The sequence below is a fragment of the Hirundo rustica genome, chromosome 3 (genome assembly GCF_015227805.2).
Source record: "Hirundo rustica isolate bHirRus1 chromosome 3, bHirRus1.pri.v3, whole genome shotgun sequence".
Taxonomy (NCBI): domain Eukaryota; kingdom Metazoa; phylum Chordata; class Aves; order Passeriformes; family Hirundinidae; genus Hirundo; species Hirundo rustica.
The window spans coordinates 84,715,341-84,821,513 of record NC_053452.1 but is presented as its reverse complement, the minus strand read 5'-3'; the positions used below and the strand labels follow the sequence as shown (position 1 = coordinate 84,821,513).

The window sequence follows — 106,173 nt, the reverse complement described above, 5'->3', positions numbered from 1 at the left end:
AACTCGTGTGCTGGCTCAGATACTCAGCCTGCTGCTGCACGCGCTCCCACGTGGCCTCATCCAGCCCATTGCCGGCCTGCTGCGGGTACCGGATGAGGCCTTGGCGCCAGCAAGAGGAGGAATGTAATGGCGAGCATGGCCTAGGAGAAGGGCAGGGGTTGACCAGGGATGGGGAAGGAGGCACAGGTAGGGGAAGTGGGGACAGGAGCCCCAGGGATCGGAGGGCAGGAAAGAGGGGGCCCGGCAGCCGGCAGACTGCAAGGCCTGTGCCGCTGCCCCAGCAGCTGCACCGTGCCCTGCCAAAGGCGCTCCCGCCAGGGACTGGCCTCTGAGTGCCCAGTGAGGAGCGGCTCCCCAGGTACTCGCGTTTCTGCCCTGGCCCTTGTTCATCCTCCAGCACAGCCTCCCGTCTGCGTGCACGCTCGCCACTCACCGAGGCTGTACTGAGCCGGCGTTACCTGCTGCTCCTCTTGGTAGCTGCCCCCATTGTGACACTGGTGCTGTGATGTCACAGGTGCCAGAGTGCATCCTGGCCAGTCCAGGCCAGCCCCGCCCTCCATCTTCACCTCAGCTCGGGGAGTCTTAATGGCCCTGGCTAACCAAAGACCTGGCACGCACCAAAAGTAGACCTACGGGTCATAATGGACTCCCGGGGGTTCCCTTGACCAAACGGGCAGAAGCCCTCATAAGCCTTTTCAATCCTCCATTGGGTGACATGACCCATGGATGTTTTGTTCCTGGAAATCTCCTGCTGTGAGATGGAACCTGTTGCTTTGGTGCTGACCTGTGTGCTTGTAGGGGTACTCTTGGGACCTAAGTGACAGTACTGGGTGTATAGTGTATAATATGCTGGTGCTGACATGGGGCTTCTCCATGGCAGGACCTCTGTTCCCGCTGTGCCACTGCAAGAGGACCTGGATTCCCTGGAGACATTTCCCAGGGGTGATGAGCAGGTGTAGGGGTTGATTTCCAGTGGGCAACTCCCACTGCCAACAGAGCACAGTGTTCTGCATGTCCAACAAGTTAATTTCTGCGGTGCCAAAGCCCTGGAGAGTGTCTGGGTTGAGCAGGATCTTCATTGTCTCCCCAGTGAACACAAAGAGACCCGGAGCGGTGCCTCTTGCATGGCGCTGGCCCCGCCAGAGCTGCCAGGCAGTTTCAGAGCCCAAGTGGAATGGCCAGCATGACCTGAGAGTGCAAGGGGAACACAGGGCAAAAATCATCTTTGGTCTTCAGTGGCTGCTGCACCAGGGAGACCATCAAGAGGATCAGTGTGCAGTGAGAACTGTGCACCTTTGTTAAAAAAGGCTTGCTAAAAACAGTGCCTGCTCCCAGCCAGCCACATATTGACAACTGGTAGAATTTACAAATAATCTAATATCAACAATTGAAAGAGAGACGGGTACTGCTGACTGGTGATCAGAATCCAAATTTACTGTGAGCTACATATGCTTATATACCATTCTTGGAAGGCTAGTAATTTTTTACTATATTGATTTGTTTAAACATCACACAAACAAACATATATTTTGCAACTGTTCTGCTTTATTCAATCTTCTTCTCTGTTGACCGTCTTGATCCAATCCTCTTGCAATCTTCAAAGCTCTCTTTGTTCTTGCCAGGGCATCTTGATTATCAAACTGACCATGCCGATTTAATCCACAGTAGCCTCTGTCTTACCTCCCATAGTTTGCAACACTTCTCTTTAGGAAACCTTCACTTAGGTAACTTTAAAACTCCTAGCTTCCTGTGGTCTTTTTTATTGCAACTCCTTCTATGTTCTGGTATACATAAAGCTTAAATATTACTGAATCTTAGCTCATCATCCCTTTCTATCTTATTTCCATACCCACCAGACAGTATCTTGCCTTTTCTTGCAGACAGCAGAGACTCAACTGTCTTGGCTTGCAATGCAAGATGTATTCTATTCCCCATCTGTTGAAACCGTTTGAGGAGGTGTGTTTTTTTTTTCTTTTACTCAGCGGGGAGCGAGGGGAGAGAGGTGGCAGGTGTCTTTTTGTTAATGGGCCAGCTGTTGAAACCAGGTGGGGCAGTGCTTCTTTATCTCTTCCACAACCCATCCTCCCTCTGGGAGATATCTTCTGTTGATGGGCCATTAAGGCTCACCGCATGACTGATGAAATTACATCACCCCATTGTGAGATGCTCCACCCAGTGGGAGGAGCCAAGCATTCCTAGCTAGATAAAAGCTGAGATTCAGACCAGCAGGACAGCCTGTTTCCACTGGATTCCCAGAGGAAGACTGGACCCATCTCGTCACCACTGGACCCTTCTACAGGATCATCTCTACTCCAACAGAACCACATCTGTTACTCCAGGAGGACTTATTTGGACTGCTTCTAACACCTTGTCCAACAACGTGTCAGGTCATACTCTGACTCTCTCAGGGTTTTTTTAGAATTTTTTTTGTTTGCTTGTGTTTTTTTGTACTATATTTGTATTTTTAATATTCCTAGTAGAGAACGGTTATTCCTATTCCCCTATCTTTGCCTGAAAGCCCCTAATTGTAAAATTATAATAATTTGGAGGGAAGTGGTTTACATTTTCCATTCCAAGGTAAGACATATCCCTTGCAGACACCTGTCTTCCCACACCAAGACACCCACGAGGCAAGGGACAGACATTTTCATGAATGAAAATACTAAAGTGGGTTGACATAATAATAAAAGAATAAAATATTGTGGAGGCAGAAGGAAGATTGTAAGATTGCACCTGATAAACAAGACTGAAGAGACAAAAGATCCTTATGTTTCAGAAAGTTCAGACTTGTGGATTGGGAACTCAAAAAAAGAAACACATAAGCAAAGAACAAATTCACTCTGTTTGGCAGTTTTCTCTAGGACTCAGCAGGCTATATGCAGTAAGAGTGAATGTTTTGAGAACTTAGTGAGCTGTATACAGACACTGGTTTTCTCTGAGGATTTAAACTCAGAACTGCATGACTCGGGACTCAGTGGGATAACTCCTTCCCTCAAGTACCTCCAAATTCATTCTCCCCCTGAGCCCCTGAGAATGAATTTGGCTTGTCACATTTATAGACAGGAATCCTAGCCAATGACCACTTTTGACAAGGATGCATATTTATGAGGAAATAAGTACAAGTGTGCTGCTTTTAGCTTTAGATGTGTTTGAGGGAAGGCTGTGATCAGCAAGTCGGATAGAAAACCTGTGAATAACAACTCTTCAAAATTACTAAGGCAAGACCAAAATATGTATCATAGACTGTATATGTTGCTCTCTGAGTCTCAAGACTTGGATATAGGCTGGACTTGATGATCTCAAATGTCTTTTCTAGCCTAGTTAATTCTATGATTCTGTGAACACATACATTCAGAAAAACTACAGTCCAGTCAAGAGATTCTCCCCAAAGGGTGTTTCTGGACAAGCCAGTATTTTTTACAGCAGAATTGACTGAGTATTGAAAAAATAAGTGGAAAGGCTCAGGCAAGTTAGATTAGCGAAGGTGGTGTTATTGCTAAAAGGAACTTCTTTAAAAAAATAATCGCACAAGCATGCACATGAAAAGATGCATTAGTTCTGACTTACTCATCCCCTAAATACCTTATTTAGGGTCAAGTCAGGTTGATCAGATTGATTTTGCCTCTGAAAGTCTGATTCACCCTAGCAATTGTGAAGGTTAATCTCTAGCTGTAATATTTAAAACAATTGAGAAAGAGTGGGAGAGGAAGGAGGGACAGCATAGTATGGGGGGGAAAAAAAAAAAAATCATCATGTTTTCTCAGAGTTCAGAGCAGTGATAGCTTCAATGAACAATATAAGAAAAGTGATACTTTACACTGGGATCTGAACAAAGAAAAAAAGTACAATGAAGATCATATACTTAGAGATCTCCCTGGGGCTTTCTTTTTACTTCTGAGAGTTTCTGAACTTTTTCATAGTGTATTTTAGGAAGTCAATGCTGTGTTATTGTGGTATTATTAGTACTCAGACTTTTACTGGGAAAATTTTTGTGTGTGTCAGGCTAATTGCATGGATCTATGCATGTATTCAGCAGCCAAGAAAATGTAGCCCAGGGCACCATTCTAAGAGTTGATATTCTGAGCTACCTTCCAAGTGGAGAAAGTAAAACATGGTCTGTACATCTGGAGTCTCAGAAAGGATTGTGGAACCTGGAACTGCAGTACTGAGGATTTAATTTTCTGTTTCATCTGATTATTATTTGAATATTAATTTCTCTTACAGTAGCATGAAGAACTTTTTTTCATTTTGACAAAGCTGGCACACTTCTAAGATGAGGGTATTAACTGCTAGAAGTCCATGACTTCATATTAGTGATCATTGTTTTCATTTATAGTTACAACTATTTTCACATTAGCAAGGAGCGATGGATGCTGCTTATTTTATTTTCTGCTACTCGTATAGTACCCGTAGGGAGATTGAAGTTAAGAGGTTCAGTTATTTTACCAATAGAGAAGATGCATAGCTCTTTTTGTATTTTCATAGAGACAGTATAGCCAATACAGGCATCCAGTTTACCTCTCACGATTTGTGATGTGGTTGAGCCCACAATGAAATACTTGTATAGACTGCACAGAAGATGAGAATTTCCCTGCTAGCATTGTAAAATGTCCCATAAAATGGTGCTGAGCAGCTGACCGTGGGTTTTGTTTGGTTTCCTCCTGCTCCTGCAGCCGCAGAGCTCCCCGAGTGCCGGCAGCCCCGCGGATCGCGGACGCCTCCCTGTGAACGCCCGGCAGCGCGGCCCTGGCAATGCCACCCGCGGATCGCTCCCGCCGGCTCCAGCTGCACGCTCCAGGGACGTATCTCGGGGTTACTGGACCCAACAAGTTTTTGCCATTTGATTTTCATTTAAATACTTTAAATAGTGATTGCTCTGTATGATGAAACTTTTTTTCTAGCTTGCATTTTGCAATCCCCCCGTCCGTGCTCTGCCACCAGGGCTGCTGCCGGCAGCACACCTCACAGCCTGCTGCAGATCCTGGGACAGTGGACTCTGAGACACAGCCCAGTGCAAAAACAAGAACAGCTCCACATTCTGCTTTGGTTGCACACACAAACACATATTTACTGCCTAGCTCATCACAGGATTTTTATAATTTGGACTATTTGAAAAATTACTCCTTCCAAAATTCTTTATAATCCCTGCGGGCAGGAAAAGATGTGGGCTTTTTAAACATGTTGATCTTTCCTTATGCTGCCTCCCAGATGCCCATCACTTGGTCCACATCTTTAGGGTAACTGTGGCATGTGACAGCCAACAGAAGCCTTACCAACATTGCACAGAGCAGATGATTGCTTCAGGTTCTTTGTAGTTCACTGTGCCATGACATTTCACTCCTTTGTAGGCATCAGTGTTCATCCCAACTTCCCAAACCTTTTTCCAACAAATCCATCCAGGTGTTTCTTACTCTTTTAGTCATGCAGTTGGCCAAACCCACTTGTGCAGAGAAGCTACCATTGAGGAGTATTTTCCTAAGATTTTTGGTTCTACTAGAAAGTTCTGAGTACACTTGCCCTTCTCTTCCAGTTTGCCTCAAGTTTAATAAGCATTCTCTGGTTCTCTGGGATAGCAACAAAAAATTGGAAACAAACTTAATCCACAGCAGGCTTAAAATAGCATTGTAGTGGGAGGCTGTATTTTTGAGCTTGTTTTCACATTTTGAAAATACCACTGTTTCCTTGAGAAGAGAAACAAAAGGATTATTTTGCTGAAATTGTTTGAAGTTTTTTAGAAGCCCTCTTTGTTAATGAGTGAATACCAGACTTTGGGCATAATAACCCACAAGAAGTAACTTGACAGGAAAAGTTAAAAGGGCACAAACCCTATTAGGAACATAAAACTGAACTAGGGATGCACAGCTACAATGTGTTTCCATTATGATTTTCCCCAATTACAAAAATCAAGCTCCTAAGGGCCATCACTGTACCTGACAAGTGATGCTTATGCCCTGCTGTGTTGTCCCTCCAACAGAGACTGGGATGAAGCCCCCCCATGAGGCCCAGGGCTGGTGAATGTGAGCCTACTCCTGTCTATGGACTCATCCACTCAGTCTTCCTCGTGGGGTGGTGTAATGGTTTTAATTTAATAAAACCAGGCAGAAACACCAATTAATGTAGGGGTTCTAGTATTAATTTTCTTTTTGTGGGAGGGAGAGATTAGGAAAAAAAACCAAAGCAGGCTTAAGCTTAAAAATGAACAAAAATAGTTTTATTAACATATATTAAAAGAAAGAGAAAAAAAAGTTGAGAAAAAGAAAACTTAAACTAAAACAGAATGATACCTTAAAACATGCTTCTTTCCTCTTACAAACTATTAACTTTCTTATTGAACAACATAAAAAGACACAACGTAGGATTTTCAGTCTGTTTCACTATTTAGACATAACCACTCATTACTTTAGGAGAAGAGTCTTACAAAGATGTTTTTATGAAGACGTTTGCCATAATACAAAATAGTCCAGTGCTCTCAATGCCACACATTTGCTGCCACCCGGAGATTTTGCAGACTGTGATGTTCTATCAGCAAAGCTTCTCAGTGTATCTGAGGTACTATTTACAAATACTTCTTCTAGTCTAAAGTCATCTTTGTCTCAAAGGCTGAGACTTCCTTTTAACCAAGGAGCAGGGGCTTTAAAATTCCCAAATAAATCTCAATTACATCAGTCCTTAATTTTGATTAGAATAACATTCTACCCAACAATACTAAGATGCTGCAAAGAACAGTCCATTTCTCCATAATTTGCCTTAGAAAAGTCCGGTTAAAAATGTCCACTTCTTCAATCCTATTCCAATATTATTAGTTCTTTCACTTCTAATCTAACTGACTTTATATAGTGTCTATTTCTATGAACTTTCTGGTTTTCTTTCTTCTTTCTCACAAGGAAGAATTGTGCTTTAAAAGTTCCATGTTGTTAGGAAAGGGTTAAATCCGCCCGGGCTTGCAAAAGGCCATGTGCAAGTGCCAAGGCTGCAGGAGCTGAATAAAATGCAAAGCTATGTTGATGGAAGAAGCTGGTAGATGTCCTTTTTTCCACCCCTCTGTCTCACCCAGGGTGGCTCAGCTCAGAGCTGTTATGAAGCTGCAGGCTTTCTTTTTCTGCTGCCAGTGGCCCTTAAGCTGGGCCGTGTTTTGGCCCCTTCTGCCACGGTCCGAGCACGTGGTCAGCACCGCCGAACTGCAGCCGATTTCTTCCCTGCCGGCAGGCCGGGGAATGAGCTCAGCCGGCCCAGGCCCTCTCTGTGAGGGCAGCGGCTTTCAGGGGCCCAGCCGGGCCCAGCCCGGGGCTGGCCCGGCCGCCTCCGATGGGACCTCATGGCAGATCCCCGAAGCGAGAGAGAGGGCGGTCAGCAGCAGGTTAGTTTTAAATGGCCCTTCCAAAGTCGCATCAACACTTGCCATTGGTCAACTCAGCTGCCAATATCCCAGCCATATTTTTGATAGGTCCCTGTCCTCCCCCCCGCAACCCACTCCATGGTCAGGGCAGGGAAAAACATTTTACATTTCTCCATATCCAGAAAACAAAATTGTGCCAACCCATGATATGTGGCCAGCAACAAACCCCCACCACAATGTCCCTTGTCCCTGTCCTCCCTTTAACCCTGACCCATAAGCTCCCTGTCAACTCCTCACCCATCCCCAGGCAGAGTTCCACGCACCCTGGCTGGTCATTGACAGAGCACAGCACCTCATCTTCCCTGCCGGTCCTTCCATCCCAGCACTCCAGTGATATGAGCCACCATCCCATCACTTCTGTGTGATGCCACTGAGATCACAGCCCTCCACATATGAGCACGTCTCTAACTCCTCCTGTTCATTCTCTATGCTGCATGCATTCCCACAGGGCACTGCTGTGTCCCTGATGAGACACCTCCTGGCTCGAGTGTCTTGTGAGTCCTTTGTGCTGCTCTAGGTGCTCCTGCTGACCTGTGATCTCTTTCCTGGCTCTGGGAATCTATGGCTGGCACTGGCATCAAACTGAGATGAGGAGTGGGACAGACTGAGGCTCTCCTCTGCCGGCAACCTTAGTTTAAAGCCCTCTTCACCAGCTTGGCAACCCTACAACCAAAAATACTCACACACATAAACAGATGATACAGTCCAGACACCCACTATACCACGTAAAAACTGCTTTATTGATCGCAGTTTACATGTTACAATTAATGTATGATTCCAATCATTAAGCCAGCTGCTTATAATAAACTGCCACCACAGTCACATGGGAACTGGACAAAGAGATGTTAGTTGCTGAGGCATCCTCAAATGGAATCAGTTTGGCTTCTTGGGCATTGAAGAGACAAGCAGATAATAAAGAGCATACACTGTTCCTGAATTAAGAGACAGAAAAGATATTTTCAGATTAGCACACAGAATTCCTTTCAAGTCAGCTTTCTAGTTTGTTCCAGAAAAAATACTGACAATAAGCAGCTGCAATTCAGACAAAATACATTTCCACAGCCACATCCCAATTTTTTTTTTAGTGATTCATATTTTAGAGAAAAAAAACAAAAAAACAAACTTAAATACATCTCCACAGGCTGCACAATAAAGAGACATGGAAAAAAAAAAGGGGGAGAGGCACATCTGTGGAACCTACACAATCACAAACTAATGGTTACTGATTTTTAAAGTAGCTGAACTGAAAATCCATTGGGTCAACACACTTAAGTTAGAGGCTATTGCAAAATTAGGTAACAAGCAACATTAAGGTTAAATATACACAGTATTATGAACCTTGCTTATAATTCTGCTAGTTTTCACAGCACATGAAAATTCAGTACACTATCACCTATCACTAAGAAGAGTCAGACTAGTGCAAAAACCGGTTCATGTATGTGCTATAATTACATTTTACTCCTTTGAAGAATAGATGAAGTACTGTTTTTTTCTAACACCATACAAGAAACCTGCCCACAGTACTTAGTCTGGGAAAAAGTCATATGAAAATCTAAACCTGGAAAAAGCACAAATGAATACACAGTATGTCCAAATGTGTTTTCTTCTTCTCTACATAAACTTTGCAGATTATAAAGAACAGACTGAAGACATTGCTTAATTGTTTTACAGAGAAAACACCATCTGTGTTGGAGATTGCACCAAAGAAAAAGAAAATTTAATATTAGTGCACTGGAAATTGTACCAAAGCATAAATATTTCAGTATTAGCCTTACCAAACATCGTAAGACCTGCAGTGGTTCTATACAGCAGAGAATCTTTTGCCCCACCTTTAAGATGCACTGGGAGGCCATTATCCTCCTAATGGAAACAAGTGACAAAAATAAACTATTTATATGCAGTTCTTGCAATATTGTGTCAATATAACTACAATTCCCCATCAGAAGAATTACTACCCCACATTATCTTTCTGACTCCCAAAAGACACTGAACCTTATTCAGATCCAACTCTGTCTTGAAAGCTTTCACTCTGGTATCAGGTGATGACTCACTAGGGGAGTATAATAAATCATGTGCACATTTCCTATCTAGAGCAGAGACTGGCAGATGCCTGAACGCTTCTGACACCAGCCAGACCCCTTGGGTGCACAGGATGTGATTACCATCCCTAGAAACCTCCCATCCATCTCCAGTATATTCAATCCCTGCTACAGCGAGCAACAGGGGGAGGGGCCTGTATTGTCACTTGCTGGCATACAGGAAATTGTTTTGCTCCACCCAAAGTAAAACTCCTAAGCACCAGATCCACATGATCTTTACTCCTGTCAGCAAGATCATTCTGCTCTGGACTTCAAGCCAGCCTCCAGTGCTGGTGACCTGCAACCTACCCGAGCTTGACTTGCTGTCCAACAAGAAAAGAATGAAAGGAGGAAGAGATATGCCTAGAGATCTCTGCCAGCAGAAACGGAACCTCTGACTCCCTCCCATCACCAACATCACCCTCCCATTTGCTTCCCCTTGGCTCACACTGTGAACACGGTGCTCCTTAGTTAAGTGTCTCAACAAGACTGGCTTTTACTTTCAGGGGAAAGGAAAGCAAATAAGGCACTAAAACTTCTTAGATGGGGATTCTAATATACGTGGTCCCTTTCATGGAGCTGAAGCCCAGTTTATCCTCAGTATGAAGCTACAGCTCCAGGTGGTGGCTCACAGCTGGAATTACTCTCTTGAGTGTTCTCTGCTTTTACTACTTCACTCAGCAGCCCTATCAATCAGGAATAGAGTAATTCAGAAATTATTTTTAAACATTCAATAATTTTCAAGGAATGAATCCAATCGCTTAAGACCTTTACAGTTTTCCTAACTGAGAAATACGGTAATACCATATCCTCATTAAAAATTATGGGACTCATCTATGAGCTATAGAAAGAGATGTAAGATTTCAGGTTTATCTTTTCATTGCATTTGTCTTCTCACTCTATTTCTCTATTTGTTTGTTGGACATATTCCTCCATATCAACTCATTTCAAGTACTTTATCTTTGTATCATGCCTAATACTTATGAGAAACTCCGGTAAAAATCATTCCATGGGGTAAAAAAAAGCCCTAAAGAGTCAGCAAGTCAAGTATGCATGTAAAAACACTCAGCCTCTGCAGAAAATAACTGCTCTAGGGATACAACTGATTTTGAGAGCTCTCTTTCAATGTAAAGGGGAGCCTGATCAGTTTTTTAGGAAAAAAAAAAAAAAGCAGCTATGATCTACTAAAGCCTTGTTAATCTACTGACATTATTCAAATCATTACCTGAAAAAGCTTCTGATTCTCAGGAACTCTATTTTCAAGCTGCCTGCGTGAAGCAGTGCTTATGGTTCTCTGGGAAATCTGGCGAAGCGCCTGAAATAAAAGATCAACAGTGTTTTAATAACATTGACATTTTACAGTTCCGTCCAGACTGGGTAGAAATTGCTTCTTTGAAAAGCAAGATAGAAGTGGGACAGCAAAAAAAGAAAGGCTTTTACAAACAAACAAACAAACTCACAAAACTTCACCAAAACACAGTAGTTTTGAATCCAGTAAATTTTTCAGCAAACTGTGTAAAGGGCTGCTTGACTAGCTACCTGAAAAGGAAAAACTCAGGAAAATTGCTTTCAGTAAGATACAATAGATTTATGGATCTGCAACATAACATTCAGGTTCCCTTTCAGGGGAAAACTTGGCCTCTGCCCCTTAGACCTCAGTTTTAGGCACCATTTTCTGTGTCTGACTAGCAAAAGGGACAATAATATTTTTGACAAGCGTGTTTGTGAGGCCAACGAGCTCCTGTCATTGTCGCAGTTCACCTACGAGCCACCAGCACAGGAGACAGCCTTCACAGAGCTAAGGAGGCACCTCCATCCCGCCACACACACTGCTTAAATCACCTTGCTGTGTCCTGAGCTGGAATCTGTTTCCACAGACTGGTCACATAGGGTAGCCTACCAAAATCAATGACCTATATACAATTCTTTAATCTGCCTTCGCTAAAATGTCAAGGCTCAAAGCGCGGTAGCTCTAAGCTGCCAGCGGCCTCGGTCTCCTTCAAGCAACATTGACAACACATCGTTCCCACGCAATTACCACCGCTAAAAACGCAGCCACGGGGCGAGCAAACATACGGGTGATGCTGGCCGCAAGGAACGGGACAAGGCATCTCTTCTCCTTACCCACCCCAAATAAACATGCTATAAAATATATCTCCTTAGAGACGAGCCAAGCGTACCCGAGCCCTCCGACTCAACCTTATCCTCTAAAGTCCCTGAAGCTCAGCACTACGTGGAGCGAGCGGACCGCGCAAGACGTTCCCCCGACCCCCGCAGGTCGCCCCGCAGAGCCCGGCACGGACAGCGGCCACCACGGCCGGGGCCCGCAGCCGGGCGGGCACCCCGAGCGAACCCCACACACCGCCGGCGGCAGCGGGCCGCTCTCCCCGGGCCTCACCAGCACGTTCCGCCACATCGCGGCTCTTGGTCCTGTCACCTCCCGCCGGCAACAAGGGCAGCGGAAGGGGAAGCGGCTTCCCCGCCCACGGCGGACATACCACAGAGGGAGCGGCCCGGAGCGCCCCCGCAGAGCCCACAGCGCCCCCCGCCAGTCCGCCTGGACGGCTGGGGCAGCGCCGCGGGGCCCGGGCTGAGCACCGGGAAGGGGAAGCGGGTCACCTCTCGGAACACGCAGGCCGGCAGCTGCTGAAGCACACCGGGAGCGTTTGTTTTCCTCACGCCACACAGCCCCGGCGGCGAACCTGCTGCCACGGGATTCTGTGTGGTTGCCGGCCGCTTCCGTGCGCCTTCAGAGGGCGCTTTGGGAAATCCATGAAACGTCCCCTCGAGCTCGCACATACAGGTTTTTAAATCTCCTTTCGTTGAGAAGTTTAATATCTGCAGAGGGCGGGATGCGTGTCCTGGGAGAGCAGCACCCTGGGTTGCGCCTGGGTGCTCCTCAGGCGAGGGGATCTGGCACCCCGGGGTGGATGTGGCACCCTTTGTTGATCCACTACACTCCGAAAAACCCAAACTACCCCGTGTAGTACCTGCCCACTGCCTCAAGCTCCGTTAGTAACGGGGATAGAGAGTATTCTGCATGTGAGGGAAAAACAAAAACAAACAAACAAAAAACCCCACCAACTTCAGCTTCGTGTTTCACGATGTATAGTTACATAGAGTGAAATAATGCCAGAATTGTATGAAATACAAACCTGCTTGATTCTCAATGAAGAATCACTTGTCCTTCAAGAAACTACTCTGAGAAACCTGCATTGCAGATCTAGCCCCGTAATTGCATCTTCTCATGCTTCAACTTTATGCTGAAATACAACGCTGTCGGGAATGGTCTCTCCTGGCTTTGCCGCAGTTGAAGAGCACTCAGTTTTTGGCATTACAATACTTTTGCACTGGTGCCAAACCTCATGATGAACAATGAGTATGAAACACGACAAATCAGTGCTCAATTCGGTATGAGAATAACAAGGATCATATCTCAAAGCACTACTCTTCTCAATCTAATGAGTTGTCCCAGAACCTGAAAATGCAATGATGAAGCAGCATTTATAGGTATAGCCTTAGCTGTGCAGAATATTAAAAACAGCATTTAGAAAGCACAGTCACAGACAAATAGTGCTTGAACAAAGGAGGAAATTGGATGCATTATTTAATAAACTGCTTTCAAACATTCAAGCAGTGCTATCACAGAGTAACACTCAAAAATACATTACTACCACTGCAAGACAGATTTCCATTCATTCCTCTTGCAATCTTACGAGTGCATACAACATTTTATTCTGATTTTCATACACTCAGTTGTATTGAGATACTGGTAAAAGGATCATAATTCACAGAGAAATTATTATTCCTAAATTCTGCTATGTGAGCTACTTTCTGGTATATCTGAACCTAAATTTCAGGGATAATTTCTGTAAAAATACACTTTACAACAGAAAGATCATACTTAAAGATTGGCATATGAATTACCTACTGATCAAAGCTACAGAATCAGATCAAAGCGTCTCAGAGCAAACACAGCTGGTCTCTTCAGTGTTGACGCATTTGTGAAGAAACAAAAACTTGAGGGAATGAGAAATGGCAACTTGCTGCGTTAGGATGAAGATGCTTCATAAAAAAACAAACACACTGCTTCTTCCTAACCAAAGAGAGCAACTCTTGGTTGTATTGCATTGTATAACAAAATTGTGTATCAAAACTCATTGTTGAACAGTTCTATTAAGCCAGAAAGAAAACAGGGCTGTTAATTCAGCTGTTTAAAAGCATTTATCACAACAAAGCGTTCTACCTCTTCAACCAGTAATACAAGGGTACATAAATCCTGCTGAAGAGATGAAACATAAAATCAGGCCTCAGTACACAACCCTAGAGACACTAATTTTCCTTTCTTCCAATATCACAGTCCAGTCCTTCCCATTTTCATAGCAGAACTAATGAGGTTATTAATTACATTCTTGCACCTCTAACACTAAGCATCTCACTATTTTATTTTGCAAAATTTGGGCCCACTCCTCAGGTAAAATTCACTTAAATTTGCACATAACTCTGGTATTCCATTTGCTCAAATTGTTTATTTTACATGATCTTTATCCAGGGTGCAGTGAGTAAGATCTCCACATACTTCCTTTCAATTTATACTTTTTAAAATCTTCTTAGCTTCCTTAATGATTGACTTACACTTTTACTCCTCTTTATTTCATCCCTATCACAAAATGAGAGAATCTTTCAACTTTGTAGCAGCAATTGATGTAACTCAAGTGGACAGTATCACCTCACTTTCAAGCACAGGCTAAGGATGTTTAGAATGGGAAGCTTATGGGGAGGTAGTTTCTTACTTGAGATTCAGGTCATGTAAGGACCTGCTAATTCTTATCAGGTCATTTCGTAATGGTCTTCAGTCTTAATTGGAACTGTTAAATAAGATTAGACTTCACATGTAGGCACAGAAGGCAATAAGGTGATTGAACATTCTGTTGAGCTACATGGGAGGGAATTTTTCTATAAAAACACTCCTGGCGCCCTGAGGAAAATGTAATACTATTATTAAACAAGCAAACTAATCCCAAAACTTTTTACAACTGAGCTTTCTGAAAATAAACCTCAGAGTCTATTTTTACACTGCCAGAAGCAGTCTCTTCCATAAACTGGCCACATTGCTAAGAAGAAAGCAAGAAGAAAATTTACTTAGATTTCCACCGTTTTTTCTTCTCCTTTGAAAGTGAGCATTTTGGGCAGGCTGTTCAATACAGACAAGCCTTTTATACGTGGAACATTTTGGGGTATTGGAGAGGTTTTATGTTGAGTTAAAAACAAAGCAAAACAAACAAACAAACAAAACCCAAAACAAACAAAACAAAACAACACCCAAAAACTTATGTAATACCAAGGTAGATCACATTTTCAGGAAAGATCAGAAACCATTGTCTTGTAACAGGAACTCTGAAGATCAGATTACTCTGTGTTTATGCAATGTTCTTTGTCATCAGCAGTTGCATTCCAGTAAGTAACTGCTTTTTTAAATTTACTGTAGGTACCTGATTTAGACTTCAGTCACCTTTTTCCACTAAGCACTCTCTTCAACTCATTCTAACTGTTCTCTTCCCACTGCCGATTAAGGCATGTGAGAGAAGGGTGCAGTCAATAACATTTCCTGTGAATCCAGTCCAACCAGCCATGCTCATTGTTCTATTTGCAAATATTACTTGACCTACACTGTCATGGCCTTTCCTCCATCAGAGATTTCTATTTAAAAAAAGACAAGGCTTGCATTCTTCAAGGTTTAATCCTTGAAAAACTCCAAGGATCTCCATTGTTATCAACATGACATCTAGACAAATGAGATGAGTGAAGGAAGAGTTTACAAATTTGAACAATATTTTAAACTCATTATAAGCATTTTAAGCTCCATGGGCACACTGTCTCATGTATTTACTGCTAAGGGCTCTCACAGAACCCACTTAATTGCAACAAAAACCAGACAGCAATTCTCACCCTAGTGCACTTCAGTGAGATTCAAGATATATTGGCAGCTATAGTCAATAAAAAAAAAAAGTAAGGGATTGAAAAAATACTACAAGGTGAAGACAGAAAAATACTTCTTTTTTTAATTTTAAGCACAGCCCAAAAAGCAGCCTTTCCCATTTGGAAAAAATAGAAATTATGAATAATGCAGAATACATTTGCATTTCAAGTGACAAACACAAAATTTTAAAATGGAAATATATTAATAACCAGTAATTATGAGAAATCCCTCTGCTCATTTACTCCATCTTGGACTAGAAGCTGCTCTACAGCTGAAAGCCAGTTTAACATGTTCTGCAAGTTTTCAGGGGTAATTATCCTTAATCTGTAACTCCAGCAACATGAATACAACACTATAAATAAAATCTTAAAATGTACTATTTGAAAGCCATGTTCTGCTAGGCTGTACTATGCAAATAAATTATCATATGGAGTTACAGAGAGTTAGCACACTGGAAATGCTGCCTGATTCCACAGTTTATCCAGACTTACACATTTAAATTCTTAGGCTACACAAGTAATTACATACAACCAGTCATGTGATTATGTAATAAATTAATAGTTTTGTTTAAAGTTGCCTGTAGATTAAGCTATTGGACCATGCATTTTTGTAATAAATATGCAATCCCAGAAATACAACTCATTTAAAACTGCATTTACACTTAATAATGTCTTTTCATACAGATATAAATAAATGTATGTTCAAGAACAAAACCAAATCTCTTACTAAATAGTTTGCAGAATTTATTAGGTCTCTTTTAATATACTCCATACTTTATCAAGCTAGTTGCATATAAAGTGATCTCCACCATATACATTACAGTTTCTGCGCATCATCTAAAAAAAATCACCAAAAAGTAGTATTTTACAGGTTGCAGTTAACTTTTAATCAACCTAAAGGTGAATCCTTCTGTAATTTAAGACACTAACCTGCACATTGCATCTAACTGCAATACTTAATTTATGTTTCACAGCAAGCTAAACCTGCATTTCAGGGAAAAATGTCACTACAACCTCAACTTCTGAACTTCTATAGTTTACTTCCTTAACACCGCAGAAAGTTAATGTGGTGTTCACTCCAAAGAGGCAAAAAGTAAACAACTCCCTTAAAACAAAGCCTGTTCAGAATACATATGCTTTAAAAGAATTAGGAAACTCCTCCACTAAAAGGAATTCACCTCAGTAAAAGGAATTCACCCCAATGTATGAATGGAAAAAAACTTTTTAAGCTCTTCTTGATGAATGCCTGGTGCTGCTCATAAAAAGCAAAACCGGCAAAAAGTGAACTAGTATTGGATATGACTTAAAGCAAAGAAAATTAGAAAAAGGTTATACCTGCAACAAATATGTCCCAAATTAGAACAACCTTTAAAAGGGTCTCATGCATATAATAAAAAAAAATAGGTTTTCTGGTATTTTCATAGGATGCTCATTTACTGGCCAGGCACATATATTGTAAATATACAAAGAATCCCGAGTGCTGAAGTTTACAGAGAACTTATAGGATTTAACATAACAGAGGTGGGTAGGACACAGAAAAAAATATTTAACAACTTGTATAAATATATTAAAATCTCAGCAAGAAATGTAGGAGCCCATGCACACAAGACAGTAAATCAAAGAAAACATTTAAGACTTGACTTCTTCCAACAGCACTGACACCTGAACTCTGGAAAGTCAACAATGTACAGTATCTTACAACCGTCTTTCTCCACACAATCTAAATGTACTGAATCATACTGACATTACATAGCAGGTGAACAAGCAGCAGATGCATCAAGGGAACAGGAGCTATATGCATCATGTGGCCTGCCCAGTTAGAGGCAAACATCAGAAAAATTGTTTCTGACATAGGCAGAGATACAATCAATAGAGCTAACTGGTATACCCGTCATTTTCAAGAGTTAATCCACAGTATGGGAAAGGGGAGCTTTAGGTAAAAATTATGCACCCAGTCTCAGAAATGACAGAAGCAAAGACTCATCTTTCAAAAACTGGGTCCATTCTGGACTGGCCTTGATGCACATGCAGGACATTTATTTTCAGAATGCAAGATTAATTGGGAATGTCTGCACTAGTGTTTCGATTGCCGTATTTGTGATGAATGAACAGCAATACCACTCCTAAGAAGAAGCATATGGACCCAACAGTGATGTAAGCGATTCCCAGGAAGGGATTTTTGCCCCCCATCCACGAGATGGTGCTTAGGATCATCCTTTTTCGTCCATCAAAACTGTGTACAGGATAATCTGAAAATCATTTAGGAAAACAAGAAGCAAATTTCCAAACTCAGCTTGGAAGTGGGCAAATGAAAATTTTTGTGTCATTTTGCTCAGGTTCCAAACACTAACTGCTGCCTTTGGAACTGGAATTGCAAATATGAAACATTCAGCTGTTCCTTTTGGCTAAAACTAATCTGGGCATTGTCAGCTACTTCAAAATAAGAAACATGTTAGGAGACACCCTGAAGAGGAGTAAAATGCGTTATTTTGTGGGTTTATTAAAGTAGCTTCAGTAAACTGAGGGAAATATAAATTTTAGTCCTTGTGTCTATTTTACTACAAAATTTTTGTTTATGTTCATTCAGTTTTACAGGTACTCCCCGCAACTTTAAAGCAAAGGAAAACACTGCAGCGGTTGTATAAAAAGTATCATTAAGTGCTTTTGACTGTTAAGAATTCAGTAATTATGACAACCCTCCTTCTCTGGTCTCCTGCCTAATATTTAGTCTCCCCAAACAAGAATAACAGACCTCCACCTGATCCACAGCTCTGTCTTTTTGTGACCTTCAGAGTCAGTCTGCCTTTCATTACATATCGTGTCACCTTGAAGTTACAGTTCCTTGGCTACCAGCTACCTCTGTTCTTTCCTTTTTTTCTATGCTTTTCTCAATTCCTTTGCAGCACCTAACCAATCTGATTTCCCTGTCTCTATGAAGCTATTGATGCTACAAAACTAGCACAGAAGTAAAAGATGGTAACACTCTATCTAGCTCTCAGTGCTAGTTTTCAACCACAGCTCAATACCATCTTTTTTCAGAGATGGCAAGAAGAAAGGCTAGTTCAATCTGATAATTTGCAAATACATGCTTGTGTAATCCAGCAAAGGCCCGCTTTCAAAGGATACTGTATGCAATATCCAGAGAATATTTTCCAGCCTGTAAGGTAGGCTGTAAATTATTCTTCCTTTCGATGAGACGATAGAGCTTGCGAAAAGTTGGCAGAGCAGCTGTGCGCATCCACACGATGAAGTCCTCATTGATAAAGCCGTTGTTGTCAGGCTCTGAGTCCAGCATGTACACTGGCTTGGGCCAGTTCACAGGTTTTGTTGTGCCTAGGATTAAACAAAAATAATAAAGTATTTCAAATACAGGACTGAGTGACACACTGGCTGATCAAAATCCATTCTAATATAAAACACACTAACTTCTAAACAGTATGGACAGGCTGACTCACTACTACTGCAACAGACTGGGCTGTTTAAGCACTTTTTATTTTGCAGTTTAAGTAGTTTGAATTCTATAAATAAATAACATAATTCATAACAGCACTGTCCATTTGTTTATACAATTCATGTGGGTAGGAAGTCGTGTCTCAAAGCACTGCTTGGTGGGTAATTCTCCATTATGATGATAGGTTCTCTGCTCACTTGGTAGAATTTGAGAACCATTTCCTAAAACACAACCAAGTAATATTGTAATCATTTCAGATTATGTCCAAATGCTTTTGCTAGTGTTATTGGAAATACAATTCCACATTGTATTAGGATAAGGTATTTGCTTTTCCAAGGGTAGCCATCACATTGACAACATGTAATTTCGCTATGACTAAGCAAGAAACCCACATCAGGTTAAGCCTGAAGTTATTATATACCTTGCATAAACACACAGCTCTTAGAGCCCTAGGAAGACTCTTCAGAGAGAGTAGCCAAAGGAAACTTTTATTTTCCAAACTGTATCTAACCTAAAAAAATGAGACACATCAGTCACTTCTAATAAAAAAGAAAAATCTGGTTTTTTAGAGACCAGCATAACCTAGCCATAGAAACATTTAAATGAAAACTCCATATGAAGAGTTTCATTTAACAACTGCAGGACTTCTTTGTAAGTTAAATCCAAACACGATAGAACTTGTACTAGTCTTGACTGGAATAAAATTAAATTTCTTTACAGTGGCTGGTATGGGACAATGTTTTGGATTTGTGCTGGTGTTGATAAAGTGATATTTCTGCTAAGTGGTATTTGCCAGTATCAAGGCCTCTTCTGCTCCTCACCTCACCCCACCTGTGAGGAGACTGGGGCTCCAGGAGAGATTGGGAGGGCACACAGATGGAACAGCTGATCCCAGTGGACCAAAGAGATATCCCATACAATAGAAAAGGGCAGGTGGAGGTAGGCAGGGCCTGCTTTGGCTCAGGGACTTGGATGGTGATGACCAATTTTTTTCTTTTGCATTACTTGTTTTTTTAATTACTAAACAGTCTTTATCTCAACCTATGTGCCTTCACACTTTCAGCCTTCCAATTCTCCCTCCCACTGAGCAAGGGCATGGTTAGTGAGACACTGTGTGATGCTTAGTTGCCAAATGGGGTTAAACCCCAGCAGCATACATTACAAACTTTTTAGTATTCGGGGTACAAAAGAAAATCGAAAATTAAAAACTATCAAATTAATGATTACGGTGAAGGTAAAAACCAAACGCTTCCACCAGAAACTTGCAGCTTTTATAACTTAAAGACAACATTTCAAATAGCAGAGTAGTCCTTAGCTTGGATTTCTTCAGAGAACCTTTTTATTTAGCACATTCAGTAATGAAGCAAAACTCTAAAATCAAAATGTGTTTGAAATCAAAACTGAAATCAAAAGTTGTTTGAAGCATTTTGCCATTCTTAAAATTTCGCTTTTTTGGGTTTTTTTACCTTGGAAAAGTGCAGTTAAGTTGTTTCCATCTCCTGTAGGATTCCTGAACTTTACATTTTTATCTGTCCACCATGCAATGCCTTTTTTGATCAAAGTAATCGGAGTCCTTGTGTCATTATCAATGCGGTATAACTCCAGTGTATCTAAAGACAAAATCACATTAGAAGATCAGCTGCAGAAAATTTCATTGGACAGATGGTCTTGATAAGCACTGAAACAATTACCTCCAGGAGAAAACAAAACAAAAATAACTGGGTATGGCATTTACTATCTGCCTGATACAATCACAAGCTGTTCTGTAAGAATTAGTGTGTATAAGATAGCAGTTTATTATCCATATATGATATCTATGGTTCTACATCACAGCAGCAGCAGATTCTCACAATAGGTATTTCCATCCTTTGTGTGCTATGAGATTAAATTAATTCTCCTAGCAATTTTGAAACAAGTACAAGCAACACGAGACATTTATTTTAATCTGAACAATGAAAATGTGTTAATTCAAAACAAAAAAGCCCATGGTATCTTTATTCAAAATAATCTGCAACTCAACAGAAAACAAACACTAGATCACAGACCCATATAAATGATAACTTAAAATTGTTACCATACCATTAAACATACTGTTGGCAATAGCTCCACAAGGAGCAATGGGTTTGTCCTCATTTGTGCGGTAAGGCTCACATTCCTTACTTGGATTCTGATAGTCAGAAAGAAAAAAGGCAAATGAGTCTGTGCTAGTTTATACAACTAACCTGGTTTTTAGTACATGATCAACATGAAATTTTATAACACTTTATAGTTGTTTTCAGTAATAAATTCAAAAAATATCAATTCCTTATGGTTGCCTTCTGTTATGCAAAAATTCTAGCACCTCTTTATCAATTAACTAAATACTTTACGTGGTGATTTATGCAATAGGCAGAAATTAGTTGCTCATTCACATCCAAGCGTGAATACCTACAAGTAGTGAACTGTTGTCTCCATTTAGCTGGCTGTCATCTCGAGATTTCACGTAACGACGGTGGTTTTGATAGAAGTTGGAAAGTCCGTAATACATGAATACATTGCTCTACATGAAGCAAGATGGGGAAAGAGATTTTCATTCACACAAACATGCAATTTCAAGCCCTTAAACTCCACATTTACAGCAACAGTCATAAAGTAAGAACCTCAATCCTTTCTTCATACTGAGTACATAAAAATACTATCCTAATAAGGCTGAAATCAAGCAATACAAACATGCCACCAACTATCATCCCAATACCTGTCTTGACCAATGTAGAACCCATAAGCCTCATTTGCCCCAGTCTGTCAGAAAGCACTTATCTGGTATTTCCAATTCCTGTTGAACTGAGATTTTGCAGATCATGCAGAAATAGCTGATCTACTCTCCAGCTATATGACACGGGGTAACTCTGAATGTGTAAAACACAAGCATTCCACTTAATGTTGCACATTTCCAGATAAAAAGAGGCATTAAGAAACATCTCATCCCTGATAAGGAAAAAGGGGACACAAAAATCACATCCAAGTTTGAAGGAAAACTAAAAATAATCCTCTAAAGTAGAAAAAAGAATAAATACTTAAGCAACAAAACTTTCATTTTCACTACGAAATAGATCATATAAACTGTTCTGACTTCATCCTGCATACAGGGCAGCATACCTCAAATGAATGTTCCAGTGTGAAATTGATGGTGCATGTACAAGGGGGTGTGCTGTCCCAGGACACATTTAAGCATTTATTGCAGGGACTAGAAGGCTCTGTTCCCGTGTAGTCAATCTGTAACAGGAAAAAGAGTCATCGATTTACAATGGAAGAGTTAATAAAAAATATTATTAAGCCAAAGAGTTGTTGCGGCATTTATTTTGCAATCATATCTCAACACCAAGAACACATTCTGGCCTATCTGACAATCTCAAGAAGTCTCTTCCAACCCTAACCATTCTATGATTCTGTAAACCAGTTTTTGACTCTGACTTTATGCTTGATTTCAGATGCAAACAAATTTAACACTGAGCTGAAATTATTCCCACAGCAAAACCAGCAACCCCACAGCCCCAACCCCACCACAAGCCAAGCAACCAAAAAAACACACCAAAACAAAACCAGCAGACACTACAGACAACATGATGTTTCCAAACACACACACTAAGACAAGGAGATCTCAGCTTTCACATACTTTCCAGAAAGATTAAGTTTTTTAAAGTCTAGGTATTAAAAAAAAAAAATCACATTAAAAACTTGTTTCGTTCACCATTTTAGCCACCTAATTAGAAGATTAAAAAAAATTAAAAATCACTTAATGTTCAAATTGTTCTAAACCAGAAAAGATTAATACACCAATAATTCTTTGTCAGGAACAGTAAAATAACCAGTATATGGACAAGAAGGACGATCAGTATTAATCTGCAGTAATATTATCTGTCTTGAATAGTGTAGCCCAGAAAAAGCTGTTTCTGAAAATCTGTGCATTCAGCCTCAGCAGCCACAAGCTCACCCAACTCAAGTGGCTTGACCACAGTAGCTCTTTCTCACATGTAGCTGCAGCAACTGTGGCAGAAGAAAGCTTCCATGTGTCTGCAAAATATGTATTTCCACATTAATGAATTACTGGTTTTAGAATTTAGACTCAGATTGGTGAAATATATACCTTATGCTTATTGGAAAAAAAAAAAAAGTTTAGCAGCAGTAGCATTTACAGTACGTCTATACAGTTATATGAAAGGCTGCTGCAAGTGGTTTTTCCTGATTTATATCTGTAGTAAAAGGCCTAATCAAGAATTAGTGATTTATGATGGGTCCTAATACCCAAATTAAGGTTAGCTAAAATAAGGTATGTTCAGGAAAGAACCGAAGCCTGTTTTCCTCTGCATCTCCTTCAGGGTCTCTCTTCCAGTGACTTATCAAGTATCTATTAAGCTGCAACCAGTTCCATCAGCAAACACTTCTATTGACTGGCACTTGTTCTGCTGCCAGATTTCTGACAGACAAAACCTACATGTTAATGAGCCTGGCTGAAACTAAACAGCTTCAGAAGCTATTAGCTGCCTGAGAGAGAGGGAGATTGAGAGAGGATCACAATCTTTGCTCCTCAGCTGAACAAGATATTAAGTTTATGCTGATCTAGAAATAGCACTGCTGCAGCAGCCATGACAAGCTCTGTTTAGCGACAGCAGACAGACCCCACTGCTGCTCTCAATGAACAATGCATCTCATTTGTGGCAGGCTAACTCGGGTGGGTGTGTTCTGCTAAAGTAAGCTGAAGCAAGCATTTCCTTTAGAAAGAACTTGCCAGCGTGAGAAGTTTTAGATCAAGAGCACACACTAAAGATTAAGGGTGCAAAAGACCTAAAAAATTTACTTTTAAAAATGTAATTGACTAAATTCTGTGGAGCATGAAATTGATGTATATTGAAGCAGGACCATGCTTTGATGCACTGTTACCAGCTTGCATGCTATCAAAGAGCTTTCCCGTACAGTAACTGCCAACACAAATGTTTTTTTCTGTATCCACATTTACAGAATGAAATTCAAGAGAAAGCTAATTTTAAAGGATGGAGGCACCCATCTTCAACTCTTGACAAAGTAACACTTTGACTGTAAGAGCTAAGGACTGACTGTAGAGTCCAGGGCAAGAACCTGCCTGATCCCACTGTTCTGTCCCCTGGGATGAGCCAACATCTGACAGCCTGACACAGTGAGCCCTTCCAAAAAACTCCAGATTTAAAGACATTGGGTATATCCAAGTTAATCTACACCAATCCAACCTTTCAGGGTGTTGATGTCTGTCAGCTGACATACACCTATAGAAATAATGTAATTACTGCATACACATATTCTCCAAACTATGTGTGATTTTGCAGACTTCATATTTCGTCACGCATTTATCCTTCTCTGCTTGACCATCTCTTGTATAAAAGGCAATCCATAAATCTGTTCCTCTTTGCTGTTCCTCTTTGTAGGTTTTATTAATTTTTTTTGTAATTTCTGACATGGGACTACAGGAACTGCACACAAGGCTGTGTTCAGTTCTCCATTCCTAGCCATGCCTTAAGCCAATCTAGCTTTTTAGCTACCATTATGCATTTCACGGTAGGCAGTAGTCACAGCACAAAGATCTCTTTCCTACACATTTAATACTTTGTATATTCATCCATCAACACTTATTAACTCTGTATATATTAAAACAAAACAAAAACAAACAAACAAACAAAAAACCACCTCCGAGAAATACAGAACTCTCTCACCCTTCAGTAACAGGCAAAGAGATATTTACACAGCTAATTAATTTTCCACCCAAATGAACTATTTTCACGACAGACCCAAGATAAATGACTGATAATATCCTTCTGAAACAATGAAAAAATGCTACAGAAAACACAACAAAACCCCAATAATTCTAGTACACTTAAACTATTGGAAATCTTCCACGTTTGAATTCAAGACATCTTATAAAGGAAATCAATGGAAGGGGAACATTTTGATGCTCAGTCCTTGTAGCTATAGAACAGCACAGTCCACAGAAATACTAATGGCTATCATACCTTGTTTCAGGAAAGAGTGACTTGAAACGAAATACATATTTCAAGGTCACAAATTATACATCCCATTCAATTCCAATACACTAAGTTTACAGGCACATACACACACTTAAGAGAGATGCTATTGCCTAGGAAGTAAGTGTAAATAACCACCTGTGCTTCCTCCCCCAGTTACATTTCTAAAAAAGCTTAGTCACTGCATGTAGCTTCTGGATGTCTTGTCTCCCACAACTAAACTTAGAGCTGTTGGTGAATAACTTTTGGAGGTTATAACAAAAGTCAGCATTCTAAGCAGGGACATATGTCATCTAAGCATATATGTGATAGCAGCGTCTTAAACTGCATACCTCAGTGGTGTTAGAGCACAGATGTTGGTCCTAATTGGTAAAAAGCTTTGTGTTTTGTGGCTGCAACTGTAAAGCCTTTTTTTACTTAAACTTGCTTCTTTTGAAATTCAGATGCCTTTAGGAGGATAATCTTACTTGCAGAATGTCACTGGATAAGCACTTCCTAAAACATGTATGAGGATCAGATAAGAGAATGCAAGTTTCCCCCTTGTGACTTACCTCAGACTCCAAAGTCCCTCCTGTCCTCACAAAAGCCTAACAATCAGATTTTTGAGAATTTCAAAAGGTGAAGGAGCAAATCCATACAGCAAAACAAACAAATGAAACTCTTTCCAGTCTTGAGTATTTTGAAATTAGAGAGGACTGAAGGCCTGTGCCTGCCAACTGGTCTCCAATACAAATGGTTACTGCTGCTGTATATCCACAACCTGACTGTGTAGGGGAGCGCTGGTCATGCTCCCAGCTCACCTACGAGGTTTATGCCAAATGTAAGGTGGGAACAACTGGTTTTTGGCTTCTACTGGAACTTACCAGGAGTCCCTAACTGAGCTGCTTGAGCAACACTATATAAAAATCCTGTATATACATACAGCAGCAATATAGGCACAAGAAGTGCGTACATTTTTGGACTTATGAAACTGATGCATTTCTTGTTCCCATAGATCAATGCAGATTCGGTCATAATGGAAAATGGATATATTTGTCCAATTATAATGATCTAAAACTTTGAACTGCTTCACTATAAAAACGGCTATTTTAAATGCAGTTGTCAACAAAAATTGGAGTTAGCAAGGATATTTTTTTACTTCGCTCCATGGAGTGTTGAAAACATGCAATTGTATTTACCTTAAACGTGCTACAACATGACATTTTAAAAATCTATATGCCCATAGACAAGTTGGCCATGTTCTCTGAAGCACTTGTGCCGATTTTCAGATGTTCAGCACAACCTCAATACCTGATATAAGAAGCAACTATTTTCAAAAAAATATGCTTACATACAAATTAGGATGCTGTAAAATACACTTCAGCTTTTGGGTTTTTCCCTTCTGCTTTGCTCCTTGATTGTAACTGTAGATCTTAACATAAAAGGGGGTAAAATTTGTTTTGTTATAATCTTATTTGCATTTTAAGAGAAATATGAAAATACTATTCATTCCCTACTTCATAATTTCTTTAGTTAATTTGGCTTCACTGACAACTTACTGCTACCAGCCAAGCTACTGTCTTGAACACTACATATTTGAAAGTGACAGCTTAGTCCAGTAACTGGAGTGATTTGATCCACAAGAATTCATATTCTCCAATAAAACAACACAACAACCAACTACACACCTTCTTCCCTACAATCAATCTCAGTCACATTAGCTCACAGAAACTAATAATAGCTGTCAATTGCTTCTCAAGGCTGTCCGTCCCTAAGCCCGAGGGGTTATTTCCTTACAACACAAACTGGTTCTGCTATCAAATGGATCCATCTGTCAAACACAGCTCAGTTTTCAGCTAATGCTCTTTCAGCAACTTTTCACAGCAGCAGCATGGCTGATTATCAGATGTGAATGACTCGAGTCCTGTAAGTGTTAATTAGAAAAAGCCATACTCTTCCATCCTTGTTTCCAGGTTTACTCTGGACACCCTGGTCTCCCATACAGCACCTGCAACATTAAATCATAGGTGCAGGGGAGATTTACAGCAATACATTCACCACAGAGCTTTGTTCTGAAAAGACAATTCGTTTGGAACGTTTAAAGATAAATAATGGACCACCACAGGCACGGATGATGCGCACACTTTCTGTACCGCTGAGGAAAAATACGTGCACTGGGCCGTGTCGATTAAATGCTGGCAGTAACTTCCCTGAAGCACTGACAATTTCACAGAAGGGTTACAGCCTACGCCGAGATGACTGTCAGCTCGGTGTCTGCTCAGGGTAATTAATGGACGCTTTGCTGACGAGCACGGACGTTAGGCCGGATCGGAGCCGCCCGGGCGCCGTGTCCGCCCCGCGCAGAGCCCGCCTGGGCGCCCGCCGCGTCCCGGCAGGCCGGGAGGAGAGCGGATTTCCCCAGAGTCGCAGGCGGCCTCCGGGCAGGCGATCCCCGCTGGCCCCGCCCGGCCCGGCCGCCCCGAGCGGACCCCGGGCGCTCCCAAAGCCCCGGGCCGGGCGCACCCGCCCCGCGCACCTCGTACTCGCGGATGTTGTTGGAGGTGACGAAGATGCCGATGCCGATAGGGATGAAGATGAGGCCGATGATGAAGAAGGCCGGCAGCACCGTGCCCGCCGTCAGGATAGGCTGCCAAGCCGGCAGCCGCTGCTGCTTGAAGGCGGTGTTGTCGGGCTTGCGGGTCTTCACGACGCCCCCGCCGCCGCCGCCCACCGCGCCGCCGCCCGGCACGCCGACGCCGCCCGAGGGGTGCCCGTCCGCCTCCTCCTTGGCGCTGTAGTTCACCGCCATGGCGCCGCCGCCGCCGCCGCCGCGCCGCACGTGACCAGGGGCACCGCGCCTGCGCACTGGGCCGCGGCGGCTGCGGGGCTGCCCAAGGCATGGGGTCATGGGGTCATGGAATCGCCAAAGTAGGAAGAGACCCGCGAGATCATCCAGTCCGATCGTCCCGCCGGCACTGCCACTGTGACCCCTAAACCACGTCACCCAGTGCCAGATCCAGTCGCCTCTCGAACACCTCCAGGGATGTTGACTCTACCACCTTCCTGGGCAACCCATTCCAATGCCTGACCACCCTAACAGTGAATATTTTTTTCCTAATATCTAACTTGAATCTCCCCTGTCTCAGCTAAGGCCATTTCCTGTTGTTCTCACTGCAGGCACGGCAGAACAGACCACTCCCCACCTCACCCCAACCTTTGCAGAGAGAATGATGCTCCCCCCACAAAGCCTCCTTTTCTTCAGACCAAACACCTCCAGCTTCCTCAGCTGCTCCTCACAGAGTATGTTCTGTGTGCTGGCCGGGCAGGCTCTGCTCTGGTGCACTTAGGGCAGGGGTCTTGCCACCTGTTTCCCAGGGTTGGGGTAAGACCCAGGCCCGCAGTCTTGTCATCCCTTCTCAGTGCTCCAGGAGGGTCCCCCTGCCCTTCATCCTCCCTGTTGGCATGAGGAGCACCGCTGACCCAAGGCAGCGTCCATTGGGTCAGAAACGGAGAAGTCAGCTTTGGCTTCCTACCCTCATAAATGGGATCAGTGTCGCTGTAGGGAAGTAGTAATGCACAAGAGTTTTGAGAGCTTGTCATAATGGAGCTGTGTGTGCTGACCACCACTTCTGGGAGCTGTTCTGCTCTGTACTCCTGCTCTGCTCCCAGGAGATGTGAGTGAATCAGTGCAGTGAATACAGAACCACAGAGTGGGTAAGGCTGGAAGGAACCACAGCCGGTCATCTGGTCCAACCCTCCTGCTCAGGGTCATCCCAGAGCACATGGCACAGGCCTGCATCCAGATGGTTTTTGAATATCTCCAGTCAGGGAGACTCTACAACCTCTCTGAGAAGTCTGTTCTGGTGCTCAGTCACCCACACACTAAAGAAGTTCTTCCTCATATTCAGGTGGAACTTCCTGTGCATCAGTTCCTGCCTTGTGCCTCTTGTTCTGTTGGTTAGCACCACTGTGAAGAGTCTGGCTCCCTCTGACTCGACACCGGACACCCACCCTTTAGATACTTACACGTATGGATGCTGTTGTTTTCCCTTAGGAGCTAAGCTGACCTGCACTAAATAGAATCACAGAATTAATTAGGCTGGGAAAGACCTCTGAGGTCACTGAGTCCAACCTTTGACTGAACACCATCATGCCAACTACACCATGGCACTGGGTACCATTTACAGTCTTTTCTTAAACACCTCCAGGAACAGGGACTCTACTACCCTCCCCCTGCCAGGGCCACCTGTTCCAGTGGTTAAAATCCTTTCCATGAACAAGCAGTCACCTTGTGGAACGCAGTGTGGGAGTATGTACTTGCATCCCAGAATACCTGCTTCAGCAGGCACTGCTCAAGCTAATGCAACAGTCAAAGTCCGTGTTTCTCATTTTATGGGCACCTCTGCATTAAAGTCCGTTCTGTGAGGACTCTAGTCCTTTCTATGCAGTCACTCTAGAGTGCTGCCAAAATCCACATTCAACAAATGTTTGTGTATTTACTTGACTTCAAGGAGAAAAGTAATTTAAACTATTTAATTAAATATCTTTATAAGCATGTAGTCCAATCTGAAGACTTTTTAGCTGGCTGTGGAACCGTTTTTGTAAAAAAGATGCCTTTTAGTTTTCTGGAGCTCTGAGAGCATCAGCCAAGACCACTGGGGGGAGCACATGACTTGTGCAAATGTGTCCTGCTCTGTAGGCACAAAAGGCCTCTTTGACATAGACAGCATAGGGAATTCGGATAGATATATATAGTATACAAATCTAAAATGTAAAGTATTAATTCTGCCTAAATAATTATATAGGATACAAAATTTCATAATATTCCTCGTGGCATCTGTGCTAAAATTGTGTTTCTTTCCTAATTTATCTTTTCCACTACCTTGTGGACCCCAGCTTTTGCTGCCATTCCCCCTAGATAAGCCCTCTGTCGCTAGTTTTCCTTTCCTTTATTAACTTCTGTTTGCAGTTACTACCTTCAGCTATAGTAACTTTTATTCTCACAGCCTCACAGAGAATCCAGGGAGATGCAACCTGGGATCCCAAGGGAACAAGACTGCAGGTAAACCTGTGGTGAGAGATGGCAAGAAATTTCTCTGGCAGCAGGATAACCAAGGGGCAATATTGGGAGGCTGGGACCTGATGCTCTCAGGTGTGAGAGGACTGGCAAGAAAGGGCGTGTTAAATTTGTCCGATTATGTTTCACAACAAGACAAAAAGAAAACTCACAGGCTGTAGAGTTTATCTCTAGAAATCTAAGTATTTGAGCTTTTTTTTTGTAGATTGAAACTTTATATTTTATCACTATCAATTATCCTACACAGGTCTGTCAGTCCTCTTTAGACAGGAAAAGGTCTCTAAGGGAAAAGTAGAGCTTTCATTGGTTTTCTGTTGCTTAAAAGCTACTGATATCTATAGCCTCTACATTATCTTAGTGTGAAAGCACTTCCCAATTACCTCCTTTAAAATTACAGTACTTGTAGAAATTAATCACATCTTTAGTCTATATTAATAGATTTCTTCCTGCATGTCCCCAAAATACAGGCTAGTTATGTGGCTAATGCACTTTTTTTACATATTTGTCTTAGATTCACATCCAAGTTAGGTAATGTTAAAAAATTGAGCAGGAACATAAATGCAAGATGAAATCACCAGTCTCCTGCTCCAAAGTGTTGCAGTTCATCAAAAATATTTTAAAATCCAAATTATTTCAATACACCATGATTATTTGTATGCTTTAAACAATTTTGGGAAGCTTAAACACTTAAAGAAACTGCAAAACCACAAATGTTTGTGTTTGTTTATGAATCATAAACTTACACTCATACTGAATTTACTTTATATTAAAATTTAGAGAAAAAAAAATTCTTCTTTGGCTAGGACCTTTAAATCTAGACTCAGTTTTGGAATAAGATTTTACTTGTGTCCTACTCATATTTAAAAGCTGAAGTTTATTTCAGGCATGTCACCGTCACTTTCAAATAGCCAGGAATTTCAGTCCAGCTGAGCTCAGCGTAGATCTTAACATGGACAGGTTTCGATTCCCAAGTAATGTTTTGAAAACAGAAGATCTACAGAAGGTCACTAAAACGTTCATTCTGCTGCGCAGTGTACTAAAATATGGCACTCAATAACTTTATTCACCTCAGCTGTATTGCTCTCTAGAAGCTGGAATTCTTTTCAGCTTGCACTAAAATGCGATCTACAGGCACAGCTATGTTATTGGCATACGTTGTCTGCTGTACAAAAAAGCACCACTCCTTAAAAAACATGGTGTACCAGCTAAGTATAAGCTATACCAATGAACTTACTCTTCTGCCCGGATAAGCAGCACTCAATTTTGATTCCTCAGTATGGCTGTATTAGTAAACTCTTCACAACGGAGATCAACTCCAAGAAAGTTTATACAGGTCCCAAAACATCCTGCTTCTCCAGAGTGTCAGCATTTGCTGCAGAACTCATATGTAAAAGGAAAACTAGCTCCCGTGGCTCCCATGAAGACCAAATTGACTAGGCAGCAGTGTGATATTTCAGCTTCAAAGATGGACCAACCTAACCATCCCAGTGGGATGCTGCATTAATGCATGCTTTCTGGCATCTCACAGCACATCTCCTGCAAGCAACACTGTTTTCTTTTCCAAAAAAAAAAAGTAATTTCTCCCAGTAGCTTCTGCAGTTAAAAATCTGTAGTATTTTAAGTATGTGCCAATGACTTAGATTAAAAATCATTTGCTGTGAAATGTAAAAGAAAAAAAGACCCTGCTTGGATTGCATGTAGCTTTATTTATCATTCATTCAAAAATCATCCTAAGTATAGCTGCCACAGAACTCTCTGGATGCTATTTAAGAAGCTACAGCCAGCAGTGTAAAAAGGGGCCCCTCAGCGTGTGGCAGAGTGCCTGATGTCTAGTCCAGGACTAAAGATGCTGACAGTACCAAACATCTCTGCCTGTGCTCTGAAAGCACAAGGTTAGAAACAATTAAGCCATTAAGGGCTTGGTGATTGGTCAATCTCTTAACTTCTGAGCCTACAAGAAAGATGGGGAGATTTGCATGGGCAGGTAATGACAGGACAAGGAGGAATGGTTTCAAACTGAAATTCAGTAGGTTTAGATTAGATATTAGGAAGAAATTCTTCACTGTGAAGGTGGTGAGACACTGGAACAAAATGCCCAGAGAAGCTGTTGAACAGCTTTCCTGGAAGTGTTCAAGGCCAGGTTGGATGAGGCTTCAAGAAACCTGATCTAGTGGAAGGTGTCCCTACTCATGGCAGGGGGAGTGGAACTGCACGATCTTAAAGGGCCTTCCAACCCAAACCATTCTGTGACTCTATGAATCACTTTCACCCTGTACATCACTGTGACACTGCATGAGATGCCAGTCAGCAAAAGGAACTTCCAAACCCATATTCTGTCCCCGTAAACAAAAACATAAATGAAGACTGCCAACCTTAAGAAACTGGAGTTGAAATGCGAACACCTGATTGCGTTTGCATAGTTGTGAAAATTTATTAGTCACAGTGTAATGAAAATCAACTTTTTTGGTACAGGCAGAAGTAAAAACATATTTCATATAGAAAAAAAAATCACAGCTTTAAAAACTGACTTACATTGTTTAAAGTGAGTAAATCTGGTTGTATTTCAAGGCATTGGATTTTAATGCTTAATTTTATGCCAAACCATCACACAGTGCAAGAAATATTCTGCAACAAATTCCATGCAGCAGTCTTCAGAGTATTTAGTCTCACAGAATCTCATGGTGGCAAAAAAAATTACTGAATACTTTTCCATTTAAACAGAAAACCTTGCTGAAGTTACATTTTTCTTTCTTCACATACTATTACAAAAATATCAAATTGCAAATTTGATAGTGTATTCTACAAATAAATGCATCATATGCAACAGGAATTGCAACTTTGGCACAGCTACTTTACAAAGTGTATTATAAAAATAAATTATATGGCAAATATCAAACAAAATCAAGCACGTGCTTTAGGCTTTGCAATTAAAAGTGAAATTCAGCTGGCAGAAAGACTGCTGCTTTCTCTGATTAGATACTTTTAAAATACCAGCAAAGCCATTCATTTTTAAAGCTCTACCAAGGGAAAAAAAAAATGTATAAAACCTAACGGAAGCACTAATACTTCCACAAATAATCAGTAGCATAAGTGACCCTGGTGTTGATGGCAGAGAGCTTCTACAGTGATCCATCCACAGGCATGGAGGGTAGTGCCCACAGAGAGCTCTAGCAGGCGGTAACTCATCTAGAGTTCACGCGTAACTGGTGAATGATGACACTCTCTAAAAGAAAAGAGAGCAAAACATTTGGGTTTATGAAACTACAAACGCATTGCAACTTACTTTAAAGAACAATTACAAAGGCAGTGCAAGGCATTTTTCTAAAAAAGTCTCAGAAACTTACTCTGGCGTCACTGCTTGATAAAACTGCCCTGGCTAATGCTACAAAGGGAAACTAAATTAGTATCTGTCGCGGGCTCAGAGGGCCTTGGCTTCCACTTCAGTGTCAAGACCATCGTTTGGTTGTCCATAGGGAAAAAGGAGTAATACAGTTGAATAGGTTAAAGCAGAGGGATGCCAAAGTTCCATTTCCACACCCAGACTAGGTAGAGAAAGAACTGGAGTTTGGTGTCTAGTATCTTTTCTAAGCAACTTCATCATAAATCTGGTGGCAATTCATAAATAGGGATGAAGAATAGGTATGGGATAATTTCTCTCTTCTTTTTTTTTTTTTTAATTTAAACTTGGTTTAGAAACCTATGCTATGTTTATTCAGCAAGTCTTCTTGAATTTTGCTATTGACTTTAAAAGGGTTAAATTTCAGCCACAGCATGCAAAGCTATGTGTTGGTATTTTCTTTAAAAGGCTGGATTTAATTTTGCCCTGTGTGTAGCATCAGAGGTCCCTGACCCTGATTAATCCCTGGACTCTGATGAAGTACTAATGGCCCGGTCTTCTGTTCTTCTACCTAATATATACAGCTCTTACAGGCAACTTTTTAAATATAGGAATTTAACTGTCAATTAACATTTTTCTCTGAAAAGGTGTATTTTATGCATTCCAAATAACGTAACTGTACCAATACTAATAAATATACATTTTTATACATTTTTCAGAAATATTCATATTAATTGAAATTACTTTTGTTACCTTCCTTTCTTAATAGTCTGAAGATTTTTCAAAATTTACGTGACCCAAGAAGTGACGCTATTGATATAATTTTTTGCCTTTTACATTTTTATTGACTTCTGCCTTTATCTGTTTCCTAACTAATATTTGCAAGATGTTTCATGAAGTTACATTATAAGAAGAAAGAAAAACGAAAGTATTTTCCGTGTACTCTTACTGCCAGAAGTTTGCCACTAGATGGCAGATCCCAGTGCTGCTTTTCATACGTGGTGAAGCGAGAGCAGGGCTGAGGCAATGTCCAATAAAATACGTAACGGCAAATGTAATAATAGAATTTCCCGAATGAAAAGTATTTATTTTCCATACCATTTATCAACAACAAATGATTTTCAACAAGAACTGTACACCAGTTCTATCACATTTGAGCAGCGAATGTGAAATAACCACAAACTGTTGTATGATTTTACCTTACAGCCAGTGCTGTTCTAACTTGAAGCTCTTGTGGCATATGATGTTAAAAGCTACATTTACAAATTATTTTCTTAATATCACAATACTATATTTTAAAGAAAAAAATGTTTTCCTAACATTCATTATGCACATTTAATAAGGAGTTTAGACACAAAATTCTAAAAAAATGGGCAGCAGAAAAATATCACACTCCCTTAACCCCTGTTGAGACTGTCACTGAATAAATAGCAAAACTACAGTCGATGTGTGAATCAGACACCCTTCTCCTACAGACCCAAACAGTAATTGTGCAGAAAAGAGTAGGAGAAAAAAATTTTTTAAAAAATCAATTAATTTCCACTGATATTTATCATTCATTCATTTCTCACACACCTAGAGAACACACATTCTAAGTTTGTCTCAGCTGTTTTTATTTTAAATGCTTATATATATATATATATATACATATGAACATATCTATTATGTACACACACACACCTGTAGTACTAAAAGAGGTGTCTGAACAGTTACTAAGCTAAAATTACAGTAGGGCAGATTTTGTCAGAGGTCTTTTGGGCCACCCTCTGTAGGAAAATGATTAGATTTGAAGGATCTGATTAAATAAATTTTTCTAGGGTTCTAGATGGGAATACGTTAAGGAGCTATGTATTCACTTAAAGAAAACAATTTCTTTTAATAACAGAAAAAGAAAATTAAGTTAATGTAAAACAGCTAATTCTGCTTTCAGTCCTACTGATGTAAAGCAGAACTTCTCAAGGAAACAAATCAGGATACCAGTTCATATAATGAAGCACATAAAGTGACATTTTAACATATAAAGTTTAATTTCTCCTTACAATATATACAAGCATCACCAGATAATACAAAAATTAATGTACCACAGACAATGCACACCCAAGCAACAGAAGAGAATCATACATCAGTATTTCTATTTTTAAAATCCCAAGAAGAGGTTTTGTTGTTTTTTTTTTTTTGTTTGGAGAACCATTAACACCTGAGTGTTTCATACCCAGAGCTGATAGCTCTGCACCTGACAGTAGTTAACCCTGGTTACTTTTTAAGGGGGGAAAAAAAAAAAAAAAAACAGCGTAAGGGCAATGTGTAGGGGGTAAGATTCAATGTGAAGTTAATATCTATAATGAGAAATATTGCATATAGTTTTGTCCAAGAGAGCTCTAGCAAAAAGTTAAGAGAAGGAGGATAACTCACACTGACACAGGGGAGAAAACCATTCCCCTAAATGAAAACGAGTTCAAAAGATGAGCTCACAAAATCTCCTGTCAGCAAACTACTGTTTCCAAGCAACTCAATGAAATTGGCCACTGATGTGTGATAGGAACATATAATTGATCTGAAAATTGTCCCGACTGTTGCAGCTTATGCCAAGTACCTGAAACCCAGCAGGACAGTAGCAAACTCTATTTAAAATAAAGACATGCTCTTCCACATCTGATCAGAATTACTGAATATTCATGTAAATATTGAGCATATTTTACAATGTGTGTGGCATATTTCAAGCAGGGACATATGAATTGGCATCCTGTTGGCATGGATCAACATATTAATGTGTCTTTAGAGGTTACTCCCATGGTGGCAATTACTATGTGCTGTACGTGGTTTGAGGTTTAAATACAGTGACGTGCACTCTATGGGCCTATTACAAAAACTCACAAAGTGTTTGGGTTTTGAAAAATCACACTAACGGGTGTCACCAAAGGAAAAAAAGTGAGCAAAGTAAATCAGAATCTCCGTTTTTCTTCTACCATTTGCTTAGGATGTTTACTAATCTGAGAGAAATCCCCCTAGGCATTACAGTTGAAGCTCTGTGCTTCTTTTTCAACCACACTTACTCTATTGTATTGACCTACTAATGACTACATTAGCAATACCCCTATGTAGCAGTAAGTCAGGTGATGGGATCTAACTTAGGGAACACAGTAGAAAACTTCTTAGGAACTAGACTTAAAATCAGAGAGATCATCTGGGGAACTGAGGATGCACCTTCTCAGTCCATGTGTGCCACTCATGAACGGGCTGGCATTTTCCCTGCTCTTCCCCCTCTCCACCTAACTGCTGGTGCTAAGCCATATTTTACTACTGCTGGGCTTGAGTTAACACAGCTGCTTATATGACCATGTCATCAGCCAAAACAGGGCTTCTCTCCATCTGACATTGAATAGGACTAAAAGTACAAAGATTGGTCAGTCATCTTAGTTCCTTACAAAGCATTGTAACTATCATTATAACTCTGAGTGCATTATTTTGCTACTGAAATTGTTCCACTTCATTAGACAAAAAAAAAAAAAAAAAACTACCCCACACCCAAACAAAAAAAGGCACCAAAAAAACACCAAAAAAACAAAAACAAAACAAAACAAAAAAAAAAACCCAAAAAAACCCAAAACAAACAAACAAACAAAAAAAACCACCAAAAAAACCCACCCCAAACAAAATGGTGGAGAAAAAAGGTAAGAGAGAGAAAGCATGAGGATGAGTGATTCCAAATGATCACTTAGGAAGGCTTAGTTTACACTTTATAATCCCGTAATGCAGAATACAAAAAAGCCTTGTAATAAAGCCCTAATATTTTCCTTTGGATTGATGTGCCAGAGTTTAATTCTTTGGTGCCTAGTAAATTCTGAGGTCTGAACAAAGCTTGTCCTTGTGGCACTTCTGACATCACTCTTGTGTTCATTCTTTGATGCTGTATGAAGGTGAGCTCATGCCCTACTCTTCCACACAGTGAGGCACTGCTAAAGTCTTGCTCCTCTTCTCTGCCGTCCTTTTCATTAAACTGGAACAACTTCTTATTCTGGAGACCCCTACTGCTTTGTCAGGTTTGGATGAAATTGGTTGGTGTGTTCAGTGTTATTCATAAGGGAAGGAGAGGTGGAAGGATGGATGAACACAGACACTTCATCTTATAAGCTTCCTTTTCAAAAGGGCCAGGCTCAAAGGCAGTCTTTGGAACAGGGACACAAATCTGTGGGGGCTCCCTCCTAGTTCAATATCCTGACCCCTCAACCACTTTCTTGTTTCTGCTCAGTGAATATGGAAGCATTCCATGCAGAACGGCACAGCCTTTCCAGGAGGGAATGAGAATGCCACCTTCGTCCCCCTCAGCTGTCAGTGCCACTAGTGAACCTGCCTGCAGCTGATGTGGGTTTGAGTCTCCTCAGATACTGTTGAGAAGGGGAACCTGTCTCCTACCTTTAAAAAAAGGTTTCAATCAAAAGTTTTTCACAATAAGCAGCACTACCCCTGCGTTTGTGTGGTATTTGATCTCCTAGAATGCATTCATGATCTTACAGTCACTTTAAAACACCAGCTGGTTTCCTATGCCCTCATCCTTTCTTCTTCTGGCCTGTGAGCCTGGCACTAAGTTACGTTAAGACCAGACTTTACTCTTTTTTGCCAGATTCCTTTTAATTCAGATCAGTTCCCCAGTTAAGTTCAAACACTTGTGCCAGCTCAAAGGACAGGCACATAGTCAAGTGAGTACTTTCTTGGCTGGAGGTGACAAAGGACTACAGCTTTTCAGTCTAGTGTGGAGTTATAACCTGACTTTAAGTGACCATGAAATCATGGCTTGACTTAAAAGCCTCAGAGGAAATACAATAAAACCTGCATTATGGATCTCAGTGAGGTACAGAGGCTGCAGTGCTACATTTAAGTCATAAAAGAAACACTGACTAGACAAGGGCTGAGGAAGAACATCAAGAAGATCTTCAGGATGCCTTTTGGGCTTAGAGACTGTTTTAAATTTGGTTGTTTAAATTGCCTTTTGGAGCTGACCTACTGAATGGAAAATCTTACTGTAGTCATTAAACCTAAGTGTCTTCAGATTCAGAGGAAATTTCAACGTAATACAAATAGTTAGGCTTGAACTTTTAAGACTTCTGAACTATAGGCTTTCTTTTCATCTTACCCTTCTTCCACCTTTAGGAAACAAGAATATTAGGTCAGTTAAAACAGATGTCAAAAGTTTTGAGTAAAACTAAATATCTGTTTTTAGCTAACAGTTTAACCAACTAGCTGCCCAATTCCAACTCTTTAGACTTCTGCTGCAGAGCAAAAGTCTGGTTTTGATGTGCAGCCCCTGCAGAAAACTAACAGGATCCTGAGTCTGACCTCTCTGGAATTTCTGAAGTCTGTCTCATCAAATCCTACTGACTCTACAGGAACAACTCCCAGCCTGTGCTTACAGTCTGGCTCTAGCTGTGCCAGTTTGTGTGCCCTAGATTTCAGGTACTGTGAGGATGGCTTGTGTCTTCAGGTGAGTTAGTTTCTTAGACCTCAAACAAAAACAAAATTTTCAACCACAGGCACACATAGAACACTGAGTATGGTGACAGTTAACTAAGGAACTAAGTTTCTTTGACACAGGGAAGGCTTAAGGCAGCTGTATCAAGCCACATTAGCTTGGGGATCATGTTTGCAATATTATTTGACTGGTTTGACCCTACAACTTTCTTCAGTACCAATATTTAGAGTGAATATCCAGAAAAAAAACCCCAACTTTTTTCCTTTAAATATCTGTTTAAAAGTCTGTGTGACAATAAGAACAGTAAGATCTCAGCAACAATTTATTAACATACTGAGGCTTTTAAGTGATAAGAATTATTTGAGAGGATCTGATGTATTTCTTACATAGTAATTCACATTGCTTGCTAATTCCGGTTTTCAAGTTTCATCTGAAAGACTAGGAATACAACTTATGAAAAAGTGCTACTAATACTAATCTGATTTTTGGATTAGAGTAGTCATAGGAACCAGAACCTTAAAATTAACAGGCATTTTAGGTGCTACACATGTAAAAAACAAAACCTACTCTTTTTTTTTTTTTTTTTTTAATGTGTCAAAGAAAAAATGCCCTTCATGTGAATAATAAAATGTCAGCTTTACAATGGGATAATTGTCATATCTGAATCTGAAATTCTAGAGCAATGTAAAGTACATGGAAAACTAAACATTGCTTGGATTGAATATAATTTTGTTGACCTTTGGTGGCAGAGTCTTCCATCAAATATTTTCTCCCAGGCCAAATTTTGTATTTCAACCACTGGTGCATTTTCCTTTCTGTGAATTTTATTTATAATTTATTGGTGGTCTTCCAACCTTGCTTTCTCTTTTAACCACTGGGTCCTTCACAGCTTGCTGAGGTGGTTGAAGCACAATACAACTTTTAAACCCATCATTTATTGGTCTGCTCAGCTTCATTTCTTTTGGCTGTGACTTTCTTCTGTGAAAATTGATCACTTAATGGAAATGTGCTTTAATAACTCTACTGTTATTAAAAAAAAATCATAACAATCATCAGCATCCACACTATTTCCATGCTGAAAAAATCCTTAAAACATGCTTAAAAATGCAAACATACAGATGAGGAAATCACAAAGCGGGGAGGAAAAATTATGAATCACCATGGTATTGTAAGGCAGTCTGCATTTTATGACAAAATATTTTAAACAACTGAAAACTGAGAGTAATTTCCCTACGAAACCCTCTCTCTTTCACTGTCTGTACCTGAGCTGTGCCTTTAGATAGCAAGTCCTGCCACCAGCAGTCTGTGCTGACTTACCCTCTAAGACGTAAGAATGCTTGGCAAGTAGAGGTTTAAATGTAAGACCCAACCAGGAAAACTGAAGACCTACTCAGGTCAATGGAATGAGTTGCTTCATAGCCTTTAGTGGTCTTTGGAGCAGGCACAAATGGATTGTATTGATTTTTGCTAGACAACATTTTTCAAGCTTTTGCTGAAGACTAAACCTTCTGGCTCCCAAGCCTTCATCTGAACCCTGAGCTGGCAGTATTCCAGTGTATGTAAGTCAGGGACTTGGTTCTAAGTGTTGTCTACAACACTGGAAGAATTAAATTGCTGTCAAACATTGTACAACATCCCTATGTCCCTGAATTTAGCAACTATCTTGAGAAAGCAGCTCACTGCTGAGAAATGGTGATTTTGATGAGAGGCTTCTAGAGAGAAGGCCACATGGTCACATGGTGCCCATTCTTCCTCCCTTCCCCTCCCACACACGAGGTACTGGCTTTCATTAAAACAGGACCTCAAGTACTCATGGCAAGCCTTCTGGCATTGCTTCCCTAGGCCATGTGGCGTTACAATAATGTGATCAAGGCAGGAAGAAAAGTAGACCATGCAGCAGCAAAGGTGGAAAGTAATCCATTAAGGTGGAAAGCAATCTAGTAGAAGTGACCAAACTTCTTTTGATCTACTAAAAAGTGACTAAGTCTATCATTAAGAATTCCTGAACTAGATTAATAACCTAGTGCAGTTCCATTCTCACTTCCTAGACTGAAAATCTTCCTGGCATAAAACTGGCTTTTTGACAGCTTTTTTTTTTTTTTTCCCCCCAACTTAAAAGAGTAAGAAAACAAAAGGATTTTGTTATTTAAGTAGTCAGTGCACACACTTATTAGTTTGTTGTTAAGTGACAGCTGCAGGACTTCGTTAGTACAGGCAAATGTGAACAGCTACACAGACAGGGGAGCTGACTTCCATGGCAGCAGTAAAACCTGCAGAACGTACCCCCTGAGCCACCGCCATCAGCCCTGACCCCCGCCCAGGGAGGCAGAGCTGCTGGCTGAAGATTTCTTCAGTTCTATTTTCATAGACTGAGTCTCAGCACGAGGCTCGAATTTTGTCACATTTCCTGCTCCTGGGGCTGCCACTACTGGCTTTCCTGCTTTCATACCTTTTGACACAGGAATGCGGGTGGGTGTAGGTCTCGGGGATGACCCATCCTGTCCTGCCTGCAAAACAAAGAGACAGAGAAAAATGCTGTGAATTAAGGACTTCTTCTCACACATGCCTATCTTACACTTTTCTTTGGTTTTTCATTTACCTCTCAAACAACAATATCCCAAATCGTACCTATTAGCAGAGTAATAGTCACACTTGGAATCTGGCCATGGCACATATTGCTGGAGTAGGGCCAAAGGCACCGCTGGGATCAAATGAGTTTCCCACAACTGAGGTCCAGTGTTTTGAATCAAGATGTCATAAGGATGGGGATTTGTGCAAACCTCCCATTCTACAACATGACAAAGTGCAGGATGGCCTTAGAGGCTACTACAACATTGGCTTGGCTGTCAAGACAGGTACAACATTAGCATCTTATTTAGACACTAGCACAGGCCCTCAGAACAGCATAGTCAGGTGAGGCTAATGATGACATGGGGTAACTACCAAATTTTAGGAGCTCTGGGGCATAATCACTCAGCATTATAAATAAAATTGAATTTTATTTCCCAAAGTATGCTGAGCTCATGGCTGGGGCCACTTATTTGTGCACTGGGAAGAGCAGGGGGCTGGGAAAGAAAGAGACAGAGAAAAGATCGGGGTTTCCTTTTCCTGTGGCTGTGGCAGGAGGGATGTGGGAAAGGGCTCTCCCCCTCCAAGCCCTAATCACAAATTGAGAAACTCTGGTGAGGGTGAAGCTGCAAACCCAGATTTTGAAAGATACCTCAAGGCAGCATGGTCATGGTAATTTTACTATCTCTGCCAGTCTTCTGCCCTGGACAACAGCCTAGCAAGCACACATCCACAAGTTTGAGTACTTCAGAGTTAAAAAAAACACAAAGGACAGCCTAAATTGTTGGCTTGGGGTCTCCTGTGCCTTTCTGAAGCCCCAGCCGGAGCTATCCCATAGCTTTGAAACTGCAATCAGCACATATGCTTAAGCAACCGAATCTCACCCATGTAAATGCACACGAAGTACTTGGATAGGATGAAAAGACTCAAAAGGGCCAACTGCCATTTTCTGTCTCTCCTGGCCAGACAATGATGCACATGCTCTTCAAGGGCAAAACTGGAGCTACCCCATATGAACAATGGCTTAAAGAAAATACTTATAAACATGACAATTTTTGAAAAGAAAATGGGCTTTATCTCATGCAGTGTGCAATACAAACACAAATGATAATGGTGACAACTTCAGTGTCTCAGCTGAATTTCATATGTGACTGACATTTCTATTCAGATTATGGATAATGACTTTGATCTCACGAAAGAGAATAATTCTCCTAAGATCCTGGAATCCTAGCTAGACCCACCTGCTAAATGACTAAACTCTGCAACTTATGACATATAAGCAAAATAAAACTAAACTACTGAAATAGACTGGACTGGGAGCCCACGTCAGCGGCAACATACATTTGTACATTTACTTAAAAATGTTCTACAAATGTTTTTCAGCCAGTGGCATCAGAGCTTTCTGTCTGCATCCTGAGCATGCAAAGGAAAACCATTCCTTAATCTTCTAAGAACAGTTCAAAACCCCATGTGTACACTCAAAAAAAATCACAATTGGAAAACTTAAATGCTGTCTGCCTGACAGGAAGGAAGCCATTTTCAGTAACTAAAAGCAACATTTACAATAGCAGTCTAAAGGCTAATATGGAACTCACATGTAGATGTCAAAACAAGTTAGGCCCATACAATTCTGTAGGGCAAAACATGCAAATGCATTCCATCAGCCTTGGAAAATATGTCAACATCCCCGGGAACCCAAATGACAAACATCTTGTACGCCCTGAAAGAGTTCCACAGTGTGTAAACATGAGGCAATCAAATGGAGTAGCTGGAATCTCAGGCATTTCTTCGGCTTTATTCACATGTAAATTATTAACTAAGGATTTGGGCGCTTTCAAGTTACTCATTTCAAGCCTAAATCACTCAAAAGCACTTTGAAAAGAACTCTAACTTGCTTTAAATTTCTTAGTTGCCTTCATTCCAGCATACTAACGTGATGATCGCTTGGAAGCTAAAGCCTTCTTCCCAGGCAGCTGCAAAAGCATTTAGTGTTTGCCAAGCGAGCTGGCACAAAGGTGCCTCCCCAGCTGGCTGTGCCCTTGGGCGCGGGAAGGGGCAGCAAGCAGAGAACACAGCGTCTGGAGCATCTGTGGCAGAGAACCCACACGACTGCCTGTCTCTCCATCTTTCTTCCAAGAATTCAAAGCCATTCCTTCCAGCCCCGTTTGTCTGTAGGCTGCTGTCTTCTGACTAATCCAGGAATGTGGCTCCAACCAGAAACCAACCCTCACGCAGCTGGAATGGAGTGCCCGAGAAGATGCGTCCCCATGGGACACGGGGTGATGCAAGCTGGATCTGAGCTGGCAAGGCAAGACATGGTGCTGCAACAGGGACCCAGTGAGGTTACACAAGACATTACTGAGAGTGAGATGAACACATGCAGCTGCTACGGTGGTCATAATCAGATCTCACAGCAGACACAGGTGTATTAACCTGTGAAGCTGCTGTAAGGTTGGGCAGTTCCCATTAAAGGAAAAAAAAAACAAACTGAACATATAGAACACGTAGCACGTTTGAGTAGTTTGTAACAGATCCCGCTTGGTGCATTTTATTGACACACAAAGAGAATCCTTTCATGCACACACTGGCTTCTGGAATATTTTAATTACAAAAGTGCTTTCTCAGCATTTGTTCTCAATCCAGTCAGGCCCCAGCTTGCCCCTGGACAGAAATGGTTCAGTTCAGTCACCAACAGATACCTTCTGCAATTTGAAATGCCCTGAGCTATTTAAGCAATGTACACAGGGCTGGTAGACAAGACAGATGACCCAAGGAGACCTAAACCTTCTGATAAAGCAGCTGGAAGGTAGGTAGACTATTTCACAGCACTGAAAATGGTACTAAAATAAAGTATGTTTAGGTAACTTTATACTGAAAAGGATGGGACTTGAGATCTAGTCAATATATAGTGGAGGCAGTGGGTAATTCAGCTCACACGAAAGCTAGCCCTGTCTCAGCTGGATCACCCCCAGTCACCACAGGGCCAGCACACAGGCCTCAGTGCTGACATGGGGACTGATGACTACAGACTGACTCAGTTGCCCACACTGAGGCATCTCATGCCATCTGAGGTGTCCCATCAGCTGCCACTGCAGAAAGGTCTGTTATCCCTCCCAGCCTCACACACGTCTCAGTTGCCACAGGCACACAGCCAGCACCGCAACACCTCTGCACAGGCAAGTGAGCTGCCTCCGGCACCTCCGGGAGCCCTAGCAGCAGCTTAGAGCGTACATGGGACACCTACAAAGAGCTACATTTAGATGCCGATCTCAGACCAAGTGCTGTCCTATTGCAAGTGGCCTTACAGCTGCGCAAACCCTTGTCCATTTCGCTCCGGCACCCCACAGCTTCTCAGCTGGGCCCTCCCGCCGTGGTCACAGGACGCTCTGCATGGTTGGTGCTGTGCCACCGGGCTGGCTCCGCTGCAGCCGGGATTCCCTCTGCTCCCTGCAGATTTGCATGGCACTGGAGTCACTGTGTACCCTGGCAGCATAAACAGTTGGCACTCAATGCCAGGCTTGTAGGAGGTAGGGAGCACAGGGATTAAGTGATTATAGGACTGACACCCATCCTGGTAGCCAAAGAACACCCACATTCACCAGCAATCCTCTAACCAAATGTAAGACCTATATCAAAAAACAGGATGTAGGCAACACTATTTTTGGTTGGTTTTTTTTTTCACAAAGAATACTTGGGTTTATTATGTGGGATTTTTTTCTGCAAACTGTATGAACTGTCCTTGGAACAGAAATTTTGGCTGATGTGCTAAGGGAAGACTAACAAGCAGGCTGGTTTTGATGTCCTTGTTATCTGGTCTCTGTGGTCCATTTACAATAAAAAAAAAATCATATCCCAGGTCTGCTAGGATAGTCCAAGTATTTTCCTGGGAGTAAGTTTGACTTTAATCAAGCTAAGGAGGACTAAATACCATTTTTTCTGTTTCTATGGGAACTATCCAAATTGATAAGCTGCCATAGAAAAGGCCCGAATACATTGTAAAAAGCATCTTATGTGAGGAGAGTTAAAACAAAAATTAAAACCAGTGAGCTAAGAAAGCAGCTGTGTATCAGTTCGTCTTGTTCGATTTTATTAACTAAAACCCTCAAAATTGTATGTATCTGTTGGTTTCGTCTAGGGTTACTGAGTAAATGATCACAGTTTGGGTTTTCTGACTAGGGGCAGTGAAATGTGTTTGTAAAGTTGTCATTTGCAAAACAGATGGTGAATACACTTTTTTTTTCCAAGAGGCTGGGGAGGAAAAGACACATTTGAGCTCGTTTGAAGTTGCCTGCTCAGCTGACTACGGACATTAAAAAACAAAGGGAAGCATAAGATAAAGTAAATCTTATGGCTGAACTATTTTCCTTACATTCCAAATCAGGGAGGATAAAGTGAAGGAAGAAGGCAGTTTTTAGCCAGAAAAAACCAAAAAAGTTTTGTCTGCCATGGTTCGCTGCATCATCACAGTAGAGGCAGACATCTAGTTAAAAAGAAAAGTTTAGAAAAAAACAGTTTTCCAGGCTTCTGAGAGACAAAGGAGTTGGTAAATTAATTCAAGACTTTTAAAAATGAATAGTTCCCTCTAATACACAGAGAAACGCTGTATAATAAAGTACCTACAATACATTATATATGTGGGAAGAGAGAGCAAGCGCATGTCCAATCCCAAACAGATCTATGTGATAAACTCAGATTTTCTTAATTCAGAAACCTTAAATGGGAACGGCAGCTTCACTCCAAAAGTGTGAAACAGTATCTTAAATATACTTCAACATTTCAGCTTGGGAAGAGATGGCTGATGAGGCATGTTGTAGGGGTCTGCTGACTCCAGAGCAGCACGGACAAATGAGTAGGGGATGACTATTCAGTATTTGTGAAGATACAAGAAAAAGGCTGTAACCAATGAAGGTATGCATAAAAGGTATCAAACAAAAGAGCTTTTGCCAAAGCCCACAACAGAACTCTCTGCCCCCTGACGTTGTGGAAACAACAGTGTAAATGAGTTCAAAAAGCAATTAAAAGAATAAATAGAAGAAAACTCTGCCATGGTCTATTAAAGACAAAGATGCAGCTACAGGCTCTGGTTCAGAGAGAAATACCCACCTATTGCCAAAATCTGGGAACAGATGCTGAGGGAAACAGTACTGTGTGTTTACCCACTCAAAATAATCTTCCCCTAAGCATCTGTTCCAGACTCTGTCTAGCTAAGTTTTTGGACTAATACAGTACTGATGGTTTTCTGTTTTGGTTAAATTCTTCTTTCCCAGGGCATTTCCAACTAAAACAATAAAAACTTATGTCCAATAATAAACTGGAGGAGGACTATCAATAATTACTGCCCAGTATGGTTAAAGACACAGGTGAGAACTCTTTCAGTATGAAAGAGAAGCTGGGGTACCACCATAGAAGCCCAAAGAGAAAGCAAAAAAAAATATGCTACAGGAAGCTCTATTGTAATATAGCACTTACAGAAGTTCAGAGGAACAGAAAGAGCTGTAAGCAACAATAACATATCTGCTTATTTATTCCTTTAGAGTTCAGGAATATATTATGCAGATATTAAGTTATAAAATTTAGTTATATAATGCAGATATTAACTGAATTATATGGGGATCATGGGATTATATCAAAGAAATCCCAGCCTGCATAATTAGAGTCTAAAGGCCTGCCAGCTGGGCCAAAGAAACGAGGTATATTTTCAAAATTCAGAAATTGCATTCACCAAAAATAAAAATACAGTTTCCTGCTCTGTCATCCTCATCATTCTTTGTCTCCCTCTGTCTCTCACTTGTAATTTTACTGGGTTGCCATTATGAAAATAACTTTGAAAAGACTGCCTCTGGAAGTTAACCGCTTTGGAAGATAGTACCAAAAGTATACCAGCCTCCAACGCTGGTACAAAAATACATGAATTGGGCAAATTCAATTTTATGATTAAGCTTGAACCTGAAAGAAATGTAGGGAAGACAAGAGTTTCTCTTCACCCTTCCCATTTTCCGTGCTGGTGTCTCCAACCAAAGCTACGGTTTGTCCTTCTCCTTGCCATGAAGGCCACACCATGACACTACACTGCTTACCACTGATTGTGTTCCTCGTGTGGAAGATGTTGTAACGGGTGTGATGGTGATAGTACTTGTCACCTTGCTGGCTGCAGGTCGCGGGGACAGGTTGTTCCGAGGTGATCGAAGGACAGTACCAGTTACCACCTCTTTCTCTGCCGCGATGTTCACTGGTCGGACTGTTATCACAGGGCTCGCACCGTCAGGCGCGGCACTGGGAGAACGTTTAAACTGGGAACCCAAGTGGATGTGAATTTTATTGTCCTCTGTTGTGATAATGTTGGCATTGGCATTGTACTTGCGGATTGGAGTCGGGACAGTTTGCTTTTCTGGCGTGACTTTGAAGACAGCCCTTCCCATGGTCATATCTTGCGACTGCGGAGAGACAGAGATTTCTGCCGGCGCTGCAGATGTCGATACTGTCATGATCTGAATTGGCGATGCAGGTCGGTCAGTGAAGGGTGCTCTCCCTCCCTCTGGAGACTTTTCCCTGGAAAATGTTGTAATAGTGACTGGAGACATGGAACGATCTGGGCCCATGGGACTTTCACTGCCTTTTCCTTTTTGTGGCATAACATTTGGAGAGGGAATGATGGTTATTCGTGGCTTCTGATTTCCCAAAGTAGGAATGACAGTGGTACTTGAAAAAAATTCCTCTGCGGATGGACTGGTTATCTCCAAAGTTGCTGTACTGTTCTCGTGATCTGGTGTTACCCGAATATGAAGAGGTTGACCCTGCTTTGGTGAAAGGACAACCTCCCCGGGATGTGCTGGACTACTGTGGGTTCGGGCTCCTTTATCAGGAGCTGTCTGAGCCCCAGCCTCCCTCTTTTTCATCCATGGTATCCAGGATTTCCTCATAGCAAGCTCATTTGCCGCTGGAGGATATCTCTCAAGCACTGAAGAACGCTCCATGGGTTTTTTCAGGCCTACCTGTCGCAGATTGCTCATGATGTGATTCTCCTCCTGGAAGGATTTCCTTATAAACACTGCTGGAGTTTCTTCCTCTGCTGCTTCATTGCTTAAAGCATCTGTCTGCACGCCGGTGGATGTCACGGGAACATCAACTATTCTTCTCCCATTCATGCTGGGCCTCAGAGCACGACTGTAACGCTTAGAAAGCTCCAGCTCTCTTGTCAGATTCAAGACTTCCTGCCCCATGCTCTTGTTTTTGTTTTCCTCTTCCATAAACCTTTGCTGTAGGACTGAATAATCAACTTGGAGCTGAGAAAGCTGGTCTTCTTTGTTCATGAGCTCATGGATTTTTTCCTTAAGTGCTTGAACTTCTGCTTTCAAATCTCTGCTTTTGGCCTCTTCCAGACGAAACCTGTGCCTCAGCTCTGCCTCCTGGCTCACTACTTCACCTTTTTCTATTGCTTTCGTTTTGGCAATCTGGAGTTTCATCTCCTCCAACTGTTGAGAAAGAAAATTAGCTTTATCCTGCTCAGTCCTAAATTTCTGCTCTAGCTGATCGTACTCATCTTCAGTCTTCATCAAATCTCCTTCAACCACTTCCAGTTGTTTGAGACGTTTTTTCAACCTTTCAATTTCAACAGTAAGTTCCTTAATCTTGTTGTCCTCATGACAACCATGCTCCGCTCCTTTCCTAGTTCGACCTCGTGTAATTTCTCTTTCTACTTCCTCCATACCATCAAGTCTTTTCTTTAACAGGTCAACTCTACAGCTTAATTCAGATGATTTTTCTTCTTCACTTCTCAGTTTGCCAATTAACTCATCCCTTTCCTTTGTCAAACTAGATACTTTTTCCTCCATTTCAGATTTCAGTTTCAAAAATTTCTTACTTTCTTCTATCAATTTCTCTGTTACATCCATAACTTTCCCTTGTTCAACTTTAAAATTCTTGTTTAGGCCCTCAACCTTTTTTTCTTCCTGTTTTATTTTTTCCATCATATTTTTTCGCTCATCAACCAACATTACAGTAAACGACTTCAGCTTTGTAAGGTCATCTTTTAAGCTTATTTCAGCCTTTTCCAACTTGCTTTCAGATGTCTCAAGGTCCTTCACTCGAGTCTTCACCACTTCCAACTCATTTATCAAATCCTTAGTCAAATTTTTTTCTTTCTCCAAGTTTATGTGTAGTTGAGTGCATTCCGACTTACTTTTACTGAAAGCCTCTTCCAGCTTCTCTAATTCTGACATTCTTTTCTGCAGTTTTTCCACTTCAAGTTTCAGCTCTTTGCTATGATGCTCTTCCTCTTGCAGTTTATTTTTCAGCTCTTTGCACTGGGATTCAGTTTTTGTGATCTCTTCATCTTTCCCCTCCATTTCAAGCACATGCTTACGAAGGTTTTCCACTTCTGCCATTAAGCTGGAGTTCCCACATTCCCCTTTTGCTATTTTATCTCTTAGTTCTTGAAGTTCCTCCTCAGCTTTTTGAAGATTTTTGTTCGTTTCTTCCAGCTCCTCTATTCTGCGAGTCAACCCCACTAGCTTGAGCCTTAACTGTCTATTATGTGATTCTTGATTAGCCAGTTTAGCAGTCATCTCCTCATGTTCTTGACAAAATAATGATGTTTTGTGTTCAAGTTCTGCCTCTAATTTCATCAGTTTTTGACCATCTTCTTTTGTTTTTGTGCTAATAATTTTAAGCTTTTCTTCTTCTTCCTTTAGCTTTTGTGTTAAGTCCTGTATTTTCTGGCTTTGTTGACCAAGTTGTTCAATATGCATTTGTCTTTCATCCACCAGCATGAGTGCAAATGATTTGAGCTTGACTAGTTCTTCTCTTAGTTTACTGATTCTCTTTGTATGCTCCTTCTCCTTCCGGGCTTGATAGATCTTCTCCTGCTCAAGAAGTTTCTTCAACCTGAAACAAGTAGAAGAGAGGCGTTAGACTAAAATATATATATGTCTGTGTGTGCATCTATTTCTAAAATCACCTTTGTTTTAGCTTCATTATTAATGGTAGCCTTCAAGAAATAACTACCTACTACAGTTATATTCCCAAACCAAGTATTTTGAATTACAACAGTTAGGTTAAAAATACATAAAATCATCTAGAAATCTGAAACATGGTAAAATTTTATATGTGTATAGATAACAAATACATCAGGTTTTGATTTCTTCACATTTTTTGGTCTGTTAGGATGTTGTTGGTGAAAGTATATAATATCCTAACAGGACAGGTATTATCTAGTCACTAACCCATTTACACCAAATTTGTTTTACAAGGTGGATTCCTCCTTATGTCTTGCATACAGAAAAACATGTAAAATAAGGTGAAGGATTTAAACTAATTGCCATGTGCAGCCACACATAAACAGACCAATCCTGGTTACAAATAAATCAGCAGGACAGAAGATTACAGTAGCACACAACTGATAACCATCTGGGCATCACAGGCATATGAAATTAGCAGGAAGCTAAATTTTCCATCACAGTGACTATTATGTTAAAAGGTTTCTTCTTCTGTATTTCCATTTAGTAGATGTTGTGGACTACAAGAATCAGACTAGTCAAACCTTTGGCTACAGCTGACCTCATCTGGAAAATTCTCTTCTCTGTATGGTCTCTAAAGTTGTGTTTTCAGATAAAATAAAGCTCGCCATATACAAATTAGGTGTCTCCTCAGAAAGATAGTAAAGACATACATGATCCAACCTTAGCAACGCAACATGGAGTAATATAACTATTTTACACCTGTGATTTATAGTCAGAATATGTTGACATCAACATAGAAAGTTCCTGCACATGTTCTAAGCACAGATTTATGAGGATGGTGATCCTCAATTGACAAAGAAGTACAGATAACACAGGGATGTATCCTCAACCAATCTAAGAGCCTTACTGTAAAAGCAGCAGTCTGACTTAGAAGGACACAGGTATGCACACTGACTTTACTGTGAAATAATGTATTTTCCAAACTGCTGTCACAGCACCTACAATTCCCATATCCTCTATCAAGAAATGAGAGAGTTCAAATCTACTTGCTTTGCTTACTTTAAGTCTGAAGGTTTTCAACTTCCTTTTTATAACTGAGATGCACATGCAGGTGGAAATAGCAGAGCAACTAATGCCTGATAATTAGCTTGAAGTAACTGGAACATCCATATCTTAGCAAAGATCAACTTTTATCAATATTTTTATCTTACACTTTGGATTGTAGATGATAGAAGGTGGAGCACAGATTTACACTCCTCTCTGCTACTTCAGCAACGAAGTGGTGCCAAGGGCCTCAGGGCACAATGTCAGACATAGGATGTCTCCCAGAGCCCTCACCTGAACTCTACACTCCTAGCAAGAACCAGGTTAACTCGGTACTCAGCAACTGTTAATGTTTCACTCCTTGTTCCTGGGGGACCAGAACCAAAAGGAACTGGAAAGAAAAGCTATAAGAAAAGCGAAGGAAGTCAGAAAGCAGAACACAGGATGTAGTAGGTAGGGAAGAAGAAGGCTGAAGAATGCATTTGAAAACAAGACCCGGATAGGATGTGGGAGCAAGAGAATAGGAGGAACCAGTAGCAGAGAGAAAAACAAACAAACATTGCAGCCAACCTTGCTGGGTCACAGATTATTCTCGAAAAACAGTCTCTTCAGTTGTGGCAGCTCTTTGGAAAGGATTGAAAAGGCTTGCTGGTGGATGCCTCATTATTGGTCAAGTTAGAATGTCAAAAGGTAAAAAAACCCCACTGTCACTCACAAAGCATGCACTTTTCACACTGAAGAAGGAACTTTATTAGCATGCAATATATTCCCTGGCTGCTCTATCACACTGCTTCACACAAATGTTTCAGCCAAGAACTCTTCCTCATCTTCCCCAGGCTACATTTTTAAAGGAATAGTATGTACCTTTCCACAAAAATACTGTTTGCCACGACAGAACAGTGTAGCCGAATCTGGTGGTGCTCTAAAGGACCCATCTTCCAAAGTCACAAACATAGGAGAATGTTTCAAGCCTCTTTTGTCCCACACGAAAATTTTAAGGTGACCCCTACAAATTAAAAAACCACAGAAGATAGCTTTTTCTTTTTTTTTTTTTTTTTTTTTAATCTTGGGCCTTTAATCTTAATCTACTTTTTTTTTTTTTTTTTTTTTTTTTTTTTTTTTTTTTTTTTTTTTTTTAATTAAGAGCCTAGAGATGCTTAAAAAACTGTCTATGATTTGTAATTCCTAGGCCTGCACATGTGATTTTCACCCAGCAGTTGCTCCAGGCAGTACACTCCAGCCAGGCTGCTAAGTAGAGTGCAAAATAATGCACTGGCCACACATGGTTCCATGTGATTACCTGAGAGTCTACTAGGGAATACTGCCGAGAAAGCCACTGAAAAAACTGCAAATACCTGTTAAACTAAGGCAAAAAATGCCATTCATGGGGCTGAGCAAGAGAAGAAAGCATGTTGGCCCTGTCACTACCTTGCAGGAGTGCTAGCAGTGGGGAATAACCAGCTTGGTCCCTCTGGAAAAATAAAGCAACATTCAGCATTTCATTCTGCCTCAGCTTTAGCACAGGGAAACTATATGTCTTAGATATGACAAGGCAACTTTCAGAGAAGATACTTGACAATACTTCTGTTTTTCATGTCTATAGGAACTTCTTCTAAAATCTGGTTCTGTTGGGGACAGATTGGAAGGCAGCACACAAATACATGTGTTAATTGCCAAAGTAATTTAAAAATCAACACCTTTTCAGTGTTACTTCTAGACACTAAAATAAAGCTGAGTTGAAGCTTGCTCCCACTTTTCCATCTTTGTACAACTTTCATACCTCAGTGGTTAAACTGGAATTTCAGCAGGACTGAAAGGTGAGGCTGTCCCCTCTTGACCCCCACAGCACAGCACCTCACAGTTTGCTGCTATCAGGCTTCTCATCTGACTGCTGCTGCTAATGTTTGCTAAGTAACACTGATCTATATGGGTTCCTATGCAACACTAAAAGCCCTTCAGACTCCCAGCACCTGGTCTTCAATGTGTTAGCCAGAGCAACTGCATTCTGGATTGTCAAGAGGCTGAAAGCACCTGCATTCAGGATCAAAATCAAAACAAAACCTTTAATAATGAAACATTAGATACAGCCAAAACACAGACAAGCCAACAATTTGATACCCCCCAGCCCAGTCCTGCCATGTGGTGTCTTAGTTTGTGGGTTTTTGTAGAAATGGGGAGAAATGTTTGGACACACTGGGTAACCTGCATTCATCAGTAAGTCTCAGGGGTTTGGCAACTAGGCTCCAGCAGGGAAGCATGTAGATGTGATCCAGAGGTCAAGAGAGGGACCAAACTGCTCTGTGGACAGCACTGCTGCAGTCTGTGTGGCACCTCTTTTGCCCACGGGTTACCACAAGTACCATGTCAAAGCATGCAGCCCGAGTCAGTCCCTGAATACATGGTCTTTTGCTGCCACGGGGGTCCTGGTGGTCTCTCCCTCTCCTTACTACCTGTCCTCCCCACAGTGTTTGAGGAACAGGTCCAGTACTGTATAAATAAGCAGCACACCCTTAGGTATGATGGCTGTGTGCAAACTGTTAACTGCCTCAGTTAAAGACAAACACTCCGCTATGATGCTGCTCTGATTTTGTTCAGTAAAGATGCCTGACTGGCACGGTGCAGGATGCTGGAGTACAGAAGCTACTGATGCAACCTGACATGGTCCCTGCTGCACAGCGAGCTGCCTCTCCTGGATCCCCACCAGCCTTAGCTGCTCACAGCCACACACGGCAGTGCTAGGGCAGCAGGAGAGCTCTGGTGGCAGCCGTGCTGGGGAGGCAGGAGTCTCAAGACTTCTAGCAACCAATCTGAGTTGCAGAGATAGCAGACATTAGACTGGAGAAAGAGCAGCTGTGGAATTAGTTTTAACAACTTTCATGAATGGTGCACTGGAAGTAGCCAGCAAGGAGAAATGTAGGAATGGATGGGCTCTCCCTCTCCTCCTCTAGGTTTGGTGCTGAAGTGTTTCACTGCACCATCTTTCTGCTTCCCCTTCCCTCCTCCAAGCTATGAATTGATCAACAGAAGTGCAATGAGATGCTGATAGCTACACCTCTATCTCTCCAGAGATGTGGCGTCATTTCTTTTGTCATGGCTCCCCTCAAAAAAACATTCACTTTCAAGTGTTCAAACCAGAGCATGCAGAAGGGAATAGCCCCCCCCAACATTTATTGAACATTATACCAGTGTGTGTATCACCCTTTCTGTTTGTACTTCCATCAAGATAAGAAAACATCACAGGTATCCATACAATCTTTTCCACCTCCAGCATAGAGATGGGCACTCACCTACACAAGGAAATCCTGGGAGAGCTGAGCAAGCCAGAGGATGCCCTGAAAGGCCATAAATTGTTCCCATGGTTTGCATACACGCCAATATTTCAGCACCATATTTCAGCTGTATTTGCCTGTTTTAGCCCCTGCTCTGCAAACAAACAAAGCCAAGCTTCCCAAGATGTCTCCCAGTGTTTAATTAAGCTTTCACAGGAGGGGCTAATGGGGAGGGCAATAGGGAGAAGTGGAGAGCTATTTCTCCAATGATCAAAACCGTCAGCAGGAGGAACTGCAGTTGGAAGAATGGATGGAAAGGATGTGTCTGGGGTACAGGAAGCAAGCAGATAAGATCTCTAGAGGACTTTAACACAGCCTGGAGACCCACGGAGTTTCTCACTGCTGCTCTAGCACAAAGCCATGTGACTTATCACTCCCCTATGGTACCTTAGTTTGCAATTTACATTCTAAAAAGTCTGTTGCTATGGGGTGTAATGACTTCTATCCCATTTCACAGACGGCCAGTAAGTCAGGGTTAAGGCAAATACATTAATGAGGACTTGGTCGCTCTATGGATCAGCTGAGGGTGATGCAGTCTGCTTTCTCCTGAGGGGCCAACAGCATTTCTGTGCCACTCACACAGCAATCCCAAGGGAATTTCCACTGGGAAAGCAAATGTCTTCACAAACTCATCTTTCCACTTCACACCCAAAGTTTGCTACTGTACATGCAGAGTTAGAGAGACTGGACAACTTCCTAGTGGTAGCTAGAAAGCTGCTGCCCATTAAGCGATGTGAGAGTCTGTAATCCCAAGACAATGAAAACCAGCAAGAGGTGGTTTAACTCAATAAAGGAGTTCCCTTTTTTCTCCCCCTGTTTAATGTACAACAGCTGATTTTGAAGATTATTTCTACAGCCGCTGGGAAATCCTCCACATGTCAGGACTATTTTCCAGTGCTTCTGTGTTTGGGGCCAGGCTGAGATACCCAAAAGGCTGAATTTTACAAGTTCTGTGTACTTACAACTTCAGCACAAGTCAGAGAGAGCCAAAAGGTGGTCAGGCTCTCTAGGAAACAAAACAATCGGGCCTAAGACATAAATTACGCAATTAGGTCACACTTTTGAATCAGCAGCTTCACTACTTCCCATACATCCATCTCAACGGGGAGAAGAAATATGTAAACGAGATCAGATCCCATGGCAAGGAAAAGAATAAAGCACATCTGTGTTACTTTCTCCTTTCTAGTCCCTACATTTTAAAGGTAAGGAATGAAAAACTTGTTTGAATGACCTTACTACAGAACTTTCCAACTTCTTGTTCAGTTTATCACAGGGTCAACTCTGAAAATAAATACAAGCTTGTTAAAAAAAAGCCATTGGTTCTAGTAAACCTAAAGACTTTTTGTGGCTACCTAATATACAAACTCAAAGTGTAAAAAAAGTGCATGTTCTTCATTGCTGAATTAACTTTTGGAAAGTGATTGTATCAAACTATACAACAAGCAAATTCATATTCCTACTACTTCTAAACTACATGATAGTTTCCAAAATACACTGAAAGTAATGTTTTCTTCCTTAGGAGGGCACATTGCTTGTAATCTAAAACAGTTTCTCTTCTAATCTAACACTGATTTTGTAAAAATTAAAAGCCTTTTTTTGCTGAAATAGTTCAACTGTGTTGAAAGTGTCTTACTCCAACTTAACAGTGACTAAAGGTAGTATTTTGGAATAAGAACACCTATTAGGTTCAGTGTCCCCCTACCCTTCCAGCACACTGTTCACGTAAGAAAGACACCAAAGATCTTTAAGAACAAAACCCGACTGATACCCTTTCAGACTACAAAACAGTATCACCCACATTAACTCCGGCGGTTAGAAGAGGGGAAAGGGGATGCACAGAAAGCAGGCACGCAGTATCTGAAAGCGAAGGCGAAGCGGCGTTCAGCTGAGGGATGCGAATGGCCAAACCTGTCTCCGGGCTGCGGTTATCCTTCCCTGACCCCTCGGCGCGCTGCTCGGGAGGGGAAGCCGCACAGCACAGCCCCACCAGGTGCACCTTCCAAGGCTCCAGCCCAACGCTACATGAGCCCGGGGCCGGCCCGGCCCCTCAGCGCTGTCCTGCTCCGTCCGGCCCGGCCCCTCAGCGCTGTCCCGCTCCGTCCAGCCCGCCCGGAGCCGGGGCCAGCGAGCATCCCGGCGCGTCCGCTCCCCGCACACTCCGCTCCAGCCTCGCTCCGTCCCGCCCGCGCCTACGCCAATGCCCGGTGCGCTCGCTGAACCAGCGAATTGCGCATGTACACAGCAATTAGCGGCGCTCAAATTAAAAATCCAATTAAGAAAAAGAAGAAAAGAATTCTCTTACCTTATAACTAGACCTATAATTTTTTTTCTCTCTTTCTTTCTTTTTTTTCTTTTTCCTAAGCAGCCGAGGAGGGCAGCGCCGGGCCCGGCGCGGCGCCGCCGCCAGGTGAGGCTGCGCCCCGCGCTCGGCGCTGGCCCCGGCGGGCGGGGCTGGAGCCGCGGGGCCGGGCAGGAGCGCCGGGGCTCGGCCGCGCTGCCGCTCGCTGCCGCCGCTTCCCGCCCGCGCTCTGTTAGTGACAGCCCCTCCGGGCTCTTTAGGGGCACGGTTCATAGGTAAACGATTAAGAAATAATGATTTGGTCGCAGAGAACCGCTGGGAGTTGCTTTTGCTTAACTGGACTGGGATGCACGAAGCGCTGCTTCCCAGTCCCAGCTGCCGATTCATTCCGCTGGCTCAACAAAAGTTCCTGTTGCTTTCCTCTTGTCTTCCCGGCGTTTGAAGTGGCAGTACTACTGTTGGTACGCGCTGGCTGATCTTGAGATCGGCTGATAAAGGCATGAATACATGAAGAAAATCCCCTGGGGATTTAGTATACGGGCGTGTTTGTTTTTGAAAATCCGTGCATAGTAGCGTGCCTTACCATGCCTGGGGAGGTCTGAAAAGCACCATTCTGCTAACTCCCTGCTTTAAAGAAGTCCTAAACCAGCCCTTTTGTTCCCCAAACATCATACAAAAATTTGGGGATGCCTTCTATTTCCCTAATGATTCCCTGGATTGTTCACAGTCACTTTTTCAGACTTCGGGAGGGGAACTATGAAAAGGTCTTCCCTTTCCTTTCCCTTTCTCTTTTGCCTTTGTTTTCCCCTTCCCCTTCCCATTCACCTTCCACTTTTCTTAGGAAGCTTTCGACAGCCAAAACCACTGAAAGCATATAATTTCAGATATTGTTATCCACTAAAAATGGACCAAGGTGAATTTACATTTTTGAGAAACTGTCTAATTTCATGTTCTTTCATTATTTTCCCTTAGGACCCTCATTCAGCACACAGGCTGGACAGAGCTCATTTGAAAAGCCAGTGCTTGGAGACTGATTTTATGCTTTTTATTCAAGACGTTATTTACCTCACCCTCTTTAGACCCTGCTGAGAACAGAATTATTAATTTCTGGGTGGGAGGTAGAAGCACAAAGGGACCAAGGTTTTGCCTGGGGCACCTGCTCTGGGGTACATTAGATGGGTTTCAGAGAGCAGAAGGGTGGGTGGTGCATGGAGATCACAATCCCTGTGATTTTGCCTGTGCCCGGGAATGGGTGCTCCAGACTCCTGCATGTGTGAGCCCAGATCCAATATGCTCCCCAAAATGAGAACCATTCTTAGAGTGAAAAACATTCACAATCCATGTAAATTAGCTTCACAAGACTTAACTAGCACAGTGGAGGAAATCCGTCACACCAACGCAACAGCAGAGCCACATTTTCCAGGGAAATCTATACTAGTCTTAATCATGCTCTCCCATTTCATATTCCTTTACCTCATTTACTAAATGCTTTCCAAAAGATGAAGCTGGGGTCCTATAGAGAGATTGTTGCTTCCTGTGTGCAAAGCTGATGCATCTTGGTATGTTTCTATTTTTCCAGTGTCAGAGGAAAGGTTTCTGTACGAAATGTGTTTGACTGTTACAAACGATCACATGTATTGAGCAGACCAATGTTCTGCTTCCTCTACTTGCTGTGTCCTTTGCAATCCCAACAATTGTTTGGTAGAGCTAAATGTTTGTTAAAAAGAGGAAATTGCATACACAATGGCAAACACTAAGATATTGACTGTTGAAATTTAATGATGTGGCATTATGCAGGTACTTTAAGAGATTGTCAGAAGAGTTTAGATCCTTTGTATGGCCTGCATACAAAAGTCCACACTCTAAGTTAAAATAATTTATAGCAATAGTAGGGTGTCAGCCTCGAGGCAGTTTGATACTAGAAGGGCATAGAGCACTTTGCAAGCAAATTACAAAACTATCTGCTGACAGATGGGTTTGGCTGTGATCAGCAGCCAGGAGCAAGGCTCTGTTCCACCGGTGCTGCTGGCTCTGCTGGAGGATATCTGGTCACACACCACATCCCAGCTGGCTCTGGGCTTTGAGCTCATTGCACAGCTCGTCCCAGTCCCACTGTACCCACTCCTGAATCCCAGGTTCTCCTCGCTTCTGCACGCCATTTCTGACCCCCACCTCTCCCAAATCAACAACCCTTCTGGGTGTCCTCTCGTATCTGCTCTGGCTGTCCTTTTGTCTGTGTTGCCTCGCTTGGGACAGGCTGGAACTGCAAGTGGCACATCTTCCCTCATCTGTGCTTTCATGGTCTCAGCTCTGAGCAGAAAGTTCAGGGGTGTCAAGAGGATGTTAGAGAAAGTGCGCTGTGGTAGTGGTGAGCCTACACACCTGCACTAGTTGAGATAAGTTTGTACCACCATGAGATTTCACAACTGAGCTATTCTCCCATCACCATTTCAACTACTCTGGGTACCCATCACTATGCCAGTACCAGACCTATAGGGGATATCAGGTAGGATGTCACAGCTAAGGTCAAACAGGCCTTTAATATTTACAGCTTTTCTTTTACTGCTTAGAAATCACATTATGTGCCTATATAAAAATATAAAGGTAATCCATATGTTGTTATTTCTCAAGAGTACCTTCAAATTTAAGTCGCTTCAAAGGCTGGGAAAATTTAACTTGCTCATGAATTTTTTTGTTCATGCTTTCATTGGGATGAAGCAGTTCAAGAAACACATTCCTGAGTAAAGCAGCACTTGCAATATTGTGAGACCAGATAAGAAAAATAACAAGAAATAAAAGCAGCAGAGGGAATAGATAGGAATCCCAAATTTCAACTTATCTCTGAAAGTCAGAAATGATACTTTGCATCTGGCATGATTGCCTACTACAGAGGAGAGTAACTGGGAAGCAAAAGATGGAATCAGTTTAAAAATTTAATGATGTGCTAATAGACTACACATTTCTTTGATAAGCTGCTCTCTTTAAAAATTTCCTAACTATGCACAGCAATAGAGTCCTCTTGTGGATCTTAGAGGCTTGTAAACAAATTATTGCCTGATCACAAAATTCTCTGTAAACAGAACTTTGTGACCTTCCTAGCAGACTGCCCTGCTCTCCGTTGCCTCTTTACCTTCATTGCAGAAACACACGTAACATTTATAGTGAAAGCAGAGAGATTGCAACTCTCTCCAAGTTCTCCAACATGTTACAAAAAGCTCAAGTATTTCTGTTTGTGCAAAGCAAAGCTTTTGCTAAATTTGTGTTTACTTACACACATGAAAAGGTACACTGTGTGCTTGCCAGACTTTTTTATTTTTTGTTCATAAAAGCTTCAAAGCAGTGAAAAATCTTCCATCATTATTTTGTTTTTCTTTTCTACCCTTCTCTAGGTTAAGTCAAACTCATTTGGTCAGTCAGACCTGACCTTCACTTTCTGCTTACAGCTGTCTGTTCTGGGTGCAAGAGATATAAATTGATTCAGTGGCATCTTGATAGAACAAGAAAATTTTGAATATTTAGGGAGGGAAGAGGCTGATTTTAATTTGCCACTGAAGATATAGTGAGCAAGGTGATCCATTGGGCATTCTGGGGAGAGAGAAATAAATAATGAAGATAAATCCAGTAAATTCTTGAAACATGACTTCGTAGAAAAAGCCTGAGAAAAAGACTTCCATTTGGACTCTGTGCCGTTGTATGTCAGGCAATACACTTTATATGGCTTACATCATACACATTTAAAAACTTCATTTGGTGAGCTGTGCTGACAACTGGCTTTGTTCACCTTTGTTCTTATTTAAAACAGGTTGTTCCATGCAGCTGTTAAAGAAACTCTGTGCGTACACACACGTTAGCACACTGGCTTTTTTATTACTCCTCAGATCTTTCTAAATAAGTCATGCTGCCTAGGTTTTAAATTATTTTTCTCTTTATTACAGCATGAAAATCACCCGACATTGGTATCTGCTGCCTTTTGTGGAAGCACGATTCAAAAGTTTAACAAAAGCATTTCTGGCTTCTTTTTTTTTTTTTTTTTTTCTTGTTGCACTCTACCCTCTTCCTTTTGGTTTTCTGCTTTCTTAGCACTTGTGCGTGTCCTTTTGATAGCTGGAAAGCTCAGCATCTCCAGTGCTGGGTTCTTTTAAGTAAAAGTGGTTACAGCTGAAGCAGGGCCTGTCTAAGTCACAGTCATTTTTTCACGATATGATTTGGTTATATTTTGGGAATAAGCACCAGGACTTGTTAGTGCTGGCCACTTCACCTACCTGTGTTCTCTCACAGCACCTCACTAACATTGTCTACCCGCTCTGGGCTCCACCCTTGTTTTTCTAAAGTACTCACTTTTGAGGTGCTAGGTATTCATGGGGAAAAATTAGGTGGAAAAGTGAGCTCAAGGCTTTAAAAGCAGGGAGAACCATGTCTATTCTCAGTTTACCCAGAGAGAATTAGTCTTCTGGGAATGTCTTGGCCTCTTTTGCTCCAACTGGGTCTAGGATGTGAGATTAATCCTGAGAGATTTTCTCCTTTCTGTTGCTTTTGTTCTGTTGGCCTAAACCTGTCTCTTTGCTATTCCTCATTCTTTACGATCCGGGTCCGTGAGTTCAGTTCTTGCCCCATTGCTCTCAGTCCTGCTGACCTTTCCTGGACTTCCTTTTCTTTTGTACTTCTTCTCACTGACCCTTCCTTCAAGCAAGGTAACCCAGTGATTGACTGGGATTGAAAGGCACCTGAGTCCTACACCTAAAACTATAGGTTGTCTACCTCACTGCTCCCCATTTGACATCACTGGAATATGAGTGAGTAAAACTAGTGGGCAGGAAAAATGAGGGAAAACAGAGTCCAAAGAATTCCTGCTTCATTTTAACATCAAACCATGCGAGTGATGGTGTGTCTGGAGTCACCACAAGAGGGTCACAAACATTGGAAAGTGTACCAAAAAAAGATAAGAGTGACGCAGTTTAAAATCTGTATCTAGGAAATAACATCATTAATATAATTGCACACACTGGGCTAGTTGAGCATGGAGAAGCTCACACAGCTGTACAACAGCAATGCAGCTTGAGAGCAAGTAACTATTCATGTGGAGACAATATAAAAACTCATCTCTGTCAGTGCAAGGTCTCAGACTTCTTCAGAAATGCAGCCTTTGTGTGCACTTGTTCATATGATATTCAGTCACAATGGCATAAGAATACTACAATATACACCAATAAAAGCAGAGAAAAATAAATAATCATATGAAGATTCCTTCTTGATTTTTAAATTACTTCCTGTGAGTGTCATATTATCAATGATCTAGCAAATATTGAATCCTCAGAAAATTTTTCAAATGCTGTAAAAGAGCAGCCAGCAACTGCTTTTATGATCTAGAGACGGACTGATGGATTTTAACATCAGCACTGAGTAATCCTGGCTGTCACACCACATCCTAATATGTCATGCCCTAACTCTCAGCCTGAAAAGCTGTGAAGGTATTTCCATTATTTTTCATGCCAGAACCCTCAGCTCTTGCCCTGAACACAAAGAAGCACACACTTGTCCGCCACATCCATCCCACGGCCCTGCCTTTGCTAGTGCTTTCTGCCGGTTTTCTGGAGGTGCAGCATAAATGGGCACCTCTCCCCTCAAAAAAACAAAACAAAACAAATCAAACCCATCACAACTGTGAAAAAACTGTGAAATAAACCCCTCCACACCTAAACAAAGCTTTTTGATTACCACATAGGTATTTATTACAGCTCATGCAATTCTAAGGTTTGCTGATTGCGTTAGATTTGTGTCTATTGGGAGGCAGTTAGAGAAGAGTCTGTCCCCACTGCTCCCCTCCCCAGCCAGCACACAGGGCCTAGGCTCACCAGAGGTTTGAGCTTGCTCTTTTAACCTTTTACTTCTAGTTGCTTAGAGCAGAATCCAAAAACCACTCCCATAAATATCTGGAATGCAATCAATGAAGAATTTTAAAAGGAAAAGATAAAGAGAAGAAAGAAAACAAAAAAAAACCCACCCAAACCCAAACCAAAAATACTCAACCAGTACACATATAAATATGAATGTTCACCAGCATCTGATTTTTGAGCAGATCTTGTATTTTGATTGCCCAGATTTGCTGTTGTACATCCTTGGTAGTCCCATCATCTTGCCTGAACTGAACATCATTCTTCACCTGAGGTTATTTGGGCCTTATGAAATACATGTCTTTAAAAGCAAGGGCTTTGTTCTGAGGACAAGAGAGACAGGCTGACCACAACCATTGCACAAGAACAGGAGCTGTCAGTGCTTCCATTCAAAGAAACACTTACTTGCACCAGCCCCTGTGCGTCCCTGGCCACAAAAACAGCACGTGTGGTTTTATTTCTCTCCTCAGACTGAAATAATTCTACTTTGCACTACCCCTTTCCAAGATCATGTCCTGACTGGAGCCTGTTGAGTATATGAATAGCAAAAAAAAAAAAGGATAGGGAAAATTCAGGTTCTGAGATGGAGAGCAAGCAAGGAGAAACTGGGCCAGATTCATACAGAAAGTGTGAATTAGAAGGTGCTGTGCTTGTCTTTGTCTTCAATTTTTTTTCTTCCATGTCTGTATTGCCCTCTGAATAACTGCAGGGCTAATGCAATCTGGCCCTGTTCTCTAATCAGGTATTCAGTTGTTAGCTGTAGACTTCCACTGAGCATCCTCACTTACAAATCACTATTATTTTTTTAAATCTTCTAGCTATGTAAGTGCACGTGATGCCTCATGCACAAAGAGGCAAAAGCTTACAGCCAATAGGCAATACTGACCAAAAATAATTCAAAACACAAAAGCGTAATTTGGCTGTGGAAATGATGTAAAAAAAATTATAGTAATTAAAATTATTTCTATTATTACTGCTATTATTACCGCTGTTATTATTATTATTGTTATTGTTGTTTTTGTTACCATTATGATTTATTATTGTTGTTATTGTTGTTGTTATTACTATTGTTATTGCAATTACTATGATGAACCAAAATGCATATATAAGTTATATTATTTTACAGGAACTATGTATTGCTAACAAGTTAATTTTCTGGAGAGCAGACTCCCATGCAGAAGCTATAATTCCACCCAAGAAACTGCTGTACGTAATACATTTATATATACATGTATAGACTTCTACAGGTACAAGCATACACACATTTCAGAATTCCTACTCTGATTCTATTAATCCCATTAATCAAGAAGAGCTCTACTGACTTCAAAGGAATTGCAGCAATGCCAGCTTTGTGCTCATAAAATCCAGCATCAAGATTAATTCTTTCCTAAGACCTGAAGAAGATGGATGTAAAAGCTTGGGTGTGCTAATGGCGGGCACAAGGCGATGGTGCTTGCCACTGGAAGCAGGTTGGACCGACAGCACTTGTTCTGTCAGGTGAGGCCATGAGGCAGTGAAAGCAGGACAGGCTCTCCTCTATTGCAGGGTGAGCGGTGCCCGTGTCACACGAGCTCTGTCCTCCTGCCTTTCGCTGGGACGGGCACTGCTCTGCCCCTGCTGGTTTTGGAAACCACCGTTCTATCCCAGGCAGTAATTTTCAAAATGAAAAAATGTAGAAAGCTGTGCATCATTGTAAAATAAATGAAGTCATCCAGGAAAAACCTGACATTTAAATGATGAAAGAGAATACATCTATCCCTTTCTGGTTCCTCTGAAAATGAACTTTTTAAATGGAGTTGTACAGGAACTTTCATTCTATGATGTATGTACTTGTCACCGAGAGATACTTTTTCAGCTATGACATAATTGCTGTCATCAGAAAAGCATTGCTGTCATTCTGCTACAATTTAGCCTCATTTTCTGTGCATTTCTTTATCTTTCCTCATTAGGCATTACATATTCAGCTACGTTACTATTAATCATTCCCTAACATAAGCAACTGCATAATAAAGCTGTGTGAGTAACCGATTTTTCAGTTTCAGAGCTAAACCAAAAATTAAAAAAAAAAATATTTTAAAAAGCTTAATTTTTTTTCTCTCATTCAAGTGAAAAAAGTGTTTCATGTGGATTTCAGTGAAACATTTGGTTGTTTCAGATCAGTAATTTTGTTTCCATTTTTGTCATTTTAAGAAAAGCAGGTGATAGAAAGGACTGTATCTTGGCCCAATTCACCAAGAAGTGAACAAGTGAAAAATCCTCCCTTTTTCAGATGATCAAGAGATCTGTCTGGACCAGTGAATTCCTCTGTCTGGGAAATTGGAATACTCAGACATTGACCTACAAGAAGATTTTAATCTCTTTGGTGAAAAGAACCCAAAATTACGTGACTTGTAAAAACAGAATAATTTTCCCCAGGAAGAATGGGAACAGACACCTCAAGGAGCCAGTGATGTGACCAGGAGGGCCTCCTCTGAGGGGTGGATTCAGGTCCCAACAGGTTGACGGAAGGATTAAAACTCTGTCATGGTCCAGGTGAGTGGCATAATCACAGGGTTATTTGATATTTTTTTTGACTAGCTGGTCTTATGAATTAGGTCACCAGATTTTCTTTGTTGACATTAATAATAGTCTTACATCCAAAATGGTATGTCTTAATGAGTTTTTAAAAGGTTTGTTGAAATACTTATTATGGCAACACAATATTATAACCAGGCACTTACTCAGGTACCTTACAAATATATGGTGAATTATACATTTTGCATTCTCCACCCTTACGTTTGCACAGGCCTTGGCAAATCTCACAAGAGTGCTTCGTCGGGGTATTTGCACCTCCTGGATTTTTTATTTCTGCCTTAAGATTTCTTCCCCATCAAGCCTTAAAAATAAATGAAAACTGAAATGATGCAAATATAAAACTCATTATTTCTAATCTCTTTTGCTGCTGGAGATACTGCAGGAATGAGAAGAGATGCATGACTTAGCACCCTTTTGAGGAAAGGAGGTGGAAAAAGCATTACATCTGTTTAGGGTTAGGAAAGCTTCCATAAAGGCTCACTGATTCAGAATAACCCCCCTAGTCACATGACATCTTGAGGCTCTTCATACAACTTATGGACGTTATCAGGCCATACAGAGCAGATCTTGGATATTAGCTGGGCATTAGGGCAGTAGGTCATATACTTTGCTAATTAGACTGTGCATCTCTGCACAGGTAAACTTTCATTTAAACATAAAGCAAATATCCAACACGTTCAAGCCTGAGTGCTTATTATCATATATTTGTAAATAAGTGGCATCTATTCAAATTTTTAGAAATTCACTGAAACCTGGCTTTTTAACTGCAACCTGTTTCTAATCTTTCTGAATGAGGAAGCAATTTTCCCTACATGACCCTGATTCAAGACTTGTTTTCTTTGCATAAAAAAATGACAACTTAAAAAGATGGCCTCAGTAGAGCTGTGAACTGATATTTATTTCAGTAGTATAATAACTCTGAAACATGCCAAAGGACTCTTAAATGTTAGAATTGTTACCTATTGCACCCTGGACAGAGTTTGAGTTCATGAGTAGATTTTGAATGAAGTAATTTTTTTCCCCCTGTCTGACCCTGGGAACATTTGAATTGATGATTTTAGCAAGCAAACTTGCTAGGAATAATGAAGTACATATAGTTTTGTATAATAATTCTCTCTCAAGGCCTGTGGAGCTGATGCCTACTTAGAAAAAATTTTGGAAAAGTAGCTGAAACAACACATGATGCCATTTTATATAATGCCAGAACTGACTGAAAGACTGGACAGTTTTGAGGACTATCCAAGTGTAAAGAGATGGATTTGGATTAGTACCAGCTCACATTGTGTAAGACTTGCAATACTTTCATATTGTTTCTCCACAGTCAGATGTAACTGTTTGTTCTCTCGTTTTCAAATTACCTTTGGAACAATTTTGTTGGAAATTGGGACCAGATTCATTAGTTAAAACATAAACTTTGCTGCCTTGCAGTCAGCTAGAGCTGTAAAACAGGACCTGCAAAATGGATGACCTTCAGATTTACTTAACTGTGCAGAAACTGTATTTGTCATTGCCAGGTTTTTGAATTAATTTCTTTTAATAGACCACCCCATAATTTCTGATTTGTGACCATGTGAATATATTACATCGACAGAAAATAACCAGCTTTTCCAAACCATGTTGATAACATGTCAGCCTGAAAAGAAAAGGAAAAAAAATGCACTGCTGCTCTTGTCTTCCACATTATAATATTAAAAGTTTAGAGATGCACTTACTGAAAATTAGACAGAGTGACTCAGTGCTCTAGTAAGGCCAGTAATGTTTGGTAAGATGAGTAATTGCTGTAGGCAATGGTGAAGTCCCACTGGGATGGCTTTTCCTTTTTTTTGGTCACAATTAGGAAGCCAGGACACAGAAACAATCGTCATATGAGAAAAAAAGCCAGAGTAGAAATACAGGTAAATACTCTTGGGGAAAAAAAAAAAAAAAGAAGATGCAAAAATATTTCTGTAAAGTAACTTAATTTCCAGACTTTAGAGGAATCACCAGCAGATTACAGTTACATGCAAAAATCTGTGTTATATGTTTGGATCTTATAGCTCACCCCAATATTTCTGTATGGGCCTATACTTACCACAGAATTTGGCTTTATGGTGGTAAATCACAGAAATTTATTAGTTCTGAACATTTCATATTTTTGGCTTGATTGTTCTCTAAACAAGTAATTGACTGATGGATACTCTGTTCTGCTGTCTTCCTGCCAGCTCCTTTCTTTTACAGTCTTTGTAAAAATCGAGGGAAAACACAAACTTGAAAGGCAACACACACAAAATCTCCAATCTATAATCACACTTCAGCCTTTACACTTGCTTGGGTCCATGAAGTTCAGGGAAACAAAAAGGCAAGCACTTCCCAATGAAAGGCTTGGTGCTGCCGTCTCGTGGGAAAGGGAAGTTTTGGTAATAAAAGCAGAAATGCAAAAAGGGGGAAGAGGGAGTTCGAAAACTTGTTAACATCAACACTCCCATTTTTGTTTCAAGCGGGCTGTGTGCTTTATTGCTCACAGATCAGTTTCCTTTGCAGGTGATGTGGGCCCAGAATTACATCACCAGCAGAGCAGCCAAGAGCATCTCAGTGCCAGCATGACTGAAGTCGAGAGGAATGTATTATCACAGACCTCCGAGGGACTTGCCAGTGCATTCCTTGCTGGGGGTGCTGCGATGGGGGAGGCAAAGAGGAGACAATTTTACATGAAGACTGAAAGGGAACTTTGTGGAGGAAAGAGCCAGGGTCACAGTCTTGCTGTCTCCTCTAGGCAGATCTAATTATGGCCATGTACTTCAAAAAGAGAGTTTAAATGAAACCAGATTTAGCAGGGCAGTGCTTAGGAAGTACAGACTGAATCCTCAACCTTGCCTTTGAGGAAAACGTGAAATGCTTCAGTGCACCGAGAACACTGGCAGTGATTGTAAAGAATAATTTGAAGCACTGAAGAAAGCAAGAACCAATATTAAATCCTCATCACTTCAGTGAAGACTTACAATAAAATATATCCATGCTATAGCGCAGACAACACTGAGATACTGGGTGTATATTTCCTGATCACTGTGTGGTGGGGTGACAGAGTCTCAGCAGTCTCAGGGATCATGCTGTAAATGATCAAATTACTCACAAAGCAGTCACACAGTTCCCCCATTACAGAGCTCCAACAAAGCTTTTCTGCCACATCACGCTCTCTGTTCAGCAACCCACATCTCATCCATATAAAAGACATTCCCTCCTCCTCCCGTTGTTGCAGGCTATTTCTTCTATCCGTCCTGGATAGAAGTCCCGGAAGGACTGGCTCAATGGTCCTCACCTCAAGGCTCTTTCTGGGCCATTAAAATCAATAGGAGTTCTCCAGTGCTTTTAATAGGAGCAAAATGTGCTGTCAACCAACAGGATTAAAAGAAGGGCACAAGAAAAAAATTCTCAGAGATTAGCACCTCTAAAAATGTCAGCATTTTAAACCTCATCTCCTAGGTCAATCAAAATATTGGAGAAATGCTGACATTACAGAGATCTCAACCCTTTTCTACCAGGGGAAAAACAAACAAACAAACAAACAAACAAAAAAAAAAAAACAAAAAACCACACCTCTGCTGATCAAATGAAAAAGTTTATATTTGATAAACTAAAGATTTCTCCCCAACTCTGCCCCCGGTTCCCTAAAAGGGAAGGCAAGAGAGCTAGGACTAGGCGGCATAGAGAACAGCCAAGTGCCATTCCATGTTAAGCCTGCTTTACACAAGAATTTTTGGGTTCATGAAGTACCAATAGCTGGTTGAGCTGTGCCCAGCTCAGCCCAAAGTCACGCCACCAGCTCCCTCCCCAAAGCACAGCTGAAGTTCATGAGGGTGCCTGTGCTGGGAAGACTAATTTTATCCCTGAGGCTACCGATGCCTGGTCTGCTGCTCTCCAAGTGCCCACTTCAAGCCACAGCATCAGTGCAGTTCTGACCACACCCTTCATTCTCCACCTCTCAGACCAGACTCCTTACACCACCATCTGTCATCCAAGACTTTGAGGGGGTCTGGGGGCCTTCATCTCTTCTCCATATTCCTCAGCCTCCTCAGGAGGCTCCAGGATGATGTCTGCTTCTGAATTCCCCGTAATTGGAGATACCCAAGGACAACTTGATGTTAGAGAAACAGCAACTGAGGTGGACAAGCATTGAAATGGGAAATTTGATTGCAGAGAAAAATAGAAAATACTGTCCATAACTTTCAAACATCATTAGATATTATTATAAAATACTATAGGGAAATTTGCAAAACCCTTTAGCCACCATTTCTGTAGAAGCATCTTCCACTAAAAGTACCAGATTTCTTTCATCTCCACCTGGCAAATGGTCCTCAATACTCTTTCCCTGTAACGTGCCAACATTTCCCACAATCTTTCTTCAGGTCAGTTGCACTTGGTCTTGCAGAGCCAACAGCAACAGTGAGGCCCTTCAGCCTTCTCCATTTACTCCCATGCTCCCAGCTGTCTACATTTTGAATATCCCAGTGCACAATTTTCTCTTTTTTATACTTTTCATGCGTCATTATTTTTGAGAAATCATGTTTTCCTGTTACTTCCTTCCTGTGAGGCTGACCTAATAATTAGTCACCCATAGGAACTGTTTGCTTTCATATCATGTTGTTGTAGATGGATTAGAGATAATGTATGAAAGTGCATGTAAAAAAATATTCCAAAGTAAATACATTAAGAGAGTGTTAGACATACATTAGAACTGAGGTATATTTCTTTCTTAAAGAATTCCCTTTTTGCTTTGTTCAAACTTTCACAAGACAGCAAAAGCAGATGTGGTCTGTGAAAGCTGATGTAGACAAGAATGGTTAGAAAAGATTGATAAAATATTGTGAGGAAAGGAATTACTGAAATTACTTAGATCCAGTATAGAAATTATTACTTCTCTCATTGTAGCAGACTGCTGTGAGATGGCCATCCTGCAGCACTGTTCTTCCTCTGGCTCACCCTGTCTCATTAACATTATAACTGTGAGTGCAGCAGAGTGGCTGACGGGCAAAGTTCAACGCTGTGTCCCTTTTCGTTTTCATGGAGACTACAAGTCTGTTCAGCTCTTAATAAAATAACCCTCAAAGTACCACAGTAAAATGAATTATATGTATAGTGGTACTTATAAAACAAGAATGCCTATGCAGGACTTTAAAAAATGCCTTTGGGCAGGTCAGTTCTCTGTCCCAATATGCAGATTGAGTATGAGTCTCTTGTATGTTTTAATCAGTTGCAACTTACTTTTTCCACTTCAAACTCTTTCTTTTTGACAAAATCTGTTGCCACTTTTGGGCTTTCCTAAGAAGCCATTCCATCACCACAGATATGGGACATGGTATCTTAGTAGTGGTAAGACAAAAAGTTCTTTAATCACATAATTAAAGGAAGTTAATTCAACCCAGGTCATAATAACAGACTATTTCACGGCCTTCACAAATTGAGAGGGAATAATAAGAAGGCAATAATTGTAAAATTAATGTGACTATTAAAATGTAAAGACAAATGTAAATGGTATTTTAATACCACTTTTGTAGCATTTTAGTGGCTGCATGTCCACACATACATGTATATTCAGCATAGAGACAAAGTATCTTCTATGAGAATCAGATGTGAAGTTGCTCCTTACTTGAAAATACAATATTTTTTATTTATTAAAATGTATTTATTTTTACATTTTCATTTTCTACTGTGAGAATCAATTTGCTAAGATGCAGAAGCATTATTGTTCTTTAAAGTTTGCCAATCAACCCAGGAAAGTAAAGACAGAACAAAACCAGAACCTATTAAAGCAGGAAATATGGTCACTGTAGCTCATGTGCCACCTACTCAAAGCTGGCACTGAACTGAGTTCAGGAAATATGCTAAACAGTTTTGCTCCTGGCTTTTTGAAAACGTCTGCCACAAGTCTGTGGTTTCCTCAAAAGCATTTCTTCTTTGAACTTGCCTTAAGTATTTTTCTTAGGGCCTTTTTTTTAAAAAAAAAAAGAGAAAAAAGAAAAGAAACACAACATGGATTGATTTCAAGCATTTTGGTATAAGCACAAAAATTTCATATTGAAAAACTGAGGCTGTTACTGAGTGCTCAGTCTTCAGCTAAGGTAGGTGATCTTTCTTTTCTTAGAGACACAGAGCACGCATTACTCGCTCAACAAGCAGGATAGACACACACACACAAAAAGAAATGTGGGGTGTGTGACACCGTGAGATAAACACTGCAGATAGACCACCACAGGCTGGGCACATTTTGTAATGCCTGATAATATTTTCTTCCAGAGGAACAGATAAACTTGCCTGAGGCATGTGTTTTCAAAATATGAAAAAGAATGCAACTAGTTTGTGACTTTGCAAGCCTAAATGCAAAGGGCATGGCAGAGTCCCACCACTTATATGCCCAGTATCCTTATGTGTGCTGTGGTTTTCCTTGCCCTACCCTCCTGCTGTGACAACAGTGCTCTGCCCTTCACAAAACTTAGCGCTTAGCTAAGCAAGACAGTCCCAAACTTAGCCAACATAAATAACATCTGATCAAAAGCTACCTGGAGGTGAACCCAAAATGGGCATGACTAATTCAAAACAAATTTGTTTCTTAATTCAAGCTCACACTAGAGGAACATTCAGTGGTATTCCTCCAGCTCCAGGCTTGCACGGTAACGTACTTACAAATGACATGAGTGGAGCGCCATTTACAGATATTTTACACGTAAGTTTCTTGTCATTTAAACACAGAAAATACCAGGCCATGTCACTGTTGAAGGGACGAGCACTGCGGCACTGGGGGAGTCTTTTACTCACCTCTCCCGCTCCTGTTCCAAGAGGTTGGTAAAGTCATCGCTCTTGTTCATGTAATCTGTATGTTTATGTTTCTCGTTTTCTAGCTCGTAAACGGTGCGACGATGGCACTTTTCTGCCAAGAGCAGCTGTTCCAGCATGCGCCGATACGTCTCTTTCTGCTTTTCTTCAAGTCTGTCCAGCTGGATTGTAGGAAAGGAGAGCAGCCTGTTTTAAAGGTCTCCTTGCTTACTTCATCTGATTTATTAACCAACAATGTTGTGTTTGGTAAATGCAAGTCCTGTAATTTTATGTCTTGGGTTTTACATAAAGCAGTGACTAGAAATAAGAATAACTGCCCCGTGAAAGTAATGATTTATTTGGATGACATATTAGCAATAAACTTTTGCACGGTTTTCAGATACACAAAGGACAGAACTTCACTTAGCTTTTGGGTAACAAATAATATTGTTGCAGTGCCGTATTTCCCCTGTGGTGAGGTGCTGTGCACACTCACAGGGAAAAAGCTGTAGATCAGGACTCAGAGCCTGGGAGCCTGAATTCACACACCTGTATGGGGACTAGACACTTGCATGTGGAGCATAAACTGTAATCTGAAGGCTGAAATTTGTGTTACGCATTTTTAATACACATATAAGTCTGCTAAGATAAAAGATTCAAATTATTGAGATTCTGACCAGATTCAGTTTTACATTAACAAATATAATTAAATTATAAGCCTTAGAAGTTTCCCCTCAGCCTGTTTTCTTTCAAACATTAAAACCAGAGAGCTCTCTGTATTAAAAAATGTTGCCAGGGCACTCCAAATCCACCATGGCTATTCATGTTGCACCTTTTGCTGCTTCTTGGGTGCAGATAACTAACTCCAGCCTCCTCCCTGCCAAAGCAGCCCTCATCCTTGGTACTTGTCTGGTTGCCTGCTCCTGGCATGGTGGCTGGCAGAGCCTGCTGTGCCCACCCCCAACTTTTGCCTTGTGAGAATATCATCTTCCTCAGCCCCAGCTGCTGTTGTTTCACAGGGTACCTCAACAAACTAGGGGAAATAAGAGAGCAGGAAGACCATGGCAATTTGCTCTCCAAAAGCTGATCATAGCAGTCAAAGTGAAAACATCATTGCATTTTATAAAAGACCCAGGCTGAGTTCAGCTTTTCAGAGTAGATCTTTTGCACTTAATTTTTCTATTTTATTTCAATGTAAACCTTGTGAATCTGCACATGATGAAAGATTTACACTGAGGTGCCTGTCAAATTATCAGCTTCTTTAGAAAAAAGCTTTGCTAAACTCTTTTAATCTTGTTTGAGAGTATTTTATGCATTCTCTCACATACTAAGGTTTTATTTCCTTATTTACTATCATCCCAAAAATTCCAGGAGATGCTTCAATGAGAATACACAGTACAAAAATATCCCATGGTAAACACAACTCCTGGTGAACAAATTAAATGTTCTAATTGGATGAACTATGAAGATTTAGACAGGCACTACACTATGTTATACTGTATGTTGTTGCATGCTCCTTCCCCATGACCTGGACTGTTATGAAACTATGAACAGGAGCAATGGCTGTTTATTTTGGCATTCACACTGGCCTCAGACATTCTCAGGTCTACTCTGATTCTTAGGTGTATATGACATTCATTTATTGCTTAAATTTTAAAGTGAGGAGTCCTGTAAGTCTCCTTAAAGGGCTGAACTGACTTTGCAGTCCTAGAGTTTAAGTGACATAAAATGAATATGGATTTATGATCCCATAAATACGGTCAAAGTCAATCTCCAAAGGTCTTCTTTTCTGAACTACCCTCATGACAGTGTTCTAGTACGCCAAGAAAATCAAAGAGTGGTTACCAGTGCTGTGAGCAGTAGAGGTGGAAGCCTATAATTGAAAGGAATTTAAAAACTAGAAATTTAACACCCAAAGATTTTGGTCTTGCTCAACAGCACCAGCCCAAGGAAGCATACAACCTCTTTATGATTTGTGTTCAAATCCAGTGACTTCTCTTACAAATGGTTCTGCATATGAGTGAACAAGGTTCTGTTTTCGGTGTACAAATTCTGTGTTATCCTCTTACATGCTTTGCCTGCATCCAAATTATATGGAGTCTCACTTCTGGTAGGCTTCCCCCTGCACAGCCATAATGTTGTCAATCAAGAAGTTGTTACCTCTGAAATTGGTTTCTCATAGACGTCTTCCCCTATAGATTTTTCTTGGGCAAGGATGGCATCCCTGTGTAGCACTCGAAGCACATTCTCTGGAGTTGCAGACCCATAATGAGCTTCTAAAACTTCAGGTTTGGTTTTCTCGGTCTTCAGCATGTGGATCACATCCTCCCTTGCCTGTAATATTACAAATCGCTACCATGAGTCCATCTATTAACCAACAGGGAATGTGGGGAAAATAGGGGCATTTCATAGGTGCAGACTGCATACACAAAATTAAAATAAATTAGAAAAAATACATGCTGTCAATGGAAATATAGAAATTATGGGAGATATCAGATTAAACATGATCTGTCCAATACAAATATTGTACTTTAAGGGATGAATTATTCTGTTCCTGCATGACATTACATTTGAATGCTATGAATTTTTATCTGAGTTGCAACTATAGCCAGGGAACATCATTATTCTTCATATACTGGATCTTAGTTGTTGCCCATGCTGTTGCCTGAAGGGATAAGGAAATTAGCAGAATAAGCAGCCCAACTGAGCTGAACTAATATTTCTCAGACAGCTACTTCCTAGTCATTCCCTAACTGAATTTGTGACTAAAAACTTTTTTCAAGTAACTTTTAAAATTAATTTTTCCAGGTTTTTTCTTTAAACAAAACCCTAGACGTTGCAGGCCCCAGCTAATGAGACATGGAAAGTCTGAGCAAATCCTCCCAGCAGTGGAGGATGGCTGTGCTGCTGGAGCCGGGGCTGGGAGCAAGGATGCACCCCTGGCCAAGGGCAGCTTGGAGCTCCTGCTCCAGGTGAAAGCCCCCAGTTTCAGGCAGCATGAGCAAACATGTGGGCATGATGAGACAGCTCTGCAGGGCCACCTGGCTATGAATAAGGAGCATTTTAGGGCTGTGCTGTGGACACAAACTTAGGCCAGGGCTCTGTTTCTAATGATACTTGCCAACACCTGTTAAGTCATCTGTAAAATGGGGGCAGGGCACCTGCTTGTCTTTCAAGGCATGTTTATGAGGCCATAGTCCAGGGAGGGGCTGTAAAACTTACAGGTTTTTGGTGGGCAAAGGGGACCTCCTGGATTTCCCTAGACAGCATCTTTCCCACAAGTGCAAATGGATGGGGGAGCAGAAGAGTATGGGCATTTTTCTCTTGCCTGCCTTTCTGACAACCCATATGAGCTTGGGAAGTAAATTAAGCACTAAGGAAAGGTTCAGATATCTTAGGAAAAAATACTTTACAAATCCTGCCCCTATGTAAGCAATGACTATTTTAAGATGTATGAACTGACCAACTCTTTATGCTTTTCCATGCTGCTCATAACAGCATTCAATTCATCCCTGTAATAAAGCTTAAATCTTTACCCAGAACTATAGAGGCATCACAGCTCAACAAAACCACCTGATTTTAAAATGAGCAAGAAAATAATTTTAGGAAATTCCAAAACACCCTTTACCTTTTTTTTTTTTTTTTTTTTTTTAAATTTAAAACAGTCTATCATGAAAAAATTGAACTTTAGGCAAAGATCATGTCATCTAATTAAGAACTAGCCCAATTACTCTGTATAACATTTTGTAACCTTAAATAAAGTCTTTGCACTTGTCTGCAAGATACGAAATACGAATTGGATGGTATTCACGTTGTTTCAAAATGAGAGTGGGAAAGGTTCATCACTCATGGATGTTACAACTAGGTGAATTATGTGAGCTAGTATCAAAAAAAGGCAGAAGAGCATGTACATCTCACAATATCACATGGTGAGACTGTGCCACTCTCAATACAGGAAAAATGTTGTTTTAGGCAAGTTCTAGACAGTTTTGTGAATGTATTATTTTTTTCTCTCCCTGTAGAAATAATAGTTGTCTTAGTGCCTTCATCACCATGAGGCCAATGCCTCTATATTGAAGAAAAAGCCTTTAAAAAGTCCAATAGGATAGCATGGGAATATGGAGGGATTTCTAAATATCCAGATTTTATGATATGTTGTCTTAAGCACTTTTAGGAAGAGGCAGTTTTGAGGCCATACCTTCATCCTGTCCCTCTGAACTAATTTGGTATCCCTCCCAGCAAGGGCCCTGTGCCACAGGCATGCTCAGGGAGAGCACTGTGCCAAGGGAGCACAAACACAGAGGGATGGGGATGAGGGAGCAGTTCCCTTCGATCCTCTGCACCAAGGGACACAGCCAATCATGTTGGAACCTCTTTTTGTTTTGATTCTGAGCACACAAAGCTTCAGGCCCCACATAGCCCATTCCTCAGGGACAGACATGCCTCAGACCCTAAGCTATTTGGGAGGGGAGGAGGATGAGTTCATTCTCTCACGTTGTAGCTGTTGGGCCCTAGATGGCATAATTAAACACTGACAGGGCTGGGCAGAGCAGACAGACTGAGCTCGGAATTGGGGATTTAACACCGTGAATAGGCAGAGCAAAAAGCTGGACTCCAGTCCCTGCAGTGGTTATTTGATACAGAAATAGCTGGCAGAGGCAGCTGCTCTGCCCAGCAAGTGCCCCAGCCCCTGTTCAGTTGTGCACTGCCTGACTTTTCTGCAGGCCTCATTAGTCTGTCATCACTCACAATTAAAATGGAGCAACTTTAGCACAAGGGAGTAGGAATAAGAGTCCCTGAAGCAGATAAGAATATCCTTGCAAAGAAGGCCTTGTAGATGTGACAGGTTTGGGTCCCCCAAAAGCCAGAGGGAGCCAAGCCAGGGGAGTGGATGATGCTGAGTGGAGGAACTGACACTCCAAGAAGGAAAATAGGTGCCCAAGCTCAGTTTAGAACTTTGAAAAAACAAACAAACAAAACAAACAAACAAACAAAAAACCCCAAAAACATTAATTGCTTCATCTTTAAAAGAGCAGTGACACACCTACCTCCAAGGGTAGGGTAGGACAGTCAGCACCGAACACCCCTTGCTGCAGCCCATGGGGAGGGTACCTAGCCCAGAGTCAGGCTAGGTGGCACCATCCCCAGGGGCACAGTGAGCTGCCCTCTCCTGTACCCCTTCTTGGGTACCCCACACTCTGCTGGCCCGCTGGATTTGGATGGTGTTAATGTGGCAAGCTGCCTTTCGCATTTTCTGGGCTCAGCCATTTCTCCTATCATTATCTTTTCAAGGGTATTGGGTTAATTCACCAAGTACTTTGTTTCAGTTGTAATAACAGTTTGTGAAAAACAAATGACAAACAGACACACAGGTTTCTAGGAAGCATTGGACCAAAGAGGGTACCTAATGCTAATAATAAACTGGAGAGAAATTTGCTTTTACTTAGTTGGAAACAAACTCCATCATAGGGAGATTCTGAAGGGCAGTTAATCTAGGTCAGAGAGACATCCAGGCAACATCCTAACCTTCCATCAGCCTCGGGGTTTGTGAATTCCAGTTAGTCTCTCTGAAACTCCTCAGGATAATATAGAGGGAAGGAACTGAGACTGCATGCCTGTGTATCTTGTGATTTCATGTTTCTCCAAATGACCCATTTTCCCCTGAAACAACTAGAAGCGTGGTCAGATAGAGGTGTTTTCTTCCAATGTATAATGATCTGCAGGAAACAGACCATTTTCAGAAAACAAGTCAGAATAATTCTGCAGAAGAACACTGGGGCTACTTCAAAATTCATACCTCTGAAGAGAGGTATGAGAGGCTCAAAGTGGGGGGCCCTAGCTAAGAAGAGGGGACTTTGCTGGCAAGCTGTTTCTGTTGATGGACACCTTCTGCGGGTGCCTCCCTTGCCCCAAAGCACAATGATGTTTTGCGTAAATCATAAGCTAGGATACAAACACAAGGGAGATATTTCAAACTGCAAGTAAACTTGCATATAAATCCCAGAGAACAGTTTTTTAGCTGTTTTGGTAGAAGGAACATGATGTTTGGCATAGGAAAATCATCTCTCAAGTCCTCTTTTTGTTTTGTTTTCTTGGTGCCGTGATGAGAAAGAACATCCAGGCTTGAGAGGACTGCATATTGCAACAGCTTGTAACACAATGAAACTTATTTGCAAAAGTCCAGAAGACTGCAATTAGTCAGAGAAGTTCTTTTAAGTCAAAGACGGATTTTTTTAAATTTATTTTTATTGGTTTTCTTTACTTCAATTGTCCTACAGAAAACTCTGAGCTACCTTTCTATCTATACTGTTAAGATTGTGAGTTCTTGGAAATATAGAGGCTTTTCCATTAATAAAGTGCCACAAGTATTTGGTTCTCTAAGCGGTAGGAGCAATAAAGACAGATTAAAGATGTTCTAATTTAACTCCTTTGGTTGCTCCTGCTGACAGAGGAACTGCAATGTTGAACTATGTCTAAGCCTTGTTTTATGCTTACTGGAAGGGCCAAACTCTGCAGGCTGAGGACCTGAGTTCTTGAGTATACCCATGGAGGGCCTGAGGTGCTGTGGAGCACTGCTGTCCCACAAAGTTTTGCCTACTCTCCTTTCCCTCCCCTCTATTCGCCACTCATGAGTGCACTTACCAAAGAGGTGGGGTCTGCGTTACTACCTGGGAAATCCAAGACAATGCTCCCCTTCTCTCATGAGTGCACACTACTTGCCCAGATGGAAGGCTGACGTGAGCCCACTCCTCACAGGGCTACCCTGAAACACTCACTTTTTGGCAGAATAAAGTTGAAGGACTTTCTTTTGCTAACCGACTTGAGCAGAGCAGGGGGCTGTGTTCCAAACCTCTCTTTACTACGTGCCTAGTAAAATATTTAAAAGATATAGAAAGGATGTAAAGAGGTTCCTGCATAAAATTGAAACCATTTACGAAACAATAGCATGACTCTGCTGCTTGTAAAAGGGGTCCGGCAGCCTAGCAACCGGATTCTTGGTCAATGGAAAGCCTGTTACACAAGCCGGGCGTTCAGACATGCTTCTTCCTCATGCCCTGCCCTGCCAATTTACTACAGCCCTCTCTCCCCATTCCCACAGTCTTTGGCCTCTCCCATGAGCCTGCTGACAAAACTCAGCACCCACTAAACGGGGAATTTTTGCCACAGGCCATTTGTCACCTGGGAAATGGGAGTGAACTGATCAAACTCGTTTCATATAAGTAAATCGGGAAAAAAATTCATTTATATTCAAGATGGGCTGAATGGAGTCGAAGTAATCACTGTCAGCTAGGAGTAAAACCCAACTCAAGATCATTTGCCAGTACATGTCCTAAACCCTTCTCCTGATTTTTTTTTTTAATAAGTAACCTTCCTGCAAATTCATAGTTTGTCGCTCTCAAAATCAATTACTGGTAACTATTACCTTCATAGCTCCACGTTTGGAGGCATCTAACTACTTTTCTCCTAACTACTTTAGAGAAATCTCAATATTTCAGTAACATGACAACAATCCTCTTAATTAGGTGAAAGAAGTTTTGAAAACTCAGGAGCAGGAGTAGCGTTTACAGGAAATTCAATTATGTAATATTTTGGCAATCTGATATTTCCAGCTTTTGAATATTTCTTTTCTGGTTATGAAGATACTTGATTATACCTACACAAGGAAGTCCACTAAGTATCAGATGTTTAATATTTATGAAGTTGTATTCTTCTTGCCAGTGATTAATGACAAAAAATAACTATGAAACCAGAGACAGGAACCTTTACTTCTACTTGTGTTGTTGTTCCTTGCATTGCACACAGTTCAGGTTATTTATAGCACAACAGCTGCTCTGTTCAGCATCCAAAACTAGATAAGGTCACAGGTTATCCATGTAATGTTGGGGTCTTACCAGTGACTGATTTCCTAAATGCCAGTAGGCTTTGCAAATATTTCACCTAGAGTTAATGAACATCATACTTAAGGCATCCAGAGGGAGATCAGGAGAATGTTCTCACACTACTTTCTGCATTATCCAGGACATGATGTGTTTCCGTCAGGGTAGGAATAGCCTTATTTCTGAAAAGCTCCATTAGAGACCTCAGAAAGTGGATATCACTAGCTTGGTTAGTTGACTTAAATGACAGAAAGCACCTTCAAGCAGGGGTACTCAAATGCCTGTATCTGAAAAACTTTCCCAACACTAAACCACTACTCCCTGTTTAAGACTGGTAACTTCCCAGGACTTCTTTCTTATGTTAGGGAGGAAACAAAATTAATTAAAAGAAAAGTGTACTTTCTTAATTTTAACTCATAATACTATAAATATGTATACAGAATGCAAGAAAAACTACTCCTGTCTGCTGGAATGACACTTTTGTTAAAGGCCTGATTGCTCACTCTGGCCCTTCATACCGCTACAATGACTGGGTAGCAATTTGCCTTTCAGAACACTTATGCTCACTGTAAGAAGCATGTTTCAAAGCAGGGAAGTTACATCCTCTACTGCATATTGCATCGCACAAAACTCCTTTTTGCTAAAAACTCAAGAAATATTTTTCTCTTCTATACCAAACATCTGAAGTACCCTTGTTTGTATTACTCACTCAGTGCTGCCAAATACTGGCTAATTACATAAAATTATAGAATCATAGAAGTCCTGAGTTAGAAGGGACCCACAGGGGTCATCAAGTCCAAATCCTGGTCCTGCACAGGACAGGTCTAAGAATCACACCATGTGCCTGAGGGTATTGTCCAAACACTTCTTGCACTCTGTCAGGCTGGTGCTGTGACCCCTTCCCTGGGGAGCTTGTTCCAGTGCCCAACCACCCTCTGGATGAAAAAACCTTTTCCTGACGACCAACTTAAACCTCCCCTGACACAACTTCAGGACTTTCCCTCAGTCCTGTCACTGATCACCACAGAGAAGAGGTCAATGTCTGCCCTCTTCTACCCCTCGTGAGGAAGTTGTAGACTGATGAGATCTCCCCTCAGTCTCCTCCAGACCAAACAAACCAAAGGACAAACTCCAGCTGCTCGGTGGTTTCCCTTCTAAACCCTTCACCATCTTCATAACTGTCTTTTCGACATGCTCTAAAGCTTTGTATCTTTCTTATATTGTGGCACCAAAACTATGCACTCAAGTGAAAGTAAGGCTGCACCAGCAACATGAGTACATAGGTTTTTTTGCAAGGAAGACTTTATGTACAGCAGGTTTTTTCACAGGTTTAATCTTAGCTCAATTTCCTGATAGTTGAAACTGTGGATTTCACTTTCATGAATTTCTTTTAACTTCTCTGTATTCAAGCCTAGGTACACGATGTACTTGGGAGGTAGAGATTACTTCAGTGATGAAAAGTGGCCATTGTTGATTGTTGATTTGTACAAAGGGTAAGTGAAATATATAGCCAGAAATACAAATGATCCCTCATTACCCTGAGGATATTAAACAGAACTGTCCTGTCTTCTCCACACCATGCAGAACTTTCTGGCCATGTATGAAGCCTTTGGAGCTCTACACTGTATTTAATTTTATTGCGCGCTATCTTTCAGTGATAACTCAGAAAGCTCTTCTAAAATCAATACTGGAGAATTGGCACATGATAGACCAGCTCAGCCACTGCATAAATCTTCTGAAGTGGCTCCAGAAGAATTACATCAGAAATTAATTTGGCCTCTTATGTTTAAAAAAGTCCCTGCTAAAGATTGCAGAGCTGAGGAGAAGCAGCACTGAGCAATGTACTACTTCTTCCAGCAAGTTTCGAAACAGATCAAATGAGCACTAGAAGACATCTGTCTGTTATTTCCTGCCCACACAGCTTTGTTCTGCTTTATTGCCAGAGCGCTCCATGGATGATGTCACTTTTTTCTGAAGAAAACAGGCCACCAGAGCCTTTCACTGACATAATTAATTATCTGTAGTCTGGGACACAGCCAGCAAAATTCCCATGGCAAGGCCCTGAGAAGCATTAACTCCACACTGCTTGATGTTTTCAGAATTGTTATGGTCTGGGATACCCTGTCTTGTCTTTTCACACTGAAAGAGTGCTTTGCTTGATATTATCAAGCCATGGGGCATTTACTGCAGCATATAGAATTACAGTGTCATGATCCAGTCAGCACAGAGACACCAAGGTGAGGGGTCACTGTCAAGTTATGTGCATGACTCTGCATGTTGAGATATGTTCTACATGCTCCAGCGATGCCTAACGATGGCTAAACCCACTCTTTTGGGTTTGCAGTATACAGTCGTAGAATTTTTGTCGCAGCCAACTTTAACTGTATAATATTTTTCACATGGCCTGAAGCCCAGCAGCAGGCAGAAACCACAGATTGATCCAACTAGCCATCAAGTTGCCATGTTCCTTTTATAACCAGAACTTATTTTGTGATCCGTTAAAAGCTCTTTAGGAAAAAAAAAGTAACTAATGAAAGGGCAATAATGGGAAAAACATTATTTTTCCTCTTTTCTCTGTTATCATCTGCCCTATTAGCAAGTCTGGAACAAGACACAAGAGATCCATGGATCATGGACCTTTTTCTTGTGCTTCACACATAAAATTAACCCCACCATGCTCCAATTTCCATTCCCTAAAGGAAATAATATTTCTCATGAATGATATTTAATTCCCAGGTGTACAGAAGATCTATGAATGCTACAAAAAATATGGCACTCTGACATCAATATAATTGTTCTCCTAATAATTTTCCCCATTTGTTATATTCTTTTATTTCCTTGAAGTTCATGTTCTTCTATACTACCATAAAATTTGTTGAAATCCGTTAGAAACTAAAAAGTATCTTCATTAGATGTGTAACTCCTCTTGTCTAAATTGCTCTTTGCAAGTGCTACATTGGCAGTAAAAGGAACAGAAGCATCTGAAATTAGATGCTCTGACCTGAATTTCAGGGATGCACTTGGAGCTCCTGCTGTGAGTACCCTGTCTCCAAGAGGAACAAATCAGCCTAGGCTTTTTTTTTTTTTTTTTTTTTTTTTTCCTGTTCTTGCTGCCTTCTGGCAGGAACAAGCACACAAGGAGCGGGACGGAGCACGGCAAGCTGGAGCCAGCAGGGCTGTAACCACCAGGATGATGAAGTCAGAGGCAATCCTTCTGCCTCCTCTGTGGGACACTAACAGACCTAAGTCTGTGTACATGTGTAATAAACTGTATACACAACTTTCTCTTGTCCAAGCATGCTGTTGCTTCAACAAGACGCTTTTGAGTATGCTGTGCTGCACAGTGTGCATCCAAGTTACTGGTGGCTGATGAATGGACAAAACCAGTTGGACTGCATTACAGCAAGCACTCATCAGCACAGTCAATGATTTGAACGGAGGAGCTGTCAGAGGAGACAAGGGAAGTGGCAAAACTCTTAGTGTGAGGCAGCTAGGGAGGGTGGGCAATGAAAAGCACAGAGTGAGAGCTCCTAGCCATGCCCACAATGCCCTCAGTTGTCTCCAAAATCCTCCCGATTCCCCCCAGTGTCTGTCCTTCCCTTTGCCCTCTCCAAGCCTCACTTGGCGACATCCACTCCCCTCCCTCTATCCTCCCACTGCATTTCCAGGAATGACTCTGAAGCCCTTCAAAATGTTATTTTACCAGAACGGCTGAGATTGCTAAGCCAATACTGGAGAATTGGGGTTTCATTATGAAGCCACATCAATATTTCTATTTCTGACTTGTTTAAACTTGAAGTTGACAAATGTCTGGAAGTTACCATGCAATTGTATTTGAGTTAGTTCAGTTCCACTCATTTTTTCTGGCATAAAAGAGTTGATTCTAATTTTTTGCAAAGAAAATCAATAATTTCCAGGATAAGAAAGACATTTCTTGGAAAATCCAAACCCTTCCTGTCTCAGGAAAGGACTTCCTTTCAGAGTGCCTCCCTCAGCAGTGCATCCTTTTGGGTGCCACATCTGCACAGCCCTCTGAAATAAGTCAGACTTCACTCTATTTTGGACATCACAGAAACACTCAAGGCAGCAATTTTGTAAGATGTGGCAAGACACAGGATGTTCAGCAGGACCTGCAGCTTTCTATGTGAAAATGTTACATTTCTCTCACTTTGGTCAACCAATAGGTGGAGCCTTTAACCCTAGAAACAAGGCATTTTCTCAGCCATGTTATCACAATTATTATGTAAAGACTTATCTTCGCATTTATTAAAACTTGCTTTGAATGAAAAACAATCTGCTTTGCTCTCAAGAGCTTATCTGATCCTCAGCTAGAGGACAACAGACAAAACCTTCATATATACACAACTGAGGCAGCAAAGTTAATAAAAGCATGTTTACCTACCACTGAAATGTTAAATTAACAACTGGTGACTCAGAGTACTGGACAGCATTATGATATGTAAGATATATGCTCATTGCAAGCTCTCCAAAGAATCCCAGATATTTTAAAGCCAGAGTGCTCATGCATTTAACATTGATTGCAAAATGATTGGCCATGTGCTCTCCCACAGAGCAAACCTTCTCTCAAGAAAAATGAGCAAAGATACATACTTTCTCATTACTGTTGCACTGAATATACAATTTCTAGTAAGTAAATTTAAAGAAGAAGAAAAAGTCAAATTATATCATTATTTAAAACTAATTTTTACAAGTTTGCAAGAGAGGATCCGTTTGGAAAAAGACCCAAACTTAAAAAGCTGTTTGTGGGTAATTCTGTTCTGTTTTGAACAGAAGACCAAGAATTTTTGGGAAAATACCGCAAGCTGTTCAAACTATTCCTTCTCCTCTAGATAGGACATTCAGTGGATCAGAGACACTTGCCAATTATTCCTCTCTCTTCTGATTTTTCAAGCCTAACTAATGCAACAGATATAGCTCTGTTAAGTACAGCAGGCATTAATAGAGAACGATGTTAAAAAGCCTTTGTGAAAGAGGTTTTCAGCCTACAGCTGTCCAGGGACAGTGACATTTTATTGAGGATCATTACTTTGAAAACCATATAATTCTAAAGCAATTTTAGTCTCTAAACCAGAGATGGATGGCTATCATCCCAATGGCTGATAGTACCTCTGCCCTTTATTTCAGAGGGAGCAGAAAATTGCCTAAATAGCACAATTAGAATATATTTCAGTATACTGTCTTACCTTTTCCTTTTTTCTCTCACTAAACAGCTGGGTTTTATTTTAAAGGTTATGATTTTGGGACTTGCTAGACAACTTCTTCTTACCTCCTATGGTATGTTCTGCACTTTGCACAGCAGTGAATGTAAGCTACAGAAAATAAAGCATACTATTCTGGACAAAATTAATCTCTGGTTATAAATTATTTGATAAAAATAGAAGAGAGCATCTGTGGTCTTTTTGTTTGTTTGTTTGTTTGTTTTAGTTTTTGTGCTGCAAAAGCATTCTTCACCAGGAAAACACAAATAAACCAGGGGTCAGTAAGAGAGGAGAGATTTTTTTTTAATCTCATTGTACTGATATGCCAGACGTTTTTAGGGTTTGTTTTTAGGCTCTTATTTTGCTGCACTGTGGATACCATCTTTCCCTTCATTTCTTGCCTTTTTTGTGCCCACTTTCCATGTTTCTAGCTTGGCTCCATTTATCTCTGTTGTATTCCCCTTTTGCTTACTCTTTTTCTTCTATTGGCCAGCCTTTTCCCCCTCATTCCATTCTCCTTAAGTCACCTCTCTCTCCTCACATTAACCCTATCTTCTCTTTTTCCCTGTAGCTCTGTACTTGCCAAGGTTTTTCCCTTGGGGAATTTGTGTTTCATCTGTATGATATGCTCATAAATCCTAAACTATTTCAATTCAATCAACAAGATTTCGCAGATACCCTGCATGCACTTTTCTCTGGTTTTACCTATTCTTTCTGCCTTGGCTCATCTGCAGCTTGTTAATATTTTCAATTTTGCTGATGACCATTTGAAAACTCCTCCTCTTCGCTGCTTTCTCTGGTGCCAAGGCAACTTTCCCCAGCTTTCTCTTCTGATTTCAGTACCTGAACAAGAAACACATCTGGTTTCTACCCACCTATCTGTCCTATACTCCTTACTTGAGCTTTCAGGCAGATCCATGTTTATTAATATTAATGCAAGAGTATTAAAAAATAAGGCACTGAAGAAAAATATACAAGTTTGTACAGTGTTTTTAACTAAACAACAACTCGGTGCCTCTTCCAGTGTTGTTACAATATCTTGGAAAAGTCAATACCAAAGCAGTTTGAGGCATTACATGCAAGTTTGCACATTGCAGCAAGAGGAAAAAGAGACAGAGACAAAAACATCACAACAGCTACAGAATCAAATTCTCTTGCTTATACTAGTCAGACTGACAAGAGATGGGAAGGCCAAATAATGCCATACCTTAAGAGAAAGGCAAATATGAAACCAAATGCACCAGACACCAGGGATCTCTCTCCTACAGCAAGTACGACGTGCAGTTCCAGCTACAGACACTGAGAAAGGTGAACCCAGGGTGTAACTGCTGCTGGTCAAGGGGTGATGAAGACATGGAGAGCCTATTTTGCCAGAGGAAACTGAAAGGATGTGGTATGTCTAGCACAGCACAAACAAAGGCTCAAAGGGTGCAAGACTGCTGTCTACAAACTCATCAGGCATTAAAGACAGGAGAGAGAGTGGCGGGCTTTCAAAGCAGGATCACTGTACAGAAGAGTTTCATAAAGAGTTTCATAATTAAAATTGCACTAGAAATTTCATTTTGGGGCCCCAATCAGGAAATATTGAAAATCAGTGTTGGTATTGCTGAAAATTAATGGCTGCTGCTCAGAAACCATACAGAAAGGGAATATATCCCTGCCAGGACAAATACATAGGCCATTGAACAAAAATCTGTGACCCACAGATAGTATTATATCATCATTGTAATGATCCACACTGTCTATCTTGCTCTGTAATTAATAATATTCACATGGATTTGACTGAAATAACTGTAACAACCAAGCAAATTAATGTCATGCCTTCATGGTCTAATTTATTCTACCGGTATTTGACATTTTCTTTTCAAATCAGCTTTACAGTATTTAAAAATTTGATTTTTTTTCCAGGTATAGGAAGCAATCCTTCATGGATTTTTTACCACTATATATTCAATATGGGTTTAAAGACCATGTAATTATTGCTTTTTTTATATGAGCAGTTAGATCTCACGAGAGAACATACACTCCACTGAGCTATAGGGCCATTAAAATAAATCCCTGTCATCAGTTCATTTGCTTCCCACTCTTCCTCAGAGAGGCTGTACTTAAGAGCTCTCCTGCCATGTATATTGGGACACATTCTCATCACTGCAGCTTCTGTAAATTTTTTCTCCTTTTTTGTTTTCTTACAAAATAAGGCAAAGGCTACGGTGACCTCAGATGTTTATGAAATGCTTTCCTTCTCTATATTCAGTAAATGCACAGGGTCCAGCTGGGAAACATGAAGACAGGCAGAGCTGAGTCCAGCTCAGTTCTGGAAGCTAAAATACAAGCTACCTGAGTGTATTAAAATTTTAAAAACTAATCAAGGTAAACATGAGGACATAAACATCATTGTCAGGGCGTCTCTCCATGGCTTTCTGGCACGTTTGGCTTCAAAATGAAGATCTGGGGCATTAAGTCATAAAGTAAGTGCTCAATATTGATACCAGGATCAATGTGGTGTGGGTCTATGTTGTCAGATGGTATGAGTAGTGAAATAAGCACATGATGCATATGAATACATTACCAGCTTACCCTGCATGACAACCACAGTTGTCATGACCAGATTACCTCCCATTTCTTAGCTCACTGTTTGAGGGTTCCAAGGCAGTGTCAACCTGGTGATACCAGCATAAGATGCTCCCTGCTCATGGCTGAGTAAACAATCATGGTATTTTATCCCATTTTTTTTATTCAGAAAATAATGCATCTCCATACAGGTACCTCCTGATGTTATTCTCAAAACAAAATGTTCTTACATATGCCTAGATAATGTTTGCTTTGCCAATATTGAAATGGCTTCAAAGTAAACCCGTAGGGTGATTTGTTAGTCCAACAAAACACCAGCCAGCCACTAGAGATGTCTGAACAAATCTGAAAATAAAAAGCCATGAAATGACTCAGTGCATTAGGTCACTGTGACAGCCAGGAGGTAATACCAGAGTATTTACTTTGGCTGGAGTCTTCCTTGGCTCATCTTCATGTGTAGTGTTAAAGCCAGGCTCTCATCTCAAGCCAGAGTGCTGTAGCTTGCCCATTTCAGAGATGGGTCAACACAGGTACCAGGGAAATAACTAAAATGAGGGCTTTGACATGAAATTAAAAACCTCTGTGGATTAAAAATAATGACTCTCTTCCCTTCCTGGATGCAAGGAGCTGAAGAACAGATGCACTCTTACTGTTACCTGTGTGGTTGTCCCCATACCCTCCTGTCATGCCAAGAAGCTTCAGCTGATGTTAGTCAGTGCCTAACGTCTCTCTGGGGTCTGTATGTATGAAAACCCCTAAAAGTATTGTCCAGGGTCTATCCTCATCATCCCCTTAGGGATAAGGAAAACATGGGCAGTCTGTCCAAGGTTGTGTAACTACCTCACAAAGTAAAAGACTACGGTTAAGAACAGGAGAATTACTCAAGCAATAAAGACCACATTTATTGCCACACAGGAAACATCAGTGACTTTCTTCACCTCCCCTTTCCAGACCACAAAGGTGACTTCAGGGTAAATCCTTCTGAACAACACGAGCGTGATACATTTCTATTGAGGCTTGGCTCTGTTCACCACAGAAGCAGCTGCACACTAGCTCCATCTCTAAGGAAATTATATATACAAGATTCTGAATAAAGTAAAATGAAGCCAAATGAAAATGGTTACTTTTCTGTAATGATCATTTCTTTTTACCTCTGCAAAATTGCATTCAACAGATTTTCTTCCTCTATTTTTTTTTTTTTTTCCCCCTGCAGTTTTTCATTGTAAAATGACCATTCTCTGTCTTTGGCAAATTATTCATTTTGAATGCATAATTCTCGTAACTTGAGAGTGGTTTCTGACAAATTAGAGGTGAATTATGTCAGAAAAAGTGATACTTAATGATACTTAGTGAGATGGAATCTCAGACTTGTGGTATATGGTGACTCATGTACCAAAGAAATTAACAGAACAATTGCTTCTTGTAATCAGATAAGATAGTAACAAGTTCAACATTAAAGTAATAATGTTAATGAATGTGGGTTTCAGGGGAAAAGCAAAGCCTTCTATGAAAAGCTAAATAGTAATGGTTAATTGGAATAAAGGGATTAAGACAAAATGTTTTCACACTGGTCGGGTAGCTTTTTTCTGCTTGTCCATAGGTTCAGTCAAAGAGGTCACTAAGGTACAACCAAAAGAACATATGAATTTGACAAGCAGTCCTACCAAAAAAGGGGATGAGTTTTGAAAAGCCACAAGTGTTCGCACTGACTTTTTGAAATTCTCTGTTTCAACTGAAATTCTCTGAAGGCTTACACTACAGAAAGTTCAACAATTTATTAGCATTAAAGAGAACCTCAAAACTGGACGGACAAGTTAAGTGCAAAATCAGGCTGACTGCCATCAAGGACTTACTACTGGGCTGAATTAACATGCAAACCAGGACAACTGAGAAAGCTTTCAAGCAGGCAAGCACTACTCCAAGAAATAAAACTAATGGATCTTTGAAAGGCAAGGAATGTGCAAAGCACCGGACTCCAGAAATGAGACAAGACAGGCAGAGCTTTGGCTGAGCCCCCAGTAACATCTAAATATGTGGAAGTTCCAGGGGACATCCTAAGTTTATTTTCAGTATTCCTGACTTGTATATTTGCATCTTGAATATTTTCAATAATAATTGTAAATACATTCCCTATATTTACTTGGTTTTCCCCCCGCCCTCTTCTTCCCATCTACCACTGATTCCCCTGTGGTTGTTTTCAGCCTCACCCGCAGATCCACATTTGTTTGTCAGGTGTTTCTTTGACAGGTGTTTATAATTTATTTTGCTTTGCGAGCTGCAGTGGTAAATAAAGCATCACTTAAAATTATGACTGTTAAACACCAGCTGCCACTGCTCTCTCCTTGTGGTCCTTTGCCGTAAATATGCAGGTTCCTGTTAGTTAAGCCCTGTGCCCTTTGGACAACCTAAAAATAAATAAGTACACAGAAAACATGGTTGAGAAAATGTTTCATTTACCTGCAATTCTCCTTCCATTATACTGAGTAGTTTTATCAAGTCTTCTTTAGAAAGCTCTATGGACTTCTTGTTCTTTCTCTCACTAGGACCAGGTGATTTTGAGTGTCGTTTGACAGTTGCTGAAACCATGACCTCATCTTCCTTCCGATGAGGTTTGTTCTTTTTCTTGGCATCCTCCTGAAGTTTTTCATTCTCTGCATGGCTGATGACAGGCTTGGAACTGGAGAAGTGCCCGTTAGACGAGCTTTCTCCACCTTGGTTTCGGGATCTCATCCCTGCCTAGAAAGAAGCAAACATAAAGATGCATTTATAAACAAAATTACTTACAAAAAAATAAAACCACAGTGGAAATACTGCCTTTGGTAAGAACAACAGTCTTCTAAAAACTGAATAATATTGTCATGCTCAAGAGACTGTGGTAGAAAGGCTCAACCATTTCAACAACTCTGTGTGTGGCAGAAAACAAGTCCTGAGGTAAGGTTAACCATCATTTTCAGCAAGCCAAATGCTGATATGAGTTTAAATGTATGAACTTAAAAGTGATGTGAGATAACACGTTCCAGTGTTTCCTTTTCTTCAGCTGCCATTTTGATCATTCACAATTCAATACTACAAAACAAAGCAGGTTGTCAAATACATCTTATTTTAACATGTGGCTTACTTGAGAAACAGAAATGAAATTAAATTTTTGAAAAGCATATTGCTGGAGTATAAATTCTCTGTGAGAGTGCAGTGCCGATGCGTGACAAATGTCAGTCTGCTGTTTCTCTGAAATAAGCAATGATTTTATTGCAGGTAACCAAGAAAAATGGGGAATGCAGAGTTAATCAGGTGGCGAATACTGCACAGGATTATTAGACAATAAGTTCCATAAAGGAAAGTAGAAAAGAAGTCTGAAAAATTAGCACAAAGGGTATGAAATCACTAACAGGTAAATGGGCAAGATCAACATACTCTTTCTGGAAGGTTCAGGGTTTCTCCAAAATGTCAGGTCATGGTTATCCAATGCTCACATTTCTGTCTTCTTAAGCACCTACACTGAGTCTTAGACTACAACAGCAAATGTTCCTCAGTTCTGTTAATTGACCTACTGTATTGCTAAGTTTTTATAGCAATAAATCTAATGAAAAATATTCCACTGCTCCCAAGTATTTCCTCCCATTTAAATTAATCCCTGGTGTTACTCTGCAGTTTGCTCATTAGTCAAATGGATGCTTTTCAACATCAATAACAATACACACTCTTCTGATAAGGAGCTCAGAGCAGCAGTTCACTAGTGATGGAGCAAAACCTAAAACACATTGACTAATCAGCTCTGCTAAATTACACTGGGTCTGCAATGGCTTGCCTACATACTTGACTCAGGCCAGCATTATAAATCCCTTGTCACAATTAGCCTTGCACTTTTGTAGTTTCACACTCAATATGAAGACTGTTGTTTTGTTATGACTGGTTACTCATGTCTTCACTAATTCAGTGGAATTCATCCAGCAGCGTAAATAGGGAGAGAATTAGACCCTATGTTTTGGAGTGAGTTTTGCAAAGAAATTCCTTGCATTGTAGGTCTGCTCTTATCCAAACAATATGTGATACAGGTATACAATGGCCTTTAGCTTCCTGAATGCTTATGCAGGGTGTTTTTCATCAAACAGTTTGGATTAAATACATGAATTACACTTTCTAAAAACAGATCTCCATTATAAGCATGAACAATACCTGAGAACCTCAGGAAATCTTTTGGGTATCAGATTTATAATGGAAAAATAAACATAGTACTATGTTTCCTCTCAGATAGGGCTTTTCAATTTGTTTAACTTTAATGGGTTTGAAACTTTCCAACCATGCTTCCTCTCAGGAGGGAGCACTTGGGATTCAATCTGTCTCTATTTTCTAAGTGTTTCCTTCTGAGTCCCTGTGGGCCACAGCCTCCAGCCACTTTCATCTCTAAATCAAACCTATTTTTTATGGTTTATAGTGAATAGCTTCATGGCTCCAGGACACTCTACATGTTTTAAGAACAAATATTTGAAGACTGTCTTGTATATGTTTTTCAGTGGAAGAACAGATTATTATATTAGAGTAACGTGCCATGTTAGGGATTTCTCCGTAGTGAGATGACTCAACTTATAGACCTGAAGCTGCACAATTAATGTTAAATTTAACTTATGACTGGTTGAGACACATCATCAACCTGAAACATTGCATAATTAACCAGATGCACTTAGCTGAGTATGTTAGACTTCATGAAAGGTGGTGTGTCACCCAGCCACATCATAGCTCAAGACAGCCACTTTGATCCACCTGTCCTTGTGGGAGCTGAGATAACAATTCATGAAGCCACGTAAAGACTGAACAATGGACTATAGGCTTATCAACCTGTTAACAGAGAAATTAGGAATGCGTTTTTCAAGTGTGCTCATGCTCAATGCAAATCAATAGAGGCCCACAAAGGACAAATGCAAAATTATGTTTTTTCAAAATTCATTAAAACGGCAACAGAGAGGTTCAACCAATTGACCCGGTGTTTCATTTCATCTGGCTAATTAGCATATGATTGCTGCTAAAGGAGATCGAACTTGGCCTCTTTCCAAATTTCTTTTAAACTTGTAGATTTTTTTTGCAGCTAGTCTTACCTGACAGTAAGTGTGGGAGACAGTCTGCCACACTCAGGGACACTGCCCCTAACAGCCTTTCTTTGTGTGAAAGCCTGCCAAAATCAGAGTAATGCTAGCACTTACTCTATCTTCCCTTATGATGTTGATCCTTTTTCAACACATTACCCAAATGCAAAGGTGTCGTGCTGAAGCCAGAAATGAAGGTGACAGAAACTTAAATGGTGACAGAAAGGGCCAAGGTTTTGATATTCACACAGTAATTTCCAAGGAGTTTAAGGGCCAAAGTCAACGGCATGATCCAGCTGTTGTGCAGTGCTCTAGGAATATAAAACAGCTGTAAGGATGACTGAGTTTTAATTAGAGCAGCGTGAAGTAGCCAGAACATACCAGTGATGTTGGCTGAAATACTGTGCGCTGGAAAAGGGTGCTCAGTGTTATCATTTTGCATATCCATCTGCATTTCTGATGTCATCGCGATAAAGAAAAGTTTCTGAGTATTTGCATGACATTTTTTCAGTATGCAAACATCCAAAATCCCAAAGTTTCCTTATCTGTTGTTTCACCAGGGTTCCAAAACTGATTCTGGGGACACTGCCAGTGTAACACTGGTAACAAATGACCTCCTGCTGTCAGTCCTGATCACATCTCCATATCTTACAGCATTCCTGATCTGCTGAAGGGATTGTGTTCCCTGAAGAAATAGATCATATGATTTATAACAACTTTAGCATTTGACTCTACTTTTTTTTTTTTCCTCACTCCTTATCATATTGCATATTAAACTGGAAATCTTTCCTAACAGTTTCTAGTCGACAAGAAGACTTTATGTGATCAGTCACCTTGATTTTTGACATTTATGGCTACTCATTTCAATATGTGCTCAGAGCATTGGTACTCAGCATGGGAACTCTTCAGCCCCTCCTCTGGTTCAGTCATTTGTTAAGCTTTATGCACAAAGGACAAATGATATGATTATTTACTTGAGCCTGTGTTGTTGTTCTGGGCACGGATCCTTCGGTTTTCACAAGTTAGAATCCACACAAGATTTTATGAAATAACCTTAGAGTTAGTTTTACTGACATCAGGAGCAAATCTATGAGGAATTTGCTGAGTAGGATGTCAGGAGAGGACAGGCTGCATGCTATTCCAAGTCTTTCCCCCGCTGATGGCAATTTGTTCTCCCTAAAGCTCTTGGAATAGCAGGTTAGATTAGGCCCTGTTACTAGTGCTGTTAGAATCAGATAATGCAAAGGGGTTCTTTGAACCTAATGTATAGCCCCTCTTGCTAATTGGACATGATGATTTTGGCTCCATAGTACTTTCCCTTTAATAATAATAATAATAATGTTATAATACACGCACACACACAAGTTGATTTAAAACCATGATATGGTTGTTGCCATTGGCAATAAATTTCTAGTCTGGATCTCAGTTGCAGATCTAACTGATTAGAATATGACACAAAAGTGCTGGGTTTCTGACAGGATAACGAAGTATTATTGTAGGGACAGTGCAATTGGGTTAGTGAACCAAAACTGGAATTTGTTTCTCTGCTGTGGCTTTTGAAACCGTATCTTTCAGGGGCTCTGCTGTGCAGGAATTTGGAGTGGAGCAAAGTGATGTGCTGAAGTACCTGGTACACAGGGTTGATTGAGGAGAATTCTGAAGCACTGAGCAAGACAAATTTCTGCCTGGTGATTACAAGTCAATGTATAGCACTAGGAGTGAAAAATAATTTAAATATACTCAAACTGGAGACCAAATAATATAAAACCTCCACCAGATCTGAAACACCAAACAAATGCTGAGGAGAGGTAGAAAAAATTTTAAATAGTGTCAGTCTGTATCTGAAAGTAGTAGGTACCAATGGAAAAAAATCAAAACCAAGACAAAATAAGAGAAAAGGGGAAGGGAAGGGAAGGGAAGGGAAGGGAAGGGAAGGGAAGGGAAGGGAAGGGAAGGGAAGGGAAGGGAAGGGAAGGGAAGGGAAGGGAAGGGAAGGGAAGGGAAGGGAAGGGAAGGGAAGGGAAGGGAAGGGAAGGGAAGGGAAGGGAAGGGAAGGGAAGGGAAGGGAAGGGAAGGGAAGGGAAGGGAAGGGAAGGGAAGGGAAGGGAAGGGAAGGGAAGGGACTTTCTCCAGTGTCAGAAGGAGAAGAGGATGGGGGCATCAAACTGACCTTGTTGGCTTAGAAGTCCTCAACAAAAATCACCCCAGATGGGAATGGATGGCTTTAGCTCCAAGGGATCTGGATAGCCACAACTAAGTTTACAAGGCTTTAGTGGTGTGACTTTCACAGGACAATCATGCAGAGATATAACTGTTCATACCAACTCAGAGGCTGATAAAAAATATTAGTTTTCATATTGGTTATTCCAGGTCATTTTTCTAGGCTCTGTAGATGTTCATTATTATTATTATTGTGTCTGACTTGAAGAAGTTAAAAGGAGTCACATTCCCAAGAGGTTGTGATAGGACTGGATAGGAGTTGTGGCTGCACAGAAGGAACAGTGCTGTGCAGTTGGACTCTAATGCTGCAAGAAGCAGATTCTGGATGTGACAGACTCTATCTGACTCCAGATTGTGTCAGACTCTGGATTGTGAATGAACTAGGCCAAGGGAATGCAGACCTCATTCTTGGTTTTGCTTTTGCAGATGACTCCCGTGTTTGTTTCAGTCATGATGGTCAGAGGAGAGCGATAAACCTAATGACTAATACAATGAAGAACTGAAAAAGCATCTGACCTTGGTAATCCTGGAGTTTCCTGAATTTCTACATTTTCAAGCCCAAAGTACTAATCCATTGTGCTAACCCCAGTCTCTTGTCCTCATATGCATCATGATTTGAGCAAATAAGAAAAGGTCTTTGTTCCTTTTGACAGTGTTATACTTTGCTAACGTGCTTTGCCATGTGGGAGCACATGTTTGCTGCTTGCTCTTCTTGTTGGACTCTTGGCACGGAGCTATGGATACTCTTTGAATCAGGACAATTCTCTACTCAGTGAACAGCTTGAATAACCAAACCACAGGGCTGTAATTCCTGCACAGAGGGCCTGTGACCAGTCCAGCTATGTAAACCACTGCTGCCTTCATCCTTTCACCTGGTCTGCTTGCTGGCCTGGAAAAGTGTTTGTCATACAGGTGTTAGGAGGAACAGCATCCCAGTGCTGAGCCTCATGCACTGAAGAATAAATATTTGTTTCATCCTGTTGACACTGCTGCCATAGTGGGGTTTGCTGTTTGCAAGTTGTGTAGAAAAGTAGCAAAGTTGTAGCAGACATACTTGCTGAGGTACAGCATGAGACTCAGCAAAGTCTTTTTGCTTTATCAAAGACCTTTTTTTGCTTTTAAAATTGATTTTTGTAACAGTGGCACATAGTAACACATGGGCTATGTTCACCAAGGATTATATCAACAATAGTTCCTTTGTTTGGGGAAAAAAAAAAAAAAAATAAAAAAAAAGAGAGCAATAAGCATAAATGTACTCTCGGGAAGAGAATAGATTTCCGAAAATCCCATATCCAGGTGTCTTTCTAAATAAGCATAATCTGCATGAAAGCAGAAAAGGATTTCACAAAATTAAAAGAGGAAACACAGTTATCACTAAGGCAGATTTATACCACTTTAACTCCCTTTCCTTAATTCCAAGGTAAACTCTTCTCTAGCTAAATTATGGCACAGATTTACAAAGAACAGAGTTTATGCTGGTATAATTCCATTAATTTTGTCATTTTCAGGAAAACTTGTGGTTTCATCTGGAATACTTTTATGTGAGTAATGCATGCTAACCAACTAAGGAGTAACATAGACTTGTTTCACAAAGATTCATGTTTCCCAAGCTTCATCTGGAAAAACATCTTGGATGCATGAGGCATGAGGAATGATAAGCTATTAGATCATCACTGAGTCAAAAAAATAAACTTTTATATATCACCCTACCCATGTTTTGATTACTGTGCTTCCCAGCTGCCAGAAAGTACAAACAGGAGTCACAGAGGAGACAGTTCAAGTAGCTGACACCACTAGACAAACATGCCACAAGGTCTGATGAGGGCTGAGACATTCATTCTCTGGAGTGGCCGTGTGGTGAAAGGGACTAGCCAGGAGCCATGAGGGTGGCAGCAGTGCCAACTGCCTGCAGTGCAGCTTTCCTTGCCCGTTTCAGCTGAGCTGGGAGATGTGGACGCATCACCCCTCTTCCCAGCCCACTGGGGTGTCCTGTGCCCAGGAATACCTCTGATTTGAAGGAAAATGAAGCTGTGGAGGAAAGTAATGCTGCTGCTTTCTGGGGCCTTGAACTCAGCTGCTGAAGCCTATCTTGAGACACAGCCGCTCTCGGAGCGCTGGATTGAGCCCTGTGCCCTATCATGATTCCTCACATACTGTTTCACAGCTTTCTGCTCCCTTGAGTTAACCCATTTCAAATCAAACTGTGAACTTCACATGAAGACAGCACTAGCAGTGTCACCATTAGTCCCAGTCCAAACCTCTTAAGCATTTGTTTTATCACCTGACAGCCAGAACATGCCCGGAAAATGGTAAGAGAGGTGATGCAGATTAGCTGGCCTACCAAAGACTTTTCACTCCTGCAGTTGGGAAATCTCTGCTGGTAGGTAAGCACTGGTCATTTCTTTTTGTTGGCAGCATAGAATCAAGTAGATGACCCACAAGGTGAAATACACCATGGACACAGGAACAACACTCTATAATCTCTGGTAAGTAGTTTCTAAAGACCACTGCTCCAATAACAATGCATCATCTCCTGCCAAAATGGTAGAAAACTGCTGAAAACAGCAGTACACAGGAGCAGGCTGAAAATCATCACAGGTCTTGCCTTGTTTGTATCCTTACTCTTGACCAACCAAAATACCTAAAAATGATATATCACTGAGGGAATACAGCACAGAAACCAAAGTCATTCCATGGGCCTTGCAAGCCTGCCTTAACCTAGGAATGAATCACAGGGCAAATAACAAATATAATTAGGAAATGAGGAAGCCCTCAGCTTCCTACGAAATAAGTTTCGGCTTTTCGCTTGAAAATCACTTTTTATTTCAAAACTAACTTGTATTTTTATAGAGTATGAGATGAGACAAAAAGATTAATGTCCCAAAAGCAAACTCTAAGCTTTGGGTAGAGGTAAACATTTTGCTGTCTCTTTCTGACCCAATGTGAATCTTGATCCTGTCTTCTTTTCAGTAGCCATAATTTGCACAGCTCTGATTTTGCTGAAACCAGTAAACTATAGCTACATTTTACATGTGACTAATTTATCTTTTGTTTTAAAAAAATACAAAAAAATAATCATAACGTAGATACCCTTACAGATTTTACAGCAAAGGGGAAAAAAATAGACAGAGGACCTGTATTTTCTACAAATATAGTCTCCAAGAGACAACAGTACAAAAAAAAAAGCCATCTGCAGCATCTCAAATTTCAACTGTCAACCAAAGCAGGGAGCAAGTTCCAAATCTCTGTCAGTGACTCCTTTGTGGGAAGTTTCAGTTGTTGATAGACACAGAGTACCAGCTTGCACATGAATGCCTTGTCATCTGGTGAGACATGAATTTAACCCCCTCCATTAGACTGGGCTGCCTTCCACCTCCCAAAAGGTTCCTCCTCTGTGAAGTTTAATTGGTTTCAGAACAAGGAGTTAAAAATAGTCTTTGATACGAAACCTACCCTTGGGTTTCACTATCAATTTTAGTGGTTTTACAGTAATATTTTTCCCATTTGGGGAAAAAAAAAAAAATTTCTCTGGCTACATGTAAACTGGAGATTTACCATGCTCAGGACTCCTCTCTGACTGTGAGACCAGCTGTCCTGGAAAATACTTCAGGCTCTTAAGCTCTCTTAGCATCCATAACATGTTGGCTGCATCCACACTGCCCACTGGGAATTGCTCCTAGCCCATGCTGACTCCTGAAATATGCTCTCAAATGGGTCAGGAGGGTGTTAAGTGGCCTGGCCAGAAGTGTGCCAAGGACCACTCCAAGAGTTTAGCACGAGTAGAGACGTTCACCTTCCAGTATCTGTGCTCATGCCCCATTGCTGTTTAATTTACAACCTTTCCTTTCCACAGCCTTTACAAACAAAGGAAATGGAAAATTAATCAGCTGTGCTAAGAGAAAGTGCAACTCACCATAAATACACAGTTTGTAGAGAGAAAATAAGCATTGGGTGGTGGGAAAAGAGGAAAAGATACGAATTTTTCAGGTTAGGTCAAGGCACGCAGAACACAGTACTTATTCTAGAGGCACATTTTTAAGTTGCTAGTGAGGGATATTTCATAAAAGGTTCAGCAGGAGTCAGGAAGGGACAAGGAAGCTGAAGCACAGAGAGAGGTTACACAACATCCCCACTTCACATCAGGCTTATCCTGGCTTTTGCTGGGCTTGGTGGCACAAACTTGGAGCTTTTCTGCTTCATGTCACTGATAAGGGGACTAGCACTGTGAGGCTCCAGAGCGGCTCTTGCATTATTCAAAGCCCTGGCCTTCACTTGTCATTACTGCTTGCAAAGAGGTAAAAGGAAAGGAGAGTCTTACTTCATTCCTGGCACTGCCAGCCCAGTGACTGTCATTATTTCCCAGTAATCCTGCCGGCTTTCCACTGACTTCAGAACTTGTGGCAAAGAAAGTAAAGAAATAAATGTCAGCCTAAATGATTTAAATAATGCCGATGTCTCATGCTGAGAGGGAGCAGCACAAAACCCTGCAGATACTTCACCTGGGCATTGGGAATGGCTTCAGCCACTTTAATAGCTTTCATTTTTAGAAACCAAATTTGCATGCCTCTCCTAATGTCATGGTTTCAAAATCCCTAGACAACAATTTCTTCACCTGAAAAGAATGACGTTAAAGAGTTATCCTGCATGTACAGGTTGAGCTGGTTTTGATGGGGCTTCTTAACAGCCTTTTAATGTTAATCTGCTTAAATCTTCACCTGGCTTTTTAATTCAGAACAAAAATTCAGGCTAAACTGAAAACACAGCACAGTTACTTTGAGTAAGGAAGGAAAGGAGAAGGAAGAAGCAAATAAATATTTCTGCATGGGCTTGGTCTTGTATTAGCATTATTAAATTACCTGCTGCCAGATTCTTTAATGTCTGTGACATCTTAAAAACCCATTTCAGTGGGGATAAAATATAAGTTAATTGTGTTTGTCTTGTTGCAACTAGCCAAACACCCCACCTTTCTTAACTCCATTTAAAGGGTTTGATTTTCTTTGTTTTCCACTAGGATAGAGAAAAACTTTCTTAGCTGCTTTTCTTAGAAAGTAATTTCAGTTCAGAGCCATGGAAAGATATTAAAAAGAGATCCAACAAATAGAGTGGATGTTTTACAAACCTATGTGATGTTAAAGTTTTCTGCATGGGTATAAATTCATACTGTTCAGCTTTCATTATTTCACTTGTGTGACTTAGGTAGAAGTTGAGGTTTCATCCATAATCTGCAGCGTCCTTGAAATGGTGTCTGAGCCCTCAGAGCCTACGCTAGGACTTCAGGTCTGTCCTTCTCCTCAATCATGCAGTTCCAGGGACCCCTGCTAAAGCCCACCATGACTCCTATTTACCGGGGAAAGCATCCCCTGATTATCGTCCCACGGTAAAAGGTGCTGGGGAGAGGGTGGTGTTGCTCCAGTCTCCCTGTGAAAGGACATCGTTGGAGGTCTCAGTTTTGCCCCCGTGGGTCAGCCCTAATCTCTCCAAAGAGGTTTCGCCCTTAATTTGGGCACATCAGTGAGCTAACTGATAAACTGGGGCTGCATCCAGAAACGCATCATCACAAAGACCGATTTTGCTGATGGGTGGGGAGGCAATAGCAGGTATGTGGCACCTCGTTATCAGCATCTGACACAGTGCCACACTTGGTGGCAAGTGTTAGGACATGACAGAGGCTGTGGGACTGCGTCCACCCCCCACGGTCCCTGCTACAACCAGCCCTGCCAACTTCGTATTAATGAAGTCACAAACTGAAGTGGCTTGTGCTGTTGGGATGGATTTTCTACAAGGCATCAGACCTCTGCTGCGGGCACACTTCTGCCTGACAGGGGCAGAGAACGCACTATTTCTAACAAGCACTGAAAAGAGTCAAGAGGTGACCCTTACTGAGCTCTCTAATTTGGAAATGAGCTCATTCGATCCTCCAGCTATGGTCTCTCATGCTAAACGCTTTGCTTGGGAGAAAGAGTGGGGAGAATTTGGCTGTAATTGTACAAAACAACTAATTTTAGACAGAGCAATAAAAATGGATCTATGTTAGTTTTCTTTTAGTTAGGGAAAGTGAAACTAGAAACTAACTTTTATTAATGAAAAATCTGAAAAAAAAAATAATCACAATATTTTCAAGTTCCTTTTTCATATATTATGACAGAAAAGCAGTGGGATCTCTGTTGCTGAAGGGAATTGGTGGGACGTCTCTAAATATTAAGGCATCACTGGGTCCTGGAACTCAAATTTAAAAGAGTGATTTGATCTTTCACAGTAATGACAAAATTTTGGTCAGCATCCCAAAAAAAAAAAAAAAAAAAGCATATTATTGGTAGATCAGGTAAGAAAGCAGCATATAAGTTCATTACTGGTTTTCTTCACTTTGAAAACCTGTCTGACCCTGCAGTTATGTAGTGTCTCAGCATTCCTTATTTGTTTCCTTAAATATTTTTCATCTGCCTTCAAGGAAGTTTAGGTGGCTGAGAAATCACTTTGAGCTGCTTCTCCTGTGTGGTGGACCCAGGGCCTTGGCAAGGACCCAGTGCTGTTGCTGCTGGCGGCTCTGCCTTGTCTTGGTTCTGCTGGGACCAAGCTGGATCAAGCTGTGATGGGGAAAAGGAAGATTAACTAGTCTTCTTCCTTTGAGGAAGGGAAGCAAATCCACCTCTTGCCATATTAAAGGTGCTGTACTTACTTACCTTAAGAAATAAGATTTCATTTACTCTTTTAAATTTCACATTTCATTTACTGTTTTACTCCCAGTGAGAATAAACCTCACTCAGGTTTCTATGCCTAGTGAAAGTGTCTAAGTGAGCTTTCACAACTACCACTTGCTGTGGTACTATTCACTACAGAGACCACAGATAAGAGCTTTCCTTATCTGTATTTTCATGCAGACTGCTGGAATTCAGAGGTAAGAGAGTTTTTGCAGACCTGCCCAGATGAAAGTTAAAGGGCAGCTCTCCAGAGCATCCAATAGCCAACTGGTAAGCACAGCTGCCCCAAAAAAGCAAGCTCAAACTAAACAGCTGAGCCTCCACTGTATATATGCTGAAAATATTTCCCAAGGCTTTCAGAAAAGTCAGAACAAATTACTCATGTTGAGTAAATATTTCTTTACTTTTACTTATTAAGAATACTTTATACCTTTAAACTTGAAGGACTGCTAAATGAAATGGAATTTGAGGAATACTCTATGCCTCTATATTAAATTGTAACTTGTTTAATCAAAGTAATTTCAAAAACATGGTATCTAATTAAATCTTTTCAATTCATCCTGTGCAATGCTGCTGATTGGAAAAAAAAAAAAAAAAAATATATATATATATATATATATATATATATATATATATATCTTTATTCTGACTGCATTTACTGGCACTGTTATTACTTTTTGCCATCAAGAAAAACCAAAAGTCTGCATGGAAAAGTGCTCAGCAGCACATCCCAGTGTTGTAGGATGACTTGGCTGCAGCACTAGAATTCACCCGGCCATACCCTGTGGAAGCAGCAAACACCAAGGATTTGAAAACCTTGGACTTGTTGAAGTAAACATACATGTCAAAGACAAAGGATTGCAATCAAAGGGATAGGAAAGCTTAGAAAATAAAAATATTGGCAGAACCCAACACTTAGGATTATGGTACAAAAGTAATGAATTGGTGTGGCAAGTCCCCTGTCCTCTGCTCAGCCAGGTGTGGCACAAGGTCTCCCAAAGGATTTCTACAGGTAGCCAAACACATGACATTGCTATTTAAGTAAGCAAGAACAAGGCTGGGGAGTTCTGTGTGAATACTTGTCACTGACTGATCTTTTATACCTTGAAGATGCATTTCTAGAAAAGAAAAAAAAACTGAAAATTTTTCTTCTAATTGTATATTCAAAAAAGCTGAGAAGTGCCATTATATTGGTCTTTATCAAACCTCAGAGAAAATCTTCCAAATATCTATAAAGGCAAATATTAAATAAGTGGCTTGCTGAAATAATGGAACAGTTGTTAGACTTCATAATACATGCATATTTTTAGAAGAAAGAAAGAAAATACTGGGAGGGGAAGTAATTTTATTTTGTTGTTAATTGTTTTGAAGTCCATAACTGAAACACATTGTTACCAGTTTGTACTTACATCAACTTTATATCAGGGAAAAATAAAGTTTTGTTTGTGTAACATTGTTAGATAAAACTGTAACTATATAAATTTAAGAAAACAAATCACTTATGCCAAGTTAATGTCAATTAGCATTATGGATGACAATTTAAGGAGGATTATATGATGTATTGCAGGTTTGAAACAACTAAAAATAGAAAAGCTATACAAGCCTTAAAAATTGCACAATGTACAACTTGCAGTTCCAGGAAGATTGTGTTTGCAATCCTTGCCTACAAATGGAGTTGCTTTCTGACTGTTGGGATAGATCTTCTGGGGCCATAATTAATACAGACAGTCCCAAGCTTTCCAAATGACTCAGACATTTAAAAATATGATATTAGACTTAAAGTTGTGAAATTTTTATAAAATCATTTAATGTTTGCCTTCCAGTTTCTGGGTTCACGGTTTCAAAGTATGTTCTAGCACCTTGAGAAACTTTAAAACTGGAAATAAAGAATGCTGTATAACCAATGTGATACTAGCAATGGGCCTTTTAAAAGACAGGAAAAATCCAAGATGAATATTGTAAGGCATGTAATATAGTTATAGGATTCCATGGTGCCTGCTGCAGAGTTCCTCCTTACACTAAGTCCTTAACTCAGGATGCTTGTTTTTAACTCATTATGCTAAAAAATTTCAGAGAAAATAATGTGCATTGAGGATGTCCTTGGGAATCATCAACAGACCCCGAGGGCTTTCACAGCTCTGCAATTCAGATGAGCCTTTGAAAATCTCTTGCTTTTCATGTTCACATTTTTCTTTTTTGAAATAAGTCATTTTGGTTACCTCCTGGAGCTGACATCTGCAGAAAGCTCAGGTGTTGCTTTTCAGCCATGCTATCTATCGCAACAGCATCTCCTGAATGTTATTAATTTAGGAGTGTGGCTCCTCCTGGGAGCTGTGTATAGCAGAAGAGCCCGTGGTGTGCAGTGGTACCTGTGTCGAGGGATGCTCCCAGGGCAGGGGCTTCACTAGAATCTAGGTCCGGAGTGGGGAGGAGGGAGTCGAGGGTAGAGGCGTCCCTGTGCCATCGCTCTGCTGCTCCCACCTGAGGCTGACTGGGGTCCCTGCTGCTCCCTAGGGAAGAGATAAGGCTCAGGGGCCATTTGCCAGGACAAAGACAGAAGCAGCATGTTCTGCTTGTCTGCCACCCGCCAGCAGGCCAGCTAGGAAACACATGCTTCCGGACTTAAAGTGGCTTGAAAATACTTATATTTTTTATTTAGAGACTCCTGTTGATTTTATCCACGTGTTTCCAAAGCCATGACAGCTCAGAGTGACCCTAAGAATCCAGAATACACAAGGTGAGGCATTTGCAGGTACAATACAGTACAGCAGCCAGGTGGTGCAACCTCACACTCCCTTTGCCCCCAAAGAGCTGGTACCACAAGTCACAGCTTTCTGCTGTAATTTGGCAATCAAGCCAAGAAACCCCTCCAACCCAAAAAAAGCAGCCGTAATGAGGGAATGCAAAAGCTGGGAGGTGGTGTGCTGGGTTCCTCACTGAGTAGCGCAGTTCTGCAGAATATGTCAAGTGAAATGGCACAAGATGGTGACATGACAGCAGAGTATTGGTGACACTGCAGGCAGTCTGCAGAGTCCTGCCTGCTCAGTGGGAACACGGGGCTCCCGTGGCTGGCTGAGCTGGCCAACCTGCACAGCAAGACAAGCAGACTGGTTTATATAGCTCTGATAACAGTACAGTCATAGAAGGAACATTACCATTCAAAGAACAAAGCAGGACTACTGCAGTGTCTAAGTCAGTAGCAGTCAGAGCGGTGTATGACCCATTTGCCTATTATTTCTTAAAAAACTGTATGTGAATTCTTGCAAAATAGTAGGTATCAACTGGGTATTTGTATCTTTTTTCCTTGCTCTGAGTGGAAATAACAAGATCTATTGGATTATGAACAATATAAGGAAAGATACAATAACGAAACCTTAACCAACAGTAATTGGTGCATATATATTAAGGAAAACAGCTTTACAGAAAGGTTATTTTACTGATAAGAATTTTCATTTTCTAGGAAATTGCTTAAAGAACTTCAGTCTTGAACAGCTACTTCTTGGAAAAGATTGAGCAATTCCCATCTATTTATTTATTTATGAATAGCAGAAAACATTTCCTACATGTGCAAGAATTCAGGTTATCACACTGTTATACCCAAAAGCCCTGAATCACATATCTCATGACAATTTACAAGAAGCAGAACAGAGATAACTTTTATGAGGCACATGGGATTTACAGCAGTTAATTCTTTGGCCTATGAAATGCTTGTCGTATGAAATGCTTGTCCCTCAAAAAAACAGTGAGAGGTTTTTTCATTAATTTGAATGGAGGAAGCCTCAAGACTACTGTCTTTAAAAGTTAATATGCAACTATCAAGACCTTAGAAAAGAAAATGTGTCATGTTTTTGCAATGAAGAGCTGAATTTTCAGTGCAATTCACACAGTGTAAGAAACAAAGAAGTTTGCTCTCAAGAAGCACATACTAATTATTAAGATACAAAAAGGGTGGACCAAGGTTCAGTGGATCAAATTCTGACCTCATTTGCCTTAACTCTTCTGTGTTTAAAGACGTTACTCTGGATTTTCATCAGCCTAAATGAGACTGAAGTCTGATGTTCTGTAAGCAAACAAAAGTGACATTTTTCATGATTTACAGAAACCTTGTTCTCATGGGTTGGCACAATTTTGTTTTCTGGATATGGAGAAATGTAAAATGTTTTTCCCTGCCCTGACCATGGAGTGGGTTGCGGGGGGAGGACAGGGACCTATCAAAAATATGGCTGGGATATTGGCAGCTAAGTTGACCAATGGCAAGTGTTGATGCGA

General features: G+C 41.0%; 3 protein-coding genes across 10 annotated transcripts; all 3 read right to left on the bottom strand.

Annotated features, from left to right (window-relative positions):
* Window positions 1-8,115: 8,115 nt before the first annotated feature.
* Window positions 8,116-11,987, bottom strand: LOC120751097 (cytochrome c oxidase subunit 7A2, mitochondrial). The gene is made up of 4 exons (XM_040060450.2): window positions 11,873-11,987; window positions 10,700-10,789; window positions 9,172-9,256; window positions 8,116-8,328 (listed from the first exon to the last, which is right to left on the bottom strand). The coding sequence occupies exons 1-4, from the start codon at window positions 11,888-11,890 to the stop codon at window positions 8,270-8,272; spliced, it is 252 nt and encodes an 83-aa protein (XP_039916384.1). The 5' UTR covers window positions 11,891-11,987; the 3' UTR covers window positions 8,116-8,269.
* A 4,193-nt stretch (window positions 11,988-16,180) lies between these two features.
* On the bottom strand, window positions 16,181-27,747 carry TMEM30A (transmembrane protein 30A). The gene is made up of 7 exons (XM_040058753.2): window positions 27,449-27,747; window positions 22,040-22,156; window positions 21,336-21,443; window positions 20,984-21,071; window positions 20,371-20,514; window positions 18,580-18,786; window positions 16,181-17,702 (listed from the first exon to the last, which is right to left on the bottom strand). Exons 1-7 carry the CDS (start codon window positions 27,719-27,721, stop codon window positions 17,509-17,511), a joined length of 1,131 nt encoding a protein of 376 aa, XP_039914687.1. The 5' UTR covers window positions 27,722-27,747; the 3' UTR covers window positions 16,181-17,508.
* Window positions 27,748-32,397: 4,650 nt separating this feature from the next.
* On the bottom strand, window positions 32,398-104,416 carry FILIP1 (filamin A interacting protein 1). Of its 8 annotated transcripts, none has more exons than XM_040057753.1 (7): window positions 104,274-104,416; window positions 90,366-90,644; window positions 74,402-74,575; window positions 72,245-72,423; window positions 47,439-50,244; window positions 41,243-41,300; window positions 32,398-33,212 (listed from the first exon to the last, which is right to left on the bottom strand). In XM_040057753.1, the coding sequence occupies exons 2-7, from the start codon at window positions 90,636-90,638 to the stop codon at window positions 33,172-33,174; spliced, it is 3,531 nt and encodes a 1,176-aa protein (XP_039913687.1). In that variant the 5' UTR covers window positions 90,639-90,644; window positions 104,274-104,416; the 3' UTR covers window positions 32,398-33,171. The 8 variants fall into 8 exon arrangements, with proteins under 8 accessions (XP_039913687.1, XP_039913691.1, XP_039913683.1 ...); XM_040057749.1 differs by having other exon boundaries at window positions 32,433-33,212; window positions 41,077-41,300; XM_040057750.2 differs by lacking the exon at window positions 32,398-33,212 and adding an exon at window positions 36,931-39,771 and having other exon boundaries at window positions 41,077-41,300; window positions 104,274-104,410.
* Window positions 104,417-106,173: the final 1,757 nt, after the last annotated feature.

What these genes read in the sequence shown, in the direction of transcription:
- FILIP1 (XM_040057749.1), bottom strand. Translation starts at nt 90,638, where the DNA reads ATGAGATCCCGAAACCAAGGTGGAGAAAGCTCGTCTAACGGGCACTTC. An exon ending in TAATGGAAGGAGAATTGCAG is followed by an intron (nt 74,576 to 90,365) that starts GTAAATGAAACA and finishes GTAATATTACAG; the next exon opens with GCAAGGGAGGATGTGATCCA. An exon ending in ATGAGAAACCAATTTCAGAG is followed by an intron (nt 72,424 to 74,401) that starts GTAACAACTTCT and finishes CCTACAATCCAG; the next exon opens with CTGGACAGACTTGAAGAAAA.
- TMEM30A (XM_040058753.2), bottom strand. Translation starts at nt 27,721, where the DNA reads ATGGCGGTGAACTACAGCGCCAAGGAGGAGGCGGACGGGCACCCCTCG. An exon ending in CACTGGAACATTCATTTGAG is followed by an intron (nt 21,444 to 22,039) that starts GTATGCTGCCCT and finishes TGCTTCATGTAG; the next exon opens with AGCAATGTATTCATGTATTA. An exon ending in CTTAACTGCACTTTTCCAAG is followed by an intron (nt 18,787 to 20,370) that starts GTAAAAAAACCC and finishes GTTTAATCCTAG; the next exon opens with GCACAACAAAACCTGTGAAC.
- LOC120751097 (XM_040060450.2), bottom strand. An exon ending in AGAATCAGAAGCTTTTTCAG is followed by an intron (nt 9,257 to 10,699) that starts GTAATGATTTGA and finishes TGTTTCCATTAG; the next exon opens with GAGGATAATGGCCTCCCAGT. An exon ending in TGCAGGTCTTACGATGTTTG is followed by an intron (nt 8,329 to 9,171) that starts GTAAGGCTAATA and finishes CTCTTAATTCAG; the next exon opens with GAACAGTGTATGCTCTTTAT.